Below are 144179 nucleotides of genomic sequence, written 5' to 3' on the forward strand. Positions count from 1 at the left end.
TTAACATAAGAGGAAGAAAATTATCATTCAATAATGAAAGTGAAGATTCAAGCACTAGTGAATTTGATCCAGGTGATGAAATACCACCAAAATCTACAATTAAGAAAGGTATATATATAACACATTAAATGCATAGATATGATCATATGAAGATTTATATACTAGATTGTATATATATTTCTAGATTTTATTAAAACTATACAAGAAATACCTAAATTAAAGACACAAAATAAATTAACTTCTGACAATCCAAATTATAAAAAACATAACAGCTTCTTAGCATCTTTAAGTGAAAATATTTCCCTTACTAATGTACATCCAGATGCTAAAAAATATAGATTAGATTATAAAAATAATAAGGAAAATTTATGTAAATATTTGTACAAATTATATAATGAGAAAGTATTTGATAACGAATTACCAGAAGATATGTCAATAGAATGGAATGTTCGTATGAGAGGAACTGCTGGTTTTTGTTATAATAAGAAATCAGTAAAAACACTTGGTGGTATTGTAAAATCATCACGAATAGTTCTAGCAACAAAGGTATATTTATATATTTTTTTAAACACAATTATTGAAATAATTTAAAAAATTAAAAAAATTATATATAGATTTTAGATACTCCAGATAGACTTAGAGATACTTTAATTCATGAAATGTGCCATGCAGCTGCATGGTTAATAAATGGAATCTCTGATGGACATGGTCCATTTTGGACAAAATGGTATATTATTTTAAGTATTTATTATTTTTATATTTATTTAACAATTATTTTAATTAGTAGTATTTTAGGGCTAGTAAAGCTATGAAAATATTTCCTGAATTACCACCAATAAGAAGATGTCATGATTATAAAATTAAAACTAAATTTACATATAAATGTATAAATTGTGGATACAGGTACAATTTGTATATAATTATGCTTTCAAATGTGTGTGTGTGTGTGTGTGTGTGTGTGTGTAAACAACTTTGAAATATATATTAACTTAACTTTTTAAACTTTATTATAGTATTGGAAGACATTCTAAATCTCTGGATATTGAAAAGAAACGATGTGGACATTGTTATGGAAAATTTGAATTATTATTAAATAAAACAACAAAATCTGGAACTGTACAAATGCAAACACCAAAAAGAGAACCTTCAGCATTTGCACTTTACGTAAAAGAAAACTATAATTCTGTAAAAAAAGAACGTAATATAGGACATGCTGCAGTAATGAAACTTTTAGGTCAGCAATTTTCAGCAATTAAAATTGCGAAAAAACAAGAAAATATTGAAAATAATCCAAATATTATTAATTAAATAAGTTAATTAAAATTATATTTAGCATTTTTTTAAATTTTATTATTTTATTTAGAGATTATGTATTTCAGATACTTTGACTATTCATATTTTATATGATTATTTTATAATTTATATAACTGACATGATTTTACCATTGCAGGCATTGGAATGTAAATTATGAAACGAAATGTTTATTATAGACAGGATAAATAATATTTGTAGTCATAATTTAGTATAATTAGATTATATAGACGTAATTGCGATTTATCAATTTGTAATTGAAATTTTATAATAAATGATATATACAATTATCATACCTTTATTTTACTTAATAGAGAAATGTAATCCATATAAAGAATGATTAAATTATCTTATACTTCAATAAAAATTGCTTATTGTTATAATAATATATATTAATGCGTAAAATTGATTAATTAATTTTAATTTCCAATTTATTAAAATGATTGAACTTGTTTTCACGTAAAATATTGCGACTCTTTAATGAAAACGTACCTTAAGACTACTTGCATTTCAGACGCATGCGTTAAATTCACGGTGTGGCGGCGGCATCAACAGCGCACTCTAAAAACAGTCGAGCCGAAGATGGCGACGTGCGAGTGGCGGTGTCGGTGCGGTGTTTAAGAGAGAGGACCATGTTGTTACCGCAGTGTTCGCAGTATTTCCATAATCCGCGTTGAGTTCGGTGCAAATGTAGGAATGTCAGAAGCTAAAAGGGTACCTTTGCAGACCTTGGAGTTTCCGGAGTCCTTGGGCTACGCCACAAAAAAGGAGAAAAAAGGGGAAAAGGGCAAACAGCTCGCGCCCTCCTTCCGCTTTACACTTACCCTGCCAGAGTCGAACGAGAAGGCATGTCCTGAGTTCAACTATGCACAACTCCTCAAAGCAGCCGAGGTCAGTTCTTCCTTTCACTCGTTAATCTATCGAACAGAAAATGAAACCCATGATACCTATCCATACGGTCACGTTTACTAACACATTTAGTTTGATATAAACACCGGTTATGATTTCATTTTATATACACACTTTGACAAGAAACTGCAAAAATGCCAATGGAATCGCCCATTTTCAGAGTACATGAAACGAAGAGAACTTGTATCCGTTATTCAAGTGAATTGACATGTCGCAGATACTGCACGAATTCTTACAGTTTTGTAATATATATTTTTCTTATTTATGTATATTTTTTGCTAGGATATATTAATATTATATCTAAATTCATAAAAAAAAGTATAATCAATTCGAAGCCATCGAATAGAAACGTCACAATGCATTACCGGTGGACGTTCGTGTTAACGTATGTTAACATTGCTAACATGAAATACCGTATGTTTGATGTTTCATTTTAAACATGATTATGAACGAGTGTTTAACATTCGTTTTCATGACAATCATTATTCTATATATGTAAAAAATAATAGACTTACTAGAATATGTTAATATTATTTGAAATTAGAAATTCACTAAAATGGTATACATCTTACTTTAAAAACATCTTTATCAAACTATAATACTTTCATTAATATTTTTTTATTTTTATAAATAACAATTTAATTTGTATCTTATCTCAATGATCTTATATATATATATATAATCATTATTACTTTTGAGATCGATGCATCAAGAGAAAACGTGATTGTCGATACGAGTGAAATATATTGCATTCAAATTAAATGAATATTGTAAAATACATTTATTTTCTACACCATTTTCTTTATTTTTATATTATATTTATTTTAGTATTTCTATCTATCTTATATTATCTTTTTTTAATATTTATTAAAATGTATAAATTATTTACATTATTCCAAAAAAAAAAAAAAAGGAAAACTAGCTCAGTTTAAATTAAAAAAATTTAATTAGTCTAAAATGATTCTCATTTCAATTATAATTTTTAAGATTTTGTAGAATTTTTTGCAAAAAAATTACATGTTATAATTTTCATATTTACAATAAAATATGAAAGTAACAATTTTTATTTTTGTATGATATTTGTTATAAATATAAGAAGAAAAATTTGCATATCATGTAAATGTATTAAATTTTATATGTATTATATTTTTTATGAAAAAAATTATTTTTTCATCTATATTATGATATCACATATAAAATAAATTCATTTTATATAAAAAAAATATATATATTATTATTATATAAATTTATTTTGCATTATTCAAATTTTTGTAATAAATTTTTCTTTTCAATAATAATATATGTAATTATAAAAATTCAATATGTCATATATTTGAAATAAGACTATTAATTTAGATATAATTTACATATATATAGTTTCAATTTATTGATAATTATATTTTTGTTACAATCAATCACACGTGGTAGCGTCTCTCATATTAGGAGAGTAGAAGATAACAAGGAGTTACGCGTCTCGAAAGAAAGAACAGTAGTGACAATCTGTGTATAGTATGTGCTCCTGATATGAATGAACAGTTTATGCTCTCTTTCGAATCAATTCATCCTTCTTTTTTTGTATTCATATTCCTGAATATGTATTTCATATATAGTATATATTATATTATATATTATTATATTATATATCAATATTTAATTGATGAAATAATTTTTTATTTAAATGTTTATCAATAAATAAATTGTAAAAATATTAATTTATTTTTATGATATATGTAAATATATCATATTATTTTTATGATATATTTAAATAAATCTTATACATCGAAATGTTATAATTAATAAATTTATAAAATATTAAAAATGTAAAAATTTATAAAATGTATATGCAAAATAATTTTTTAATAAAATAAAAATAAAAGCATTTTCATTAAAACATTAAATTAAGCTAAAGCTAGATTCACAGGTTTTTTTCAACATTAAAAATTGATGTTTAAATAATATTCAATTAATTTAATATATTATAATATTCAATATAATAAAAATAAATTTTTTTTTATAGAAAAAACGTAGGAAAGAATTGAAACGGGGAGATGAAAATGCAAGCAATGGATTATCTTTCGATGACGATGATGATGATGATAAGCTTCGAGATATGGCAAGACGGTTTGAAGCGAAATATGTATGTAAAACGTAATTTTTTAAAAATTTATAATAATTCCAATACATATCGAATTATGAAAATTTATTCTCATTATCCATGGAAATTTTAAATTTTGCAGGGAACTTCTACTATGGGTAGGAAACGACATAAATATGATGATTATGTGGATTTGGGAGCTGGATATGATGAAAATGATTCTTTTATCGACAATACCGATGCAGTATGTAACATATTTAAATATTATTGTTATTTAATATATATTTAGCATGTTATATATCATTTAATGATTTTAGTATGATGAAATTGTACCAGAAGAGATGACCACAGCACATGGAGGATTTTATATTAACTGTGGAGCTCTTGAATTTCGGACAACAGATCGGCATTTATTGGTTCATAATAATAACAATAATAATAATAATAATCAAAGCAATGATGACGAAAGCAGTGAAAGTAGTGAAGAAGATACAGAGGATGTGGATAGTCCAAAAAGATCAGAAAAACGAAATCTTAGTTCATCAGATGAAGATGATACTGAAGATATTACTGGTGATCAACCAAGAAATAAAGTAATTGAAATTATAATATAATATTATTATTTTTATTGTAATAATATATTAAATATTTTTATTTTTTTTATTTTTTTAGAAACAAAAGATAGATGAAAATGGTGAAAAGAAACAGAGTCATGAAAATATTATTAAAAAGAAGAAGAAACAACAAAATTCTCAAGATCAGCAAAATTTTCAACAAGATAGAGATACTTTAAGTAGACGGAAAGAGAAAGGAGAAACTACAGATGCTGAAGGTAATGTACTCATATAACATTATAATATAATAATATGATATATTCATTTTTATAATAATATAATATAATTTTCAGTTTCAGAAGATCAAGAAGATAAAAAGAAATCTGATAAAATAGATACACAAAAAAATAAAAATACATCAGATAAAAAATTTGATATAAAAAAATTTGAAAAAAAGACATCAAATAGTAATGGTTATGATACAAAAAAATTAGAGCTAAAAAAATTAGGTGGTAAAGATAGTAACATTGATGATGCAATAGAAAGTGTAGTTAATGCTGCAAGAGTTGAAGATGAATCAAGTAGAGATACAACAGATTCTGGTAAATCTCGGTGTATAGGTACAGAATCAGAATGTGATGATATTGATAAAGAAGAAGCACCATTACCTGATTCTCTTCCAGAAAACATTGTAGAAATAGTTAATAAATTAAAAGCGTGTGCTGAAAACAATAAAGAAGGAAAAGCTAAATTTTTTAATGCAGCAGTAAATGCATTATTGTTGAGGTAAGAGGATTGAAATATAATATTTCAATCTTTAAAAAAATAAGTTTCAGAATTTTTGTTTCAGTTTAGAGAAAAAATTGAGGGCACTTCCTTCTTCGAGTTTAAGATTAGAAACATATGGTCATCTTGCACGATTTTTACCATGTAGTAAAGTAGCACTTCAAAATAGAGCAAAAAAATTATTTGTGCAGGATGTAGATTATAAGACTAGAGATCTTATAAAAAGGTAATTCTATATGTATATATTAGAAATTTAATTTATATATATTTTTTATGATTTTATTTATATTTTGTTTAATAATTATTAATGTGAATATTATTGTAGGCTAAAAACAGTGATTGATGAAATAATGCCATCTGTAGTATGCAAATATGTAGATGAGTGTCAAAAAGTGGCTGAAGGAAAGTAAGTATTCTTTGTAAATATTTTTTATTGATAATAAAGAAAAAAATTAATAAATTTATAAAAAAATTAGAATTAAATAAAATTTTTGTGTGATTTTAAAATATAAACTAAATATTTATATAATCTTGAATGGGAACTTACATAATAATCTTTTATTTCTTAGTCCTCATTTATACTGGGATATATATCGGTACTGTTGGTAAGGTGCCCCTCGTAAGAGGAAACCTTTTCTATTTTTACCTTTCTGATTATTATCTTTTGTTTCTTTGATCTTTTCTAGTTTCCCTTTCTTTATTCATGCTTATATATATGCTATCTCTTTTTCAATTTCTTATTTTTTAAAAAAATAGTTCTTATGTTGATAGTTCTAAATTAAAAAAAATTTTTTTTTATTATTCTTGTTGAGATAGCAAAAATGCGGGGCTTATCATCAGTATCAGTGTTTAATTTATCATAAATATCATCCTTTTTGTCAAACAATAAAATTAAGTTTATTGAAAATTTAATAACACATTCACTATTTCATACATTTTTTATCTAGGGTTTCATAACAAAAAGAAAAAGTTCTCAGATTATGAAATTATATCACAATAAATAGTGATCATCATTTTTTTCATCATCGTGTCATAAATTTTTAAAAAATTGTTTCATTTTTCTTTATTTATAGTCTATATCTTCATTTTTCAGGGAAATAGAAGGATCGCCTGAAGATGTTGAGAGTTCTGATGACGAGGGTGTTTGTGAAGATGCAGATAAATCGAAAATTCCTAGGAAGCGATTTCCTTGGACTGAAGAAGCAAAGTTAATATTTTAAGATGGATATAATATATATATATATATACATATATTCAAAAAATATTATATACATTTTTTTTTTTCTTACAGGAAACTTGTTTCTGAAATTGCAAGTATAAAAAGTCAATGTTACAATGTTTTAAGACCAAGAAAATTAGATATGTATACTTATGTTGGATCTTTTATGGTTCGTCAAGTATTACCATTATGGCCACGTGGCTATATGACCACACATGCTTTGTTAAAGTTTGTTGGTGAAGCTGAACCTACGTAAGTAGCATGCAAATTTGTATATATAATTTTTTCTGAAATTATATGTGTTATTCAGAAATAATTTGTTTTTAGCACGAAAAAGAAAACAAAAAAATTGAAAGAAGTTGGTAATGGTAATACTACCAGTTCAGAAAATGTGATCTACAGTTCTGCGAGAGTTGAAGCATCAAGTATAAGTGCTACTTTTTCACAAGAGAAAGTCTCAGGAGGTGTATCTAAAATCCAAAATGTAACAGAAAATTCTACTAGTTACAAACAAGGAACTACAAAATCAAGTGATAGTATAGAGAAAAAGCAACATAGTATAAAGAATAAAGATAAAACTAAAGATATTGGCAATTCGGGACAATATCATGAAAATGCAACAGTTTTATCTAATAATTCCAGTGTAGGTAAAATTTCTGTTGTGCCTACAGCTCAGTTAATGGCTCAGAAACCTATTAAAAATCAAATGGAGAAAATTAATTTAATGGACCTAGTTAATAGTTCTCTTTCTATTACACCAGTTAATGATTTTCATAAATCATCTACGAAAATGAATGAAAATAAAAAGGATGTAGTTTCTATTACTGCTTATTCTGAAACTTCAAATGTTCTTCCAAATACAAATGAAGTGCCTCAAAGTGGACATCATTCCGTACACAGACAGGAAGCTTCATATTCATGTACGCAATCACAACATTCTAATTATTCCACATCAAATCAATCATCTTCACTTTCAAAAACGGTATCTCTAAAACATAGATTATTGAATGAAAATACTGATATAAAGAATGATAAAAAATTAGAAGATAAAGATATTGATTTGGTTAATAAGACTGAAAAAAGAGATAAAAAACGGGAGCGATGTGTTGAAAGTAAACACAAGTCGCATGATGTTAAGAAAAAGAAAAAAGATCAAAAGGTATTAGATAAACAATTAGGATATATTAATTCGGATGTAGTGCCTATACAGCAACAGCAGCAACCATCACTTACAAAAGAAGAACAAGAACAGAGACAAAATGAAGAAACAATTGCTGCTACTAATTATTTAAGTCAAATTTTTAACGACGACGCATCTTCAAGGGGAATATCTGATAAACGAAAAGACGCTGGACTTATTTTAGATGATTTAGTAAATAATGCAGTACAACCGTCAGAACAAGAAAAAGATGTTCAAATGGTGATGAGATCGTTAAAAGAATTACAAGAATTACAAGAAATGAAATACTCACCGAGTAATTCACCAATTAATAGTAATATACAAAAATCTAACAAATCGAATACACAATGTGCTACTTATCAAGATGAATATTCACGCTTATATTTAAAAAAAGACGTTAAACTTAAATCTAAAGAAGAATCACAATGGTAATATTATCAGATAGTGTACACTATAGACGTAAATTATGTTAAACAGGATGAAAATGCCAGTGAACAGATAATAATTTCATAGAGACCTATAGGCGGATTTTTCAGTAGATCTGTATTATTTTTGATGATAAATTAGTGTGAAATTGATCAGAACTTCTTCCATTAGTCGCGATATTATGGACGACCAAAATCATATGCAACTAATATAGCGTGCCGCGATCACATTGTATCGCATCAATTTTTAAATATTTTAACAAACCGCCAAATTGTGTAAATATATTCATTCGTAGTAATTTGAAAATGCGCATGTACAAAGTAAGCGTAAATTATGGAAGTATGTTAATCGTATAAACACTTGTAAATAAATTAACGTCCATTCATCGCTGTGAATGGGGTGGTCTGAAATTTTTTTATTATAAGCATATTGCTGTTTGACGATTTTAATATAAGTCTATCAACAATAATTAAAAGTCTTTGATATGTGATAGATCGCATATTAATGTTTTATAAAAGAAATTTAGTTGTGAAGTGTTTTTCTTAATTTTGCATACTGCCAGAATATAAGAAGTGGAATAAAAAATTTATTTTTTCACAATATCATCTAATATATAATAAATATCTAACCACCCTAAATCACAGAGCGATAAAGAATGTTTTGAACGGTGTTCCTTTTGCGCACGAACGGCTATTATGATTTTATGACATCATAATAAAGAACAATGGTAATGTGTGTGTGTATATTTTTTGATATGTATTCGGAAAATCTTTGCCTTCCAAATTGTTAATTTATGACTTATAAGCAAATTATCTCATTTGCTTGTTAAATAAAATGGCAGATATTACGGCAAATTACTGTAGATTTCGCGCAGTTTATAAAAAAAAAAAAATAGTCAAACATGTGTTTAATATTTAATTGTCTATTTTTAGAAGCCTTAGCTAGAACAATTATTAAATTGCGTTTACAAATTATAAACTTGTATAATTGGTATGTAACTTCATTAAACTTGTTGATTTTAATAATCAGAATGTACGAGCGAATGTGCGTGAAAGTACTGTTTTAGAAAGAGCTACGATATTTTTGGAACACGAAGATGATTAGTGATTGTATTATATACCACACCTTTTTCCCCTCTAATCTTACCCATATGATACTTAGAATATGATTAAGCGTCTTGTATAATTCTTCATTCGAGAATTTCCACAAAGACGACTTAAAATATAAGTTTTGAATATTTTTTACATTATCGATATATTTCTTACCTTACCTATGTCCGATAAGAATATTGTAGATGTGCCTCCAACAACATTGAAAAGTTGTAAATATTATGTGATATACCTACGAATAATTTATTTCAAGCTTTTTTTGTATTATTTGTAAGTTTTAACATATTAAAGGAATTCTAAAATAATGAGTGTTTTAAACAGAATAAATAGAAAACAAAAAAAGATGAAACATATTGTTTCTATTCTTAAAAATTTTCAATAAAATGCATTAATTTAATAATGATTTTTATACAATCTTTATAGATTTTGATTCGCTTCATTGATTGATGGGTTAATTTAATACGTAAATCTGAAAAAAGATCATGCATTCATTATATCTACGGATCTTTTCATCTATGCATATAGAATGCATTTAATTCTTTAAAGATTATTTAAAGACATTTACATCTAAATCTATAATTGATTAAACCGACTGAAACAAACAATCTATTGACATGTTTTTTATTTGATATATTGTGTTTTTCTTCTTTATTCAATATAGTTTTTATGTACCTGATCGAATCATTCTACAAAATCAAAACAAACAATTTAGATCATTTTTTAGCAGACATCGTACAAAAAAAAGATCAATGCAGAGAATGTAATTTTCGATGAGGAGAAGATAAGTAAACAAGGTAATTCCGTTTATAACAGAGGGCAGTTAGGATTTAATGAACATAAGGAAGATGGAAAAAAAATACGGCAATCATGATACAGCTCGTAAAGAACACAACAACGGACGACATAGTTTAGGAGAATTTGAAGTCGTCGATTATGAAAAAAATTCTTTTGAATGACATAGTAATGAATATTATAAAAAAAGGACATCACAGAACCGGTTTCATTAATACCATAAAGAGTCAGGAAATAATTTAAGTTTTTACGAGGACAATGATGACGAAGGAGGATATAGATCGTCCGAGAATAATGGTGGATTATGGGTAAAAATTGCAGAACTCGTTTAGGGATGGTTCCCATGACATATTTTATATTGAAAAAGATAAGGTACAACGCGGAAATAGTGATAATAAGAAAAAGTAAATGTACTAATAAATCATTTTTAACAATTTTTGGCAATTGTAATATGAAAATCAAAAGAATATAATTATTTATCGACATATATATAATATATAAAATTAGTATAATAAATTAAAATATTATTTTATTGTTTTTGTTAATTTTAATAATTATGATGATCATGTTAGAGAATATAATGATGATCGATACAGAGGTAGTAAAAGAAATTATTTAAAAAGCGAAGGAGGGCCTTATTTTGATAAAAAAATATATTACCTAGTTATTTATCATAATAACGATCATGTGCCTTCATTTGGATATTCATATTATAATATATTATAAGATTAAAAGATTATCGTTAATTTCATAATATTTCTAAGATTAGATCATTAATATGTATCAAATAATTAATAATTAATGATTTGTTTATTATATTATATAGACATTTTCTACATGGACAAAAAGATTATAAAAAAAATATATATTCTTCTTAGGGAAGGTTATGATAAAAATTATCGAGATGATTTTTATGATAATGGATATTTACACAAATATAGAAATGGTTCCGATAATGGATATCATGGAATCTAAAATTTTAACTATGTAATGTAAAGCACATATGTAAACGACGATAATTAAAACGCACATTTGTTCTTCTAATAATAAAAATGTTTTTTGTGTTTATACATATTTTGGGCAGATTTAATTTTTAATATTTATTGCAATATGGAATATACCACAAGGTCCACCAACATCATGAATAAAGGGTACGATAAAGCTTCTGTAACTTTATTCAAAGTTATATCTTAATCTTTATCTGAACTTTATAGGATTTTAAATTTTATATGAAAATGTTTTTTACTTACGGGTTATATTTGGATGCATATTTACAGTATTATCGTAAAATGTAAAATGAAGCATAGTTAAATATACGTTAAAAGCATTCGTGCAAGTTCGTATAATCCAATTATATTCAGGATCCAATTGAGCTTTTTCGTTCATACTGCATAATATTTTATAAATTCTTCGTAATATTATCATTTAGATTTTTAAAACCAAATAATAGATCACAAAAAAAGCATTTTGTATCAAAAATAGTTTTAATCACATGATTATATTTCTAAAATTATTTATATAAATATTTAAAAATGATCAAAAATTTTAATGTTTAAATTTTTGAAAACTTGAAACTTATTCGGTCACGAATAAAATATAATACAGATTTACTACATGATACTATTCCATATTACACAATGAAGAAAAAATAAGAAATATCATAAAAATAGATTAATATATATATATATAATAATATATATATATATATATATATATATATTATTATTATTATTAATTATATATATATTATTCATATATTTTTTAATATAAAACTTATTTTTTTCTTTTATTTTTTAAAAATAATATTAATTACTTTTTTTTAAATAAAGTAGAAATATGAGGAAGATATTTATACATTTAGATTGATGTTTTTTAGTAAATTTATTCGTTTTACAGATTCGTTTTCAAATTCTGTATAATAAATTTAACTAAATATCTAACATAATGGATTTTTTTTTATTTCTTTTCGAAATCAAAATTTTATATTATATTCTAAATTTCATAAAAATTTAGTATTGAAATATGCTGAACTAATTCCGTGATTTGATTATTTATCGACAGTAATTTCGTAATATTTCATTACTTCATCGTAAGTGGCGCTATCATCGATAATCGTGACGTAATACGAAATACTCGACAGTCAAAGGTCTGGGGGTCTGCTGTGTGACCTTGCAGTGTTTGTAAACAGACACACGTTGCCGTTGTAAAGTATTGAGAATAGAATACAATCACGATCTAACAAAGAGTGTCACAAAGTATTTGCTTGAGGAACATCGAAAAGAAGTAAAACCACGAGAGTCATGGAACTGGAGCCTATGTGTATCGTTGAAAACGAGACGGTGAGTCGACAATTTGAGGAAACGATAAAGTGACAACGTGCTCGTGTGATGCAAACTGCCATGAAAATCAGGCAACAAGATTACGCGCGTTAAACAGATTACACCATGTTGTGCAAAGAGGGCGCGCGTACAAAATGTCAGGCTTTTTACAGTACTTATTAATTTTGAACTGATGACAAAGGGCGTTGTTTCTTTCGTTTGACGTCAGGATCTGTGGGATCGAGGATTTGTCAAGGGGTCGTGGGGAAGGAGGGGAAAGTAGAATCGAAGGGTAGCTGTTTGCTTGTGTGCGCTTCTTGCTGTTCATATAGTAAAGCTGACGTTCGATGTCGCTATTTTGTTCTTTCGCATTCTTGTCGACTGTCGCGCCACGTGTCTTTCGTTTTCGTTTTTTTAATTGGCAAAAGATGGCGCTACCATCTTTGTATGATCATGTGATATTCAGGCACGGAATATACTGGAGTCTATTTCTTGATAAGAAATCAAATGATTTACGTTAACGTATAAATTTATTATATAATTAGCATTATGAAATTCTTTAATATTAGTTTAATAATAATATTTATATTAATATAAAAAAATATTTAAATTATTGAATTTGATAATTTTATTGTTATATATATTTAAAAAATTCTGATATATCATATCAAAGTGTAGAATTTATCATTACTACATTTTAATTCAATGTCAAATTTTATTTCATATTTTATCATATACTTGCTATCAAATATATTATCATAATGCAGAAAAAAATTCAGTAAGTAAATTTAAAAATATTAGGTATTTGTCATTACTTAATCAATAATTGTAATCAATAATTGTAATAATTTAAAATAATAAGAAAGTACAATAGAAAACATTTTATTAATTGTTTAATTGGATAAAAATATATTTAAAGTATTATTTTCAATAAAAATATATTATAAATTAATGAAAAAAAATGAAAGAAAAAAAAATTATTGTAAACTATCAATTGATAGTTTTAAAAAAAATTATGCGTTCTAATGATCCAATTGATACGTTTAGAAAATGGACCATATATCTTGATCGTAAATACGTAAGAATAATTTTAAAATCAGTGTCACAAGTTGTTCTATAAATCGCCGATATGTGCCGCATTTGTCGTTTAGTATTACCGATTATATCGTTTGGGCACCGGTATCGAGCACGACGTCCCTGAACTCAGCATTTTAACTCGTCAACTGCGCAGTTGACACAGCTCACACGTCGCGTAGCACCGGTGAGTTTTCTATAAACACATTTTATATATTTTTATAATTTCATAGTTCTTTTAGAATATTTTTGTTATTTGTATGTCTTAATGTTCGTCTTTTTATAATCAGTTTTGGAATTACCTTCATTATCTAAATATCTCTATACATACTATTTCCGAACCATACCCTGTTGATTCTGTTCTTATTCAGTCAACAATACGTACACATGCTTTTTTGCCGGCATACATTATGGTTGCTAATAGTCGAGCGCGCGGAATATTTTAAATTTTTCGAATTTTGTGGGATTCATTTCAATGTTGTTACACAGTTTGAAATGCCGGTCGATCGTGTTAGCTACTTTAGATTTGGTCGCCCACACGCGACGCTACTGCGCAATTCAACGGTATACATCTATCGCGGGAGAAAACTGCTATTAATTGCGAAAACTTCAGTATATAGGTATGAATTTAAAGGAAAATCACTTTTTATCATTGTCATTTTACTGACAAATTCTTTTGCGTTTCAACGATGTTAAGCTAAAACAGGCCTATATTTCTTTTTTTATTAACTGTGTGAAGTTTAACCTAATTCACTTGAATTTTGACATATTATTAACTTAGTCACAATATTTAATTTTAATAAAATAGATTATTACTTTTTACGTTTTACAATATAATTTGGAATTATTTTCGAAACTATTATGTTTGATAGAAAGAAATTGTATACATTGATCTATTTGTTCTGAATTTTTTTCGATTTTATCGATAAATTTTTTATTTATATAGTAGAATACGATAAGTTCCATTTATGATTGCATCGTTTAATAAATAAGTAAAACGTAATCAATATTTTGCATCATCATTATTTTGTTAATTCGAAATTTATATTTCGATATCGAAATCCTTGTTTACTCGAGCTTCTGATAACTATTGGATTATGTTTACAAAATCAATGAATATTATAATATTATAATTTGTGGTAAAAATATTTTGCAGTGAGATAAAGAAAGGGTAACGATTATTGAATGAAATTGAAAATATTTAATTTCGAAATATTTAATACCTATTGATTTAATAAGATTAATTACAATTCATTTTTTATATATTTCGTACTAAATATCTTCATATAACTAAATATCTGTCATATAATTTGAACAGATTATGGCCAAAGAATTAATTTCACGATCAAGATGAAAGAGGTGCATTTCGAGATCTTTCGATTACCGAAGTGAAGTATTGTACATTAAAATAGATTCGTTTAAAATCGATAGTGTCGAGAAACAGCGATATCATAGATTCTCGATTGTACTACTAATTCAATCGTTAGAATGAATCGCAATAGTTAAATTTTGTGAGCAACCCCATCAGGCTCGCTCTTTTATCGATATATTTGCAAAGCAATAGAAACGTAATGAACAACAGAGCAACATCACGATAGATGTTTCGTGGTTCGTAAATCTCTTATGACTGTTACTTATCTATACGAGATTGCATTTATTCTATAGCATTTTTTCATCATAAATTCAACTCGAAATTGCTTCTCAGAAAGTGTTTCGTTAATTTGGAGATCAACTTGCAGATAATTTTGCCATTTTATAATTGGATATTTAAAACAGTTTGACTTTAAGTAATTTAATTTTTTATTTTCAATTTAGGAAATCATTCGAACAATGATTCGCTAATTTATATAAACAGATCGTATACTATAATAAATATTTTGAAAATGTTTTACAATTACGATTGTACATAAAATGTACGATATTTCGAATATTATTTGAAGATAGATATAAATTTTATTGAAAATAACATGTTATTATAATGTATATTTCGTAAATAGATACAATATATATAAAAAATTTTCAAAACATTTATTTATTGTACGATCATTACGATTTACTGTACGATTATCGATTACAATGTTCGAATATTTTCACGCGTTTGTGTACGTAACCGATTAAATTTTTAAAACATAAATGAAATAAAAAAAAAATAATTAAGCTAGATCGACAATGACAGATATTAGAATAAAAAATTAGTTTGACGATTGCGAATTTAGCGCGGGAAACGGGAATGAAAATGGGAATTTTGAATATACGGGATTTTTGTTGGCATAGGGCAATTATTTCAATCAATATAATGTCTTGCCATCATATTCGAAATTTTCGTTTATTATTACATAGTGGCATCGGTGTGGATGAAAAATTATGAAGTTTCTTTTTCCATTTCTTTTTCTTTCTTCGTCTCTCGTTCAGTCACGTTAATTCTTCGGTGTACAATGATGTGAAAAAACCCAAGAAGGCTTTTACGTGCGTTCTTGGTGTCGTCTCGTTTTTTACCTCTGTTTTTTCGCACTTGTTTGCTATGAATATAATGTTTACCTCGTTTTCATATACAGTTTCGTCCTTCGATCTCGGAAACACGAATTCGTTTTGTTAATCAAGAAAAGAAAAAAAAATAATAATAAAAATGAGATTTTATTGGATTGATTGATGGGAAAGTTATTTGTTGTTTTTTGGTTCTGTTAAGATAAACAATAAGATAAATTTATTTTATAAGAATGACATATTCTATATTCATAAAATATTATATTTTTATCTAAATTTAGAAATGATATAGATTAAACATAGTTATAATAATTAGACGCAAAATAGAACAATTTTATTTTTCAATTGTTCATATTATATCATTTTTAAAAAATTTAAAGAAGATATAAATACAATTATTCCCAAGAAAATTGCTAAAAACTAATTGCTACACTTTTGAAATAAATCTTGCGAATGAATGTACGTATCAATGAACGATTTATCAAAGATCGAATTTCAAACTACAATATAATATAAAAACATTTGCCAATAGATTACATAGCAGTTGCGCAATACTTATATAAAATTCAAATGATTTAAAAACATTATGGATTATGGATAATGGATAGATAAATTTACAATTACAAATGGCATTACTTTTCTAGCAATTCAATATTATGTACGACGAACATATTCAAAATTTAGAAGTGAACCGTTTTTTCAGTGTTTTTATAAGTGATACATGTAGACTTCTATAGACTTTGTTTCGTTCGTTAAGCCTTCGACCAAGTCTCCGTTTCCTCTTGCGAGATTCATTTTGTAGGTCATCGTTGAAAGAGCGTCGGAGGATTGTACAACCTTCGACGAACGGAGGTAATAATAAGGTTGCGCGCTTCGCGGATCCGGTAACTGCGTTGCACGCTCACTCGATGTTTCGCGTTTTACAAACGTGAGTCGTAACTATCTACGTCGAGCGTGAACAACGTTTCTATCGATATCACTGATTCGTAGGTACGAACGTTAAACTTATCATATCATAGTTCAATGATAATTTTACGACGTTTGTCGCGTTTTGTCCGACAGTGATTTTTCCGCCTTATGTTGATCATTTCCCCAATCATTGAAATTCGACGAAACGGATTCTCTTGCGGATCGAGTTCATACTTGATCGAATTTCACGATCCGCGCGAAGAATTAAGCGAAGATAGATTCGGAGATCAAAGAGAAAGCATAAAAGTAAAATCGTAGGTTCGACGCGCTAGTCGAAAACGTGGTGGACGTCGTGTTTCGCGACGATTTTCAATTTCGTCTTTATTTCCCGTCCCGTGTAAACATTGTTATGAATTTCCTTTCATAAGGAAAAATCGGGGACGAGCGTAAGAGGATTTCGCCTAACTCCTCCCGACTACTGAATAATTGAACCTCGCGGCAATCTCTGCCTCTGTTCCGCGAAGAACGAGACGGACGATGAGAGACCTTCGGCGCGCGACATTACGATCGAAGCGGAGAAAATTGCTCGGTTATCCGCGAGACTTGGATTTGCATCGTCATTCCGACAATCGCGTTTTGTAATCGGACGAAAATTCGAGCGTCGCGGTTTATTCGCCTCCGTGACTCATCCCTTGAACGACCGAGAATGATCAGTTGGCGTCGAAATATACAACAAAGACTTTGGCAAATTTCGATAGGGTATTACGCGGTATTAAAGCGGTTAAAGTTAGCTGCGTTAACGAGACCGCGTGATCAAGGTCGGTGTGTTAGTGGGAAATGGATGGTGGAAGGGGAAGAGAAATGGAGGGAGGGTTATTTCGAAGTGAAAATTGACGAGAATTGTCGGAGAGAGAATAAGAGAGAGGCGCGGAAAACCGAGTTGGAAGTGGTGAAAAGATTTCGGGGTAATAGGGGGTATTAAGGGGTGGAAAGATGGCTAACGCGTTTAAGAGAGTCTCTCTCTAAGGGAGTCCAGGAGTAATTCCATTAATAATGAAAATTAATTGAACGACGTCGAGTTCTTTCTGATGAAATTCGAGAGTGGTTCGAGCCGTATGAAAGGATAGAACGGGGGCCAAGGACGTATCCTTCGCAATTAAAGACTTTCCACTCGGCCGAAAGTTATTCCGTCGAGTAAAAGGAAGCGTTGACGAACGACATTTCCGCCTTGGATATCGAATTAATCGCAAATGCATTCGAGAAAAGGTACCTCTCATTTCCGAGCGTTAATTTTTTCCCCGTACCATGTGGGGCGATCGCTTGGATAAATTTTCGCCAGAATAACGAAGTGAAATTTAAGGAGAGCGGAAAGGTCCGTGTATAAAATGAATCGAACGTGTCGGACGCGATGTGCAAATACTTCATTAGCGCGAATGGAAATTCACTGGGTAACCCGGAGGAAATTTTTATCCGCGAATAGTTCCACCGACAGGGCAATATCTGTCGATCCATAAGTACAAAGTGAGAATTATTTGTATTTCAATTTTATCGTCGACCAAACTCAACTTTTCCCTCATTTGGAAAATTTTCAACAGAACAGCGTACTGTCTCTTCTCTAGTTTTCGTATTAATTCTTATATATATATATATATATAATAACGCGTAATATCCATTCTCTGTTGGCGAGATCGATTCACGGGAAAACGGGAGATGGGGGTAAAATTTCTGGCATACCGAAGTAATCTTGAGATAATAGCACGCGTTTTCGTGCATAACGTTTCCATTATATTTTAAAATTTCGTTTAAAAACTCGATCAAAATTTTATCTCTTTGTATCTTTTTTTTTTTTTTTTTTTTCATCAAAGATACTATTCGCGATAAAATATGATGATATAATTGATCGTTATCGGAAAATAAGATAAGGTAAGCCTATATATTCGATCGCGCGTCTCTACCACGTTTCAACAACGCGTGTGAGATCGCCTTTGACACGATCACTGGTCACGCACTGCTCGCTCGATTGTAGGTATAAACTAAAGCGTGGCGCGTACATGTAAGTACATGCCGTGGCGACGAGTCGTGCGTTCATGTCGCTAGATTAAATCACGCTTCACGCGGAACGAAGCCAGTCCTGGTACGAAGCGAGCCGCGCAACCCGGCTTTTGCGCTCGCGTAAGAGGGAATCGGCCGACCAACTGCGAAACTACAAAGCCTTCGTGCTCGATTGTGTACAGTGCGGTTTACCAACTTCCGGTCTTTGCCGTCCTGTCGTGTACTATCGCGCATCCGGTTAAATCGTGTCGATATCTTACAATCTCTAACCTTCGCAAATCTTCGAAGCGTGATCTTTAAAATATACAAATAATAATAATAATAATAATAATAATAATAATAATAATAATAATAATACAAGCGTTTTCGTCGAAACGAAACTCACTGTCGATTCGAATATTTTCTATATATTGATATACGTATACGTTTCAGCGGAAAAGATTATTCATTAAAATAAAAATAATAATCGATCGGTAAGAATCAATGATAACGTAAACGTAAAAGCGTCGAATAGAGTCGAAAGTGGTTCGAATTCACGGGAGATTGAAAGGGCAAAAAGTCCCCCCCCCCTCTCTCCGCCGGATACCGGCGAATCGGTTCCCTTCGGTGGACGATCGGATACACGTCAGGAATCCGAGTGGAATTGTCAAGCGCAGGAAGGATGGTGCAGAGTAGCACGCTGTTCGCGATAGGGTGGCCAGCAAATCGACGGAAGTGTCAACGACAGTGGGATTTAACGAGTTTTCCTACCCTTCTGGTAGTAAGCGCACCGCCCAAGTGTGACCCAAATTTCGCGCGAAACTATGGATAGATTCGATAGAGGCGTAACTTTTATTTTTTTCTTTCGATTTAATCGCTGTTCTCGCGTCCGTATCCGCACGGTGACATCATCCGTCGCGGTGAGTTAATTATATTCTTGGCTTTAAGGCGGACCGCGAGTCCCGCGATAGAGGCTCCCTATCTACTTACACGATAGGAATTCTTATGCGATCTTTGTATTCCTTTCTCTCTTTCTCCTTTCTCGTTCATCGCGGAACATCAATTCCATTTTGTACCCACAAAGAGGCGCGTGCGCGCGAGGAGCGAAGAAGGACGGAAAAGGATGGATGGAGTGTTTCGAAGCGAGAGAGAGAGAGAGAGACATAAAGATAGAGAGACAGAGAGAGAGAGAGAGAGAGAGAGAGGGAGAAAGGGCAAAGAAGTCGGAAGCGGTGGAGGGAAAGAAAGAGGATTCGAGGAGATTTAATACCAGATAGGATTGAGAGGAAAGGATAGGGCCGAAGGTAAACAGGTTTCCTAAAAGGGGGTTGAATTTGTATTTTGTCACCCGTGAGTACATGCATAGCTAAGCCTGCGGCCGCCTCTACTCGTCGCAACAACCGTGCTCCGGGGACGTGTAAATTTTAACGGGTCGTGAAAGGTCGCCGTGGCAAAGGCACGCCTACCCCGCCTAAGTTATATACTCGTTTTGTTTCGCTTTCTTTATCTTTCGAGAGGGTAAGGAGAAATTTCGAATTCATCCAGTAACGTTTCTTTTTTTTTTTTCCCCCCCACATTAAACAATTTATCTGCGGGAGAGGATAGCTCTTTCGAGCGAACAAGTTTCGGTAATGGAGTGGTAACCGTGTTTTTCGATTTACGGAACGGACCATTCGCGTCAATGGGGCGTTAAAAAGTTAAGCGGGCTACGATCGGGAAGGAAGAGGCGCCGTCTGAGCTTTTTCGCAACGACAAACTACGTTATTTGGCAAAGTAGTTACCCTAGCGCGAAAACTCGTCAATGTGGTCGTGACTGTAAACGACGGCGGTGGGGCGCTTTAGGGATTGCGTCGATGGATGGGTTCGCGCGGGGCTTTTAGCGATCCTAGCCAACCTGCATCTCTCTTTCTATTTCTCTTTCCTCTTCCCGTCATAAGCTTTTGTTTCCATTCAAAACGTTGGACGTTTGTTCTCCACTAGCTCGAACCAACTCGTTTGAGATATTAATCAGTGACAGGAAGAAACAACGGATTAGGCGGGTATTACGTCGCCGTTGAGACTCGTATCATCCGCTTTCAGATCTCACCGCTATCCATTTCGCCGCTCCGATGTTCCGCGTTGCCATTCGAGATTTCGCTCGACAACCATGTACAAAGTTTTTCACCGCAACGCTGTATTCCGCACGTGTCACGATTCTTGCTCGTTCGTCCTACTTCTCTTACCTCCGCTTTTTAATTGTTCGAGATGTGCTCGGATTTTTAAATCGTACATCTCTGCGTAGCTGGAATGCGTTTAACCATGTCCACCACGTGCTTTAGAGCTCGAAATTCTCCCAATTCTCATAAATAGGTTTTTCAAAATTTTGACAATTTTCTTTTTATTTCGCAGGAGGGATCTCGCGGTGATCGGAAAGAGGGGGGTAAGAGGGGACGCAAGCCTGGAAGGAAGGCGTCCGACAAGACGGACATGAAAGCCAAGCTTGGTAAGAAGCTTCTCAACGTACCTCCGTAATCCATTTCAATTTTATTCGTCCCTGTATTTTATTCGTGAACGACGATATCCAAAGTATCATATACAAAGTCGTGATTTATATCGATGCCACTTTCAAGTGGCCGAGAAACGAAAGAAAGAAAAAAAAAACTCAGATAAAAATTGTAAAAATATGTCGGAGAAACGGTGGCAAAATTTTACGAGATAAGAGACAGCAGTTTCCTACCTTTACGCCTTCGGCTATTTCACGTGGAATTTTATAATACGATATGGCGCTCGTGTAAATCAACTCGATAATTCCAAGCGTCGTCCTTCTTTTTTAAAAAAAATAATTCAAATCCCAATCTCGTCCCGAATCGCGAATCGTTTTTCCTTCCTGCTCTATTCGCGATTCATCTTTAAGAAGTCAAGTTAATCCTCATTTGCATTTCTTCCGGTCGCGTATTAAGCGGCAGAACAAGATGTAACCGCGCTCGCATTGCGGAAACCACGTGAGAAATGCACGTTGGTTGATTACGAACGCCGTCGAGTGACGGTACCAGACCCCATGACACCGTCAGGAATATTTATTCTTCCCAAACGAATGAATATTTATGCTGGGTCAACTCGGTGGCTGGAACCGATGTTCCCGATGATTCTGCGCCGCGACGAGATGGAAAGGTGTATTTTGCAATTCCGTCGTTTTGCTAATCAGACAGAGAAAGAGAAAGAGAGAGAGAGAGATTATGGTAAAGTCATTGGCGAGAAAACGTTGGAACGATGTTACAGCTCTTCGTTGCTCCTTTTCTTTCTTTCTTCTTCTTTTTCTTCTTTCTTTTAATCCTGCGACTTTTCCATCGCTATTCCTCGCTTTTACACGATCGCTGAAATCGTGTCTCTTATAAATACGCGTTCACGTATGAACTCGCGAAGAAGTCACACGAGCGAAACGATTTTTCTCGTGAATTCAACTGTTCCAGACTTTTCCAAACCACCATTCCCCCAACCTCTTCCCCAACCTCTGTCGTACATTCGAACTGGTTTCTAAGGTTGGATGGGAAACAACACGAACAGGATTTAAGCTCGTTTTACGACTAACTCTCGCGTCCGCAATCCCAGGCTGCTCGTAACTCCGCTGGTCGAACCACGCTTTCGTCCTCTCCGCCATTCTTGTCCTCCGCGTTTTCGTAATTTTCCATCCGACCTCTGACCTCTTTTCCTTCCCTCCTTCCTTCCTTCCTTTCGCTCGAATCACCGCCCAGCCAAGACCTCCTCCTTCCCCCCGCTCCTCCCGACAACTATAATTTCTGACTTTCTACCACCAACCTTTCCGATTTCTCTTTCTCCTCTCCGATCAACGCCCATAAATCCAATTTTCCCTAATTTCATTCGCTCGCGCCGTGCCCTCTGGATCGCTTCATTTTTACCGGTCATTCAAGTCTCGTTTAATCCCGCCAGTTTCCTAAATCAAGCCGCAAAATTGATAATCGCTTAATTTTCGAATCGGTTCGGTTCGAGCCGTTCAGAGCCGTCCACACCACGATGAATTCCTTCCCGATAAAATTGCCCTCTGATCCAAGTTAAAGGCTCGATTCGACGTGAAAAGCCTCTCGTGCTTCGGGACACCTTTTCCTCTCTCTCTCTCTCTCGAGAAAGAAAGCCACCCGCGACAGGAAGGAGGCGGTCGCGGGCGAGGGGACGTTTATTGCCGCGTAAAAGGCGGGCTTAGCGAGCCGTAGACGCGATAATAGCCGCGACCCTTGATCGTAAAGAGCTTTATCACGCCGCGGCTCCCGGAGAAATTTGCAATATCTCTGGAACGGGCTATTATACGATCGATTTTATCCGACGGTTGATCTTCTTGGCGAGCTGTGTCGCGAGACGAATTGGCCTCGTTGCCATTCGTCAGGCCTCCCCCCCTCTACTATGTCCACGTATGCGCCGTATTCAGGATACGGGCCACGTACAGTTGCGTGAAAAATCGCGCGTCCCATTTTGAGTTGCGCGAATTTATCGCGCGACGGTTGAACCTGCTCCAGCGGCGGACGCCCACGTCCTTCACCTTCGTTTGTAATTTTTACCGGGGACAATTTATGACGGGATGGGGAGAGAGGGTTATTTATCGATGCTCGTTCCTCTTTCGACGAACTGCTCGTCGTTAGCGAGCAGTTTGAGCTTCCCTTCGTTCGTTTCGGGGTGACAGCGAATGGGGTAGTGGTATTTAGTTTCGATTTTACGATAGTCTACACGATATACTCCCTTCCTCTCTGTTTCGCGCAATTGCAGTAAGAAAACCATTCGAAGGCAACATTGGTCGTAGCGCATAATGGTATTTGCATGCGGAGTCAGATGGAAAACTTCTTCTCGTTTCGTTTCGATTCGCGCAGCTGCCGTCTCGCGCTACGTATTCTTCAGTTTGCTTTTCCTTTCTTATCTCGGGCACAAAGAAATCTCGTCTTCCTTTTTCAAACGATTTCCATACCCCTGGATGGAATTTTAAACATATCTCGAAAGCTTATTCTAATCGAGTTTTCTTTTTTTTCTTTTTTTTTCTTTTTTTCTCTCCCTCCTTCCTCTCCTCTTTAATTTAATTCCATAATTCCTTTACGCGTACACAATTTTTGCCGCACGTTTCTATTGTCTACGTGCCGTCGTACGTCCCGGAAAGAAAGTATCGCGTTTCCAGTTGCCCTGGCATCAAGAGTTAACGCATTCCTGGTTTAATGCGCTCCCGAGTATCATTAAGCCGCGAATTTTTTTCCAACCATAATATCACGCTGTTCATATTTCGGGCGGATGGTTTGACGTCGAAAAATAGAGCGATATATATTTGCGTTGCACGCGTGGAAATTTAGCACGCGTGTAAAGTGGCTCGAAAGAAAGCGCCTCTTGGAAAATATACGGTGTATTAGGATACCGTTTCATTTCACCTCCTCACGAGTACCGGATTTCGTGTAGCGAATCTGTATTAAATTATTAATACCCGATCGTATCCCATACCCATTGGTTTCGATCTAGCGTGAAAAATTTAGCAAGAGAAGAAGGAAGGTCGGTTCTTTCAGATATGCTTACTTCTTTCGTTTCCCTTATCGTTTCTCGTAATCGTCTTTTCTATCCTTCTTTAAGAACGTTTTGCGAGGAAAATTGCGAATATCGTACGGTTAAAGAAGATTATTATTTATTTATTAAAGGAGTACCCTCGTATCTAATAATAATAGAAGATTGAATCGGTAGCAAGGAATGTTTTCTCGGTTCCTATAATTCATATTAATCCCCCTTTTGCGATTATTTTTACATTTTCTCGAAGAAGATAATTATGACGAAAAGAAGTCTTTACGAAATACGTGCATATATATATATGTATATTAGGTCTACGCGTGCTTCTCAGATTTTCACGGTTTTCCTTATATATTTTTCCAGAACGAAGTCGACAGAGTGCGAGGGAGTGTCGTGCTCGCAAGAAGCTAAGGTATCAATACCTCGAAGAGTTGGTAGCCGACCGCGAAAAGGCTGTGCTCGCACTTCGAAGGGAGTTGGAGATGGTAAGTCCTTCATGGAAAATTTCCCATCTTCCATCGTCTTATTCCGTTCCACGATTCCGCTCCTCCGTCACATTTCTCACGTATATATATATACACATACATACATATATATAGCCCATGAAACCGGCCGATATAATAAATCCTTTCGAAAGGAAGAAGTTCTCGCGATTTGCGATCTGAGTTATACACCTATTATTCCGGCGGCTCCCCCCTCCCCTTCCTTTTTTTAAAATCACGCGTTTCTCGATTATGCAATCGTGGCCCACCCATCTTATCCATCCCCTTTCGGAAAAAGAGTTACAGCCTTGTCCTGGAATCCGTTGCACGGGTTGCGTTTGTATTTTCCGCGTGCGTTAATATCGTAAATTCTCGTCCCATGCCGGGACGAGGAGAAGAAGAATATCGGGAGGGTACAAAGTTTTTCCGAAGAATCGTAAACATGTCGCGTTTTCTTCTTGTTATTTTTTTTTTTTCTCTTTTTCCAATGGAATAATGGGCGCTCCAGAAGTTTCCAGAATTAGTTCCGATTCCTATGAACGAAACATCCGTATTGGAAAATCTTAACTCAACTTTGCGTTTCTAATGTTCTTTCTTTTTTTTTTCTCACTTGCTGGGAAACCAAGCTTGCACATAATTTTATCGCATTTTTCGAATTTTTTTGAACGCGATTTCACGATATTACTTGCTCGAAAACAGTGTTATAAACGTGAGTTTGAATTTCGTTAAATCGTGACCGTTTTCCCTTTGACGAACGAACGAATGAAATCCGATAAGAGTTTTAAAGGTACGTACATTTGAAACGTAGCATGTGTATCCATAACAACTCGTTTACCACGAAATTTTTTCACCTTCTTTTTTTTAAGCCTTCCTTTACAGAGTTCGAAAAATCTTCTTCCTCCCCCACGTTTCCTTATTCAAGCGTATGGAATGGAAGAGGAAAGAGAGAGAAACAGAGAAAGAAAGAGAGAGAGAGAGAAGAGCCTTTCCTGCCGTCTGTCCGCATCACCAATCCCCCAACCTTTCAAGTTCCCTTAAACTTCCCGAGAAACTGTATGGGTATAAAGAAAAACGATGTTCGATCGCGTGTCAGTTGAAAGCTCGTGTAACAGTTATCCGTTATTTTCGTTTGCAGTATCGGCAGTGGGGACAAGAATTGGACGCCGGACGAGTTCCCGAAGGGCTACAAGCGATGCTGGAGGAGCTTGGCTCTCTGAAACGGGAGAAAGTGGCCAACTAACCGAACAAGAAAGAGAGAAAGAGAAACACGAGTCACGAACAGTCGAGCTTTTCGCCACTTTTTTTTTTTTTTTCTGCTTTTTCCGCGATACCGTGGTAATACCGTGGAACGTTACCCTCCGTTATTCCCGATTATTATTTCTTCGAGTCGAAGGGCGTTCTTCGAAGATTCACTCGCCTCTCGAAGATTCGGACGCCTCTTCTCCACGGTTGGAAAAAATCGTTGAAAAAAACAAAGGAATGGAAAAAGAAATATCCCAACCTTACGATTGCTGTCCCGCTTTTAGCTCTAGTCCTCTTCTCTCGTCTCGTCCAATCCTCCGAAGAAGAAAAAAATTGATTCGGTGTTGTTGTTTCTCTAGTTATTATTATTATTATTATTACGTTTAAAGTTTTATCCTTGACGCTTCACGAAAAGAATTGTTCGTGTATCCTTGTTGTTTGTGATCGATTAAGTTAAAAAAATATTATCTTTCTTGTTTTTTTTTTTTTTTTTTTTTTTTCTTTTTAATTTTATCATCGTTGTTGAGAATCAACGATATAAAAAGTCGATCGGTTGGTAGTACTTATTATCGGCCGACGCTCACTGTACCTACTTACAAGTACCTTTTTCCGACGATTGTTGAGAGAATAGAGAATATGAGAAGAGATAAAATTATATATTGCTGTTACGCGTTGACAAAGAACGATCGTCATAGTCAAAAAAAAAAAAAAAAAAAAAAAAAAAAAAAAAAAAAAAAAAAAAAAGTTCAGAGACTCGTATATTATATATGTATAGTAGGTGTATTCGTTGAGCGATTTAGATCTTATTTTTTAAAATTACCGCCAGGAGCGTTTTTTTTTTTCGTTCGATGACGCAGCCGTGTTTATTCACGGCGAATAAGATTATGGAAACGGTATTTTTATACTGTTGTATAAAAAGCTATTATTTTATACAGAATATTAATATTGCGGAAACTTGTTCATATATTCGGGAAAAGTCTAAAGATGAATAAAATGAATATTTTTAAACAAATTTTAAACACCCTTGATTCTTTTTTTTTTTTCAACCAAAAATTTTACTCCATGTATTTCTACCTATTTATATCCATTTCCTCCGATCGAAGTAGGAAAAACGCAGTTTCGTCACTGTCATTTTGAAATAATATTTTTTTTGTGCCACGATTTCGCATAACTGTACACGAATTTGCATATTTCGCCGTGAAATACGTTCCCCAACGAAATCTCTCGTTTCGATTTACGCAGATTGCAACGCAATCTCCCATCTATATTACCCAGCGCGTCGAAACGATGTTACTGCTGTTCGATAAAAGAAGAGTTAAAAAAAAAAAAAAAAAAAAAAAAAGAAAAACGATAAATATCCGGTGGCCGATCACGTATTTGCGTAAGAGCGTATGCAAAGTCTTCGACTGAACCAGGCCGCGCCAGGTCAAACGGTAACAATGTCGATAATAATAATTGAAAGAAACCAGCCGACCTGTATACCAAGAATAAGATATTATTTCAGTCTTCGAACGGTGTGAAGCGCCGGTGTTATTTAAACGATTTCTCGGGGAAGAGATCCTGGTACCCGTCGAGATATTTAATCTCGAGGGGAGGAAGGGGGAAAAAAAAGGTAAAGGAAAATTAATATTACGGTTCGCGGTGTTTTGCCTGCACTGTCGCATTTTTTCCCCCTTCGTTTTATAGCTGTAACTTCAACGTACAACGTCCCACACGTAATTTTCTCTAAATCTAATTATCCTACCGCAAAGCGGCTTAATTTAAACGGGTTACATCCGTTCTGCTACGCGAAAGTTTGCGCATAGTTTAAATTTCAAACGAAATTTTTTCGCTCGTGCGAGCGAGCGTTGCATACAAAAGCGTAGCGTAGCGTAGATAAAATAAATCGGTATACGTATTTCCTTAAATTGTCTTTCTCGCAGCTACTCGAGGCTGACCCATCATCGATCGTAACAACGGCGATCGTAAAAGCCGTGCACCATGATATATATGCGCGATTCCTCGCCGCCATAAACCGCCGCCCGATTTCAATTTCCGCGAAAAAACGCACGTTGGACGCGTGTGCTCGACACTTTGGCTCGCAAAGTGTTGCGAGAGAAATAAAGAATGGAAAAAAAAAAGAACGAAAAAAAGAAAGGGAAAAGGAAAGAGAAGAATAAAGCGATAAAGAATCGCCGTGAGAAAAGAAGAACGCGAAGAAAGCGAACGCAAAGAGAAAAGTGTAATTCGATAATTCCAGACAATGGTCGCGGCCAGGTCTTCCAACAGGCTTTCGTTTCTCGCGCGGATATGAACTGGTTATGAATTTCATCCGTATCAGGTTGGACGAAGGAAAAATTTCTATTCCCGAGCCACCAGTGAATTAAGATCGGTTTAATATCGTTAAGTGGGAGATGGCGGATGGAACGGTATTAAAGAACGCCTCGGGTTAAAGAGACGTTTTATTGTTTGCCCTTTTTTTTATCCTCTCTCTTATTCACGGTTAACGCGTTTCGTTTCCACGCGTGTTTCCCCATAAAGTTTACATTCTATTTTCAGGGATTCGACGAGCGAGTGTCGTCGGGCGCGCGGATATTCCACACACATGGGTGTGTGTGTGTGTGTGTGTGTGTACAAGGAAATATGGCAAAAACGGGGATAAACCGAACGAACGGCGTGCAACGGTTTCGCAGCCATGGGCGGGAGATTGAACTTCCGGTGAGTGTCGTTCTCTATTCGAAAATTCATATAAAAAACCTACTTTACGCCGCAGCGGGTGTTTACGTTGCAATCTTGACAGATATTGGCGGGGATATTACGGGCCTCGGATAGATTCTTCCATTTAACACGCGTGCTAATGTTGTTGCCGTTTACGAGCCGCGCACGGCCGGATTTGCGTTTCATTTATTTCGTAATTTATTACGATGACCGACACTTTTGTTATTGCTTTTTGAATCCGCGAGTTCGCGTCATCGTCACGGGAAAAACACGATAAAAAAGGGGAAGGAACGCCGTTTAAAAAACTTGGCCGAATTAATCCCCGAATTAATCCCCGTCCGCTTATTTTTAACACGCGGTTTTGTTTTTATTATATTTCGCTTGGTCGGAATTGGAAAAGCTAAAAAATATATCCTTTTTTTTTCACGTCGCTACATTTCATCAATATACCATTGTATGTATCCGCTTTATGAATTTTCATTCGATGTGGCAAGGAAAAAAGAAAAAAAAAAAAGAAAAAGAAAGAAAGAAAAAGAGAACCGGTGCGAATCAAACAAAATTCCGGATAAATTTAAGATTGCCACACTCGAGGGAGGTTAATTCTCAAAGGTCTCGGCTCGTAAAATTAAATATTTGATACGGTCGCCCGTTTCGTATCTCCCCCGTGTGATCATCGGAAAGTCCCGAATTCGTCAAGAATGAATAAATTTTTGAGCAAACGTGTCTAGGGGGAGGGCACGCGTTCGATAATTCAAGTCTCGTGGCAATTTAACGGTTTAAGAAGAACGATTTGAAACTGGATTGGCAGATCGTAGCGGATAAAGCGAATCTTGTACAAAAGTATACGTATAAACCGTATTCCGTAGGAATTTTTCAATCGATGTTGGTATAAAAGTCGACGAAAGCCGGGACAAAGTGAGCCGACCTTTCGATCGAATCAAATCGAATTTCTCCGTTTCCGCATCGATTCAATCACGGCCGCGATATAATATTCACGAACGAGGAGATTCTGTGAAACGGTGCCGTCGAGTCTTGTGGTCTGGTGGCTAGAAACGAAGGTCGGCCGATCTATTGCCCGGACCTAGGGCCGGCTATCAAGCTTTACGATCGACCGAATCGTAAAGCCGCCCTCTCCAAAACCGGAATACGATCAACCTGCGGACCGATATTTGATTCCCGATCGTATGAGCTGAAAGCAAGATCGCCCGTGCTGCAAATTTCCCGTAAACGTACCGTTAATTCTCTCTCTCTCTCTATGTGTGTGTTAGAACTCTAGCCTCCAGCGCCATTTTCTCCTGGCTACGGCGGTCATTATCCTGTCTTCCACTTGATACCTCATCTTCCGATCGCTCGAGGGCCAAAATTCGGGCCATCGATATTTCATTTCATACCCCTATTCGATACACATGGCTGTCTCGGTTAATCTTGCGCTTTTCGCCAATTTTTCAACCTTTCCTCGCCCTCCTCCTCGCCCTTAGGATGATCGTTACGCGCGAGGGAAGAATCTGCCCTACGTACTTTTTCGTCTAACGACGGTTCTCAAAACGATTGTTCGAAACTTCAAGAAAAGGGTCGTAAGAATCCTTGGAACATATAGCGCGATTGTTGAAGTAATTTCGTTCGGCGAAATTCGTTACACGTACGACGATTTCGTATTATTTCGCGTGGAAGGGCTGGATTAAAGGATGAAATTTATAGTTTCTTTCATAAACTTGGCAGATATCCAGCCAAGGGAGGGGAACAAAGAGAGCGGGCTCAGCATTGTCTTTTCACTTTCTCGCTTCTCTTCTCTTCGAGATTTCACCTCCCCTCGCCTTCCGCGTCTTTTCGCGTCTCACATTCATTATTTTTATTTTTCCTTCCCACTGTTATTTCAAACCTTTTTCCCTCATCTTCTCCCCTCTCGTCTTTTTGCCGCGAGAAGTCATCGGGCAAGAGCACACCGGTCGACAAAGATTAGAGGCGAAGAATAGAGAAAATCTATGGGAAATGGAGATAGTAGTGGGCTGGATAGTAGTGGAGAAAAAGGAAGAAAGGAAGGAAAAAAAGAGGGTAGAGAGGGAGACGATTGCGGCCGGAAGGTCGGACGAAGAAACCAACTGCTCATTCAGTCTGCCCGACCATTCGTCTCGAGGGAGGAAACTTAAAAGGTTTTTGCACGGCCGAATCCAGGTCTAAACGTGTCAAAACTTTTTAACGAGCTCGTTACGGACTTACCAATGGCGAAAAATTAATTATCACTGAAAAGCCGCTGTCCCGTTAGCTTCCCTACCTCCCTTTCTTACTTCGTCGCTATCAGTTTTTCCCTCCCCCTTTTTCACTCCAACTTTCGCGCGACAGTTTTCGATCGGCCACTTTCAAACCACGATCAGACCACGAAAATCTTGTTATCTTCGCGGAACGTACGCGAAGAGTAAGATCGAGACGTTTATCCCTGCATTTTACCACCAATTTGCATTTTTCGAAAGGATGTTAAATTAAGCGCAGCCTTTTTTTTTTCTTTTATCACATTTGCATATTACACAAACGGAGAATAAACAAGCGAGACGCGAAAATAGTGACGTTTCAGTTACGAGATAATAACGTATGCAGGATAAACGTGAAAATAACACACGCAGAGTTTCGCAAACAGTGGTCGAAAATAAACTTTTCCTCCCCTCCCCTCCGTTCTATTTTTCCATCGGTGGCGTGTCGTGGTGTTGGCCTGTGTCAAAATTTGCGCAGAGTGGAAAGGGAATAATTGATTTATTCGATTGATAGGTAATCAGCCATTATCAAATCTGCGGAACGACAATCTAATCAAGACCCCCGGTCGGAATTCACAGCACGTACGATCCTGAAATGCCAATAAACCAAGCCGCGTTTACGATTTCAACGTGTGCTTTGCACTTGATTGCCTCCTACGCCGCTGCGTGAATCACCAACGAGCGCTTTGTTACTTGTAAATTGGCGAATCGATGCACTCGATTTACTTGCTCGATCTTCTTCCGCAGCCATTGACTTTTCGAGCTTCGAATCAGCTCATCCAGATCTCAACGCGATCTTTCCATTTTCGATTTAGAATTCTTCTACAAAATTTTTTTGAGAACGTATTTCGTACGAAAGGAAGAGAGGGTGGAAAATGAGAAGAAGGAAAAAAAAAAAAAAAGTAAACTCAAACTGGTTTTGAACAACGATCGTATTTCGATTTGTCGTCAATTTATTTTTTTTTTTATTTTTTATTTTTTTTTTTTTTTTTTTTGGTATCAGTAACGTTTGAAATGTAGGATATACTCACACGAGGCTGGCGCTTCGTTGATCTTGACTACTTGCACACGAATGATCGTTACATCGATCGATACGAAACAAGTCTTATGATTCATTTTTTTTTCTTTCTATCTCCTTCTTCTCTTTCTTCTTTCTTTTTTTTTTTTTCGATCGGAACATAAGTGATATAATAAGTTTCAAACGATTACGCAGATTCGCGTAAAAATTAACGATCAAATTGTAATCGATGGCACGAGGGAAGTTGATAGTACGTTTCTCGACTTGTTTTCATATGCTCTACGCATTTTCTTTACTTTTCTTTTCTTTTCTTTTCTTTTCTTTCTTTTTTTTTTTGCTCCATGCTCGCCTGTTTTTAAAATCTGGCTATATTAAAAGTTTAGTGTAAAAACATCGTTAAGAAAGGATATTTACTCGGTGCGTTAATTAGAATATACGAGCCTTAAAGTGGTGGTTACAATGAATGAGACGCGTTCGAAAATGTCATCGTTGTGAACACATCGTGACAACGGGACATCGACGCGCGTGTCGACGTCAACTTCGATCGTGCAAAATCGTAGGAAAAAGTTTTCTCGTCGCAAAAGCGCACTCCGTTGACTTTGTCAAACGTTTTCACTTTTTTCTTCTTTTTTTTTTTCCAAGCTTCTTCGAGCCTAATTTGATTAATCTAGTTTTCCCTCCGCGACAGTCTGATCAAACCGGCCATCTAAACAATCTTCTAAATCGAGATTGATACTACGAGTTTTACGAACGAATACGAAATCTTTCTTTCTCTCTCTCTCTCTTCTTTTTAACGAAAACGCATCATGTACGAGTAATTATTCGCTTGATTTTTCAAGAATCAAGAATTGAATTGTTTCCGATTGAAAATTTTGTCTGGTCGGTTTGTTCTATAAGGAGGAATTGTTCAATATGTTCATCGACTTCAGGTACCGTATGTACAAACATCGTTAGTTCTCTTTCTTTCTCGCACACGCACACGCACACGCACGCATACACGGTCAGGGCACACATCGAAGCAGTCGTCCACTCGAATCGAATAATAGTCACCGCTCGTGAGTGATTTCTCACGATCGGTGTCAGTCGTTCGCGAAATCGATCGTTATGTGTACATATTTATACATAATGTAATTTATCATATTGACTAGAACGCGCGATTCTTGGTTCCAGCATCGACGAAAGAAAATCGTTGAGTGCAAATATTAAACACATCGATTATGGCAGCTTAAATTCTTAAGCGTTCGACGGCCGAACGCCGGCCTTTGGTCTTCGAAAGTTCCTCCAACGTTCCTCTCTCCGTGCATCGTGTATCTCGCAACGATCCATCCTTCTCTCCTTCCGGAAGGGATGAATGAAATCTCGCGAATCGAGCTCTTTCACCCTTTCATCGACTCTCCCCCACATTTTTCCGCGAGATCGTTCGCGACACGGCAATGTTCGAAAAGGGAGAAGATCGAGTTTGCCCATCTGCTCTACGCACTTACGCGGCCGAGAATCGCGGATAACAGCGGGAAAAGGATCGAAAGAAAGGAAACTCGAGCAGCTCGATTCGGATGCAAAGAATTACGAGGCCTCTGGAATCTTGCCTTCGAAGCGAGTTTCGTTCTCGCAACTGCGATCTCCTTATTCGAAATGCCTCCCTTCCGTATTCTTCAACCGTTCCCCATTATTTCTCCCAGTCGATTCTCAACCACGATTATGGGGCGATCGGTCGTTTCACGTTGTAACGGCAGTAATCTCGACCGATTATATCCTCGTGCGGGATCTCCTCCTCCAAAGGTTCCACCCCATCCGCGGCCATGTCGTCTCGAACCTGGGAACAGAAACTGCTCGTTTCTCCTCTCGATTCGTTAATGAATGAATCGAACGGGACGAGGACGGGGACGAGGAAGGTGCAGGCGATTTTTTCAGGCAGGAAACGGGGGAGGAAAAAATTTTCTTCCCTCGAGTAAATGGAAATATTTTCGCGCGAACTCATGATAATCCCGGGATAAACGATGTAATCGGGTCAATCGATATTTTTCACGTGATGCTGGGTTCGCGAGCGATTTCGTTTCGAGGGGGGAGGGAGGGGGGAGAGGAAGGGAGAAGGAAGGAGATGGGGTGCACACGGCGTGGCGAATGCCTCTCGGAGGAAAAATCACGGTGGGCGATCGTCGGTCGGGGAGAAAAAGGGGAGGGGGCAAAGGTGTACGGCGAGAGGCGAGGTTGTGTCGAGGGAAAAAGTTGGCGGTGCGCGTATTTCATGCGACTACTGTACACCCACCATCAATTTTCGGTAAGCCCATTAACCTTCCACGGCCATTACAGTCCGGCCGAGGCTTTCGGTGGCGGTGCCGCTTGGCGAACGCGTAACCGATGTTCACAACTTTTTTTCTACACCCTCCCTCCCCTCCTCCACTTTTTCCTCCTTTATTTTCCTCCATTCTGCCCTCCCCCTCCCCGTGTTTTTGTCCTTTAATGGTTTAACGGCAACGACTGGCTTCGAATGGGGAGCCTCCCAGCTTTTCATCGGGATCAGGGTGTTTCCGTTTTCTGGATCAACGAGATACGATCCTTTAACCGGTTTTGTCCACCTAGCGGACATCTACGGAGGATGGAAAAATAAAGATATTACAAGCGGTTGCGCCCCCGTAAAACATAGAGATATTATTTATCCGATCCGTTTTGAGTTTTTGTATTCGTATCCCTTTGTATTGTTAAATTCTCGCTCGCCTTCCAGAATGCCAATTTGACGAAGCATAAAGTGTTGTACACGAGTTTAAAATTTAAAATTGTTAACGACATAAAGGATAAACCATTTCCAAAATTGTTCAAAAATATGTTTGAAGATGACGTTCAGCAATTTGTATCGGACATCGATTAAATTTCAAACGAGAGAACGAAAAAGTTTTGTTACGAATATTCAATAAGAAGGAAAAGTCAGAAATTCGAGAAGAAAACGAAGTTTCGATGCGTGCCAACGATTTCAATATTCTTCCTAAATTAAATCCAGTTTTATCGTCGACCTTGCAGCTACCTCGTATCTACCGCGATAAAGCGTCCATCACATTACGAACGTCTCTTTGCTACTCTAATATACGCTCGTTTCTTTCGTGATACCGCGTACGTTTTATCTTTGAATTAAGTTCCCCCTCTCTACCGAATGGGCGCGGTTGCCGCCGCAGAGCATTCCGTCGGGGGAATCGTCGGGGAAATTAAAATGTTAATGGGCGTCGCGAGATGATTGGTCGGTACCGAATAAGAACCGGTTCTCGTCGAACTCGCGCCCTTCATAAATCCTTAATGTTTTTAATCAAACCTGCTCTGCTTCCCTTTCTTCTTCCCTATTTCCAACTCGTAACAACCTTTTTTATTGCACATACGGAGTCTGAATAATATTCGCCGACTGTTTGGCGAAATTATTATTTCATTGCGCTCACCTTCCGGAAAGCCAATTTGACGAAACACAAAGAGTAAAGTTAAAATTATTGCAGTCACTCTTTCGATTAACGACGTAATGCGACGATAAACCATTTCCAAAATTGTTAAAAATTATGAATTCGAAGATGACATTTAGCAATGAAATTTAGTAGTAATTTTATATATAACCTCGTATTGCTGAACCGGTCATCTCGAGATCGTAACCGGTGCGCGAGATAGCGCACGAAACCACGTATATATATTTTTAACGTTAGATCGTTTCAACCATTTAGAGGAGAGACACGTTTCCAACTACGGTTATACGCGAAAATGTATTACGTTGAGATAGGAGAAGGTTGTCTCGTAATTATCCAACCGTACTTAACCTGTCCACCGTTTGATCCCGTTACCTTAGAATTCGTCGGCACGAATGTGTGTACCAAACTCCTTAATTGTTAGATCTTATCCTAGAGTAATGTCGTGAAAGTTCTCTCGTTTCTTTTCAGGAACAATTGTGTCGTCTCACACGATCTCGGTTCTCGAGACTCGATTAACGGGAGACAATAACGAGTCTCCTTCTCTTTTTTTTTTACGTATCATATCTTTACGTTTTTGGTTAATCCTTTTCCTTTTTCCTCGAAACGAGGGAATAACGCAGCAACTGAATTTCATCCGTTCAGGAAGGAAATTCACGTGGAAATTCAATTCCACTGGTAGCGAGTTTCATTGTGCGGTAGACCTGTCTATTGTTTTAACAATTACCACGTTTCCGGTAACGAGACGGAAAACTAGAGGATTTCATTCTCTAGCGAGGAAAATGAAAAACGTTCGAATCTGTGTTTCGCAACACAACGCGGTTCGAACGAACGCTTACTCGAAACTTGCGTTTCGTCTGATGATGAATTAACGTTACCTCGAATAGGTTAGGATATATTCGTAGGGAATCGATGTTCTCACGAATCTCGTGGATACTTCTCGTGGAAACTGTGCGTTTCGTCGCGCGAATAATTTGCTTTTCCTTCACGGTCCAGCGTGAATTTTTGTTACTTTTAATTGGATCAATGAAAACTCTCTCGTCTTTTTCGTATTTGCGAATTTGGCCGAAAAACGAGCGATTCGTTTCGTTTCGTTTCGTTCCGTTCCGTTCTATTCCGTTCCGTTTCGTTCCGTTTCGCTTCGTTTCGTTTCGTTCGAGGATGAAAGCCCGGTTTTCAACGTTCGGCGATGAGCACGTTTCACGTTACTTTTGCGTATTAACGAAATCCGCTTTGGTGTTACTGTTACGTTGCGCTCGAGGGCAGGGAGGAGGGAGATCGCGATTAAATTATCGTTGTAATTTCAGCGACGGCCGTGTCGAGGATCATCAAATAACCGACACTATTTATACGCGTAATTTCCCCCATTACAACCTGTCCTGTAATTCGACTAATATCCCGCTATATCATTCGGATACACACTGTTCTCTCGGTTAAGAGTTCAGAGATTTTTAACTTGTCCGTGAAACGGGCTAGAGGAGAGAGAGAGGCAAGGAAGTAAAAAAGGACAAGAAAGGAGGAGGCGGAATAAGTAAAAAAATGTGTACTCGAAAAGTGAAATTATTAATACCTTTTTAAAAACCGTGGCGAGTTTATACGAAACGTCGGGACGGGAGAGATGCAAATTTTTCTATTCGTTCGCTTGTCAGATGCAGGTAAACTGTACGCGACTCGTTTCTCCACCTTCTGAACTCGGTAAATTAATGTCGCGATATCCGTTGCTAACAAGAAAATCTGTCTAGCTGTTCCAGTAAAATTTCCCAAGGATTTTTTATTCGCGGAGAAAACGATAAATATCTCGAAATATTTTTAAGACGTAAATATTTTTTTAAGATGTATAAAAAAGAAATTCATCAAACTTTACGTCCATTACCTTTGAAATGATCGTTACACCACGTCGTATATAAAAGATTCGTAAAATTTTCAAGATATCTCGAAATTTCTTTCTGCTCTATCGGTGTCCCTCGTTACTTTTCCCTTATCCGCGAAACGAGGATAAACGTTAACGCGTGACAGGATGGCACGAAAAAGAGGAGGAAAGAGAGCGTACAATTCCCGCAACGAACGCCTACTCGCACATCAGGTGGATCGGCGCAAATCATGGAAAGAGGAAGGTTTTGGGGGCAGCTGGTTCTGTGGATTGGCAGGACTCCAAAAGAACAAAAATCGCGGCCGGGTCCATCCGTCTCTCTCGACGATGCACAGGCGGATGCATGATTTGTGCGCTTTATTAAATCCGATATTGGTCGACTCGGCTAACCCGGTTTCCGACCATCGGTTATTTCGCGCTAGAGAGGATCGAGGGCCCGTTTCTGCCGAGTTTCTCATTTTTTTTTCGCGCGACGAGAAACGGAAGGAAGCGTTTATTTTCTTTCTTTTTTTTTTTTTTTCCGATTCTTGAGAGAAAAAAGTTCACCTTCTCCACCGCCTTGAACACTCGGATCAGATTCAAGCCTGCCAGTTTCTGAATGTCTCTCTCCGACCATCCACGCGCCAACAGCTCCGCGAAAAGCTCCGGATACTTGCTAACGTCCTCCAAGCCCGTCGGTGTTCTGAAACAAGGGAATGAACGATGTATAATCTCGTGGAAATTCTCCTCGATTATTAACACGTTCGATCGATCGTTTTTTTTCTTTCTTTCTTTCTTTTTCTTTTTTTTTAATTAAACGAATAACATTCCTCGATCGAGGAATTCGAGGTCGTCCTTTTCACGGTTCGCTGTGCCAATCGACCAAGGTTCGATCAAGCTTCTCTCTCTCTTTTTTTCTTTTCTTTTTTTCTTTATCCTCTCCTCCTCTGTTCCCCCTCCGTTGACGGAGGTGCAAGTCGGTGCAAGATGGATCGCTATTTACATAAATATTTCCGCGCGATAAAATAAGGGTTTTAATGAACCGGAGGGAAGCGGCCGAGAGAGTTTAAATTAGAAAACTACTCGAAACTTTTATAAGAGGTCGTCATACTTCACGTGCTCCCTATTACTACAGTAATTTTACCGCCCCGTAATTCTTAGGAAGGAAGTTTAATCTATTACGCTGGCTGGTGGACGAATAATCCCTTTCGCGTTTCTTCCTTGTTTAACGCGCGAAAGCGCGGTAGCTTTTTTTTTTTTTTCGTTCATAACGCGTCAAGAAGAACGGAGAAAGGAAGTCGGACCCCCTTTACGTCGGGGGTTACAAAAATTTACTCGTGAAAGAATTAACGAAGTTCGCCTTTGTGCGATTTTTGCCTAACGCGCTCGTATACACTGGTTGGCTTCCTTTGGCTTAACGCGTTACTCGCTTCCACCCTGCTCTGTTTTTCGCTCGAATTCAATTACACGGCATTCCCCTTCTGAGCGTTTACAAAATTAAGAAAAAAGGGGGGAGGGAAAGAAGGGGAGGAAAGAAAAGCGAAGAGATTCGGAACGTTCTATATTCGTTCCAGTTTTCGATTCGAAACAAAGCTGTTGCGACGGAAATCCGAAGTACGGTAACGAGGTTGTCGGGAGGAGGAGGAGGAGGAGGAGGAGGAGGAGGAGGGGGAGCTAGCTTCCTCTCCCTCCAAATTACAATTCTCCTCAGGGCGGTTTATTCCTCATTACTTTAATTACTGCAAAAGAGAGATGACTCGCAGGACGAGGAGGCGGAGAGCGAGAAACGCGAGAGGACGATCGCGCTGTTCAGGTGCACGACCGTCTCGCGGACGATCCGAACGCGAAAATGTGCCACGAGGTCGAGCTCGTCATCGACTCGTTTCATAACGACTCTCGGTCGAGGGAGGGATCCAACCGGATAATAAAAATTCACGATTACACGTATCCCCATTATTTCCCATTATTATCGCGTATAAATTAAGATAGCGGTGAAGTACTTTCCCCCGATCCATCTTCCAATCGAACTTTTCCTTTTTAATCAGCAATGAAACACCGTCCATATCCTCGATTACACGCCCAATTTTTTCCATCTTACTCTTTTCGATTCGACCGAAAAGAAATTTATCCTTCGTTCTTTAGTCAATTTTACACGTTGCGTTTATTTATCGACGTTTAATCTTTGTAATCTTTGTAGCTCGAAGGTTTCGTTTACGACTCGTCACCGTTAATTTAGCAATTATTAAACGCGGTATCTGGGTCGGCGGGGTAGCGGAATTAGGACGGTGTTACATCTTGGACGGTTCTTTCATCGAGCGTCGATGGCCTCGTTACGATCGAACGCTATCCCCCCCCCTTCCCCCCGCAGCGCTCGATGTCTCTGTTCATTATGGCCCCGCGGTGGCGCTATTTCGGCTGTCGGCCGAAAATAAATAATAATTGATGCCCGATTCGAAATGGCATGGGGACGTGGCGGAAGCCGGGCTAACTAATTCCGATACGGTCGATGGGAGCGCGTCGCGGACGCGGCACCGACGCACAGATATTCACGGCGAATTAGAGGAAACGTGGGGCGGCGAGTAGAGCGTTAAAAGGGATCAGTCTGAATTTCGACGTTCTCATTACGCGCGTCATAACGAGCTCGGCGGAGAGAAGGAGCGGGAACGAGCGTTGCACAACCGTTGAAAGCTACCTGCTGACAATGTCGGCCCAACAAGAGCGGTTCCAGACTTATTCATGGCGCGTCATATCGCGGCTGAAACTGGCAGTTATGCAGCTGTATACCGTGTACGGACATCGGCCGTCTGCGGTCACGAGCGTTGTTTCAATCTCGGAAATTTCCAAATCGAGTGTGTCCGTCATTACGGGACGGCGACTATGAACGCTGGTGCTCGTCCTATGGATATGGCCACGATCGCTACCCGGGATATATCAGTTTCCCCCGTTTCCCCGTATATCGGAACCCGTTATCGATATCGCCTCCTCTCCCCCCTCGTATTATCGATATTAGCCGTCGGTCGAGGAGAAACCGGTGCTCGATTACGATATGAAATTTTTCACCGACGGAGGGAACATTATCATTTTGCCTCTTTCTATCTTATTTTCTTTTCCTTCCTTTCTCCCTCCTCTCTCTCTCTCTCTCTCTCTCTTTCTCTCTCTCTCGTCGCCGTAAAGGACGAATAACGCAATTACGTATTCGCTGCTGGCGATCCCGGGAATGGGAAAGACCACGAAAATGGACGAAAGGGAGGGAGATGAAAGGGCGCGATAAAATATCGCGATCGGTAAATCGAGCCGCGAAGATTTATCGGAGCGAATCGCTTTTCGAGCTTTGTCGGACGAACCAACCGGTGGCCAGTTTCACGAAATCTCCAATTCCGCGGGGAAGGATCCATGGCTCCGTGCCGAATTTCTGGCACGATTTCTGGGACGAGAGGGGACGAGAATGTCACGGGAGTGTGACAAAAATATAACGGGAGAGGGGAAACAAAGCTGTATACATTTCGCGTGGACATCAGAACTGCATCACAGCCATCTTTCTCCATTCTTCGAAACTCGCGCTATCGACGACTCGGCTGACGTCGGGACCAAAAATCCTATTCGTATAGCGGAAGATACATTTCGTCCAGTCGATCTGACAGTGATTTATAGGCGAGAATGAAAAGCGGAAAGGGAAAAGTGGGGGGGAAGGGGAAGGGAAGAGGGAGGAAAGGGGGAAAAGGGGAAGGGAAAGCATCGGTGTAATGGAAGAAACGTTGAAGAGATCGATACTTCGCGAAAACGAACGGAAGAAGAAAAATACTACTTCGGTACAGATCGTTCCTCTCCTCTCCTCGTTTTTCTTCGTTCTCTTTTCTCGATATCGAGGCTAATTGCGCAAACTCTAGGATTATTGGAAACAGGATAATTGATGGTAATTATCCAACTTAACGCGATTATACTATACGCCATTGTTTTACTGTTTATCCTCCTCTCCAACATTCTACTAGGATAGCCTTTCTTTTCAACGTTGCGAGGTAAAAATTAAAATATTGTTCATTTCTCTCCATAACGATAAAGAGGAGGGACAAGTTTTTCGCGTATGCTTAGAAACGATGAATAATTCAAAAAAGAAAAATATTAACGTTTTCGAAACGTGTTTTCAAAATGTACATATTTCACGTTACTCGACAATCTCTCTCTATCTTATCTTAGTGAAACTCTACCAACTCGTTCGATGTGTTCGGTGTTGACCTAACTTTTATCGTCGATGAACAAAGATCGAGCATTAAAAACGTTTTAGAAACGAATAACGATTCATCTTCGAAGAGCGGAATTCGAGGAAGGAAAAGGAAAAACGAGAAGGATGACGATCTAAGAATGTTTTCGATTAATTCGTTCGTTCACGGCATGGAATCACTCGTGCGAACTCGTGTTACGTCTGCATCAATCGAAGTAACGGATTGATTCGAGATGATCGATCCATGGTGTATATATTCGTTACTCGACATTTGGAAAAAATTTTAATGGTTCTTTTTTTATTCTTGGTCTACGTGAAACTTTTGCATTTGTGCGTTTTCACGATTTTTTCCTTCTCACTGATCCGCTTATACTCTTTCTGATATCGACACGGGATCGAGAAAAGTAGCTATCCGTTCCAGCTACGCGACAGTGATTTATAACAAGTTGAAAATCGGGCCAAAATATAAAAATGCCGCGATACAAAATTTCCACGAAAATATTAGACATATATGGAACGAGAAATAGGCTGTTATTCAAGACGTAAATACTTGGAAAAAACTCGGAATGGAATATTTATTTCGTTTCGCGTAATATTTCCATATTGGTCTCTAAATAGATAAATATGAAGTGAAAATTATATATTCGTGCGATAACGTCTACTACTGTAATTACTTTTTAATCATATTACCGTGAAGCTAATAAATATCATTGAGCGTACACACGTTTAATATTGAAAATTATAATAAAAGCTTATGAAATTCTATTTGAATGCAATAATAATAATAATAATAATAATAACAATAATAATAACAGCAACAACAATAATAATAATAATAGCGATACGAATTTTAACATATTTTAAAAATTTATTCATTAAATTTAATACAACGGAGTTTTATAAATTTTATTTTTACCTTTATATATATTGTAGGATTTATATTGTTTTTTCTTGTTGAAATGAATAAATAAATACATATTACGCATTTTTTTGATTTATACGATGGTCCCTTTTGAACGGCGATTATTCGATTCAAAAATGAATTATTCATATTTCGGAGTAAGCGAGGCATTTTTTAAAAACGTATTTATCAAAAAATTACATTTATACCGGAGTGTGCCCTGTTAATTCCCATTTTTATCTCTTTTCAAACTGGATCTCGATGAAACTCTTGGTAAAAGTCTCTTCACGATTAATCGATTGCACTTATTCGAGTTCCCGTAATCGTTAAAAAGGGTATTGAACGTATGAAATAAAACGGTTCCTTTCGATATTTATTCCAATTTTATCCATCAACCAATCGAAAATAATATAATAGTTACTACGTTAAACTTCTACAGTTCGTTGTTATTCAATACACACGTTATCAACGCTACGGTTGATAATAACATTTTCTCTCCTTCTTCTTCTTCTTCTTCTTCTTCTTCTTTTTGAAACAGATCGAGATAAAGGGAAAGCGCGGAGAGAACAAATTATCGTAATCCACTTCTTATTTTGTATATATTTGTTAAACGACATTTAAATTTCAATCGGATTCTTTCTTTCGCGTAAATTTTTTAAATTTATTCCCTTCTTAACTTCTCCCCTTCGTAGAGAAGAATAATTCTAAGGTAAGAATTTCTCGAGAATTTCTCTTATATTCCAATGAACTTTTTTAATTTAAAATTATCGCGCCCGTGGTATTAAGGACCGGTTCGCGTCAAAAGGAAAAAATCTGGCTTTGTTTTCGTCCCGATGGGAAATCCCCTTTTCATATCTCGTTGGCATGGCGCCATTAAAAGTGTCATCTTCTATATATACCTTTTCGTTTTCTAGACAACTAGAGCGTATACTCGAATTCGGTTTCACGGATGGCCAGTCAAAAGCTTTGCGGAGGATAAATGCTGTTCGAATCAACGGGAATTTGTTTAATTAAATCTTAATTGGTAGCTCGATACACTTTTTCAATTTTATCATAATTATTTTTTCGCGTGTCTCATCGTTTTTCGTCTCATCTATTATTAGCCTTTCACTTTAAACTCAAATGCACGAGTAAATAAAAAAAAAAAAAAAAAAAAAAAAAAAAAAAAAAAAAAAAAAGAAATTTCGTCGTCCAATTAACAAGTCCGCCCCCGGTTTCCTGCAGTCGACTCGAGCATGCTCGCTTAATTTTTCCAATGAAAACGTCGCATTTGCCCGATTCGATCGGCAACACGACGATATCCCGCCTTTTTTCTTTTCAGATACCCCATCTTTTTCCTTTCTTTTTTCTTTCTTTCCTTCTTTCTTTTTTTTTTTTACAGTTCGATGCGCAAATTGCTCGCTCGGTTCACGTTGTTTTTCAGTCCCCACCAGCTGCGCGATTCCACGCGTGTTTTTCGCACGGATTTGCAAAACCCGACAACTTTTTACCACCTACCTAGTTCGCGCTCTTTTTTCCCCATCCCCTTTATCGTGCTTCGTACATCCTCCTCCCTCCCTCCCTCTCTCTCTCTCTCTCTCTCTCCCTTTTTTCCCTTTCTTCCTCTCATTTTTTTCCCCCAGTTTAACCGGCGAACACTTCCTATTCCAGCTTCGACCAGGTATATAATACGTTACAGTGGTCGCGAACCGGGTCGGCCGATAGCCGCCCGTTTCCATCCGATCCTTTCGCGCCTTTGTTTCTCTGACGATGAAACTATGTTAAATATACACGCTCTCTCTCTCTCTTTCTCCCTTTCTACGTGGATATAAAACGAGACGATGATAAAACCCGGCGAATAATACTTTTAGTTCGTCTGGAATAATCCTATAGTCGCGCGCCGCCTCTCTTGCAGTTAAGCATCGTCGCGAGTTAAAACCGAGGGTAAATAAATTACTCGAGGACGAAGACGACGGTTGAAGGATCCTATATCTTTAAACCGTTTCACCGATTTATCGAATATCCATATCGTTCTCGATATTTATCCTCGATATTTTTCTCCCCCACTCCTTTGCAGATCGGCTCGCCTTTACAAGCAACAAGAGTCGGGAACTGTGTTGAAACTATTTCGAAGGAAACGTACATTTCGAAGGGGAAGACACGGGTTGCAGTTAAAAAGTGACACGAGGCGAAACGGCTCGTAGGGTTTACTTCCGTCGTGTTACTTTTTTACGAGGCGCTGGTCAACGCTTCGAGCAAACGTAAAAAAAAAAAACGGCACGTGCTTTATGGTAGCGCTACGCGTCAAACCTCATAAATCGTGACCGGTGTAGATGGAGGAGGAGAAGAAGGTAGAGAGGCTCGTAAGAAATTATCACGTTTCGTTCCTTTCCAACCTCTAATTTATCGTGCGTTCGTTGAAAGTTTATCTCCGTTTTTTTCACTCGATTTATCTACATCTTCGTTTCAATAATATTTTAATAGTTATTTTTTCGTTGAAATTTGAGTATTGAGAGTCGCCTATACATAATAAATAAGAAGGAGAAACTTACAGATTGATCCCATCGTAGCCGGCCCCTATCCCGACGTGATCCACACCAGCGATCTTTCGCACGTGATCTATGTGAGCTGGAACATATGAAAACGTAGAAAGAAACATTAACGAACTTGCGATACAATATAGCAAAAGTTTCAAATTATCGATTAATCGAGCGATGAAGAGAAGAAAAAATTTTTTCTAAACCCGATATTGCAACGTATCCGACGTTTATAGAACCAATCTCACGTATTGTCATCACAAACTAACTCTTCGATATTTTCAATCCCTGCTCGATCAATCTCTGTTCCATTGCAAAATAGATCTCATACGCATCGAACTCGGCCCGAAATGACCAGATTCCCCTGGATACATTCGGCAAGATGGGCTCGATGACCCGTCTTCCTTGTACCTTAAGTGCAAACGTCAGTTGCACGGGGAGCAGATGCGGAGGATGCGCTTGACGCGCGGCGCATTATTCGAGAAACGCGTGGCCGATCGCTGCCGCGTTTGATATTAAGTGGTGGTAATTGTTGCGTTGGTAACCGACGTGCTATGAGCACCGGCCAACGAGAAATCAATCATGAGGGTAAATGTCGTCAATGGGCCCGTGTGCAACCGCCCCGAATTATGGCTTACGAGTACGTTTAACGCGCCGCTTCCTCTACGGGAGCATAATTTTCTCCTTGCTTCCCATAACGCGCGGAAGTGGATCGTTGTCGTCACGCTTTATCGTCCGTCATCGTTGCCGTTCCACTCGTTTTTGCCAACGATTCACGACTCTAATCCTTCCGTTATCGCCGTTTAAAATCCATCGTAATTACAATGTTTTCTATTGTTTTTATCCAACGATTTATTATTGTTCAATTAACGTTAAGAGAAGAATCTTTGATATTCGCGTTAACACGTATTTTCGTGATTAGGTGAACTCTTTCATAAGCAAAGATTTAATTTATTGAGAAAATGTGTCAATAATAAAACTCGATTCTCGTCCGCCGTTTTCTTTCGTTCCCCATTTTCTCTTAAAGAATCGAATATCAAAAGAGCAAGGAAAATGTATACAAGAAAATAAATGATTTGGAACGAAGCTCTTCCATCTTTTGTCCCCCACTTTTTACTCCATCTTTATTTCCCATCTTGCTTTTATTTTGTCCCCTCGCGAAACTGATGAGTCAATGAAAGAAATATGAAAAAAAAAAAAAAATAATCCACGAGCGAATGAAATTCGTGGTTCCTGGGAGAGAAGGGGGAAAGGGAAAACTCGTCGCGACGTTATTTTGTTTTAAGCTTTCTCTCTCTCTCTCTCTCTCTCTCTCTCTCTCTCTCTCTCTCTCTCTCTCTCTCTTTCCTTCTCCGCGATATTCTTTTGAGGTTTTGATATCCCCAACACCGCGATGCGGTCACGCGAAGTGTGAAGGCTAAACACAGCGCCGCGTGGTACTCCTCGAATCCTCGATTTCATATTTTCCATAGCGAGGAATACGATCGTCAGCGTGCTGTGGAACTATGGAACTACGCTCGCACAACGACGCGCGTGCAATTTTTATCAAACGTCGGAAAGGTGGAGGAACAATAGGCTCGGTGGAACAACTGCCGCGGATCCATTTAACGTGATAAAGATAGATAAGCGGAGAGCGATGATAATAATTGCGGAAGAGAATGGCGAAAATTTCGGCGTCGCTTAAAGACGGGTGGAATGCCCGCTTCGCCATCGACACGGCACCCAATTGCAATGGAAATGCGACGAGCGACGTGGAAAACTGTATCGCGGAGCGGGAAGACAGAGAGAGTGTACGAAGGAAACGCCTAAGTTTCCTACCGTTCAACGTTGAAAGTTTCTAAAGTTTCTTACGTCTCGTGAATCACAAAGGGTTCGCAAAGATATGAAAGTGCAATTGCCCCACTCGGCACATTCGTCGCCGAACGTTCGATGAACATTTTTATTTATTTTTTTTTTTTATTTCTTCTTCACTTTTCTTTTTCTTCTCAGCCATGGAACCGCATAAATTCGCTCTTGCCCGGATATATTTCATTTCTACGCGTGGAAAGTTTATTCAAAGCGTGGCCCGTTCGCGCCTGCTTTGATCCAAAATACGTCGCGATACGTGTGCACTGTTTCTCGTTCTCGATCCGCGTAGCTATCCGCGCGCGAAATTCCATCTTTCCCTTTGCCCTTACACAAATTCGAAAAACTGGCCCCTTTTAAACTCATTTAACGTGTATTTTTCGCAAAAATCCACTCTTGCTGCGACGAAAAAGGGTACGTTTAGCTGCTCGGAAACTTTTGCTCTTGGAAAAATTTGATTTCGAGCGGAATCGATTATTATGAAATTTATCATTGCTCGAACTTTTACTTTTCCGTCTGTGAATTCGATATCTCGATTGCGGAAGAGAAATAGCGCGAAATTTCGAGTTATTCTCGTGCTCCTATTTATGCGTGACTGTTCATTTCATCGTTGTTCATCGAAACACGATTCTTCGAATGGCGATAAGATTCGCGATGAGAACGAATCGGATATAATGAAAATTATCGGCGAGAGATTTTCAGTGATCTCCAGACGGTGATATTGCAAAAGAGGCAGGCTTATCAGAAGGAAATCGTATTAACGCTAGGAGAGAAAAAGAAGGGAGGGGGGGAAAAAAAAGAAAAGGAACAATTTCGACGCGACTCCCTTTCGATTAACTTTTATCCTGGAATACGAGACGGCGATCGCGACGTCGTGGGTTACGTGGAATAAAAGCCGAAATAGGGCGAACTTGATTAGAGAAAAGAATCGAGGAAGTTTATCGGAGCGGATAAAAGCGATACACGAGAGGAGAAATTTCGAGGGTAGCATTTCATACGTGACGATTACATTAACGAAATTTTTATCGTTTATATTGTTGAACTGGAACTGGTTGGAAAAGATTGCTTACCGGCTACGTCCTCCAACGTCGATTTTTCGCCACAGCTGATAAAATGGGGATAGAAGGATACCATAACTATACCATCTGTCTGCGCCTGAAACGGAAAAGAGAAAGGAGGAAAGGATAAAGTTTCTTCTAAATCTAAAAGGATTAATCCTTTAGAGGATCGTAACTCACCAAACGTCGCAGCGCATGGTCAGGCACATTTCGCGAGGAATTGCAGAGGGCGTGAGCGCTGCTGTGGCTGAAAATGACAGGCGCCCTCGACGTCTTCATGGCGACCAGCATAGTGGGCACGGATACGTGCGACAAATCCACCATCATCCCGAGTCGATTCATCTCCAACACGATACTCTGGAAACGTCCAGTTCCGAGGAGGGATAATTGGGCCAAGTTTTCGAGCATCGCGGCATTTCCTCCCCTCTTTCCCTCCCCCTACCGCCGCGACAACGATACTCGGAGCGATAGCAGTTTCGCTCTTAAGCAGTTTCAAAGATATTCGTCCGCATTAAAATCGATCGGGCCATTTCGCGGATTTACTTCTTCTCTGAGAATCGAAAAGCCCGGATTAACGGAGGGGTTTAAACCGGTCGACGCGAGAGCCGGTTAGTTAGTAGGAAGATCGTTATTGAGGGGCCGGTATTAAGGGATAATTCGCATTTTTTTCTTCTTTATCCTCGATACAAAGGGATCAAGCCGAGAGGATTGAATCTCCATCGTCTTGGAACGCTCGGCGATCGGCGGGATAAAAATCCTCTCTCTCTCTCTCTCTCTCTCTCTCTCTCTCTCTCCTCCGCCGCTTTCGTAACGTGCTCACGTGTGTGATTCGTGACAGTTATTGCGACACCCGGTTTCGACCGGATTGAAATTCACGAGGGGCGGGTTCCTTAGACGCTTTGTTTCCGAGGAATTTCCAATCCCTGGGACACGTAACGCGCGATTCATAGGTTGGATACCAGCCGAGTTTCACTAGAGATCGATCTTTACCTTTTCCTCGTATTCCATCCTCGGTTACCGCCATTCGTTCCGCAAGCTTTCGCGAATTCGCGATCTAATAGCCCCTCCCCTCTTCGTGACAACGCAAAAAGTTGCGCGGGAATCCGGTTTCGAGGAACCGTATTTTCTCTCGCGGATAAGAGATTTCCAATAAGTTCTATCGAGAAGGGAGGGGGAATATCGCTCTTCATATTTTCGACGTCAGATTTTCGAGATAGGGTTACCAATAGAAAATTCGATTTCACTCGTCTCTCCCTTTCGAAACGAAAAACAACGAAACCGACTGTTTTCATTTTTCCCTTCCTCCTTTTCACCCGCCAAACGGAACTGTTCATTCTTGTTCATCCTTGGATAAAACGCGAAGGGAGAATACACGCGATCGATGAAACGATCCCAAAGAATCGCGAGAGGCATTGGAGAGGAGGACCGATCGGAAACAGTGTTATCGTTCCGAGAATGTTCTTTCCCTTCTTCTTTTCGAAGCGCCGCGTTCATTGAACGGAGGACGGCTTCGTTAAATCAGCGCGATCGTGGATCGTCTCGTTCCTTCTTCTTCTTCTTCTTCTTCTCTCTTCGATTCGCCTCATCAGGTTCGACGAAATCGTGTCAGCGTTCGTCCTCGACGAGACGAGATTCGAGGCGGCATTTATCGCGTTAACGGCCGTTATCGCGAAATTAGCGAAGTTGTGCAACGAATATGATCGGGGACGAGGGAATTGTCTCGTCGCGCCGCCACCTTTGCCCGGGATCCTCGCGAAGAATGCTTCGTTAAAGTAACAACCCGATGAACTTCGCTCTTCCGGATTACTTCTTACGTCCTTCTCTCCTCTAAGTTCGAGCCTTATCGCGCGCGTGGGTTCGTTTTCTCAGCCGTGAGACGAGACAATCTCGATTTTCTTCGGGTGTTAGTCACCGAGAGAGAGAGAGAGAGAGAGAGAGAGATTTCAGCGACAAGGTTCGACGGAAAAGCATTCTGCAGCGACGTTGCATCCGCTCGCTAAAAGCAACGAGAAAGCGCGCTCCATCATGGAAGATGAAACACGAGAGTCGTGGCGTTCATCCATGCCCCGTAAAGAAGAAGCGAAAGAACGCGATAGGAGATGGGGGAGGGATGGATGGCGAGAGACGTACGAATTTTCTTAATCACGCGAGGGGAAGTTTTTGAAATAAACAATTTTCCGGTTGAAGGGATTCTATTAAAAAGGATCGGTCGGGGAAAAGTGGGGGGAAAAAGAAGTGGGGCGGAAACGTTTAAGCGTCTCGCATGGCATGGATAATGCAGAGAGGAACACGTGCAAGTGACGCTCGAGAGAGAATGATATTCACCGAGAAAGCGACGGCTTCGTAAAAGCCGTTCAATCTCGTAAGCCCTCTGTTCTTGCTTGCCTTTCCCTCCTCCGCTATTTTACCCACTGATTTATCAGCGAGCCGGTTGTTTGTTACCGTTTTAATTCGATCCTCCGTTATCGTTTCGAAATTCGACGACCACGGCTTTTACTCTTCTTCACGAGAGACGTACATCCCTCGTGTGTACGCGTCGTAGAGGAGGAGAGGTTGCATAAAAAGACGTTTAAAAATGAAGAATGATCCCCGAGTTTCACCCGTGGGGAAAGTTGGACGAAGATTTCGACTTCGTTCGGTGATTCATTTCTTACGGGGCATAAGTCGGATGGCGGTTGTATTCTTTCTTTTTTCCCCATCGAAGGAATTCACCCTTAAAAAGTCAGATCTCGGGTGGCGTAACACCGTCCGTAGTCCGACAGAATGACGAATAAGCTTTATTCTTCTACCCGATCTTCCTTCCTCCGGTGAGGAATACTCGCTGTCCACGTTCTATCTATTCCATCTATCCACTCTTTCTCATTTTTTTCGTTTCGTCCATGTGGCGGAAAATTCGATTCCTCCCAACAGTAAAGAAAGGGTATCTAAAATCTCTCTCGAGCGTCAAGAAATGGCGAATTCGTTCGTTTAAAAGTTTTCCACCGGATCAGTTTCGTTAACGGATCATCCGAGGGATCTATATATGTACAAGGCAAGGAGAGGGGAGGGGAAAAAGTTGGGTCGCCTCGTCGGGTTTTTATATTCGACGAAACTGGGCGAAGATCGGTGTAGTTTGGATCGTAGTGGCAAAGTCGGCGGAGAGGGACACGGAGAGAGTTGTCCTGTTCTTTCCACCCGGTCAAACTTCGCCTCCTCGTACTTGTGTTCGTCGCCGCCGTTATCGTCCACCAGCACGACTCGAGTTGCGAAACTGTCGATGCCCGGCCGCCTATTTAGACCTCCCCCCTCCAACTTTCAGAAACAAGCCGGCAGCTGGCCTCAAAAGGGCGGCTGGTCATTCCGCGGAACGCTTTCGAAAACTTGTCGGTCGGACGCAAGTCGCGAGTGTTCTCCAACTTGTGTCGGGCGAACGATCCGCCCGATTCGAATTTTCCCAGGGAATCGTCCGCAGGGGATCGATTCCTCCGACAAATTCTCTTCATCGACGGCCGCTTCTCGTTTTTCGAGGACACTCTCCCCTTCCTTTTTCTTTCGTTAACTCGAATTAACAGGAGTTACAGCTTGGTATGCAAATGGTATGGCAGATGAAGCGGTGAAATTTCGTTTCTCTCTCGATACGGACCGCCAACTTTTCAATCGCGTTAAGTCGCGGTTTAGTTTCCCACCAGCGTGTTCCTACTTGCCTCGGCTCGAGCTTGAGTGGTTCCTCCTCCCGTGGAAGGAGACGGGGAGCGTTGGCGCTCGCCTCGATGAAATGAAAATCGATTCGCGGTTGTATTTGTGGTGTCGAGAAGCGAACGAGGTGTCGAAGCGAGCTAACGAAGTATCGAAACTTTCGACGAGATGGTCCATAGATTCTGGAATATTCTTTCTTTTTTCCTCCCCCATCGAAGGAATTCACCCTTGAAAAGTCAGATCTCGAGGTTAAGGTGGCGTAACACCGAATGACGAATAAGCTTTTAGAGAGTCGTCGGGCGGCCAAGAGAGAGAAATATAATGGTAGAATTTCGTTGGCTTCGAGAAAAAGTTAAAAAATTATCGAGCTTCGTTCTTTACACGTGTACCATTCCTCCTCCTCTAGCGCACTTGTTCCTGCCACGATATTGCTCTATTGTCCTCGAAAGTTTGCACGGTGGAGAAGCATAATAAATCATCAGCTTCTTCCCATCTCCCTCTCTTTTGCTCCACTCACTGATATCCGAGTGAATCGAACGGCGTCTAACGGGTAATTAATCACTACCCAACTAAATAATCGATCGATCCTCCGTCTCTCCAAACGTGTCGAACACGATCGTGTTTGTTCGAGCAACCGTCGATCGATATTTTCGAGAAAAAAATCACACACGATTATTCACAGAAACGCATCGTCGGGAGAATTAAAACGATGCTCGGTGTTTCTCATCCTCCTCACCGTATCCGCTTTCTTCTCCCCTCCACTTCGTTCCCGATCGTCCACTTACGCGATAGTCGATCCGGCAATTAGCCGAAAGCATCGACCCGTGGCGCGGCCTGTGTGCGCTTTTAACGCTCGAACTCGATCAACTCGATCCGTAGATGTTTGCCCATTTTTTTTCTTTTTCTTTTTTTCACCCCTCTCGATACTAATAGCCTCCCTCCTCCTCTCACGAGTCGGATATATAAACGCGGAAATTCGAGAAAGGGACGGCGTAACGACTCGCGCGTCACAGAGAACGAAGGCAAGGTGAGAAATTAGAATGGAGGGGGAGAAGTTTCACAGGCCGTCGAGAGAGGTATATCTCCTCTGGAAGCGGTTTCGCGCTAATTGCTTCGCTCGAGTTACGTTTTCTTGAATTTCGTCGGGCATCCCCCATTGTTTCGGCCCCGCCAGAATTGCACCCGACCCCTCATCGGGCTGGTTGGACCCGCGCACAGGATACATATCGCGTCCTGTTCAGGGGGGAGATTCATGCTCCGCTCGAGTTCGAGCAAACCCTTGTTTTCCCCACGTTGCTCGTTCACACCCTCCCTCTCTTCCGTTCGCGCTCGTATTTCCACGATTATTATGCGAGAAGGAAAGAAAACGAAGGGGAGGACGACTTCTTGTCAAACTGGTTACGATACGGTGTTCGAGAATTATCGCGGCGCGTTCGAGGAGGAGATGAGTATGAGACGATACAAGGAGGAGGAAGGAGAGGAATTTTTCAGAATCGAGGAGCAAGTTTCATCACGGGGATGGGAGCGGATGGGGTGGGTCTCTCTCGGGAGCACACTCTTCTCGGCGTGCTTCTGGGTGGAGTGTATTTTTCCATCGGGGCGAGCGATTCTTTATTTCAATCCCTCCTCCTCTCGTTTCACCCTTCGATCTTCCCCCGTTTCTCTCTCGTGTTTCGCGGTTGTTCCTCCCGAGCGCGAGAGAGAAGAAGGGGAGGAACGTGCACGCCTCGAATTTTTCGGGGGAAGTGTGAGGCAGATGCGTCTTCTGGAGCCCAACGTATCCGTGGAACGATACCTGGAGTTTGGAAATTGCGATATTGACGGAAGATTGAAGTATCGGGTGAAGTAAAGGGTGAGGGAGAAGAGAGAGAGAGAGAGAGAGGGGGGAAGGGAGAGGTTCGATATTAAATAGACCGAGCACGTATCGCGGGATGAAAACGGGGTAAACTGGAAAAAAAAAAAAGAAAAAGTAGCCGTCGGACTATATCTCTTCTTTTTCCGGCGGGACCGTGTGGAATTTTTATTGAGTGCTTGAGGGAGCTGTTTATTACGCAGGTGTGGGTGAGAAATGGTGTAGCCGCCGAATGAGGTATAAAAGAAAAGTAGGAGGATCGTATATAAAACGTCTCGGTGCACGGACGAGGCCGAGCTGAAAAAGAGCTGATTCTTTTTAGAGGAGGTTGGACGCGTATTCGAGTATACGTATATGAAACGTACGTACGCGTGTATTCGCATGGAAAGCGCGTTTAATACGTTTCTCTACGCCCCCTCTCTTACGTTTATCTCGCGAGATAACAAGGGAAGCCGGCCTCAAAGTGTAATCTTGCGCCGCGAGATAGTCCACCTTGAATTTTCAAACCGTCTTCTTATTCCGTACGCGCGCTTTTCGCCTTTGTACGACTACCCCTCTTTTTTCCCCTTTCTTTTTTAAACGTTTCTTGAACCCCTCTTGAACCCCCGTTCGAATCGAGAATTTTATCGGAATGCTTGAAACAGGAAGAGACACGTTACCGTTTCTTCCACTCGTACCAACGAAATATTGGAGGATCTTCTGTCGCGTCGCGAAACGACGTCTCGTTGTTTCGTTCGTTTCCTTCGCGCGAATAGACAGGAAGTTTGGCGGATAATGCGGCAAAATTGCGGGGAACGAGATGTCGGCGAGGAAAAGAATAGAAACGAGAGAGTGGGGGAAGACAAACGCGGAGCGAGGAAACAAATCCGAAATTTCGCGGTGAAAACTTAAAATAGGCTGCTACGTACCGCCATTTTCCGTGGAAAGGTTGGGCTGAGCAAATTTCTGAACGACGTTTGCCGGATGTTCGTGCGTTCGTTTCTGTCTCTTTTTTTCCTCCCCTTCCCCTGTTTCTTCGGGCGAACAGAGCGCAAAGTTCGACTTGGATCGCGACAAGTTTTCGAAAGGGGAAGGAAGAGGGAAGGAAGGAAGGGTGAAGCGACGAGAAGATGATCGAGCGCGGGATAGGCGTCCGTCCCGATTACGCGAACAAAAGAAACGATTTTTCATATCTGGTCGTTTAACGAGGCTAAAACGATCGCGAGGGAAGAAAGAAAAAAAAAAAAAGAAAAACGTAAACGGTCTTCATCGAATATTTAAACGGCCTCTCCTCTTTTTCGTTTCATCCTCCTTCTCCGGTGGAACTTTTCCTCGACTCGAGTCGAGACCACCACAGTTTCCAAGTCGTTTCTCATACGTTTCTCCTTTCTTTTTTCCTCCCCTCCTCCCTCCTAAGAATCCACCCTCTCCATTTACCCCTTCTTTTCTATCCTATCTCTTTTCCCCTTCGAAAAACATCCCCGAGGAACGTCAACTTTTGTCTCGTCGATTAAAGTAGAGAAAAAAATTGCAATGATAGTACGCGACGTGCACTGCTCTCGGCCCGTGTGAGTTATGAACGCGATCGTTTCGAAAAACACGACGCGAGAAATGAGAAAATAATTAGATCGCGATGAAATTGACTAAGCGGCAGGAACACGACCGTTAACACGAGCATGATATTTTCTCGTTTCGGGTTGTTGGCAACGGGGGGTAACCTCTGCTTTATATCTGCGGTCAGAATGGCCTAAAGTCGTTTCCTCCCTTGTATCTCCTCCCTCCCTTGGAAAACATCTCTCGGGATTGCCCGCCATTTTTCTGCCGTTCGGTAAATAAAACACGGAGCACTCGTAACTTGGCCCCGTCACTTCGCGAGAAAGGAAGAAGCTCAAGCTCTAAGCTTGTATCTCGATGGTCCAGCGATTTCTGGATTAACGTCGTTTTAAAAGGAAGGTTAAAAAAAGGACGAAGCTTGCGTTTGAGCCAAGGAATCACGCGTCGAACGACAGTTGCCGTTTGTATCGAAAGCGGATCTACTTTTCAAATTATTTTTCCCGCATATTCGAATACGAAGAATGTCCCTGGGAGCTTATCCGCTTATCCTCCATTTTTGAATGAACGTTTTCACGAGTAGCATCGCGCGGCAAAGTGAACAGCTTTCTCCCACGGGAGAAATGGTTTTTCCTCCTCCTCTTCTTTTCCTTCCTTTTCTTCTCGCCCAATCGATGAAAGTTTGGTAAATATTTACGCCGAACTTGCCTTGGTTTCTTTCTCTCTTTTCTTCTTCTTCTTCTTCTTCTTCTTCTTCTTCTTTCCCCCTCCTCCTCTTCAGAAAAATTCAATCGAGAACTCGATCATTTGAAATATGCTTGAAACGCGAACGATTGTTCCCCGGGGTTGATCGATGCGGCCCATAATTTTCTTTCGCATAAGGGTAACGTTCGCCCGGGAATTCATGAATACTTGGAAGCGGATACCGCGAATGCCAGCGGGTAATTTTCATAAATAACTCGCGTTCCCCTCCCCCCGATATCAAGATCGGATATCTTACGGCTTGCTATATCTCATTTTTTTTTTTTCCTTTTTTTTCCCCCCCTCCCCTTCCGCGTTTCAAACTCCGGAACAGGCCAGTACTTTCTCTCGCTTCGATTCTCCTCCTCGAGTCGTATCCCCTCCCTCTTCCTCCTCCGTGTTTACGGTCGCTTTAATAGGGAGTAAAAAAGTAGGGGGAGGGAGGGACGAGAGTGTCATCTCGCAAAGTAACGCGTAACCGGAGCGGATAGACGGATATTTTAATCCGCGGTCGCAAAAAAGGACGGGCGAGGTTCCTTTTCCGTCGCTCACTCCGGAAAATCCAGTCTGGTTGGAAGTGGAAGGGGCAAAAAAGGAACGGGCCAACTTATCTAACTCAAGACCACGCGCGTTGTTTCTTCCCTCGCGAAGGGATAATTCGCGTCCATTAACTCCGATAACGACGGAGTTGAGAGAAACGAAAGCGGGCAAAGGTTAACCACAGGTTATGTTCAACAGGAATGTTGAATCGATCGAAAGAGGGGGGAAAGAGAGGGTTGGTTTCTCTTTCTTTTTCTTCTTTTCCACTCACCTTGCCGAAATTGGACAGACCGCCGATGCGTGCCACTTGACCGGGTTCATCCGCTGTGCTGCATTCTGCCCTAACGAACCAATAGGTCAGTAACTCAATGCCAACAATCCTCGGCATTATCGTCGTACAATGGACCTCTAATCGCACTACGGTTGCACACGCGCGTATACACACGCCAATTCCAGCCAAGCGACGCGGCTGGAATTGTTCGTCGAGGCTAACAACGACCGATCGCGTCGACGAACGTCTTCGTTCGTATAAAGGCGGGTATTCGAATCGATTTCGCCTCTCGTCGAAAATAAACTCCCTTGCCTTGCTTAGCGCGCGGTGGCCGATAAATCTCTGTCCACGAGGGATTAATTACCATCACCGAGACGAATTTGCTCGAGAACGATAACGTTTGGCCGACGGATTCGGTAAACATCTCTCAACGTTGATAGGATTACGGATAGACGACGTAGGTAGGCGTGGAACCGGCACCGAGAAGTCCGGCCAATTTCGCCCGTCCCGATAATCGCGCGTATTAGCTCGATGTTCTCCAACCTCGGAAACGGAACGGATGATGCGACGTTTGTGACGCCAGGCGGCGGGACGATCGATTCGAGGGGCGAACGCCGATGAATTCGGAGAGAACGCGTTTATACGGGATCCTGGCCTCGCCCGTGCTTGATCGTTCGACCGAGATCATTTTATCGTTATGGCTCGATCAAGAGGCACCACCGTGATTAACCGATTCGAATTACGCGATTTCGTTCCCCGTTTATACAACGCTTTGTTTTTCCTTTCGCAACGCGTAAAATCAAACGGTACGACACAAGTGAAAATCCTTTCTCGCGCGATTTTATAATTAATTTTTACTCGTGTTTCGTAAAACGCGAAACGTTTCACGTTAAAACAGATTTAAAATACAAGCGGCGTAGCGGTTAACGCAACAAATGGATTAAATCGTTTCTATGCGAGGATATTTATTATTAGGGAGGGCGATGAAATCGAAGTCGTAAAACGCGCGATCGATATGGGAAATTCCGTAACGCGGATAATATTGTTACGGTTTTCCATTAATCCGGCCATGATTCATCGTCTCGCCACCGATTCGTTGCGTAATCGCGCATAAATAAAGGTTTCGCCTCTCCGGTATAAATTTCACGGCCAAAAGATAAAATCGTCGATCATCCCTCCCTACCTTTTCAAACCCCTTTGCCTTTCCTTTGCGCCCACGTGCACGTTGCTTCTCGCAACGTTTCTCGCGCGTGTCCCAAACTTGCAAACTTACGCGCCACCCTGTTAAACGCTGTTCCCTTATTGTTAAAAAGTCGGTACTTGTACTTGTTTGCGTTCACCAAACCGAGACAATAGCGGCTCGATGAAAGTTTTATTCGCGTTAACTATCCTTTGTTCCACGATATTACGAGCAAGGGAGGCGGAAGTTTTAACGGTTATAGGGAACGGAGGATCGAAGGCCTTTAAACCTCGCGTTAAACCGAATCGAGCAGCTTTTGCTCCGATATTAGCGCTTGGAATAGTTTACCATTGCCGCGAGATTATCGCTTCGTATTCATATTTTTCCGATCCTCCCTTATTCGGGTTTAATTGATATCAACCCTCGAGCAATTTTCACTTTTTCGCACCTTTGGTGCGCGCGCGCGTGAAAAAAAATAAATTCTGACTTTATTTCACACAGGGCGACCGGTGTCTCTCGCAAAAGCCGCGCTTCATTCGAGACTTTTTATTGGTCCCCGTCCAGTTTGTCGTTCGTTTTTCATTACTACTGTGTACTCGCCGCAGCCCGTCGCGTCTCCCAAAAGGAAATTCGTCCATTGTTTGTTCTCGAATAATATTTCTGTATATATGTATGCATATATATATATATATATATTCTGTATACATGTATATGGCAGCTGAATCGCACCAATTTCCAATCCTAACGTAATTTCGAATCTCTCGCATCGCGAACTTGAAACAGCTGTCTCGACGTTCGACCAGCGTCTTCGAAACGGTTTTCCACCACGTGAGAGATATCGATGCCTACGTATTGCTTCACGCGTGTCCTAAATGCAAGTCAGAGGTTTCACAGCAACGATCAATCGAACAAGGATTTTCGATTCTACGAGCGCCGTAGATTTTCCATTCGAGATCTAATCCGATCTAAGGATCGTATCGATTGGGACGATACGTCTCGATTGGTAAACTCACCAAGGCGTGTTGCATGTGTGCGTGAGGGTGAGGTATCTGGCGCCCAACTCGTACAACATCCTCAGAACGGCCAGACTCGCTCCAACCGCGTGGCCCCCTTCGACCCCTATCAGGCTCGCTAATCTACCCTCCTTGTGAGCCCTCTCTATACCTGAAACCACACGTTAAACCCTCCTTCAATTCTCTCTTCCATTCTCGTCATCATCATCATCATCATCATCATCATTATTATTATTATTATTATTATTATTATTGTTGTAATTGCGTAGACACGACTCCCAACTTCCACCCTTATCGCGAATCTTCTCAAGTACCGTCATTCGGCTAATTATTACGGACTCCTTCCTCCCCATTCCCTTCAGACACCCTTCGCAATTTCCTTACCGGAAATATACGTATATATGTGTATATAAATTGTATATAAATTGGTTGGTTGGTGAATACGCGATACAACAAAGAGTTTTATTTACGTTTGATCGAGAAGATAATTTTGTAATACGTATTGAAGAGAGAAAGAGTTAGTTTTATAGGTAGTTTTATTCGTTGTGGAAAATATTGAAGCTTTTTAACGAATCTGAATTAAAAAGTCTAAATGTGTTTTTATTTATTATTGTATCGTTTAAAAGAAGAATAGTATAGAATCTTATATTATCAGGATTGTAAGTAATTTAAGAACGGTTTATTGATTTTATTTAGACAATGATAAAATTGAAAGCTAATGCAGTAGTAGAGATTCGAAGCTAAATAAACATATTGTATATTAAAATATAAAAACAATCTCATTTACGCAATCTCACTGGTGAACGATGTTTTACCAGTTATAATTATCGTATAACACTTCTTTATAAAAATATTACGGAATAAGCGCATCTCATATTCGTTATCTTTACGTTATCTGTAATTAATTAAAAATTACTTTTCATCATTTTATTGCAACGCTTCATTGTAAAAATATTACGGAATCTCGTGGTAATAACGTATCTTACATTCTCTTACTCCGCGTACGATTAATTAACCGCTCGTCACTTTCGATCGTCGATTTAATTAAGCACATCTCTATAAAAGAAAGTATCGCAACGTTTCATATTTCTTATCTTTGTACGATGAATATCTTTATACGAAAAATCACTTGCCACTTTCGACATCGAATCGTTTTATCGCAACACTTTTTCGCAAAATTATTACGCAAAATCCCGCGTCAAATATTTCAAATTCTATTTTATTCTACGTGCGATTAATTAAAGTCAATTTTTAACCATCGATTTCATTGCAACACTTTATAAAAATATTAGGAAATCTCACATCAAATGTACGTGGAAAATTCGTTACCTTTTTTTTTTACTCTACGTACGATTAATTAAAGCCACTCGTCGCTTTTAATCGTTGATTTCGTCGCAACACTTTTATAAAAATATCACGAGACCTCGTATTAAACGTATTAAGCACTCTCGTATTATTCTACGTACGAATAATTAAAGTCACCTGTCACTTTTTCATTCCAACGCTTTATAAAAAATGTTACAGAGTCTCGCATCAAACACACGTCCCAAATTCGTTACCTTTTACTTTACGTACGATTAATTAAAGCCACTCGTCACTTTTAATCATTGGCTTCGTTGCAACTTTTTTTATACAAATGTTACGAAGCCTGGTATTAAACAATTTCAGTATTATCCCATCGATCGATAAGAAGCCACTTGTCGCTTTTCGATCGTTCTTTCGATTGTAAGAAAAAATATTGGAAAATTTCACATCGAATATCTCAAATTCCTTATCTATCACTCTCTTATGTACGATTACAGCCACTCGTCCCATTTAATCGTCGGTTTCGTTCGCTTTATTGCAAAAATATATCGCGCATCAGAACACGTGTCGTTCGTACCTTTACTTTACGATTAATTAAAGCCACTTTTAATCGTTGGCTTCGTCGCGACTTCTTTATACAAATATTACGAAGCCTCTCACATTATTCCACGATCGACCAAAAGCCACTTGTCACTCGTTTTCGATCATCGTTTCCGTTGCTTCACAAAAAAATATTACAAATCTCAAACACGCGACGTCTCGAATTCGTCACTTTAAACCATATACAATCAATCAAACTCACTCGTTACTTTTAATCGTTGGCTTAAGTTAATAAGTTACGACTTCTTTAATATTACCTCTCACTCATTATTCCACTAAAAGCCACTTGTCACTCGTTTTCGATCATCCATTGCTTCACAAAAAGAACACAAAACACGCGACGTCTCGAATTCGTCACCTTTCACTCACGATTAATTAAAGTCACCCGTCACTTTTGATCGCCGGTCTAATTGAATCGTTTAAATTGGAGACCGCCGGCGGTCCACCGTTATCGGCCGGATCATTAATTACGAAGCGTAAACGAGGCTCGATTAATCCCAACGCGAATAGAATAATGGAACGTTGTTGGCCAATTTCGTTCGAGAACCGGACACCCTCGGCCGGATCCTTCTTGCGGCCGGGTTTATATCGCGTCAGTATTTAGCGAGCGAGCCGGTGAATTCGATCGGCAACCCGACCGGTTTAATCGTTTTAATCGAGTCCGGTCGGTAAAGGTGGGGAGCACGACTATCGGCCTCCGTGAAATCGGATTCGCAGCCTCGGTGTCGTTCGGATTCGATTAAAACACCGCGAACAAATTGCGTTAGGTCGCCGGTTCCGGGATACCGATACACCGCGGATATATAACGCTGGCGGATGGACGAGAGAGAGAGAGAGAGAGAGAGAGAGAGAGAGAGAGTTTTCGCGCCGCTTCAGGCCAACCCCCGGCGGGATGTCCACCCGCCATTTATCGCGGGGAATTCGAACTTTTCCGCTTTCGACCGCACGCGATCCAGCTTTTCCAACCTCGCTAATGGAACACCGATTCTCCGCGGCTCGACGAATTTACTCGAAAACCTATAATCCCGATGGATTCTATATCCTCTTTCTATATATCCTACGTGTCGCGTATACGTGTATACGGATCTTGATCGCGCGCATTTATCTCTTCCCTCTTGCCGCGAAATGGAGTGAAATGGAGCAGGCGAAATTATTCCTTCGTATCGAGCAATTTTAATTTCTTTCATTTCTCTGGTATTTAATCGTAATTAGAGGACAAATGGAAAGAAACAGGGGGAACAGTGAGCCGCGACGAATTTATTTGCATTCGTTCGTACTTCGTCCGTTATACGCGTTTCCACGACGCGATTTTTCATCGATTTGCGATGCGAGAATTCGCCAGATTCTTTCCGAAAGCTGTTCGTTCCACGTACAATTTTCCTCTTTTCCTCGCTCTTTCAATACAAAACATCACGCTTTACGATCTCTCGAAGGAATTTGGAGCGATAATTCGATTGGATTTCTCGGGCGAGAAATCATAAACGGTGGCGGCAAGTTCGTCTTCTTGCCTCGTAAATTCCTCCTCCAACTCCCGGGGACATTTTGAACTATTGTTCCAAAGTATCCAGCACGGGCGCGATGGTACGTAGCTTCGCCACGTCGAAAGTTTCCCGACCCGAGGCAACAACCGGCTCGGATAAACACACCGACTTCTCCGTACCCTTGTTTCTTAGAATCCAATACGATAGACGAGACGACGCCATAAGAAAACAACGCGGCTCGTGTCACCTTGGCGTGCGTTTAAATTTTGTTTCCACGAGATCAGTCTCGTATCGGCCTTCCTTCGAGCGACGCGTGTTTCAACTTTACTCGATCTTTTCGCCGAAGAAGTCCACCACTTTTCAAGCCACCGCGACGAAACAATTGTAAGTAAATTTCGTAATTATTTACGAGTCTCGATTTCGATAAGTTTTTCGATTTCTCTTTCGAATCATAGTTGAATATTCCGTCGATATCGCGGCACAAGCGTGTAGCGCATAAATCATCGGGATAACGCAAAGATATGTTTCGGCGGAGGGAAAAAGCAACTTGCAAATTTCGAACAATCGTTCCTTTATACGGCTATCGCGTGTCTATTTACATATGCATGTGCATGCCGACACGAAGCCGCGCCGCCGTGTGGTTCGGCTTATCGAACGGTCGGCTGCGGCTTGACATTTTTCCATTTCACTTGAAATTTACAACCGGCTGAATCTTCCGTCCCCCTGTCGGCCCGATATTTTCTCATCGGATCCGCGTTACGTTTTTCGAGGATTATCGCGCAGCGCCCTGAACTCTCGCGAGATCGAAACTTAGCTTTCGAATCCATTTCGAAAAAATTCTCCTTTCGTTATCATCTTCGTCGCGTAACGAGTGTCTCCTTCTCTCGTCCTTCGAAAGTATCGAGTCGAACGATCAACGAAGCGTTCGTTGCTTCGTCCTCCACCAGTCCTCGTCCTTTTCCTTCTCTCTTAAATTCGTGACGAATCATGGCGACGATCTTGAGATCGAAGAAGACGTATCAAAGACGAACCGTCGAACTATTCCATCAACGAGGGACAAGGGAATTGCGGAGAGGATGGATATCTTTTTTCGCGACGTCCTAAATTCTCGAGAAGTGTATTCACGGCGGCGATAATAACAGGAGGGGGAGGAGGGAGCTGGCCCGAGATTTCCACTGCGAAAGGACGACGGGCAGGGATTCCATCCCGTTGGACGTTTTGGCACCTGTCCAGCGAATCTCGTAGCGACCGAGAACGGGCAACCGGAAGCGAACGCAGGAAGGCCGGTTGTTCGAAGGGATTCGTCGATCTCGATCGAACCTTTCATATCGTACGTGGGTAAATTTCCTTTCCGCCGAACGACGGATTGTTTTCCAAGCACGTAAGGGGGACGAGTAACTCGGGGCGAGTTCATTTATTATCCATCTCGCGAGCCGGTCGAACGCGACGAGGAATTAATTAAAACGGAAAAGACGCGAGAGTTAAGGCAGAGGCGTGGAAGATTTCGCTCCACCAAGATTTTCTCCGGATGGAGAGGTCTGGGAATTCTTTTCGAGGGTGTCTGCCAGCCACCAGCCAGCCAGCCAGCCAGCCAGCCGCCCCCTGACATTGGCGGAACGCCAGAAATTGTGGCGGTGTGTAACGTCGAACGGCCCATTCTCGGAACAAATAGGGGATGGTAATTCCCGACGTTCGTCGACCTCGATTTCATATTCTTCGCGTGTGAACCGAAGACGACTCCTTCCACCCTCCCAGAGATCCTAGAGATGGACGATTTTCGAATACGATGGGCCTTCCTTCGCGAGAGAACGCTGACTAAGAACGTACGATATATACATATATATACATCCACGTATATATCTGTAGGTCCTCTAAAACTGGCGAAAGACGTTCCCGAGCGCGAGGAGAGATTCTGTGTCGAAAGACGAACGCACCGTATATTTACATTATACCAGATCCGATTGGCAATTAATAATTCCGTGTTTAACTTGGGAACCAGTTTGGCGATTCTATTAAAGAGCAGCGATACTCTCTCCAACTCGGAGGGCAGCAATCGCGTGTTGTTCGATCCGCGCCGTATTTCCGTTTACTTTCGCCGACGATTTAATTCGAGCCCGGTTATCTAATAGGGGCGTGTAACGAGTGGTTTGCATGTACGCGCAAAATTTGTTCAACGAACAAATACTCGCGTTTGTCACCGAGCGTACTTCGTACTCGAGATGTCTCGGTAATCGTCACGAGAGAGACCGCTTCGTTTCCTTTTTTTTTTTTTTTTTTCTTTTTTAACGTGGATCCAGATAGGGAAAAAAAGAAAATAGGTCACGCTTTCGATGGGAATTCTTTGACGAGAGAGGAGGGTGAGCGAGTCGATAACAATTCGGCCGGAGGGAGAAATCGAATCGGTTTGGCCCGATGCCAGGCGAGTGGCGCGCGCGCTATTGAAAATTTATCTTCGCATAATGTGTAACTGGATAATCTTTTTACTCTCATTTTCTCACCTTTGACCGCGTTATATAGGCCGCGTGGAAAAAAAACGAGCCGACTCTTCGTCCCCTCCTCGCTTTTCTTTTCTTTTATTCCTTTTTCTTTTTCTCTCCTCTCTCCGTCGCGTGTAAACATTCCATGACGCGAATCGACGTTGTATCTTGAAAACGTGGCGGTTTGTAACCCACGAGTTGGGTTACAAAGGAGTAGAATTGCGAAAAGGGGAAATGCCTCACCTTCCGCCGTGGTGACGAGGACCATGCTTTCAGGATGCTTGTTGACCAGTCGACGAATCAGGTCGATCTGCTCGAGCGCCAGTTGAACCGAGTCGAGGTGTTGGGAGGAACAGGGGACGTAAGCTGACCAAAACTGCAACAACCAACAAGGAACGTAATCGAGGTGCATTTCTTTTTTTTCACTTTTTTTTTTCTTTTTTTATAAATAAAAAATACGCTCAATAATAACATCGCCTCTTTTCGAATCGAAACGAAAGTCGCCATTTTGCCTTTTATCGCTCGTTTCGATCAATTCGATTTGCCACGATTAATCGTGCGAATTGGAGTTTCGACGACAGGGAAAGATTTAGTATATCCGTAAAGAGATGGTAATTTCTCTCGTTTCGATTCGTTATCGGATAAAAAAGTTTGGAAATAATTAAAAAGAGGTATTACGAAACCGTGGTACAGGCAGGACGCCGCTTTGAATTTTAAATAGGTGGATATCGGGAGCCATAAATAAGAGAGTATTTATCCTACTGGCTCGCAATGTATATACACCGGCTAAGAATATATTCTACTTGGAGTGAATTAAACCGATGTATCAGATCCCGAGGATTAAACGCGATATTTCATTCGAGCCGATAAGAGGGGTGAACGTGAGCTCGCATAAAAACTACTTTTGTACGCCGCTCGATCGTTGTTACGCCGTCAAACGGGACCGAATAGTGCTCGATAATACTTACCATCCCTAGACTAGATTCTTCCATTTCTCTCGATATCTCCGCCGAATAACCCCCCTCTTTCGTAAAAAGAAATCTCAGAAAGTCTCAGAATTCGACTCGAATTCTAAGACTTGCTAAAAAAAATTTTTACTGAATTCGTTTTTTTATTTTTTTTTCTTTTACACTTTTATTTTACACGACGACGCCATCGTGTAAATATTTTTATTTAAAATAAAAAACGCGTGCGTACATACATTAGATACGCAGACAAATTTCGTTTCGTTTTTTAACTGGACGAAACGCGGGTTCGGAGCGTCGTGGTGTTGTCGTAAATCAACGGATGACGCTTTCCAACCCCTCGCTTTCCTCCCTCCCTCCTTTATTATCCTTCTTTCTTTCTCTTCTTCCTCCGTCAAACGGTTTTAACGCGTGACGCGACACCTTTCCGCGACTTCATTACCCGTCCAGAAGGAGGGATTTTTGCAATTTTCTCTTTCTCGTTGTCACGAGTTACATAAACACCGCCCGAGTTTCTGCCCCTCCTGGAGCTAATTGCGAAACGACAATAATTTAAATCGCCGCGGCGGAGATTATACACGGTTGGAGGCTTGGGTCGAGGGCAAAAGAGGTTTCCGCGAAACGAAACCGCGTTCTCGCAAACTTTTTGATTTCTCGTTAATTCGCAATTAATTCCTTCCTCCGCCGGCCTGTTATCAAACAATTTCACCCTCGACGAGAATTTATTCTTAATTAACGACTCGTCGCTACTCGCGAAAGAAAGAAAGAAGAAAAAAAAAGAATGAAATTGCATCTCGAAATACAAGCGTATAACGCCGTATATACCGTGTTTTATACTCGAACGCAATCGTCGGCTTTTTGATCCGTGTTCCGCGATAGCGAATCGAGCGACGATTAAACGCACGGAAAAGACCGGGGAACTGTTTGCTTGGAAAAAAACTTTGTTCCAATGTCTCGTTAGCATCCAGCTCGCCTCGAATTTTAGGTCGGATATTTTATATAAAATCGTGTGTTCGTTGTACGATTTTTTCCTTTTTTTCCCCTCTTCCTTTTTTCCCCTCCCCTCCTCCAAACGTTGACGTTTCGCGCAAAATCGGAGACGGGTTAGTTTTAGGTCAGACGTTCCGTAAAAATATTCACTCCCCCGTCGACGACGGGTATAATCGGCCGGTGTTGTCCCACTTTAAAGACGATGCTCGCGCCCCGGGTCTGCGACGGCCCTTTCGTGAAATTAGATCGTGCGTAACATCCGCGTGCAACGTTCTCTCGAGCGAGGCTAAACGTTCTCGAGGGATCACCACCGTCCTTCAAACGGCCCACGCTCTCCCTTTTTTTTCTCTCTTTTTTTCTCTCTTCCCCTTTTTAGAATCCGCTTTATCGCGCTGGAGTTAGAATTATTCGCAGGGTGGAACGCGTACCGAAAGCCGGTATCTCGAGCTTTCCGTTCGATACGCGCATTCTTCTCGCTATCAGACATCGGGTTCAAACCCAATTCCCCGAAGCTCGAACGTTTTGAATGGAGCACGACTCGAGTTATTTCGAATCGGTTGGAATTCACTTTTGGAACGTAGCGGGCAGGAATCGCGACCGATTGCTCGGGGATACCTACCTCCCGGGTGCAATCGGAAACGCTTGTACAGCGTTGTAGATTTTCCATGCATCGGACTCGAGAACTTCTCGGCTCGAAAAATCCAGGACTCTATATATATATATATATATATATATATCGTAGCGCATAATGCGATCGAAATCGGTCGTTTCGTACGTAAACAAGATTACGTGCGCCCTTACGGCATTTCCGACTACGAGTAGTGGAGTATATAAGGGATGGCAGGGCGATCAATGCTTCGTAACCTTTCCGCGGCGGATGCCTTCCCTCTCCGTCCGAATTAACCGAGACAGTGATGGATCGAGTCGAGACTGGCTCGCCAGATATATCCTGTGCACGCGTACAACGGCGCCGTGTATATTATGCATACACGCGCGTTCGTTTCAGTGAGCATAACCGGCCAGTCGCCCCCTTTCCTCTCCACGTAAGCAAGCTGAATGCCTTCGGGGGGCGAGCGTTGACGTTTGAGAAACGACCCATAAAATTAGACGATCGTTTTGTCGCCTATCGCCGCCCGTGTAACGCCGCGGTTCGACGCGATGCCTACGCCCACGCCTAACCTTTCCCCTAAATTTCTCCACGTTCGAGCTTGTTTATCGTTCAACTCGAACGCTTCCCCTCCGTCGTCGTCGGCAATTCATAATCATAACCCGGCTCCGTGTTATTTGCGTAATTAGTATTCCCTTTTAATCACGCTATTAATTAAATTGGACCGCGTTGCGCTCGTCGTGCGCCACGCGTGGAAGAAGTGCGCGTAGAATCATTTGAATTTTCCCGCCTGTCATACCCCTCTCGCGTTATGTAACACCAGAGGAGAGAAAGTAAAATGGAGCGATCTTCTTCAACCCTCGCTCGCAACCACCCGCTGCCTTCCTCTTTATCATCCCTTATGCCCTCCTTTGCCCGCGTAATCGCGCCTTCCAGACGAGCTTCTAATAGATATAATAGCAGGGAGACTATTTCTAGTTAACGAGCAATCGGGGCTAAGGTGTTTTCCAAGATCTTCTCTTTCCAAGATCGAACGGCGCAGGGAGCCACGGCCGATTCTCTCCTCCATGGAATTCCATTTCCCACTTTTTAAAGTTAAACCTCCATCTCAAGGATAAAGGGGAACCGCCTGGTTCGAAGAAAATGGAGGGCCACCTTATGTTTTTACACCCTTTTTACACCCCTTCTACGATCTTTTCCTCGGATTTCGAACTTTATTTCGATTGATTCGATAGTCGCGTTTCCACGGGAATTTAAATATCTCCTCCCTTTGGGAGGAGGCAGGCACACATTCGTACAGTTAGCCACGAGTTTTCATCGAGAGTGAAGCGATATTTATTCAACAGCGAGGCGGATTCTTAACTCGAAGAACGAAAGATCGCGCTTCATCGAATTCGGCATTCGTGCGAAACAATATTCGAGGCCGTGTCAAAAATATATATCTTCCGTCCAGACTCGCGTCGAGGTCGCGTCGCGGCGGATACGGGAGGGGCGTTGGTCGGCGATAACGAAACGAAATTCATCGCGAAAGCAATTTCACAGGTAGCCAGTTTCATTACGTAACGCGCGTGGCGATTCGTTTAGAAAGGGCGTGTCGAGGGACCGACTACTACTACTGCTGCTATACGTTGCCCGGCTTTTATACGCAAACCAGTGAAATTATAATCTACTTTTGTCCGCGCGATATTACTTAGACGCGTGCTTCTTTCAACTGGTGCTCCTGTCCTTTCCAACGAAGGAACAGAGAATCGAAACGATGTCGAAACCGACGTTTTCATTAGATTTATCGAGTAAAAACCGTTCTTTCTTTCTTTCTCTCTCTCTCTCTCTCTTCGAGGAATCTCGTTAAGAAAATTACGTGGATTACGATTAAAAGATAAAAGTCCAAGATTATTCGAAGGATCGGGTAAACGATTTTACGTAATTCGTTCGTATTAAGTTCACGGTACAGAATTAGAAATCGAAAATCGATATCGAGGTGCATATTCCCTCTGTCTCTCTATCTCTGTTCGAGAGGGAATAAGACGAGATAAATTGTGATCAAGGGAAATGTTAATCCCGATAATGAGTTTGGTCGAGTTTCCGTGCAAAATTGTCGGATTAAGCTTCCCCACACTTTGGACAGACCGAACGAAGGAATCGGTTATCGCTGGATTCGCGCGATCGCAACCGTTCCTCTCGTTCTATTTCCTTCCTCAAGGAAGGAAGCTGTAACAATCACAATTTTCCGTTCCATCACCGCAATCTTCTCCCCCCCCCCTCTTCCCCCATTACGTTTAACGTAACGTCATCATCGAGGGTACAGAAAGCCGGGTACAAAAGAGATGGCGATTTTCTATTTTCCACGAAATAGTCTTTTCTCTTCCCTCTTCCCGACGGTTTCGAGTCACGTCTTCGTTCGATTTCGTGAAACGATTCCGATCGATCATTTTCCAAACGAGACGAGAGAAAGAAAAGATTTATTCGATTGGGGAATAGGCCGGAAATCGAGTGGCAAGTTTGGCTTTTTAATTTGGTGGCCGGGACGATTCCTTCTCCGAGGACGAGGAGTTTCTGACCGAAATATTTCGAGTCGATTCGAACGAATAAAATCGGAGAAAAAGAATGCTTGGAGATTAATCGAACGGATTAATTTTCGTCGCCGCGGAATATCGGACAAATGCGAGAAATCGATTACTAAAAAGAATCTATTCTCTTCGTTATTCGGCTCGATAATATAACAGATTCGAATTTTTACCTTTTCGAACCCGCGTTTGCGAGATAATCGTGATAACGATCGACTAATGACAGAGATAAAAGGGATTTCGTACGCGTTCGTCTCGATCGATTGGTTTATACGAACGAGACAAGGAAGGAAAAGTAATTGAAACATCGTGAAGGGTTAAAAGACGGAGACACGCGATTCGGCTCGTTTCGTCCCGAACGCAACTTGAAACGATTTTTACGTTTAGCTTGGTCAAGCGACACGAGATTTTCCATCGTTTACGCGCTACTCCAACTCTCTCTGAAAATCGCTCGCTCGATTCGACTAATTGGCGATCCAACGTAGGAGGAAGATCGTTTCTCGAGAGCTATTCGAACGGACGCGTATTGTTGTCCGATTTCGTCGTGGCCGCGCCATTCCACCGATCTTGGAAAGAAGGAAGGAAGAAAACGAAAGAGGGTAGAGCTCGTAATTTTCGTCCGGCTATAAATCGTGGCTCGAGGGAGAAAGGACTTTTCTCGAAAAGTGTTTCAAATGGGTGATGCACCGGCTCTTTCACCAACCTCCTCCTCGAGAGAATATTTGCTCGGGGAGAAAAGTAGCGATGCTTCGCAACGAGTAATTGGACGTCCAGAAAATATATATATATATATATATCGTCCGTTTTCGGTCTTGGCTCCACTTTCCACCGGATTAATGTCTTTTCACGGAAGGTTGTTGCGGTTATCATCGCGCTCACCTGCGCAGCAACCATGCCCTCCTTCAATCTTCTCAGATCCGTGTGGCTCCACGCGCTTCGGGACCAGGGGTGGGTATCCCTCAGGTCATCAAACCTGAACTCCCTCAGCTGATTCTTCAAGAACTTGCGTATGTTCCACGGTAGGTCGTTGTGCCTGGAACAAACGAGGGAATAAAAAAGAAAAACCTCATCTTTCCATATTTAAATTATTATTTCCAAAAACTCTCCACCACTATCACCATTTTCCACTGGATACGATTACGATTATACGGGAGGATCGAGAACGCATGTGTGTACACGGCCTGCGAACACGAGGAGAGGCCGTACTCGAGGGATGATAGAACGGGAGATGTAGGGTGGGGGGAGGAGGAGGGGAGGGATAGGAGGATAAAGTTTGCCCCTTACAATGGCATTAGCCGGCGTACAAGTTTCGCGACAAGGTTCGGTTACTCGGTCCCCGCCCTAACTTATTTCATCCTTCCAATCCTTCGTTTCTTTCGCGACCGTCCCCTAAGAATTTGGAGGGACGCCGGCCAAATATTGGCATCCGCCGTTCGGACGCGTCAACATTGTTAGCCAACCAACAGGAAAGGGAAAAGGAGAGAAAACTCTGCCTTTCGAATTTTCCTTCTTTCGTGTGTGCTCGAACCACCGTTCAAATTCTTCAACGTATATAAATATCAACCCTTTGCGCTCGAATCACCTCTCGATTCGATAACTCGGTGAGGTGACTCCCCGTCACAGCTTGGATCGACGCGACGATTCGAACGGCGACAATATTTATTTTCGTTCGATTTTTTTAAAATAAATTCGTGAAGCGAATTTATTCCTAAATTCTGCGTATGATCTTACTCTAAAGCGTGGATATGATCGAACTATTAATTTTCGGAGTTAGTTCGAGTTTCACAGTCATGGGAAATATTTTCAAAGTTTTTCAGTTTTGTAATACGGTAATGAAATTAGTTGGAGCGAAGGTGAGTTTGATTTTTCGTTATCGAGTAACGAAATTATTTCTTAAGAAATTGATAGTAGAGAGAAGAGAAATGAGAGTGATGAAAGTAGAGATGTGATATAAGAAGGTGAAAAATAAGAATAATAGATGATGAGAGCACATTATTGGTATTGCTCTTAATGCTTTTAATGAAATAAGAAAGGTGAAAGATATGAAACGACATTTTATCGCGATATTTGTCAAACCGAGGATTCATTTTGGTAATTGCTTTATAAAAATACCACACAAAACAACGATATAGACTTTAATACCCGACAAATTTTCTTCTCTTTATACGTAAAAATACATAAAGTATTAAAATAATAATAAAAATTTTTATACATTTAACTTGAAATCATTTTAAGTTAGCTAAGAAATTTACTGTACGGATGCGTCTGGAATTGTTGGTTCGACGAAAAAGGCTTGGAGCGCAAAAGGGTTAACATCTATGGATGTTTGCATAATAAAATATATTACGTCGTATATTAAGTGTATATAACTAAGCAAATAAATAACTTCCTTCCCCCTTTTTTTCCACGACCGTAACTTCCAACCAGATTCGAATTACTTCCCCTTCGTGGCGTCGTCCGAAAGAGCGTTCCTTCAAGAAGAGTCGCGATGACCGCTCTAAGAATTTCCAATGCAACAATTTCGATATGAGAAGCATCGTTCGCGTCACTGATTACCTTTTTGCGTTCCATTTTAGAAAATCAGGTGTCGAAGCTATCGAAATGGTTCGTTTTCGCCACTGAAAGAGAACGCTTAAAAAGTCGTAGCAAAGATTTAAAGCCGGACATTTTAATTTGCAAAACGATGCATCGTTCAGATGTAGTTCAGAGAAAGTTTGAGTTGAGTTAGAGGAATCGCTCGACGAAAATTCGAAGAATTGACAGAAAGATCGAAATTCAAGTCTATCCGACTGAAACAATAATCTTGTATCTGATTTACCTAATAAAATCTTGAACTTGGAAAAAAAAAAGGGAAAGAAGTTATTCTAATAAATAAATTGGCGCGATTGATTTTTCTATTATCGATCCTCGAGAGACGAAGTTAGAAAAAGAGAAAGACTATCTGAGATCTCGATATCTCCGCGTAATCCGCGTTACGAAGAGATGCGTAGATACACGGGAGAGAAACGGATGAAGATATCCTAAGAAACTTTGCGTCTTGGAATTATAGCAGTTAGCCGACATCTAACTTGCTTTTACTTCGTCCCTCCCTCTCTCTGCGGTATTCTCGTTCCATGTTAATTCACTCGGTCGGACTTTACCGTGCGTAACACGGGTATCGGGTTTCCAGTTACAATCAATGTTACACCGGTTACGGTCCCCTTCCCTGCGATCTCGAGACGCCGCTTAAGCTTAGATTTGCCGCGTTATCTTCCCCAATTTAGCACCGGGGCAAAGGTGTGCTCGAGCTACGTGTTCGTTTAAACGCTGACAGCGCGGTGCTCGACCTGTGTTAAGCTTTAATTAAACCGACTACTAACGATAGGAGGGGGGGAGGAAAAGGGAGGTAAACAAGAAACTTTTCGAACGAATGAGAGCAAAGGGAGGAGGAGGAAGCGGATACGAAAAAAAAAAAAAAGAAAGAAACGGAGAGTCACAGCGACACGGAAGGTTAATCCTCGTGAAACGAGTGTAATTAAACGGGTAGAGGATATGGGAGGTTCGAGACGCATTCGGATTCTCGCGAGAGTATTCAGACAATTCCAAGCACGCGTGTTCAGGTTCCGCCTCTGATTCGGGTGACGCGCGTATCGTCACTCGGCGCAGAATAATCGAACGGACGAGACAATTCGAATATAATCGGACGGATGATGACGCGCGAGATAAGAATCTCGTATTATACGCAACGATTAATCGAGCCATGGGGGAGGGGGCTAAGCTACTCCTATTTCTTCACGGCATCGCGTAATTATTATTCGAGGAAATTCTGGAGGGAACAACGTTCCATTCCAAATTTTATCCTCGATGCGCGCGACGACGAGGGAACTTTGAAAGGCGCGACAACCTTCGACAACTTTGTTTCCGAGTTCCCTTCTTTTTCTTAATCCTATGCTCCTATCCGCACGCGTGAGTAATTCTGCGATGCCTCGATGCGATGTCGTGTTATATATATATATATATATCTATACAAGATCTCGTATACGGGATAATCGATTTCGAGACGAGAAATTTTAAAGCTTGATTGATAAAAACTTGTTCGAGGAGAATTATTCTGTTCCAATTGCCGTAAAAAGAGAAGAGAAAAGAAACGGCAGATTAATATATTTACGTTGTTTTTTTTCGCCCGCACGGATACTTTCCCCGTTAAACGCACGTTTGCCATTTAAATATTTGCAGACACTTGCGCGGATGAGTTTCACGGAATACATACACGCCATATGTACATATTTCCCAAAGGTAAACGTGTACGATCTCCCTCGATTCTCTGAATTCTTTACGCGTTTTCGTCGCGCCTATCGTAATTATCAAAATCGAGGGAAATACCGAGACAAAGCATTCCATATATATATATATATATATATATATTTTCGACGAATCGAAGGAGGGTACGTGGATGCACAAAGGAATTTCGATGCGTGACAGAAGGAGAGAATAGGGAGCGCGTACACGCGTACGTGTGGAAGCTCAGTGTGCGCGTATTGTTGTACGCCAACAAATCTGACCTGAATCGGAGATAGATCTCTCCGACCGTTTGCCGTGAACCGCATCGCGCACGCTGCGGCGCTCCCTCCTCGATGCACTTTGCGAGCGGAATTTAACTTGGAATTAGGTAATCAAACGAGCACCTTTCCCGCCCCACTCGCTCTTCCCATCCATAGCGATAATTCTAAAAGTTTATAAGGATCGAAAGTTGTCTGGCGAGCAACCGTTTATCGATCGAAGTACATTCACTTTTCACGATCTCTTCTCCCATTTCTCTCGCTACGATAAATAAGATTAGAGCGTTCGCGAGATCGGTCCGCGACTATGAAACAGTTACCCACGACTGTGTATAATAAAGGTGAACTCCGGATAACGAAGTTTATCATCTCGAAACGAACGTTTCCTCAAATTTTATCGTTGCGAATATATCCAGTTAATAGACTCATTCTCGCGATATTAGATTCTCGATTTGTATTTGTCGACTGGGAAGTGAAAATAATAAATAAAAATGTACAAGTTTAGCTGAATGAATATATATTTAATTATAATTAAATGCGCGTATCTGTTTAATATTTGAAGCGTGTGTATCGAAGAAGAACAAATAGGTAGCAATTATGAAATAGTGATGTTGCTGGCAACATTCAATAATAAAATTACATATAAAATTTCAGTGAACTTTAAATTCTATAACAGTGTTTCGAGCAGAATCGCCAAGCGTTCCCTCGAAATCATCATCGACTCTCTTTCGATCCTTCGTATCCACCGATCCTGTTTTCCTTCCCGTTTCGGACGATGATCTATCACCCTCCACGCCGAGGTTACTCTCGATTCCGCTTTGAATCTTTAAGCGTTGCTGACGATATTCATTGGCGTGATTGCCCTTGGATCAAACAACGTTTCGATGAGGGATAATTAGGAGAAGCAATAAGCGTTAGAGGTGGATCGTTTCTCTCGTGATTGCACACGCATACGCGCGTAAGTGAATTGGATCAAGCGTGCACCCTAACCTGTCTCTAAAATAATCGAGATTGTTAAACGAAATTCCAAACGGAAAATTGCTGAATAGATCGTTTTCGAGGAACGATTGAGAAGGATATGGCAGGAATTAGGGGAAATTTATGGATCGAAAAGTGGATCGGATGAGAAATCGATCGGTAAATAGTTTATCTCGTCCTTTCAAATTTGCTTTCTTTTTCTCCCCCGCGAAATGTCAATTAATTAACGGCGCCGAGATTGTTCGCGGAACCAGTTTCGAAACGTAACGTTCGGAAAATTTTTAATCGAAAAGCCTCGGCCTTTCCCCTCGGCGGTCATCGTTTATTGTTGCATCGCCGCGGTCGACGAAAGGATGGAAAGGGGGAATATTTTCAATTTTTAATCGACCGTTGTTGCGCGTGACCCTCGAACGGAGGATAAGAATCGAGGGAGGGGCGGAAGAGAGGAAGGGAGATCGGCCCGATTTTTTCTTGGCCGGTTAACGAATCTCGTATTTCGAGGCCTCTTGTAAAAAATTATGCTTCGAAACGACCGTCGTTAACCGTCGAGGTATATCGAGGATCGACGAGGATCCAGGGAAGCGTTGGCCGACAGCCAGCCTCGTGTTTGCACTCATCGATAACAGGGTGTCGTGAAAATTCCCCCGCTTATTGGTCATCGTCGATCCAATTATTCCCTCTCTCTCCCCTTTTTTCTCTTCCTCTCATCGCGTGGATCGATGGTGAATCCAAATCGGCAATGTGGCCGAAGATTCAAGCCAACGATTTTTATTTTTAAAACTCCTCGATTTTTCTATCGTTCTTCGTTTTGAAGCTTCTCCGCCACTCGATTACCGCCCTCTCGATCACGAAGATGTACGAAGAGCGGGGAAAATTGCGAACGGGAGCCGAATTCCTTCGTCGATCTTCGTCAATGTCGGCCGGACGAAAATTGGAATACGGCTCTTTTTTCAACATAATTGTCCCAATTACGTCGTCCGTGAACAAAGTTGGTCTCGAGAGAGATAATCAACCGGTATTTTCTCTCTCTCTCTCTCTCTCTCTTCGATCGAAACTGGAAGACTTTCGGTTACGGAGCGAATCGGCCGCGGTTTCCCGACCGGTCTCCCGGGCATTCCTCCACTTTTCGAGGATTTTCGCATTAACCCCTTCATGCATATTCAACGGATGCAACGTGTGTCTAAGAGCCGAATGATATCTATGACTATGGCGAAATTGCGGTTGAAATTTCGTCGTTTGCCGGGGCGAAGTCGAACAGAGTGGAGAGAGAAATATATATATGTATGTGTATGTGTGTACGTATGCAGAAGCGCGCAACAAGAGGACGGGAGAAGATACGTTTTCATCGGGGAGGGTTAATTGGCGAAGCGCGATAAGGTGGTTGGCCTCGATGCGCATACGAATGGTGAATATTCCCTGTTTGCTGGCGGCAAAATACGAGTTCCGAGTTGAGCGGTTCGACCTTTCCTCCGTCGGTGGAAAGTCAGATCAAATTCTGCCCCGACTTCGATCCGAGTTTTCGTTTCGGCCAACTTCTCCAAAGTCCGAAATCGTATCTCGTCGAGGAGGAATCCCGTCTCTCGTTAAAAAAGCGCGGAGGAATATTTTCGACGCGTAAAACGCTCGAGTTTACGGTAATCCGCAGAGCCGTGAGTTTTCTTTTACGCGTTCCACGTTTGTTCCACGATTAACCGCGGACCGCCAACCTATTTTCGCTCTCCTATTCGGCCATCCCCGAAATCATTAAATCTAATCCACCGTGTAAAATTCCGCGGTTAAACTTTGTTTACCACTTTGTAAACCACCTAAAATTCCTCCAGATTTTCCACGGACGACCTACTATCTTTCGAACCTTAAACGCGCGTCACTTTTTCTTTCGTAATCCTCCTTTCCCGTTCCTTCTAATAATTTCGACTCGATGAGATTGTTAAAATTGGTCCAAGGAGGCATCGTATTGGTATCGTCGCGATAAGCGTTATCGTAGTATGACAGAGCTGGACATGGAAATTTGGATCGCGTGCCAATAATAAAATATAAAAAATAATTCGTTTGGCGATAATACTTTATCGCGTAAAAGCGTCCTTCTTGCCCTTCGTTTCCTTTCTCCGTAATCACGTTCTCGCTAGTTTCCTCCTCCAGGTCACGATGATATCCTCCCGTTCCCCGGGCTTCATTTGTTGACCCTTTGTTTGTCCATTCCACGGTAAACACGGCGGGGGCTAGGAGGGGGGGGGGCTTGGTTTTCGAGTCGCGTCTCGAAATTCAAGATCCATGATCCGATTTCCCGGGCGGAAACCGCCAAGACAGCATCGACGACGCCTTCGACCAACTTGGCGAAATCGAGTTACACGTTGGGAAGCTACATTAACTCCCTCGGAAGTTGGTATCTCGCTCGTGTATCGTGCTCGTCTCGCTGCGTTTTAACGATGTCTCTGTGTGTGTGCGTGTGTGTGTGTGTGTGTGTACACCGGTCACGACAGACAGACGTGGTGGACATCGAAAATCAACCTTGCTTCTCCCGTAATTGCCTTCCTCCTATTACCTCAGAAGGAAGGTCGTCACTCCTTCTTCCTCTAGTAACTCCTCCTCCCTCCCCCTTTTCGATAAGTTAAACCGTTAATCCCTCGTGCTCGTGATTTAACGGGAATTCCGCGCGAAACGATTTCCGCGTGGTCGCGTTTCAATCGGTTGGCCGGTTAAAAAGGAACGAGTGGGGACAGCGACCGTGGATTTGCCGGCGAAACGGCGCTTTGAATCCGCGTTATTCGTTAAAAATGGACGGAGCGGAAAACGTGGATATCGGTTGATATCGAGCGGCGGGCGATGCCGATTCACTCGCATCGGCGAAGTTTGAAAGGGATGCTTCGATCCCTCCTCACCTATTTCGAAGAATCTTGGCTTTTCTTACGAACTGGATTCGGTGAATCTCGCGATTCGTTTCGTGCTCGCCACGTCTGTGTCTCTCGAGCTTAAACACTTGCGTGGATTTTCCAGAGGGAGGGAAGGGAGGTTCGATCGTTATCGCGCCCCTCTTCTTCCCCTCCGTTCGCTCGCGACCGTTAACGAACCGTCCCCGTTGATAACCCATGCAAAGTTGCGAATGGTCGCAGCCACCGCTCGTTAATAAAATTAATTAGAACGACGTGGAAAGAGCGACAAAGCCGCCAACTTTTCCACCGACTTCTCTAGCGACGCGTCGAAAAGAGCTCGCGCGCTAAACATCCGTTCGCTAGGCGGCTGGGTGGATGGCTTTGCTCCAGATACAATAATCCTCCTCCTCCTCCTCCTCCTCGTCGTCCTCCTTTCTCGCCTCGAAAATAATAACCACGCGTTCTTTTTTTTTTCTTTTTTATAATTAATAACCGTCGAGTTTCATCCGCCTCGGCGCCAGGAAACGTTCCAGCCAGGTGTTTCACGTTTTCGAAATTTCTTAGATCGGAGACGGGAGGAACGTGATAGGAAACGAGGTCACGCGCGAAACTTTAACCTTCATTGGATTTTATTGGACGGGTCGAATTAACGAATTAATGGCGGCGGCAAAGGCACACGCGTGTATATACATGTATATTCGACGAGATGTTATCGTGGAAACGGCAAGCGCTACTCGATCTTTCTGAACGAAAATCGAGGTAGACGGTGGACGCGACGGCCATCGCAGCGAAATTGGACAGGGTGCCGATACGAATCCGTTGTTTCCATCTGGAGTGGAGTCGAAGTAATCGAAAGTATCGCGAACAGATTCTTTTTTGCCTTTTCGATGCTCGAATTCCAATGAAATTTCGTTGAAATTATTTTTCCTCGACGAGAAAATTGTACTTTCTTCTTAACGGGAAATGATTACGCGTACGTATAAAATGGGAAGCAAATTCGCGGTAGGTTTACGATTATCGTCTAAACTCGTGTTTTTGAAGGGAGGTTGCGTATATATAATGATGTGATGTTTCGTCAAAGTTAATACGCAAAGTACTTCATGGAATTTCTAACTTTCATCCCCTATGCCAGAAAGCTCTGACATATTCATGCGCTAACTAAATAACTTTGTTCTAAATTTCCAAACCATCCGGCTCCACGTTTCGTGTACATTTAGGCGCTCGTTCGCGCGTGCAACCGACGAATCGTTCCTCTTACTTCCTTAATGGGATCGATCAATCGGTATCTTAATCAATCGGTGTCAACAAAATTGTTCTCGAGATGTGTTCTTCCTCTTCTGGACGAGACGGAGGGAAGAGAAAAAAGCCAGAATTGTTTCGAATCGAAGAAGAGCGAAAGGGAGAAGGTTTCGTCGAGATGGGTTCGTTCGATAGACAGACTTTTCTTCTTTGCAAAAACAATTCGAATACCGTCGTCTCATTGTTCCCAAGGCGGTACTCTTTTTCGAGCCTTTCTAAAGGTGTTCCTCCTCCATCCCTTCGCTATCTATTTTAATTTTTCTTTTTTTTTTCTTTTCGCCATTCGAGCGAAACGAATCGAAAAGGAGAGAGAGAGAGAAAGAAAGGAAACTATTTCCTAATTTTTCTCGAAAAATTTCTGGAACGTAAGAATACTCCGGCGGAAAATCGTTTCAAATCGACACACGAATGATTCGTGAAATGGATCGAGAGCGCTTCGAAAGTAAATCGAAGCCTCGAACGTTCCTTCTTCGACTATGCTGCAAAGAATGGGGAGGAGGGGGAAGAAATAGAAAGGAGAGATTTTCGCACGGGTCACGCATAAGCATCGGCTCTCGAAGCAGATAAAATAGCACGACCACAATTAAACTTAATAATTGTCTCTAGTTGGAGAAAAGTAGGGAAAAAAATGGCGAATATTCAACCATTTCCCGATCTCTCCTTGATCCAGGGATAGGTAAAGCGTTGAAAATAGAACGCTTTATAAAGTACCACTAGGAATGAAAGGATTTATAGCGCGCGCATGTTCTTCCTTTTCCCCCCCTTTTTTATCTCGCAAGTCGAACGCTCGAACGCGCGAACCAGCTTGGCTCGAGAAGAAATCTTTCGATCGTACGCGCCATTTTCAACGAAATTTGCCGGAAATCGAGGAAAAGTGGTTCTCCTCTCCCAGCATCGGAGGTAATAATCGTACGTCGAGCGGTTTCACGTGCCTCGCCTTCGATAATCTTTCTCAATCGTTATCATTGCCTCTTCTAGACCGCATTATTTTCGAACACGATCCCATCGAGCGTGCCCACCAATATCAAATCATACCCTCCCCACCAAAAACGTTATCCTCGCAAAAACGCTCGATAACGAGCTTTGTGTATCCTTTTTATCGTTCTTTATACACATTTTCAAATTGAACTTTTCCGTCCAAGGTTTGATGAAATCACCGAACAATATTTTGCATATCAATCTCTTTGCAGATCGCGAAAATAGAGAACGATAATGACACGGATATCTATATTTCAGACGCGCAGACACGTTTCCTTCCGTATCCACTTTTCTCTCCTTTTCCTCCCTTGCGCGAACTTGGCCAACTTCATCGCGGTCTAAATCTTCTTTACCGCCTTCAAAGCTTTAAGCATCATCGTGGACGCTACTTGCTCCTATGCTACTTGCGCTTATGATATTTATGCGCCGTTGAGCGGATACGTGGACGCGTTAAGCTCGCTCGATATCAGGAAGGAATAACAACTCGGTTCAGATCGCGTTATCTCGTGTCCTCTTTCTCCCCCGTGTTCCTCCTAAAACGCGCGCGATTTCCAACCAAAACGACGAAACAGGTCGAACTCGCTTCGCTCGACTCGACAAGGCGGAAGACTTGTTGCTTCGCGGAATCGCCTTCAACTCCGAATCGTTTATTAGAATCCGGATGTGTTAAAGTTTCACGGGGATTATAAACTTGGATCGATCGCGAGGGAGACGGAAAAGTTGAAATTATTTGAAATTATCCCAATTTTCGCGGAAAACGCGGTCCTTCGTTGATCGTTTTTTCTTCTTCGATCGCGCGAATATTTTTCCCTCCCCCCTCCAAAAATAGGAAGGAAAAGGGTTGGGGAAGAGGAATGGACGGAAGTAACTGATTTGCACCCCTTGGTTCCCCAAAGCGGGAGGCGAGGTCGGGCCAACTTTTGCGGTCCAGCGGCGTGGAACCGGTCCGGGTAATTAAATATTTCCGCACGGCGATGAACGCTGCACAACGGAGTCGTTGAACGGGGCAATTACAGGCCGGTGTCCAACCGGTGTTATCAGCTTCAGCTTGGCGGGAATATTTTCGACGCGGGTTTTTTTCGACGAAAAAAACTTGCGCTCGCGTTAAACGTTGTCGATTCACGGTTTAATGGGTATGGAGGCAAACAAGAATAATTGCGGGTCGAATGTCGTTCAACGTTCCGCGGGAAAAGCAACGCCTGTGAATTTTTTACGCCCCTTCCTTGATTCCTTCCTCCCTCCCGATTCGAACACGCTGCTTTCTGTTCCCCCTTTTAATTGAATACCTGACGCGGAAACGTGGTAATAATAACGCGCTGATGAAAAGAGGATTTTCTCTCTCTCTCTCTCTCTCTCTTTCTTTCTTTCTCATCGAACAACGAGACGGAAACATAGAGATGAGCCGTCACGGTTCCCAAATTTTTTTTTCACCCTTTTTTTTTCCCCCCTTTTTTAATGAAGCGAAACACGAGCGGGACAGGCTCTTTGTTCTCGCGTACATTCCTCGCGTATGAACAAGAAGCATCGGCCACGAATGCACGAATTGGCCAGTCGCGAAAATTCCAACGGTTCCATCCATTTTTACGAACAACGCGGCGTCGCGCGATTGTTACGTCGTGCAACCCCTTCTTCTCGACTCTCTCTCTTTTTCTTTCTCTCTCCGTTTCTGTGCCCGTTGCCGAGGAAAAATGCAAACTATTATACAGGGCACAATAGGCTGGACGAGGCTTTCACTCGTTATCGGTAACGAATCGTCTTCGGGTCGTGGACAATCGCTCGAAATCGCTCGTGCTCCACTTCTCCCTGTTACCCTTTCACAGATACCCTCCAAGGATTCCTCGAATTTCTATCGCGATCCAGGGGGTGAAAGGCTCGCCTTGCTCTCCACGATGGACAGGGCTCGTTCGTAATTTGCACCGACAAAAGGATCGTTCTCGTCTTTATCGCCATCTCCCCGGCTTATTTTTCCTCGACGAGACTCGAGCTACGCGATACGTGTAGGAAGTCGACGTGGCTTCGAAAGGGACGCATCCTTCTTTTTCTTCTTCCTCCTCCTCCTTCTCCTCCTCCTCCTCTTCTTCTACTATTTAAATGCAAAGCGAGTCGTCCGAGGAATTTTTATCGAGCGTTGTAATTGCTCGTCTCGAACGAGCATTCGACTCGCACGAGATCGATCGGCTCGAGAGAACGAGCGCAACCGACCCGTTGTTGTTTTTCGATTCGAGAGAGACATCGATACCGTCGCGTGCCAACGACATACGCAAATACAACGGGTTCCTCTCTCTCTCTCTCTCTATCTCTCTATCTAGCGATTAGACCCATAGGTGGAAGCCGCCACGAAGAATCGGAAATTCGTATCTACTTGGAAGTAGAACTCGAGAAAGAGAAAAGACCAAATTCTCCGGATAAATTCTATCCTGCTCCTAGTTCTTTCACGCCTTCCACCTCTTGCCTCTTCGCCTCCTTCTTTTCCTTTCTTCCCTCCGCCTCCTTCTTCATTAACTTCTCCTTTTCCTCCCTCTTCTCCCCTCTCCTTCGCGAAACTTTCTCATTATCTCTCGGGAAGAAAACGCTCCACTCCTTCCAGTTTCCTTCCATTCCAGTCTTCTCTCCATTCTCTCTTTCCCGCGTCGAAGAAGAAGAAAGGAACGATTTCAAGCTGCGACGGACCGACTTGGACCGGTGGATACCGTTTTTTTCATATTCCTGGCTTTTATTAGTTTCCCCCCCCTCCCGCCCTCTTCCTATTCTTCGTCCGCGAAATTTCCTCGTTGCGGTGTCCCGCATTTGCTGCGCGGAATTCCAGCACCTCAGTTTTTCGCGCTCGCGCTCGATTGTATCGGGAAGCTGGGGCGCGTCTCGTTTCTTTTGTCGGGTTTGCGACGCTGCGGGACTTTCCCCCCTTTTGTTTGTTTGTTTGTTTCTGAAATTTTTACGGTAACGAACTTTGCATCGTCGCATCGACGGGAAACAATTTGTTTCTTTGTTTACCCGCTGGAGGGCCACTCTGTTTGCCCGCAATATTTTCCAATTTCACGGTTCTCAGGGGTTCGTCAATTCGGAGAGAGAGAGAGAGAGAGACAGAAAAAAAAAAGAAACGAAAGAGAAAAGAAACAAGAAGAATAAGAAGAAGACAGCGGGAAATAATGTGTGGCGGAAAGATTGGAAAAACACGAATCGATTCACGGAGGCGCGAGGAAAGTTTGCGCTTTCGTAGAGCAAAGCGTTCCTCCCAATGGATTCGATCGCGACGATCGGACGACATTCCTTTCGAGCTTAATTCCGGTGTAATTAGAGGCACGCTCCGGCTATGGAATGTCATCCATGCGCGTCGTTACGACGACATTGTTCTCCGCCGGCTATAAATCCGTGCCTCGCGATTCTCGTGCGCCTCAACGACCCTCCAGTTAACGATTACACCAGAGTTTTCAGTTATTCATTAAAATTTCAACAATTTTACGAGGCCAAAAATTGAAGCACCGCGCGAGCTACGAGAGGACCGGTTTCCTTCCGATTTTCTACACGGGATCTCTACGTGCACGTCTCGTTTTAAATTCCACTTGGCTCTCGTTCCACCGCGACATCGAATTACGCCCTAACGATTCGTCTCTCTCTCTCTCTCTCTCTCTCTCTCGCTACACGAATCGATGGTTTCGACGGTAATATCGAAAGTAATATCGTTTCACTCACCCGTCTATCAAAGGCACGTCCCTGAGTATTCTGCGAGCGGCCGCGAGCCGATCTCCCGCATGGGCAGCGAGCAAAATCCTCGTCAGTAGCTGACCGAGGACCATCACGCCCACCACCATCCTCATCCTCCTCCTCGCTAGACCCGCACCTCTTCCTTACTAATGTCCTCATGCCATCACCGTCGGCTCACCGGCTCACCCGCACCATATTCCTCCTAACACCGCCGTTTCCACCATTTCCCCTCCACTCTCTCTCTCTCTCTCTCTCTGCTCTTCTCTCGTTTCTCGCGCACAGAACGTCCACCACGTTCCAATCAATCGCCTCGGCGGCGATTCATCCTGCGAGCCAACACTCCTGTTTCGCTTCCGTCGGACCGAACGTCCACGGCTTTTTCAAATTTCCGATTTCCCCCCCTCCCCTCGGGACCCAAACCTTCACCAATTATCTAGCCGCACCAGTTTAATTTCGTTAAACTCGATTTATTATTATTATTATTATTGTTATTCTACGTTTCACCGTTTCACCTATGCGTCGTGGATCATAAATCCTTTTTCCTCTTCGATTTTTGTTTAATCGCGGGATACTCGGTACGTTTATCCATTTTCTTTTCTTTTTTTTTTTTTTTTTTGGCTGTCGTCACTCGCAAATCGTCGCACTTTTCCTCCTTTAATCTTTTTCGTACACCATTTTAAATCGACTTTGCTCGGACACTTTGGCGAGAAAGAAAGTTGCACGGATCGTTTATCTGCCCCTCCTTTTCCACCTTCGTTTCTTTCCTCCTCTTTGCTCCTCCTCCTCTCTCTCTCTCTCTCTCTTCCGTTTTCTTTCCTTTCGTCTTTGTACTCGGTCCCCGCAGACCGCGCGCAGACTGCTTTTAATTCGCTCGTGGTGGGACAAGGCCGCCGTGGGATGCGCTTTTTCAAAAGTTTCTCCTCGTCGAATCCTCTTCCTCCGACGCTCAACCACCAGTTTTCCTCTCTTCCCAACAATTACCCAGGATTAACTCGCCGATCCCCATCCCGGATCCGGACTATCCCGTGTCTCCTCGAAACTTGGAATTCGCGAACGAGTGTTTGGGAGCAACTAGGGAACGACATTAACCGTCCACCAATTACAATCGAGCAATTACTCGCCCTCCACGGGACGACGGGATGTCCCTCTTCTTCCCGTTATTTTATTTTATTTTCTCGTCGGTGGGCGTCGTCGAACGCCGCGGCGGGGTCACCGCAACTCGTCGCACGCCGAGAGGATTAATTTGGAGGAGGAGGAAAACTGTGGATGGAGAGAAATGGCGCGAACCGATCTTCAGCGTCGTCGCGTCGAAACGGGGTCCCTCGCTGCGTTCTTCGTTTGCCACCGCCACGCCGCGGTCATCCGCGCGCACAGGTGATGCTTCATGATCCACCAGCTCGCTATCTCCACCAGCTTACGCGGGATCGTAAATCCGTCCAAATTAATTCGGCGTGAGTCTCGCGATTAATTACGGAGGGACGACACTCCTCCCGATTCGACCGCGCTACCGAACGATGGATTATCGTCCAATCGGTACGCCTTTCCCCCCTCCGGTCTCCGATCGTCTCTCACCCACGAGCTTCTCCGCTTCTCCACCGGATCGTTTCGTCCACGATCCTTCCTCTCCAACCACGCATCGCTGCGATCTACTTGGAGCGAGACGAGGGGGAACGGGAACGTGACGAGGATCGGGAAACGTATTTTAAAAAATCGTTTGGCCGAATTTCGCCAATTTCGCTCTCCCTGTCTCCCTTTCGATGGATTATCGAGTGGAGGGATGGGAATCTAATCGGTTCGGAGGTTCGGATTGCAGCGTGGCAATCGCGTAATTCTTTCGTTTCGACTGTGTGACGGCGCATAAAACCGATTAACAATTGAACGCGGTCGAAGCGGGCGACGAGGCCCCCACCGTTAACGTCCACCCGCGACTAACGAGTTGCTACCCTGTTCATAATTATCGGCGTGCCATCCTCGTGCTAGCTCCGCCGACCGATTATCAACGGGGTACACGGATATTTATCTTTAACGGGTGATCGATCAACGCCCTTCGATCCTTTCCCCCTTTGACGAGCGACGGCCCCCTCGATCCTCGCCCTTTCCGATATTTCATTCCAAATCTCTCGAATCTCGATTCGAAGCGAACCGAGTTTCAATCGCTTTCGAATTTTGCCCAAGTTAGCGAATCGACACCGTGGAAAAATTAGTAGAGGGAAGAGAGAGGAGGAAACGTGGAAGAGCGCGAGGGGGAGAAGTGGCGGGTGGAAACTTTCACCGTGCAACCTTTTTATTTACCGTGCGCGTTTCCCCGATCCTCTCGAAACGACGGTGGTCGAAAGGGTGTTGCGCGGCGGACGAAGCGACGCGGGCCCCCCCCGATCGCTGGTTGTTCGCGGTCCGGAGTTGAACACCCGACTGATGGAAACGTACGCAGAAACTCGGTATAGCCGAGGGCGCAGGCGCTCCCGCTCCTCTCCGCGATCTTCCTCTCTCTTCCATTCAGGACCCGCTCGCCTATATCTATCCGCCTTCCCTCCTCTCCCGGAACCCCTTCGACCCCTTTGTATTCCTCGTCGCGTCGTGGAACGCGCGATCCGCCAACTTTTTCGAATCTCTTTCCGCTCGCGCCTACGTACGTACGTGCATGCCTCGTCTCTACGTTTCGTCCATTCGAGTATTTCGTCTCGAGTAGGCGTCGAGGCGTTGTTTCACGACGTCATAAAAATTCGTTTCTTTCTTTTCTTTCTTCTTCTTTTTTTTCTTTTTTGCGATCGGCTTCGCGGATCGTCGATGCTTATACACGATCCTTTTTTTCGGAGGGATATTCATTAAGGGGATGGGATCCTCTCGTCTCCCTTTGGCCGGCTCATATCGATCAACTATATCCAATATAAAAGTCTAGAGACCGGCCAATAATTTTATTTCGTCCCATCTACGTTGTATCTAATTTTCTCTCGTCCCCCCTCCCCCCGTCGGGTCTCGAGTTTCGATCGAAAGGAAAGAAGATGAGACGAGAGGATAATTTATTTATCGCGAATAATCGTCCGCTGTAACTCTTCGACTCTCCCGGTGTAGTGTGTTTCTAACGATCTTCTAATAGGGGGAGAAGTGGCGAAGCGAACGCATTTATGGCGTACGCCTAGAACGAATCCTCAATCTTACTCGAAGGGGCGCGTTCCTTAGCTCGTCTATCCCCGGTTAGTCCTGATTTCCCTCTTAGAGTGGATTAATTCCACTCTATGCTATCACGTACATGTCCTCCACGTCTTATCTTTCTTCTTTCGCCTGTCCTCCTGTCTAATTACCGAACTCCTCACCCCCCTCTCGTCTCGTCTCCTCTAATGTAAATTTATCGAAAAGATATCGTACCTATCATAAATCGGATTGAAATTATCCCTAGCTTTCCATCCCCTCCGGATGGAACCCCCGAAAACTCGATCCACTTCCGCAACGACGTTTAATCGGCAATATTACCGAGTTTCGATCGAAAGGGGGGTCCGAATTGCACCCGAATGCACCGCGATCAAACGTCCCCTCCCCCTCTGTATACATCACGTTCGTTTCGAATCGGTTTCAGCCGGAAGCTTCTTTCGGAAATTCATAATTAATCCCGTCAATGTCACGAGGTCGATTCGACCAGACGCGAAACACCATCGTCCCTGGGGGGGAGAATGAATTTCAAATGGATTGGTGGAGGAGGTGGGTTCGATCGTTATTTCGGGTCTGGTCCAACGAATTTATCGAAAATCATTAAAAAAATGAATATGTCGTTTTTGGAAGGGTTGAGAAATTTGGAGGGCAGATGATTTTTTTTTTTTTTTTCCTCCACCGGTAGGAGTAATTACCGATAGGACCGGTGGAATAATTATTATCGCGTCGTTAACGAGGAGAAACGGCGCACGCTCGTTTCCACGATGGTGTCTCGGATTTACGAGGAGAATCGTCGCTTCTTTTTTCCCTCGCGATCTTTCAACGATCGATTCGGCGCGAATTCGCGCCACGCGGGAAGTAAGATGTATATAAAGTGAGTATCCAATGGGCGATAATCGCTCGATTACGTGACGCGACAAGTATTAAACGGCACGCGTTTGAAATTCGCGATAGCACGAATGGGTACGAGACGTCTCGTGAAAGCATAAACGATGGGGTAATCGCGCGACTAGTATTGCAAACTTGTACCCTTTCAACCTTTCTTCGTGTAACAGGATGTTAACGTATTCGTGACGTATTTGAAGAGTCGTGGAGGTCGAAATAAATGTTAATGTTGATGGGAAGAAAACGTAGGGTTCGGACGAATTATTCAATTTTGTAAACGATTAAACGAAGTCGGGCTTCCGTTAAATTTAACGTAACTCGATAAATAAATGGATATTTTTTGTCTCGACTATATATTATACAAACATCCTTATAGTTAACAATGTAAGAGAAATTAAAAAAGAAAAGGAACATGTTTAGCAAGCTACGACTTCTTTTATACGATTCTTTTATCTAGTTTAATTTTGCTCGGAATTTTTGATTATCGAGAAAAATCGTGAAAAACAAAAAAAGATTCGCGCGAATAACGATTTTGCTCGAGCAAAATGCTAATATATTCCCGTGAAATACAAGTCGTTTCGAGCGGAAACGCTCGCAAAATACGCGAGTATCGCTCTTCTAAACGGCTAATTGCATTAGCCCGATGAAATCGTGTTCCTAGAAACATTTGCAACCGTTCGAGATCCTAGCGCTAAGACTCAAGTTCGTTCAAAGTTCGGAGATAGTTACTTTGATGAGATTTGTTGAATGAAATTTCGGCGAAGGGGAGGGGGAGGAGGGAATTCGAATCGATATTTTTCCGCGGAAAACCCTTGCCTTTAATACGAGGGGGCGAATTCAACACAAACGATGCTCCATTGTGCGGCGTGCTAAACAACACTCAATTATCAGGAGAAATAGCGTGCGAAAGATGAACAAAGCCAACCGAGTATTCGCGAATTCATAGAGTGTTCTCATGAACGATTTTGTTCCCTGCGAACATATTATCCCGCTTTGTGAAAGCGTACGCGCGCGTGTACGTGTACGCCGTAATTAGAATTTGCCAAATCGAGGCAAATCGTTGAATGTATCGACACGTATTTCCCGCGAAATTGATTTTTCGGTAAACTGATTGGATCGTAAATTCGATCCTGCCGCGCGACACAGCAAGCAGTTATTTTTTTTTTTTTTCCTCCTTTTATTTTCAAACTCTCGTTCAACCCTGCGCGTATACGGATTAAAAAAAAAGAAATAGGTCCTGGCCCCAATTTTCGAAACGGGGAATAAACGTCGCCCCCGTTTCTGACGACGTTTCAAAATTAGGTAAACTTTTAAAAAACTTTTATCGGTAATTTCACCTCTTCTTACCTCTCGAAAGTTTATTAGTTTTACCCTTGTAAAACTAATTTCGAGGGCGAAGAAAATACCATCTATCCCGATATTCCATTGAAAGGCGGATCGGGATATTTTCGAACGCGCGCAATTTCGATATGAAAATTAGAGGGTGGAGACGGGGGATGAGGGTTAATTTATCCGGTGGTAACGACGAGCACATCGGTCAGTCGCGTGACTGACACGCCCTTCGCCTCGGAGGGTTCCGGATCGTGGCGAGATTTAGACGTTTCCCAGAACGGCGTTTCCACCCTTGAGATCGCGTCCACGGGGAAGGGCAAACGGCGAAATGGCAGCGCGATAACGAACAACATCGAGCCACGTTAACGCGATAAAAAAAAAAAAAAGGAACTGTGGGCGGGCAAAATCGCTTAGGCATGCAATTTTATCCGGCGGAAATTAACGGGTAGGGACGACGATCGTTTACAGTTTTGAGGAAACGATGGTTCGCGTGACGCTGCGCTCTAATCTCTCGGTCGAATAAATTGAAAATTATTCCTCTTCCCTTTTGGCTCGCTTCTGCCCTCCTCTCGATCGAATCCGAAATTCTTACTTTTCCCTCCCTTTCCGATTATTCGAAACGGTCGCGCTTCGAAACGGCAGCCGAGCGACAGCGAATAACAATATTCGAAACGGCGAGGTAGCGAGGCGAAAAGCCGGGCGGAAAATCGTTACGAGGGGAGGCGTGTTTTCGGCGGGGCCGGTCGACTAGCGCGAAGCCGCATCGTTCAAACTGCCCTCGTCCACGCCCAGAGTGGCGATCTCGGCGTAATAACGATATCAGCAACGTTACGCGATACCTACCATTAGCTACGTCGCTCCAATATCGATTTTATTGACCTATCGGTGGCAGATGGAGAATATTTGGCGGATTCCCCTTCGAGGGAGGGAGGGGGGGCGATGAGGAGGAGGAAGAGGGACTCGCCTCGTTCGGCCGGTCTATCGTAATTGAAAATTCTCGTCTCGAACGATTTTTCATAATCGATCGATAGATTCCTTCTTCGTTCCCTACGGATTCCTTTCGTTTAATTATTATTATAAACGGCGATAATTCTTTATTTTGCCAACGTGACGTGTATCGATAACACGTATACTGCGTTGTTACGCGAGACGAGGCAAATCTAGCCGTCAAACAGAGACGTCTTTCTATTATATCTCGGTGAACGGGATGTCAGTTTGGAGAGAGGAGATCGTAAAAGGGACCGCGATAGGGGGTCATTTATCCGGGTTTTGGATCGCGAAACGAGAAGACAGGAGGCGTGGCGGTTGTGGAAGCACGCGACCGCACGTGCACACACACACATATATATATATATATATATATACGCGTGTGTCGTTGCAGGTGGCAGATTGCGTCTCTGGCAGGGTCGACGCGCCGCACCTGTGAGAAATTACCCCAAGGCACGCAGCCCGTTCCTCAAGTACCTGTCTAAGCTTCTATACACGTAACCTTATGTACAGGGCGCGGGAATAGCTCTGGCACGAGGCTCGTGAAAGCTATGCAAACCTTGAAACAGCGGGCAGGATCCTTGGTATTTTCCTTGAAGCGGTCGGCCACGCTTGCGAACGGACCCTTTAGTCCCTCAAAAGGGACCGGTGGTGGTCGGTCGAGGGTCGGGGAGGCGGAGAGACGAGGTAGCAAACTGGAACGCGAGGGAAAGAGATGGAACGTATATGTATGTGTGTATACACGCGCACGCATGACAGAAGGGAGCGAAATCGGTTGTCGATAAATGCGTCTGCCAAGATTGTTCCTGAACAATCCTACGCGAAGGGATGATGATTCTCAGGATTGATTCTCGGATATTGCTGCGCTAAAAAAAAAAGAAAGAAAACGGCGAGATTTGTTCGAGAGAAGGAGAAAGGGGAAGGCAACACGCGAGTATCATTAATGGGATTCGTAATTACCGCCAAGTTTTATTCGTTTATTCCCTTTAGCGATAGTTCAACCATCCAGATACCGACGATAATTTGTTTACGATTACGACACCGAGGGGACGATTCGTTGGTTGGGCAAAAAAAAAAAAAAAAAAAAAAGAAAAGATTCGCCGTAAACCGTGGTTCGAGAGAGATCGTTGGGCGGTGTTTTTTCATCAAACAGCCTGATCCCGGAAGAAAGTCCACCTTTCTCTTTCCATCCACGTTTCTTGCCTTTTATAGCGCGGCCGGCCGCCCGGCCTCTTTTTACGCCGCCCGTTCTTCGCCGAATGTTCAAGGATTGAATAAGAGTTCTCGTGGCACGATAAAAGGGTTCTTAATTGTTAAATATTGCGGCCGCATTTCGGTTTTTGTTTCCCCATTCATCGGGAACCAGTTGCCCGACTTTAACCCGCTTGCCCCTGTTTTTCCCCTTCTTTTCTTTTTCTTTCGTTTTCTTTTTCTTTTTTCCTCCTTCTCGTGGCCTGCCCGCGTACAACCGGCAGACTTTTTAAACGTGGAATTTAAAATACACGGAATATATTATAATCGGCACGGCTATTAAAAGTGGCGAAGAGCTTCTCGTTCTGCGGTTTTTTTCATCGACTTCATTATTATAAGTGGCCCGCTGCTGCCGGTGGGTCAACGACAAACTGGCGAATGGCGTCTTCGTGGTCCCCCCTCTCTCTTTAATGGTCGCGCCGGTCGTTAGTTCAATAAAGCAGCGATAAAAAAGAGCGTAGCTTGCGCACGGTATTTGCAAATGCATGCAGATCGACGTGATTTATCGGCCACCGTGCCGTATCAAGAACAACGGTTCGAAGAATGGCGAAAAATTTTCGGATGAAATCCGGAAGGATTTAAAAAATTGCCAACAGAACGAGAGGTTATAATTTGTTATGATTTCATGATCACCACTCTCCCGACATCGGTTCCAAGCTTGGTTGGAAAATTGGTTGAAACGTTTTCGAGAAACGTTCTCTCGAAGCGAAAAGAAGGGAAGAACGAAGATCGATAAGGAAAAATTGCAAATGTCGATGGAAGGAGAGTTAATCGTGCGTTAAACCGCGATATATTATATTACCCGACGGTGTCGTTTACGTCGTGCTCGATGCAATTAAAGTATTTACCGAGTGAATCGCTTATCAACTCGCGAGAGGGAAGAAAAAGAAGGGAGGGAGGAAGGAAAAAGGAAGCGCTTGAAACTTGACCATCAGCGGCTGGTTTGCACTCTTCTTATGCAACTATCGGGACTCCCTCTTCTCGCTATCATCCCTCTTCGGCTCAACTTTCTTCGGGCTTTCCTTCACTTTCTACCAAACTTTTGCCTCAAATTAATTTTGCAACTTCCGCCTCTCTCCGCACTCCAAGATCGGCCAAGGAGGAGCACCGCTCGATCGTTGGACGCGAACCCCTTTTCGCATTCGCGTCATTCGATCAGAGAATCGCGAGGCTCATTGTTCCTTCGTTTCGCCGCTAAATACAGATATCTTCCGTCTCTTCTGTCTATATATTTTTTTCCGCGAAACGATTCGTCGTTTCTTCTCATTCTCGATTCTTCTATCGCGGCTACGATACCCTGTATATCGAGCCCCCTTTCATCCCCTTTTTCCCTCGCGTGCAGCGGCGCTTACTTCCGATTTCCTCGAGTGGGAGGCCTTACGGTTGCATCGTGTAATACGATTTCACGAGGGAACTCTTAAATTCAAATCACCGGCCGACAGACACTTTTTTCCCCTTTTTCCTAACTGAAAATGAATTTACTCTCGCGGAAACGCAGCGCTTAGACGGATAGGGAAGTCAAGAGAGAGAGAGAGAGAGAGAAGGAGAGAGGAAGGGATGGAAGGGAATAAAGAGGAACTTCCGGTAAGTTCCTATTCGTGGCATAGATTTCTCTCGCTTTTTCCAACTGTCCCTCTCTTCCTCCCTCTTTTCCTCCATCCTGTTTCCGTTCGGTGAAAATTCTCCGCCGTGGTGTACGCCATCCCGTCGAACGTAACCCTTTGAAATTAGATTGGACGGTATCACCGGTCATCCCTGTCTCCTCTCTCTCTCTCTCTCTCTCTCTCACTCCGTATTTCTACTAGTTTTTTCTTCTCTCTTCCCTTTTTCCAATTCCACGCGTCTCCTCTCCCTTTCGCATTTCCTCCCCCCGTGATTTCGCCCAACGTCCGGTTACCGTCATTCTTCCCCACGACGAAGATAGCCGGCAAGGAGTGAACGCCTCCAACGGATGTAATTTTACTTGCCACAGTTTTTTCCCATAATAATAAAAAAAGGGTTTTAATTACTTCGGGGACAAACGAATCTCGCAATCCGTTCCTGTTCCAAAGAGAAACGAATCGCGAGAATATTTACTTTTCGAAATATTATATTCGAGGATATAACGCGAAACGTATTCCACGATGATCGACAAACTGAGCCGCGATTAACAATCGTCGAACAATTCGCGCTTGGAATGCCACTTACAGACGCTCCTCTCGGTTCGTTAGTCCCTCGTTCTCCCTCATTTCTCTTCCTTCCTTCCTTCCTTCCTTCACAGTCTACTACAGTCTCTTACACCGCCGGTTTTCCGTTCCAAAACACCGGATCTATGGAAAGAAGCACGCCCCGTTTAACAGGCAGACTCTTAGTCCAATCGGAGAAGTCCGTTGAATTATCGACGTAGCGCGTCTCCTTTAACGAAACGGTTCGAAACTTCGAAACGGGAAAACGATTTGTAACGGGCTCGATTTAGATTAACTCGCTTCTTTTTTTTTTTTTCTTTTTTTTGTTTTTCACGAAACGAAGAGACGAAGAGACGAATTTCGAAACGTTTCCTTTTCCCCTTAAAAGGTAAAAGCGCGCTCCACCCTCGATTTTTCGTCGTTTCGTGGCGCGTGACAGTTTCGCTATTAACTGGCTATTAAACGGATTGGTCAACGAAGATCGCGTCGATCACACCTTTAACGAGGCTCGTTGGAGGAGATATTGATAGGACGACGAGGATGCGACTTTGACGCGTGCGATTCCGTTCGATTTCGATATTTAATATCGAAACTCGATCGAGCCGGGAGAAACGGCGGAGAAATGGCGCGATCAGCGTGGGAGGGGAAGGAATAAAAATTCTGTGTGGAGATTCGACGCGGTGAATCGGTCGGACGCAACGCGACGCTCGAATCATCCTCGCCGGTCTTCATTCGAGCCACGATTTACTCGACGCTGCTCGTCGCGAAATTTCTTCTATCTAAACCTAAGGGGGGGGGGGAGGGGTTTCCTCGGCTTATCTTTCGCGGCGTCTCTATACCTCGAATTGGAAGAGAAGCATCGTTTTCCGGGTGGCGGCCAATGCATGCTGATAAACCTGCTCGGCCAATTTAACTTCCAACATGGCGCCTTCCCTTCCCTTCCCTCTTCTTTCTTTTTTTTATTTTATTTTTCTTCCGGTTAACCCCCTCCACCTCTCTTCCCCCTTTCTTTTCCCCTCTCCCCGTTTCCCGGAAATCTATCACGGCCAACGATTTATTAACCCATTTCGCCGGCAGACATCCCTCTCTCAATTTTGCGAATTTTCGTTGGAAAAATCGATGCTCTCTTACGCGACGCTTCCCTTCTCGGAGAGGAAAGGGAAAGAGGGGAAAGAAATTCTCTCGTTCGTGCTCTTATAATTTTCTCAAAGATCGAACAGTGCTCGGCGATGAATTTTTCCTCGCCCGCTTCGAACGAACCAAAATGAAATTTCACTGATATTTGAATTTTTCTAGTTGAATCGTTGCCGACCTATTTCACCGGTATTCTCCGGTGATTGCTCGATCAATCGTTTCGACGTGGTTCGAAATTAGATCGAAAAAAATTACAACAAATGAAAAAGGCGGGAAAATCATCCATCGAAATGTATATACACGATGGGGGAAGGGATCGATGAGAAGAGTGTAATCTCGAGGGGTCGAAATTTTTCGCCAAAGTTTCCCCTTTTGTCTCCGGATGGAGGTCGCGAAAACAAGATCAAACTCCTCGCCTAGAAATATTAACGTTTTGCGCGGCGGCGAACCCGATACCGTTTCCGGTGGAAACGTTTCCTCCGCGGTTGCTACGTTTATCGTGTCCTTTGCCCGCATCTACAGTTGTTGGGTTGAAACGACAACACGACGCCCATGAACCGGAATATTTTAACCGGAGAGAAAGATAAAAACGACCCGAACTTTTGTTATTAATTTATTTTCGACAGTGAAATTTTTACATTCTAAATTTTCGTTACCGTCGGATGGATGGATCGATTTCGAAAGAATTTAAACGGTTCTACATCCCGAAATATTTTCCTTCAATCAATGGAAATTAGTTGATAATATTATGGTTGAAACGAGACTATTCGAGAAGATCCGTCGACCGAACGCGACGTTTCTCTTTCGTTTGTTGTAGTAACGCGTATTCGAAAGATCCGAAAGTTTAACGGAGCATAATATTATTTGTTATCCACGTAGATTAATCGCGTCGACGAGGAGTGGGAAACGAAAGTTAGAGCGCGACAAGATTTTCTCTCGAAAATGTCCCCGAGCTCTCCATTAACGAGTCCTTCCGTTTAATTTATTCGTTTATTTTTTTTTCCCTTCTACTCTCCCCCCTCCCCTTTTTCTTAACTCAACTTCACTCGGATAATTAATCGAAGATTGCCCCTCTCGCCTTTCCTCGTTTTTCGAGGCAATTCGCTTTCGAGAGTACGGCTAATTCCATCATCCTCTCGGGAGGGGGTCCAACGAGATTCTCGATCGACGTTGCAAACTTGGGTGGTGGCTGGATTATAACTGTCGGCGTAAGTCGTTCAAAATCGGTGAATCGTCGAAGAAGAAGAAGAAGGATTGTTTCGCCGGATTACGGGAGTTTGTTCGAAACTCTTCCTCGAGAACAATCGTTGCCTCCAAAGTCTCTCAAGCCGATATCCCCGTTTTCTTTCTTTCTTTTTTTCTTTTTCTTTTTTTTTTTTTTGCAATTACAAAATTCACCGTAATGGCCAATTGCGTCGGCCAGATGTTAAATTTTCGGACGTTTCATTAACACCGAGCTTTTCGTAACCGATTTATTTCCCTTTATTTCCCCCGTGATTTCCTCCCTCCCTCGCCCCTCCCCGGAATGGGAAAGATATCCAGTTGGAGACGAAGGCTCGAGTATCCTGAGACCGAAGTTTAAACGTTATTGTAGTTTCGAAAACGAGAAACGGAGCGTAGTTGTATCCATCGAACTTCCTCCTTCTCTAGTCGAAACCGGTCACCAGGAAGGTTTAATGGAAGGGACAAGGCAATCATAAACTCGTGTAAACTTTGTATTTCGTAAAGGTGTCAACAAAGATATAACTGGAGGCTAAGACGAGAAACAATTTGCAGGAAACGCGCTCGGAAGCGAAACGATCAAAGTATCGGAAGGAATCGTTCCCGCGTTCCTACGTTGGAACGATCACGCTCGATCATCCGTCGTCGTAGCTTGCTCGGTCGTGCTCTCCGCTTCCTCCGCCTCCTTCTTAATTTTAAGGATATCCTCGACCACCACCGTCTCGCTCTTCTCCGGAAACACGTACTCCTCGTGATTCTGCGAGGCGTCGAAGTAATGGCCCGATCCTTGCTTGTGATGTCGCTCCACGTAACCAGAGTGGAGATGGTGTTCCGCGTGCTTGTGGCCGTTCTCGTGACGATGCTCGTGGCTATGGTCGTCGAAATGCTTGTGGCGCTCCTCGTGGGAATGGCCGTGCTTGTGCTCGTGAGACGCGTGGTGTTTGTGATGCTCGTGATGATGGTGCCCCTCGTGATGATCGTGGTGGTGTTCGTGCTCGTGGCCGTGCTTGTGCTCCTCGTGGTGGTGATGCTTGTGATCCTGGTGATGGGAGTGGTGGTGGTCCTCGTGATGGCCGTGACGATGCTCCTCCTTGTGCCCGTGCTTGTGCTCGTGGCCGTGCTTGTGGTGATGGTCCTCGTGATGGCTGTGCTTGTGATCCTCGTGATGCCCGTGACGATGCTCCTCGTGATGGCCGTGCTTGTGCTCGTGCCCGTGCTCGTGACTGTGATCCTGGTGGTGGTGGTGCTTGTGCTCGTGCCCGTGTTTATGGTGGTGATCCTGCTGGTGAGCGTGATGGTGATCCTCGTGGTGGCCGTGCTTGTGCTCGTGCCCGTGGTGGTGCTTGTGCTCCTCCTTGTGTCCGTGTTTGTGATGCTGCTGATGATCGTGGCCGTGATGATGGTGGTGATTCTCGGTCTCCTTGTGGCTATGATGATGGTGATGCTCGTTGACGTGGTGGTGCTCGTGGTGGTGGTGGTGCTCGTTGTGATGATGATGCTTGTGATGGTGGTGATGCTCGGCGTGGTGCTTGTGCTCCTCGTGGTGCTCGTGCTTCGAGTGATGCTGATGCCCGTGGTGGTGCTGGTGTTCCCCGTGATGCTTGTGCTCGTGCCCGTGTTTGTGCTCGTGCTTGTGCTCGTGGCCGTGGTGATGCTTGTGCTCCTCGCGATGCTTGTGCTCGTGCTCGCCGTGATGCTTGTGACCGTGCTCGTGCTCGTGCTTGGCCCGATGCGAGTGGTGCGAGTGATGGCCGTGACTATGGGAATGACGATGGCCGTGGTGGTCGTGGTGGAACGAATGCTCGAAACCGAGGCTCCTCCGAGGCGTTGCGAAGACGACGTGAGACGATCCGGACGAGATTCGGGGCTCGATCCGCTTCGCGACCTCGTTGATCCGAGTTACGATGGTGGTGGTGTTGGTGGTGGGATCGAAGGTGGCTGTGCGCAACGGGGCGCGAGGTTGGCCGTTTAACGCGAACGACTGGAAATTGGCCCCGATCGAAACGGGCAATTGCCGTTTTCGCGGATATTTGCGAGCGTTGATGTTGGAAATCTGCGGGATCTGGGAATCGTCGCGCAGCAACGCAGGGACGCGGGATTCCACTTGTCGCGGAGCCCTGATGGGATCCGACAGCTTCGTCCGATCCTCTTCCGGTGGTGGTTTTAAATTTCGGCCAGCCACCGCTGTCAATAGCAGAGCTGCCGCTAGAAGCCACGCCTAAGGACGGAGAGAAACAGAGAGAAAGTTGAAAAAAATAATGGAAAAATGGTAAAAACTAGATCGGAAATTTTGTTTACAAATCCCGTCTATCTGTGTACACGTAACGTGGGACGCAAACATGGCGGATTGGAGGGAAGGGATGATTGCTAATTTTCGAAAATCGTTTAGCCGCAAGCGAGTTCATTATGATACGATGGCGTAGCGCTGTAGCGGGTAACATTTAGCTCGGGTAACCGAAACAATAAAACAACGTCGGCGCGGGCCATTTTGGCTTGCAATGGCGCACGTGCGAAACGCGGAGCACGGCCGAGCGGAAAAACCGGAGATAATATCCACTAAATCGTCGCCGGCTCGTTTTATCGCCGCTCCGCCATTTCTTGTCGCGAGATCCCCCCTCCCCTCCCTTTGCACGGCCGAGAAGAAGCGGAAGTTTAAGGTAGCGAGGTCGAAGGCAGCGGCCAAGAGATAGATACGCGGCTACGAAATTGAATCTTGGTTCGGGCGCGTTGAATTAGCGAAGTCAGCTACGGAACGATCGGGAAGCGGCGCGTTTTCTTGCACCATTTTTCATCAACGAATGATCAACGAATGAATTTCGTCGACGATGATTTACGCGATGAATTCCTTCCCCCTCCCCATCGTTGCGCGGCGAGGAATTTTAAATTAACGGTTTGCTCGGCTTTATTTCGCGCGATGCGTGACCGACATCGACGGGGACGAATGTGTGCTACAATCAGAGATTTTTATTTTTCCGGCCGGTAAACGGGAATTCCAAACACGAACGTTACATTCGTTAAAACGTTCATTTACATTCGCGGTCGCGATTTAGTCGAATCTATCTTTAAAGTAAATTTAACTTCGAACGCTGCATTTTGGGATAAGTTTCGAGCCACGTTCGAGAGAGAGAGTCAGAGATTTAGACCGAGCAACGTATCGTTTCATTTAACGGCTACTTTCGTCCCTTTGTCTCGACGCCCGTTTTAATTTCTCCTTTACGCCCGAGTGCTGACGCTCATCTTCGTATCATTCCCTTTGAAATGCAAACGATCAACTCGCTGATCAACTTAGTTGGAAAACGATCGATTGGTGTCGACGATGTACAGCGTTATTGCCTCTTTGACCACTCGTGGATTCGAATTCGACGAGACTTACCAACGTCGCCATTTCGCCGATATTTCGGGTGTACAGGCCGAGAACAACTGGATAACGGGTCTCCGTGACAAGGTACTTTTATAGGGGGCAATTGGCAATCGGTACTTTCTTCCGTGCTAAGCACCAGTGTCGTTTACGACGAGGCCCAATATTTTAATCGTCGTCATAATACGCGGCGAACCGCGACCGGATCGCTCTCCGTTCGATTTCATTCGTAAACGTTCCACGTCCCGTATCGAGCCGTTTCCGAATAAAACTCGAAGGAACCGAGCGGTGGTCCCCGATGAGTCGAAATCGATGGATAGAATCGATACGGAATTGTATAATCGACCACGGTTTTACGAGCGATCGAAATTGCGTAGGAAACTCGTAATCTACGCGCCAACGTTATTTCCTCCTTTAAATTCGACTTGCGCGTAATTATTATCGATCGAAAGTTCCCAGTACTTTGTTTCACTTTTCCTTCCTGTTCTCTCGATCGGTTTCGAGAGACGAATGGAATGTACGCATCCGGATGCGTTGGACCGGAAACGGAGGAAACGACGCGTGCACCGAATTTAATTTATATATCTCATTATTTAATGGGATAAACGGAGGAGCATCCATTCCTTGCCGCTCCCATGAATATTTAACGAGCCGGTTCCATTCCTTTTCGCCTCGAAAATGTCGATCGCGCCCGCTTGTTTGCACGATCGGTGAAATTGCGCGATTAATTTTCGCCATAGCGGATCTGGCAAATATTTGTAGAGACATCGCGCGACTCGTGGTGGAGAGCGATTAAAACGTTGTAAAGGATTCCTCTCCTCGCGACAGACGAATCGACGAATGTGTTTGGAGATAGGTGTCGCTGCTTTCAGCGATGATATTAAAAAGAAAAAGACTATTTATTAATTATAATAGCAAAAATGAAACAACGTTATTCTTTCCCGAATTTGTCGCAGGATTGGCATTACTGTCTTCTTAAGCATACTTAATAAACGATATCGTAATAAGCACGCTCGTTTTCGTCTCGTCGTCTCGCGATTTCGTCGTCACCCGAGTTAGCTGAAATCTAGTTATCTCGGTGTCCATTGCTCTAACTCTCGTTTCGTTAAGTCCTTTTCTCGAAGGTTGCACCTTCTACTTTCTGAGAAATCTCTGGAATCGTTACCTGCTCGAAGAAGAGAGAGAGATAAAAAAAAAAAAGAAAACGAGAAAAGCGTGCGGAGGAGGCTCGGTGCGTTTCGGATACGGAAAGAGGGCAAAGCTGTTCGAGGTAATTCGATTTCTTCGGGCCGTGCAACGGACCGAATGTAAAGAGCGAGAGAATCGACTCGGAACGCGACTTTATTGGAAGGAATCGTAAACGTCGTTGCCGGGCGAAAGAACTTTTTCATTTTCGGTCGAAAGGAGAGAAAGGAGAGAAAAGTCGTCCCTCCTTTCTTCTTCTTCCCCTTTTTCCCCCGTCTTTCCAACGGAACGTAGCTAGATCCTCGATCTCTCTTTGATTAAACGAGCAACGTTACCTCCGCCATGCCGTCGTTTATCGCGCGTTTACGCGGCTTCTCCACGAATTTATGCCCCTCTCCCTCGGTGGAGAGAACGAGTATACACATATTTCTGGCCGAGATATTACACGGTTACGAGGCCACTTGGGGAAAACGTGCGAGAGAAAAGATATTCCACGCGTGCCGGTTTGGATTAAGAGAGGATCGTTTACGAGTAATTCCCACCGCAAGTTGAGTTCCGCCAAGTGAACGCGGCAATTATTATTTCGATCCGACGAGCGAACAAATTGAAGAAATGTTCAACCCGTGAAACGAATCGGCGATCGAAACGAACGAGGGTGGATTTATGAAATCGCGTCGCGTCAGATAAAGCACGATCATCGAATGAAATCACGTCCTGCGCGACACGTGCCGCCGTTTTATCACTAGATGGAACAGATCACACAGGATCCACATATATATTTCCGTGTTACTCTCGAATTATTTATACCAACGAATATTTCGAATCGATCGATCAAGATTTTCACCCCCGAGACGACGAGATTTTTATCTCGTCGAGAAGAAACAAGAACTAGAAAAAATTCATCGAAAGTAATTTTAATCATCGAGAAACGAGTGTTCCCCTTACGCGCGTAAACCGGCCACGTCTTTCGGATACCTAAAAGGATCACCTGGCCGAAGTTAGGGAGGGGGGGGGGGAAAGTTGGCGAAGCTTTTAACGGCTGAGATGGCGCGATTAGCGGCGGGTAATATTTGCGTCGAACGTGTAGCGGGATAGGAAGTTGGAGGGTAAGGGGGTTGGGAACGAGTTCTCCCCGTTTACTCGTTTTCGTTCTTCCTCCTAAGGCTTTCGCATTAATGGCGGAGTCGGAGTCGGAGTAATTATTTCCGCGCGATTTTCTTGCTGTAATTCCGTGGCGTGGACAATAAGAAAGCCGGGAGAATCGATCGGGGAGGAGGGGGACGGAGGGAGAAGTTAAACAAACCGTGGCAGATATTACGTAACCTTGTTTCCACTCCCCCCTCTCCCATCCCTCGGCTGCTCCCAGGGGTGAATCTAAGCCGCAAATATATTGCGGTTAAATTAATTTTCTGGGAATTGTTCTTTACCGGGAACGGTAATTTATGTTCACCTTAAGGGCTTTCGGGCCCTCCTCGCAGGCGAACGAAACGAGCCTTGTGCTTTTATTTAAAAGCGGGGCTCGCGGACGTAATTAGAAATAATAAAGGGGGGAGGGGAGGGGGAAATGATAAAGAAGAAGCGTTGGCTGTCAGGGAGTGGCTTAAGGGGGATGGAAGCAAGATTCTTAAACGTATACCCCCGATGAAATAAACTTTTAGTGGGGAATCATTTATATCTTTATCGTCGTCGATTGGACGGAAGAGAAATGGTTGGACGGAGAGGAAGAGGGGGAGGCGTTTTCTCCCTGTTTTTTCTTTTTCCTTCCCACCGCTCTCGATCGAAACGAAATCCCTATATTATCATTATCACCCTCTTCCTGTAAATTATCGTTAATCCCTTCTTCCCACGCGCTAGTTCACTTTTACCTCGTATTTTTAAACTCGTAAAAAAAAAAAAAAAAAAAAAAAAAATCATAGGGAAAAGAAGAAGAGGAAAGGGAGAAGGAAGAAAAAGGAAGGGAAGAAAACCGAGAGCGTCATTTCTCTTCCCATCCGGAGGAAATTCTTCTCTTCACCTCCGACCGAATCAACCATTTTTTTTCATTCGTTTATGCGTACGCATTATCTGGATGGTGGCCGTGGTACGCGAGCCATTAAACTTCGCTTTCGCCATATTTTTTCTCCCCGATCTCCATCCCCCTCCCCCGAACCTGCGTCGAGCGGCCGAGGTGACGCATCACTGGCCCCGCTGAATTAATTCTCGATAATTCGTCATCCCTTTCACCGACGATTTATCCGTAGTTGGATGGAGTTTCCTTGGAGGATCGGTGTAAAAAAAGAGCCCATTAGTCAACCAACCAACGGATAATAAATGCAGGTGCGATGATAATTATGGTAGCTGGCTGACAAGCCGGCCCCCGTTTCGCGTTCGATTTCTTCTCCTCTCTCGTCATTCGTAGCGACGAACGTCCGATATGGAATATTCGAACAGACAGAGGAGTTTAATCCATCATCCCCCCTCCTTTTTTTTATCTTTTGGATAGTATCGTTCCCACGTATCGTTAACAATGTGCTTCCACCAATCATTGTCGGAGTTTGCCGCAATTACGAGAATATATATATATTATATAACGAATACATTTTGTAGCCCGCTATGAAAAATGATGTCTTCGTAACGTGTCGTGTTCCACGCGTTTGAATCCACGTTTCATTTTATTTAAGGGATACAGTGTCGCGAAACAATCGAAGATACGAAAGCGACGCGAAAATCACGTGCGTTTTTTTTTTATTTTTTTTTAGATTTGTCACTCGAATGATAACGTTCAAGGAAGGGGGGAATGTCGAGAAATACTTGGTTTCGATGGTTTCGCCGATTATATTCCGTCGCGAGAAAAAATAAGAGAAGAAGAATAAAATAGAAAAAATAAAATAGAAACAAGGAAAACAACGTCGGTCGCCTCCTCGCTATTCTCCTTTTTCGCAATTGGCTTTCTGAAACCAGTGGTCGAGATAAGAAAGCAACGAGAACCTTTCCGTTAGCTGCTCTCGAATGGCTTCGCGCTGATTACTTCGATAAGTAGGATTTCGCCGAATACAGGCGTTGTATTGCAGTTTTATCTTGAGCCGAGAAAAATATCGAGCTACCGGGACAATGCTGTTGCTCACAGCGTTTTAATACCACGTAATCTTTTGCGAAAGAATCGATCTTAGGGTGTGGAGGGAAAGGGGGAAAGAGAAGATGTTTCCACCCTTTCAAATTTAGCGATAAAATTGAAACAACGTTTCGACGGGAATCGAGAAGTCGCTCGTTTGCGCTCGGCTCGAGTCGGGAAGAAGAAGAAGGATTTGCAAGAAGGAAAAGGCTGGCGGCAGTTAATTCGTTGTGTTCTCGCTCGAATACAAGAAGAAAGAAGAGAGAAAGGGAAGGCGTGATGAGTGGAGTCGCGTAAAGCGGAAGGCGAGAAATTTGTAGGGAGTTTCGAAAATTGTCTCGCGCTCGTGGAATGTTTCGAGGCGATGCTCTAAAGTTGTATCCGTGAGTTCTTATCAACTTGCCAAGTATTTCGAGTATCGTGCACGGTCAACGGTGTACGGTTTGGGGGAGGATCGCTCGGTTCAAGTACGTAAGAAATTTCCCTTGTTCGCTACCTTTGCACGTTTCACCACCGTCTCGTCCCAGTTTCGCTCGAAATTTTATTTCGAAACCTTCTTTCCTTTCCACGCTGTTGAATTATCCGCGTCGGGCGAGCTATAAAGAGGAACCTAACAATCTACGTGGCATCGTACCGAGCCGTGCTTCTCTTAAAGCCATTAGCTAGGGGAGGAATCTTCGTTCTCTCTCTCTCTCTGGCCGAGAAAGCAACCCCCTTCGATCGAATGGGAAAGAGAGAAGAGGGAAAATCGGGATATTCCGAAACATAGGATTCTCGCGATCTTATCGAGAAGAAAGAGTGACACTCGATGTCGGCATTTATTAGCTCGCGAGGATTTATAAACAGCTTATTCCTCCAAAGAAATTCCTCGTGGAAATCTTCTCATTATTATATTGCTCTGTTAAGCCTAAACGAAGGACGATGAGAAGATTGTCGTTTCTGAGAGTTTAGTCATTTGTACAATTGTTTATTTTTTTGACACACTTGAGGAAGCTTTCTCTAACTTGGGGATGTCAGACACTGAAATCTTTCCAATCGAACTAGAAAGGGATTTTCTGAGGTGAAGAGAGTCTCGGGGTGAACGCGTCTTAATCTGATCGTCAGACACTTAAATAGTTTTGTTCTAACATCACATCGTGCTCTGACATCTGCTATAACATTGCGAGAGAAATCTCTCTTATAATAGACACGCATCACATGTATTTCCACACACGCGTATACATCTCGGTCGAAAGAACGCTAATTCGACACGTGCGCTTAACAATCGTCTACAATTAATGAATTATATAATATTATTGCGGATCGTTATCCTTGCTATCCTTTTCCCATTCTCATCGAGTAACGCGGCGAAATTACGGTTAAATTCCGGGCGACGCCTTCCCCCTTTTTTCGCGGGGGACGGAAACGCGGGGTACCTTTTCGTCCTTTCGTTTCGAAAACTCCGGTGGTGGCCGATTAGAAAATAGCAGGACGGAATTACTCGAGGTAATTGCGTTCGTTTGGCTAAATTGAAAGTTGAGCTGTGTAATCGCATTCGCGGAAACGGTCGGCCGTAAAGTTTGTCGGATGGCCTCCGTTTTTCCCTTCCCTTCCCCTCTCTCCATTTCCTGTCGCGGAAATATAATTACTTTGCTACTAAAAACATCCTTCGTGACGTGACAAATCGGTTCGACATCGATGGAAACCGCAATTCGTTGTTCTCAATTTCAATAAAAATAAGAAGACGCGTACTCGAAAGAAAGGATCCTTCTCCCTCCCTCCATATATATATATATATAGCTACTCGACTCTGCAAAGCCTGGACGAAACCCCAACGGGCCCGAAAAGATCTATCGTCCCGATGGCGGAGGGGGTGAAGGAGAAGTCGGGACAACGGGTTGGCGAGGCGTCGTCTTCGTCTTCTTAATTCCCCCTGTCGGTTCCCCCAATTCTCCCGTCCACCTCTCCCCCTTGATTTACGCGGTTGCTAAAGTTTTATCGGCCCGTCCATCAAACCGACCCACCGCCCCGCAATCCCCCCAGGAAACCGGCCGTCCACCCACCCCTACGAATCCGCCACGCCTTGGAGGAATCGGGGAGGCTCGATCCTGCCACCGGGACAAATTTACGTTCGATCACGAAGGGTTTGTCTACATATGTGCGCACGGGAATGGTATACGGGGACCATTTGTCCACGAAGCGGCGATGCTTGGCGGCTTCATTTTCAAATTGGAATTCGATGGAATTTCGACGCTGAGAGGTGTGCGCGGAGATACGCGGCGTTGGCGAACGGATAAGTTGCGCGTACAGGTTTAATCTTCGAATGTGTTGCCGAAAATATATGTGTTGTATCTTCTTTTTGAGGCGAGTCACGGCGGCAAGCGCGGTGATTCACGTAATAGGAGTTAATTGGACAAAATTACTTTTTTTTTTTTGAGTTTATATATTTGAGATTTAATTTATGGGAGCAATATTGCTTTTTTATTATAATTTATATTTATTTCGTTAAAAGTGTATGTAACGTAAAGATATATAATTAAATAAAAATTAATATTGCGTTTAATTGGTATAGAATAAAAGAGAAAATACATAGTAATCGATATATAAAAAATATACAAATATATATATAGAAAAATAAAATAAATATGATATGATTTAAAATAAAATGGAAAAAATCAATAAATTATTTGAATAAAAATGAAAGGAACGAAACAAAATTATAATTTTTTATATATATAATTAAAAATATATTTACTTATTCTGCTAGTTTTATTCACTATTTGAATCTGAATCCGATTGTGTAAAGGATAAAATATATGGATGGAACAATTTGTATTACAAATTGACAAAAGAGAATCTATTCTATTGGAAAAAAAATACAAAACCCCCAAAAAATGACAACCCCCAAGTGGTTCATATTTTAAATAAAAAAATCTGTAGGGCAGATGTAGCAAAATTACGTTAGAAAACGCTTCGACTCGAGTGATTTATACTAGATTTCGTTATCTCCAATTAAGAGCGTAGTATTAATTAGATTCCTTATAGCATCGTTTCTTTATTAAGTAACGTAGAAAATGATTTTATGCTGTTTGTCACATATGCGTAAAATCATCTCGAGTTGCTATTTCGCCCGACTGAAAAAGTCGTCGAGCGGAAAGGGGTGGCACGTGTTCTTTTGCATTTTGCGTGACATGAATGCGAACGATATTGGATTTTGCGGATCTTTCTACGATAAAGATTATGGATATTTGAAATGATGGACGGTGTATATCTTTTGGATAAAGTCTTTCCGTCGCGAAGATTGTGATATCGGGGACGATATATCTTTTTCCACAATGAAACTTTTCTATCTTTTCACGGGGAGGATTGTGATATTGGAAATACTTGATGCTCCCTATTTGCTACGTTTTTTTCACGTACTTTTTCACAGCTAAGATCGCGAATTTCGAATATTTTTCCACGATTGCAAAATTGCAACGCATTGTGAACGCTGCGTTATTTTACTTATCGCGAAATTGTGATTCGATAAATTCGTTGCGTATCTTTTGCGTACCACTTCAAAAGTGAACGATCAAGATTGCGACATTACGAACGATAGACTCTGTTTCGAAGTGAAATATATATATATATAGAAAGGTAAGATTCACGATTTAAATCACGCAAAGTTCATTAGTCCGGCGTTAGGTTGTACAAGAGAATGGTAAATTCGAATGGAACAGGAATAAATCGGATAAATTTTAATTTCTATCCCAACGTTGAAAGTTGTGAGGGGAAATTTAAAGTTGGTTTGTTTTTAAGGGGAGGCCATAGAAACAAACGATCGCGGTTGAGGAAATCTCGCTCGTAACGATGCTCCCTCCCTTCCCTTCCTTTCTTCTTTTTTTTTTTTCTCCTCCTCCGGGTTAATTAACGAAATTGCAGTGTTTACGAAATTGGCGTGCCTCGGCTTTTCGATCGCGGTGCAACCGATCCGCAATGCGGAATGCGACGGAATCCAAGACGTTAAACGTTTACAGAGTTTTCCGGAATTCGCGTTGGAATCGAAGAAGGGGACCGCTTCTTCGGCCAATTAAATCGGGCATTTGTCTTGGGGAGTGGTCCTCTTTGGTAATCCGGGAAACTTTTGCAACGCTTACCGGGGAGGAGAGGGGGACAGAGGAGGAGAGAGGAGGACAGACGGTTCTCTCCGTCCCGCGGGAATAAAGAACCAAAGTCGTTTCCCTCCTCCAGCTTCAAATTGACCTGGGACCTGCCTCTCCACCCCCGATCTCATAAATATTTAAATCTAATGAACTTTACAGCCGGTGTAGATTCAAATCAAAGCTTCTTCCGCGGTATTTCCCCCTTATGTATTATTCGGCCACCGGGCTAATGTTGATCGGGAATCATCCCGAGTTTCGATCCGTTCTTTTATTCTTCGAAACGAGCTGCTCGAGTAATTCGAGTAAATCATATCGAATCATTTCGCGCTAGGGATAATCTTTTTTCAATTTTCCAAACCCCTCCCTTCTCTGGTATCTAGTGTTTCCTGCCAGCCAACATCGCTTTTTTTCTCTCTCTCTCTCTCTCTCTCTCTCGTGTTACTTTCTCGATATCGAGTATCGAGTATCGACATGTAAAAAAAAAAAAGAAAAATAATCAAACTATCCTCTACGTTTCGTCGCGTCCGTTCGATTCTGTCGATTCTGTATTCGATAATTCGTAAGGTCGCGTATAAACTTGAACTCGCTCGAAGAAGGAAGGAGCGAGCGTTCGCGCGGAACGAGATCGATGTTTGAATCCGTGAAACCGGAAGCCTGGTAGACTTTGAATAACGGTTCCTCGCGATTGCACCGGTTGCGCGCGCGCTTATTAAATCTAGGTTTCTAAATAACGGCTAACGTCGGGGTCGGCCCGAATATAGAAGGGTTTTCCGGGTGGCGCGATATACGACGCGTCGTAGAAATTTTGCTTTATCGGCCGGCGGAAATATGGCGCGATGTATTCTCGCGTATCCTCGTTTAAAATCCGTCCTCGGGGAGAAAACAATTTTTCGCGCCTCCTAAAATTCATTTCTTCCCAACCTTTTTCGATTAAGCTCGTTCATACCACGCCAAGCTTCTCGAACCTTTGTTGCCTTTTCTGTCTAGCTGCTCCGTTTCGATTTCGAAAGCTCGTTTCTCGGTCTCGCTGTTTGGGACGAGACGACGCGTTTCGTTCGTTTGCATAATCGGGCGGGAGAAGCGAGTCGGTGAATTATGAATCTTGACGATTGCCACGAACGATACGCTGTTGTGTGCTCACTGGTATCAATTATGCGAGAACTAGCAGCGAAATCGGCGACGAAAAATTAGAAAGTTTTATGGGTCTACGTGGGAATTATTCAAGGATCTTTGGAGAGTTTGTTTCCAAGTTTACAATTTCATCAACGTAAACTTAAAATTGTATCTCTCCTACTCTTTTGCTTCCTTCAAACGTATGATAAATTGTTAGTACATATTAAGTTAATGTTTCTAAATTCTTAATTAGCATAGAGTTTTCTTTATTTTTCCCACTTCAAAGAAACTCGATTAATTTATATAGTGTCGCGAGATCAGTTGCAAGATCCTCCAACGGTGGAGCAACGGCATATTCCATTATAATTCCATAAAATTTGTAGGATCCCGTCGCTCGAAGAGATATAATTACCTGAGAGGAGGGGAGGGAGTAGACTCTCTCGAAATCGTATAATTGCCACCGTCTCGATTTCTCTTTAGCTGCCACAGAATTTCACAATAGGACGAGCCCTCGAAATCGTAGGGTAATTAATTCCTATCCGATAAGGGAAACGTTTCGTCGAGCGGGGGGATCGTCGTAGCGGCTCGAGCGATGTAAGGAAGAAACGAAGGAGGGGGTCGGATAGGAAATTGGCGCGCACAAAGTTCCGCTCCATTTTCTTGACGGGATCATAACAAATACAAGAAGCTTGTCTAACCGTCGGCGAAGAAGCATTACCGACAGGTATATATCGGGGGCTGCGACGTGTATACAGCTACCCTCCGGGTCCGCGCCCGTAATTAAAGCGCTGAATTATTCGTCGACTTGCCAAACCCGGTGTGAACATCGTTAACGTGGACGACCAGCGTCGTAAACAGCGACCCCTCTCGCTGAATTATACTCGCTCGCCACTTTTCCCTCCACCGTCAATATTTATTTTGAAGTTGTCTTAAATTTCCGGGAACACAATAGAATATAAATTTTCCCTTCCAAATTTAAATTTTCTTCGTTCTTTTCATCGGTGTAATGACGAGGATGCGTTCTATCGATCGTGAACGTTTTTTGGATTAGTAGAAAACGAGACTTCCATCCTTATCCAGATATCCTTTTCTTCGAGAATTCTCTCAATTGGTGCTCTCCATTGATGTTTATCGTGGAACAAGTAGATGTTTCCCTCGAAATGGAATAGATTTTTCTCGGCTAATAAGTGTCGCTTTCTGAATTACTCTCGCTATACTTTTCCATATTTTAATATTTATTTTGAAATTTCTCGGATGTGCTCCTTGCAAGAACGCACAACAGCGAATAAAGAATAAATTTCCTTTCCAAATCCAAACTTTGACCGGATTTTCTTCATCTATCGACCGTGACACGTTTCTTGGACTTGCAGAAAACAACCAGATACCTTACCAGATACTTTTCTTCGAGAATTCTGTTCAGTATTTTAAATATTTATTTTGAAATTGTCTCGCTTATATATTATAATAAAAAGTAAATTATCTTTCCCTTTTCCAAGTCCAAATTTTTTAATCTTCCCTCTTCCTCGACGATAATGACGAGGATGCGTTCCTAATTTTCGTCGATGGCATCTATCGACTGCGACACGTTCTTTGGGTCTAGTTGAACGGAGAAGAGTGGATTGAAGCGGGACAGGAAAACGGACAACTGCCCCTCGCGATACTTCTCTTCGAGAATCCTCCCAATTGCCGCCCCATTAATGTTTATCGTGGAACAAGTAGATGTTTCCCTCGGTCGTTGGTCCAAGTCTTCGAAATGGAATAGATTCTCTCCCCGGCAAATAGGTGTCGTTTTCTGAACCATTAAATTCACGCCGATCTGTTCGCCGGCGAGCAGCGTCGTTGCCGCGCGATTACCGTGAACGGTGTGCCGTTTTATTGGCAACGCGTTCATTACTCACTCCTTCCCCGTCACGTTAAAATCACTACGCGATTCCGCAATTGTATATATACTTATGCGTATCTGCAAAACGCCGCACCGTTCATTCGCACAAGAAATCGCGATCTCGAGCAACATGGAACATGGAGGAGGATGCAACGGCAAGCTGGAGTAAAATTAAATACATGGGCGATCGAGAACGAGGGGCAGGTTGAAATAGGATTCGTTCGATTAAAATATTCGATTGAATCGTATGTTTACGAGCTTATAATTCTGAAAGGCGGGCGTAGAATGGAATGGTAAAATTTGGACTTGGAAAAAGTTGGAACGCGTGGAGCAAGGGGAGGGGCGTGATGCTCCGTTCCGGTGGCTGTGAAATTTTCACTCGGCCCCCACGGGGATTATTTCGAACGGGAACCGCAACTCTTTTCACCCGCCTCGACATCGATATTAATTCATATCGTTGACAGGCGACGACCTCGGTTATGTAAATACAAAGGTGTGCGAATAAACGCGCGGAACGTATTTGCAGGCCCCCTCCTGCACCCCCTCTGCGTCAATATCGCGTGAAAGCGCCTGGACCGCCGCCGCCGCCGTCGGTCGCTTCCGCTTCTCGCGCGAATCACCGCCAGAAATGAACTTTTATTTACCCGACCCGTTCGTTTCTTTCTTTCCGCCCCGCTATCTCGAAAATGATTGTTTTCGTTACGAATTGAAAAATGAAATACCTTGATGTCTAGAAATTCGTTCAATCAATTATACGGTAACGATTGTTTGCAGTTAAATAAATTATTTTCGCTTCAAATATAATTCGTCATTTCTCCTCCATATTCTAAATATCGTAGAAAGTAGAAGAAATGTTCATTATAGAAGATCGATACGATCGATGTTAACGATTAACATATTCGAGTGACGTTTATTGGAAAGATATTCTGCAGGGTATAATATAAAAAACTATTAAATTGTTATAAAAATAATAGAAAAATAATTTATTATTTGAATGTAAAATTTTAAAACATTCTGTACAAAGCTGACGTTGATCTGGACAATTTGGAGAAAAAATTGTCTTTTTTAAATTCCTTCGTGCATTTGATCATTCATCGTTTTTTATCCGTTTATTATATTAATAACATAATTTACATGCAGTCTAATACTTATATCAGAATTATTTTTTCGAACGGCGATATTTTGTTGACTGAAGGTTTTGACGAGATTTTATTGTATTTTCAGATAATCCTAACAATTTTGCAGCTAATAATTCTCTAAATCTTCTAATTTTGAGGTATCACGAGTCTCATGCTGATACGTGCTCTGACCATCGGACACGATTATCTGTGACATTGTGAGAGACCCTGGTCTCTAATAAAGCTACACGAATAATTTATATACAATTCACAACTAAAAAGTATATTTGTTACGACTAGTCGAAAAGCATTCGACAATCATATTACCCAAATTATAATCCAAATTATCCAAATTAAAATATCCAAAATATTCCATATAAATCAGCACTACTATTAAATACTATTGTCAATACAATTACTATTATCAATACTTCTATTGAATAGTAATGATGGAAACAAATGATGCCAAACATCATTGTTGCGACCATCAGACTGGCATTACTAAAATATCAGTAAAAATACTGGAGTGCACTTGATATAACGACCTGAACGATATTTCGTTAGAAACACGCGTGGTAGTCAAACGAGAAATCCAACGTGATCTTTATCATTATCGACCTCCTTCATCCTGCGTATCTTTCATAGAGAATTAGCTGCGCGTTTTAACCACGCGTCTCACTCGTGGACCCAGACGATTTATCGATACAGATCGATAATTTCCTCCCCCGTGTTTGGACGAGCGACAAAAAAAGAGGAATGAATAGAATTTCTTTGGAAACCATCGACGACCATCGAATCCTGGAATGGAGAATCGGCAATGGCGTTAGTCTCGCGAAGACATCGCGTAATTGCGAGCCCATTGTCGTCGAGGCGCGCGACGAGTTAACGCGGCTCTAACCCTCGTAAGATCGACCCTGATTCCACCGATAATTACGTTCTCAGAACGAAGCTTCTTTTCACGCGTGGACGATCAAGTCGTGAAACGACGCTGCACAATTGTGATCAACGATAATGTATACATAAATAAGATGAATCTGTCTCGAATTTCGAAGAAGATCGTTAAGAGTTTCTAAGTTGGAAGGAGAAACCTTTTTTTTAATCGAGAGCTATTAACGAATCTGCTCGGTTCTTTCCCGTCTCGCTCTCCCCGTATCGTTGCTAATGAGAGAGAAGGGCATTGTATCCGATAATGGCGAGAAGAAGCGATTTATTATTCTTGCCCAAGAAAAAAAAACTATTGGAAGTAAAATTGGGAATGGATAAATTCGAGGCTTCTTGGGAAAGGGTTTTGAAACCCGCGTAACAGGTGGAGGGATTGGGAATATCGCGAAACGGATCTACGAAAGGAAGTTTGGAAATCGTACACGGTTCGAATTGTTTTTCGTTCGATTCATTCGATCGGCGGGCGTATCGAACGTGCGTTACCAGAAATTCCATCGGAATTCTCTATGAATATCGTAACATTTATTTGCCAGGCGCAAATATGGATTCTCCCCACCCGTCAAACCATTTGCGTTGGGTGAAACTCGATCGACTCTAATTACCGTCCCCGCGGTCTCCACGCTCGGACTCTGCCCTCTGGTTAAAATTAGAATCGAGGAGCGAACGGATTACACGTGTACCGATATTGAACCGATTCGGTTCGCCGACTCGATGGCGATTAATTTGCTTAATCCGGGCCAAGGATTAGCCGAGGAAGCCAGGACGGAGCGGGTTTAGACGGCGTGATAATGCCGCGTGTGGCAATCTTAATCGAAACGGCGGCGTTGTTCCCCTTTCGACTCGATATCGATATCTCTAAACAATTAATCGCAGGAGGGAGGAATGGATCCGATTAGATACCTTCGAATCTCGTCGTCGTGAAAATTGGAATCCGGCTGGAAAGGGATCGATGCATATTGTAACGATATTCCAATGATTTCACGTGGAAAATTCATCGACTCTTCTTTTGCCGATTTCCTATTAAAGTTTAAACCTACACGTTTTCACACTTTTGGAACATTCCGTGTACATATGCTGTCTAAAGTGAAAGGAGAAGGAGCGTGGACGAACTTCATTCTGATTACCAAAGTATTTTAGATTCACTCGAAGCACACGCGACGAGTCGAAGATATCGATTATTCTTAAGAAGACTGTCAAATATTTCTTCGCGGGTATAAAATGATTTCACGTGGAAAATTCATCGACTCTTCTTTTGCCGATTTCCTATTAAAGTTTAAACCTACACGTTTTCACACTTTTGGAACATTCCGTGTACACATGCTGTCTAAGGTGAAAGGAGAAGGAGCGTGGACGAACTCTATTCTGATTATCAAAGTATTTTAGATTCACTCGAAGCACACGCGACGAGTCGAAGATATCGATTATTTTTAAGAATCAAATATTTCTTCGCGGGTATAAAACGGGTATATTGGAAAGGGTGTATAACATAGATCGATTAAAACATTAACGAAAGTCTCGTTGGAAAGTTTCGATTGGTTTAGCGATCGGTCAGGCGCGAACATTAATTTAGATTAATCCGAGGCGAGAGGCAAAACTAGGGGCGAAACTAGTTCAACCGCCACCCAGGGGGGCCTTTCAAAACTAAACGGTGCCCTCTCCCTTATTACGTATCCGAGGCGAGCGTTAATAACGTTTCGCGAATCATTCATTCATGCCTCGCGAATGGAGTTTCGTTTCGCCTCTCCCATTTCCCGTACCAAAGATAACCGTCCGAACCGATCCCCCGTTCGATCCCCCGTAGGAAAGAGAGCGTACGTATGTATGATTAATGGGGCGGTGGTCGGATTAAAAGATTTTCCATCTCGAACTTGGACGCGTCGTGGTTCGATGCGCCGCCGCGATCCTTAATTTATGATACTCGAGCGAATGGAGCGTGATATTCCCCCCTCCTCTGTATAACAGGAAGATAACGCATAAATTTTCGAGAAAACCTTTTTAAAATCTCATCGAAACGGTCGAAACAAAAGGTTTCTGTTTCAAACTTGGGAACAATGGCGCATTGCGAAAGAACGCAGCGAGATTTATCGTAATTTTGAAATGTAAATTTCAACGGAATTTCCATTTTCTTTGGGAACCATCTTTCCCTTTTTTTTCTTTTTTTTTTTTTTATATTTCTTTCTTCTTTTTTTTATATATATATATATGATCGGTAAAGATTTCGGGCAAGATCTCGTTCTTCGATCGTCTCGAGGAAACGTTCCGCGAGGAAGCAAGCTTTCGTCGAAATAACGTGGCTCGGCTCGCATCCGCCGTTATTTGTCTTTCCACGCTCGGATGTGGCAATATCGTGCAAGATGATAGTTAAGTGGAAACGAGGTCGCAGCATTCGTAGCATTCAATTTTGGGGGAGCGACACTCGTTTCGTTGAGCTCTTCTGCCTCTCCGGCCGAATTTAACCGGGTGCAATCCCGACCTTTTCACCGACCGTCTCCCAAAACCGTAATCGCGGAGCATTCGGCTCGTTGGCTCGAGGGATTCGCGGAACATCGTCGCCAAATAAACCGCGCCGCGATGAACGCGACAGAGTTTTCACGATTGTTCGTTTCTCTCGTTTTTTCGAATGGCTCCGTTAACGTGGCTGCGACGATAGTGCAAGTGGACTCGTAAGGGGCAAGATCCATTGTATTCTCGAGCGTATCGAAGATAGAATTATCGAAGGTACTTGTGACATTTTCTTTTTTTTGAACACCCAAGATTTCTTAAGCGATTAAATAAGTGGAAAATATTAGAGGAAGGTTAAAAACGAGATTGTTCGATTGTTCTTAAGCGTATCGAAGAAGAATCGTAGGTTCGTGATTTTACGAAAAGAAAATTATTTGAAAAGAAGGTATTTATGATTTTTTTGAAGATTTCTTGCTTGTTTGTTTAAGTTCGCTTCTCTCGTTTTTCAAGAGACTTAACCTCGTAAGTTTGTAATAATAAGTGGAAAATATTAAGTTAAGGACAAGATGGATTATTCTTAAGCTTATCGAAGAAAAATTCGTGATATCATAAAGAGAAAATTATCGAAAGTACTTATAACTTTTTTTGAATATCTAAGATTTCTTTCTTGCTCGTTTAAATAATAGTTCACTTTTCTCGTTTTCCAAAAACTTTTGTTAATCTCGTAAGATATTAATAAAAATACCTGTTAAAGTCAATATCTTACTTATGATTTTTTTTTAAAATCTTTTAAGATTGGTTTAGATTCGTAATATCGATGATTTTGTCATTGTTTACGACGAGAATAAGATTGCGAAACGTTGATACCCATCTCACGTCATTGATCTCGCCGAGAAGCCGAGAGCGAGCACGGATTTGCGAAGGAAGAAAATCGTTGAACGCCAGAAGCGAGATTCTAGAACGAATGATTACGTATTCCATCCCAACGTTCTTGCTTCTTCGTGCACCTTCCGTTCCCTCGATTCTCCGTTTCCTGTTCTGTTAGCCTTTTCTTGCTTGTCCTCTTGTTTAACCGGTGACTATCGCCGAAACTGCCTCCATAACACGTTCTTCCACCCGAAATATATCATAACCAAGTAAATAAATCCCGCGGAGGGATAATTTGTCCAGTTTATCTCTCCCTTTCTATCATATATATATATATATACACAACATCGTGTTTGAACGAACGAACGTGTCGAATTTACGCTTTTAAAATATAAATATACTTGTCCAATCCAAATATACTTGTTTCCTTTTCTTTTTTTTTGGCAAACGTTTGGTGAATCGTTCGTTTTGACGAGGAACAGGAGGTATCCAGGTCGCTTATGGGGGACCATAATTTATTTCTTTCAGAGCCTTTTGTTGAAGAACAGAAGAGGTTATTAAGTCGGTCGGCAGGGAAGAAGTTAGCGAAGCGAGGAGATGCCGCGATAATGGGTTGAAGGGTTGACGAAATTATTCGTCGTACCGTTGCCGAATTTGATCGTTATCGATCCGATTCGAAACTTCTTCCAAATTACATTCATCGAACACGAACGAAACACGAGACGAGTGTATATTTTGTATACATTTATACGTGAATTGTATATTATACAATGTCATTGTTTTGATTCCGTTTCGTTTGTTTTCTCTTTCGAACCGTCGTGCGACGCGACATGGCGAGCTCAGTAGTACAAAGGCATCGGCACGATCCACATCTGTATAACATAGCTTATCGAATATATTCCTTCTTACCGTTTTATATATATATATATTTTACTTGGATCAAATCATTTCACGATCTAACAACGAGATATATACATATCGAGAAAATTATTCGACCAAATTTTCGGATATTCGATTAAAACGGAAACCAAGTTGTTTATCGAGAGACACAAGCATTCACGATACACGATTCCTCCTACAGGAATGGACGCAGGACGTTTATCTCTCTCGCTGGTGTTATAACACGAGCGAGATCTCTCGTGTTGGCATTTTTTAACGGAGCCGCGTTTACAGCGCAGATCAACCCGAGACTCGCCCGAATCTCGTTAAATCCCTCGAGCGACTCCATATCCCCTTTCCCTTTCGACCAAACTACTTTCCCCCGTTAACTCGCCTCGTTCCAGCTGTAACTGCGCGCGGATTTGCATAATCCAGCCCCCTGTCGAGTTCCCGTTTCTTCCATTTTTCTCGTCACCGTCCTTTTTTTCTCTTCCTTTTTCTTCTCCTTTCTCCAATCCAAAACGCAGCCATTTCCGTTTTCGAATATTTCCATTTCACTCTCCCTTTGTTTTTCTTCCCTTCGGAAATTGTTTCGTAACTTTTTTCTTCTTTCTTTTTTTTTTTTTTACTTTGAACGATTCGCTCACGGACAAAGGAACGCGAGCAAGTGTCCGTGAAAACGTTGTCTGTTCCGAGCAAGTGACGAGTCGATGCGGAGTCGTATTGTGCGCAACGATTGTCGGACTGGAAGGGCAGGAATGATTAAACAGCAACGGTTGTTTACCTCGGGTAAGCACAACCGACTCGGTTTTCCCTCGGATCCATCCAACCTTCGTATTCGCAAAACGAAGGTCAATCTTCTCCCTCTCTCGTTCTTCTCAATTTCAATTCTTGTACCACGTGTTATGACGAAGAAACAGAATCGCTCGCTCCTCTTACGAAACTCGAGATTTACGAAATTAAATATATAATAGAACGGAATAATCGATGGGAATTAATGCATCTTTAAAATGGGATAACAAAGGATGTTTCATAGAAGGAGTATAATGTACGATCTTAAACGAAAAGTCTCTTTGATTTCGCTCGAGGATGGATATTCGTACCGATTCGGGTTGATTCGAGGGAGACACAGATTGGACGGATGGTGATATTGGCTAGACAAATTTGGAGAAATGGCAAATCCAACCCCTGTGTACCTTCATTCGGGTAGCCGATCCCTGAGGAGCCGAAAAGCTGGCACGAGCGCAATGATAAATCACATTAAGATTATATATCAGGAATAGAAATACATATTCGAGGCTAACAGAACTGTTTAAAATAAAATATTGATATCGAAGAGACTTTATACTTTAATCGCTTATAGCATCGATATTATTTTGATTCATCTTTTTCGATGCAATTCCTTCGTTATTGCTGAATATATATTTTAAAAAGAAAGAATCCAAGAGTTAAGGATTTACAAAAAAAAAAACCAATCAATATAAGCGAATTTTCTTGTTATAAACAAGGAGATTGATTCAAGTTAATTCAATTATTGTAAACACAATTGTTACATAATATTAACCGAGACTCGTAAATTTTCGTCATTCGAACGTTAAAGTAAAATATGCGCATAGCCTTGCCAATTACTTTTTCACCTTCGTTCGAACAAGTCACTCGAATCGCGATATATCGAATATTTGTCAATGATAATCTTTTCGATCGAACATTTCTTACTCCTTCTGGAACAGTGTCGACTTTCCTTCCTCAACACCCTACGTATCCAAAAATATTCCAACGCAGCAGCGGATTTTTCTATATTCTTGCTCGATCCCCCCTTCAAACCCCTCGCTCACCCCCTCGTTCGAAAATAAACTCGTTCATTTATCGACTCGAAGGTTTTTCGCACGCAGAGGCGAATTCTCGATCGAATCGGGGCCGGAAGCGTTCGCCTTTCGAGGAGATCCGGGCGAGAAGCGCGTATCCCGGTCACGTAATCCGAAATTCTCGGTTGGGGAGCGGTGAAATTTGTCGCGGCAGCCAGCTCGAATGTTTATTCAATTTTCGAGCGAGCCGTGTCACCGAAGAACGCGAACCCACGCATTCGCACCGACTGGACCGAGTTTGCTCGGATTAACTCGATTCTGCTTCGATCCTGCCGCCTCGAAGTGTCTCTCCCCTGATCATAAAGGCAAATAGAGGAGGGGGGGAAGGTATATGAAGGTGTGACCGCGACTCCCTTCTTTCCTTTTTTTTTTTCTTTTAAACTGTAAAATTGGACGAATGGAATACGGAACGGGACGTGATTTCCGTTGGAAGAGAGAGAGAGAGAGAGAAAGAGAGAGGAAAATGCCTCATTTGCGAAGGAAGAGGCTGATATTAAATGTTGTGCCGGTATATGCCGAAGTCAATCTACCGGCTAATGCCTCCTCTCGAGTGCATCTTCAAAAATTAAACGCGCCAACCGACAACGACAACTTGTCGTTTCTGTCCCATAAAGGTATTTTACTATAAATGTCTATAATTTTGCCCGATTATGTATATAGTTTCTTATTCTATTTGGTTGATATCTGCTTGATCAGAAATGGGCGAAATTTTCAACGCATCGAATAATTGTGGCGGCAAACGAATGTTATTCAATTTAATTGCTTCTCTTGCTTTATCGTTAATTTACTTGTTTACCTATAAATATCTCAATCTATTTATCACAGATACAATTTGGTCGTTTAAATCTTCTCGTTTGTATAAAATCTATGTTCGACTACAATTTTTTATCCTATTTGTTCGATTACACAATTACCTTGTTTCATGACTGTACATTTTGCTTCACTTGTTCTCGTTAATTCTTAATTATCGATCTACAGTAGTCTTATCTTAACGACGAGTGACTCTCGTGATATTTAATTAGTTCGATCGTGACTACTCGAAATAAACTTGAATAATCTTTTAGAAAAAATGCTGGGAATACTTCACGAAATTTCCCGCCCGATCAAGAGGAAAGATACACGTCTCGACGAAGCCTATGCAACGATGGCAAGGATTTCAAGCTTTCCAGCTACCGCATCACATCGTACACTTTGAAAACCGCAAACGCTCGATTATCGGTTAACTCTATTAGGAGCAACAATCCATCGTTCGTCGTAGAAACCGTATGAACACGAATTTCCTAAACGAGCTTTGTTGCCTCGCCCTCCTTCGCCGCAAACCCCTCCAACTAATTTCAATAACATAATAACGCGATAGTCTGCGCAATTACCGTCACACCGTCGAGTGAACGCGGTTGTAAACACTCTGGAATACCAGAACGGTCTCGTTTGTGCCGCTTAATCGCACGGCCTCGAGCTTATTTAAAAAGAAGGAAGAGGAAAAGGAGGAATCTGTTCGAATAAAAATTTCCAAGATGGTAGAAAACAATTTACGTGAAGTGGACAAGGTCAAACCATGTGCAAAGTATTTGACGAACGACTCGCCTCTGAGAAATCTCCGCTGATCCCACTGTCGCGCTTAAGGTGGCTTGCTTCCTCCTCTTCACAGTTACTAAATTACTCTGTTGCGAGTGGATTCGTTCGGATCGATTCGCGTTCGATGCTGGAACGAGAAGAAAGAAGGAGAGGTTTTTTGGAAGAGGAATCTTCGTTTCGCGCGGAAGAATTTCTGATTCTTCTCCGCTGAAAAAAGTTTTCAACCAGGTAGACACCAAGTTATCACGAATTTTCGTACCCTCTGTCTTTCTGTCTAACGAGAGATTTCGTTCTTTACGCCATCGAGCTATCGTATTTTTCGAGCTATATGCCGATAATCAATAAAATGTAGAGAAAAATCGGTAAGAGAGAGGAGAAAAGACGAGGTTAGCAGACTTAGATTTCTTTTTTCGGAAAGGAAATCGAACGGATTCCTTCAAAGTTGCTCTTCGACTCGACGAGTTCGAAGTTCGAAAAGTTTCTTTAATGATGCGTAACCGACGAGCGAAAACAGGTCCTCGTCCTCGTTCGGCGCCGTTTTCAATTATCCCGGCAAGAAGCGAAAGGATCGACGATTTTGCGTGAGATTTCGCACGGATGGATAATGAAAAGGGAGGGAGGGGAAACCTCCGAAGGAAGGTTTAATATCCTGTCCGAAGTTGATCGGGGATCTCCACTCGGAGAAACGATTAATTCTCGAGTTATTTTTGCCGCGAGAACCATCCAGATCCCGATGGAAACGCGATTATCTCCTCGACGATTTTGCGCCCACTCCTCGGATGCCGTTTTTCGGTAATTGAATGCATTTCGTCGCCAACGATCCCCGGAATAATCGGCGTTATTAATGTCGGTTTCGAACAAAGATGAACTCGATTCTCTGCCAGATATATAGAGATTACTTTTCCTCTGAAAAAAAGTTTTCAATCGAGCAGACACCAAGTTATCACGAATTTTATATCTTCCTGGCTGACGAGAGATTTCGTTCTTTACGCCATTTTATTGACGTACTGTGTCGATAATCAATAAAGAAAAATCGGTAAGAGAGAGGAAGGGAAAGAGAGAGAGAGTTGAAATCTGGAATTCTTTAGCGAGCACAATGCCAAGAAATTGTGAAGTGTAGGCGGAGAAAGGGGTGGACGTCTTCGCGTCTCATCAATGTTTCATCCGTGCAGAGGCGGTGGCTCGCGGATGTTTGCCGAGAAAAAGGCAAAAGGTGCTCACCAAGATCCTGTAATACGGTAATCGCGGTGCCCGTCACGTACACCACGTAATAAAGAGAACGACAGAACGCGCCACGTCAGCAGGGATATGCCGTGTGCACACAATAAGCAACGTTTCTTTCCAGAAAATAGAAGGATCTCTATTGGAAACACTCGCGTGTATTTATATATATATATATATTTTTAAAATTACGCTTATTAGAGAACGATAAATACTCGATAGATGGACGGATCCTCTCTGAAGATTCTATTCTTTTCTTATTTTTCCATTCGAGGATTCGAGGTTTCAGCCAAACTCCTCGTCTTCCTTCCCTTTAAACGTCTCCTTTAAATTCGAGTAGGTAACAATCAGTGTCGTTTGCATGGCGAGAATGAATAAAAGCGTTGATTCTCCTAGTTTTCCTCATATACTCGGTGTGTGTCTCGAAGGTGCGTGATCCCTCGGACTAACCCTCGCGTTGCCTCGGGCTTCCTCTTCTTTGCGACTCTTCGTCGGAACCGTCTGCCGTCGGCTCGTTTCTCTCCTTTCCCTCCCAACTCTTCCCCGCCACTTCTTTCATCACCTCTCCTTTAAATATTCTCTCTCCTTTTTTTATCAACCGAAAATAATAATTCCGTTGTCGGAAAAAATAATTGGATCGCGGGATGAAAAGTGTTGGGATGGAATACATTTACATGGAAATTTAATATTTCCTTGGTATCGAGTTTGATTGCATATCGGTCGGAGCAAGTCTTGAAGAGCAGTTTCGACGACGCGACGATGGGCAGAGGAATCGCGACATTTTCGACCAGATGCCAGATTAACCGGTTATTGTGGCGGCATTGTGGAGAAAAAGATGGAGGAGAGATTCGATGATTAAGAAGAAAGTTTAATGGTCTGGTTTCCGGTTGATGGCTTTTCCTCTTCGGCCAATTCTCTGGTTTCACGGGATCGCATGCTGGATCGGTATTATTGCTTTCCGCGCAGCGATAAATCAAACGTGAATGCGATTGAACTTCGTGGAGGAGGTGGAGGGGAGAATCGGTATCGAATTTCTCGAGAACATGGAAACTGTTCAACTTCGATAAAATCGACAGCCTAACGTCTCGTTACATGTATCGTCCTATCCAGCATTAGGATTAATCTTCTTTCTTCGAACGACAAAACTTCTTCGAGCAAACTGTACAATAGCATGAAAAGAAAAAAAATTCGAACGATTTTAAAACCCATCCGATAAAAATTACTTCTCGAGCGTCTCGAAACAGTAAATCGAAACCAATCGATCCGATTGGTAAGTAAACATCGATCCCTAGATGATTCGAAGAAGATCAATCGTTCCACTCATCCAATTGCCGATATCTAAAGCTTGGTTCGAGAACTGTCAATCGCAACGCGTCACCAGATCCAGATTCGAGTTTCTCCAGTGAGAATTCCTGCCCGAGTTCGATCTCTGCCAAGAAACGAGTATTCCTTGCGAGTACCGCGGAACGAACGGTGGCGAGTTAATGGAGCTCGGCGGGGTTCGAGCGTCGGTTTACAAAGCTTTATCGAATCGACGTTATTTACCGTTCGAGCGAAAGTTTCGTGTAGCGGAAACAGGGTTCGCCGCTCTTGCCGGGAAACTCGGTGGTGTAGGGCAGGAAGGGCGGAATAGTAGTCGAACTCGGCCCAACACTCGAAGCAATCAATTCGCGTCACCCGAAACAATGTCGAGTCCTCTCTTATCCGAGCCGATCGAGCTCACCGCGCCGGGCTTAATCTCGGGGATCGACGCGGTTCAATCCAGTTCCGGTTGTTCTCTCGTTGTCCCGGGATCGTTCGTTTTATTCCCCCCTCCCCCATTTTTCCTCTTATACGATTTTTATTCGTCGAAATTTAACTCGATCGAAGGAATTTTTTACGAGGGAAAGAAGTTTGTTCGGGAAAATAAGAAAGAGAGTATTTTTTAAACGGAAGAAAGGGGAAAACTTTAAAGAGTGGAAAAGTATTTTAGAAAAAAAAAAAAGAAAGAAAGAAAGAAAGAAAAAGATAAGAAAGCAGAGATGGAACGTGTGATTGGTCAGCGGCAAAGGTAGGAAGCATTCCGTTGAAGATGAGAGGAGAGAAGAGCGGAAGAGGAGAAGCAAGGGGGAGGGGAGTGGTTGAAAAAAAAAAGGGTGGCGTAAAAGTAGCGGAAGTGAGCCGGTTAGTCTCGGGCGGCGAGACTTCGTAAAAGTGAAATAGTGGCGTGGGCAGCGAGCAATCTCGGGCTGGCTGGTGACAATTTTTTATCTTTACGAGCCAGCCAGGCGCGGCCCGTTGTTCCTATTGCATAAGTGGAAGTGGAAGAAGAAGAGGAAGAAGAAGAAGAAAAAGAGAAGGAGGAAAGAAGAAGAATTATGCGTTTACGTAAATTATGACAGCGAGCCGCGAGAAATCCCTTCCCTCGAATCGACCTGGAAACTCGTCTCTGCGCGGCCGAAACGCTCGTGCGGCGAACAACAGGAAGTAGGTGGCGTGGCTAATAGCTTTCTGCCCTCCTCCCCTCCCCTCGAGACGCGGGAACACGTTCAAATGGGACGACTCGAGGAGCTTGTTTCCCCGGGAAATGGCCTCGTATCGAAGAGCCATTTCGCCCGTTCGAGGGCGTTCGTCGCTATAGAAAATTTGTTGGAGGATCTTTCGGGTCTCTCGTGCCTTATAGACAAATCAGTCAGAGGATACCTGTGTTCGAGTAGACCGTTGGAAGAGAGAGAGAGAGGATTGGACGGAATTTCTGGAGGGTGGTGTGTGGTTACTCTGTGGCAAGAATGGCGAACATAAATAGCACCAGTGTCAGGAGCAAAAGCGGTTTCCTTTCTGAAACGGTACACGGGGGTTGAGCAATTGCACTCGATACCACACTCCTTTCGTTCCTTGAGATCGTCCACGCTCTTGTAACTATTACGCCGGATTTATCCGGGATTCCATCCCCGTAGCAATTTTTTAATGGATTATTTCTTCTTATATTTGGTTTTTAGCGTGGGATGGGATATTACTCGAAACCTTGGAAATTCAGAAAGTTTTAAAATATTTAAAAGGTTTCTCTAATTTTTATGCAAATGTTAAAAGATTTCTCCAGCTCTGCCGTGGAATCTCTTTAAAGTTGGAAAGTAAAAGTAGTTCGTTTCAAGAACGATTCGATCTTTAATTTCCATTTCGATCTTTAATTTTTTGTCGAATGTTGATCGTTTTAGAAACGATATAATGAATTCTTCTACTTTGTAGAAGAAAAAGAGCGCTTTAATTTTCGAAATAACGAAAGAAAATTGCTTCTTCTCTACTCGTGCAATATTTTTTGTTTAAAATTAGACAATAGAGAAAGTATAATCGGTCAAAGACAATTCGACCTTTAATTTCCATTTCGATCTCGATCGAACGAGAATCGATCGTTTTAGAAACGATATAATGAATTCTAACTTTGTAGAAGAAAAAGAGCGCTTTAATTTTCGAAATAACGAAAGAAAATTGCTTCTTCTCTACTCGTGCAATATTTTTTATTTAAAATTAGAGAATAAAAGTATAATCGACCAAGGACGATTCGATCTTTAATTTTTTGTCGAATGTTGATCGTTTTAGAAACGATATAATGAATTCTTCTAACTTTGTAGAAGAAAAAGAGCGGTTTAATTTTCGAAATAACGAAAGAAAATTGCTTCTTCTCTACTCGTGCAATATTTTTTATTTAAAATTAGAGAATAAAAGTGTAATCGGCCAAGGACGATTCGACCTTTAATTTCAACGAGTCCCGTCACGATGTTCGGACGCCGTTCATCGAGCGGCGAAACGGTGGAGAGAAGAGTAGAGTCGGTCGTTGCCGGGAACGGGTACGAGTTTCGTTTCGTGTACGAGTATGCGAGCGATGTAAATTCCACGGGGGAGGAGTGGTCCCTTACAGCTGCAATTGCATACTCGAGCCGCGATGCAGGCGGCGTGTGACCGCGAAAGCACACTGCGGCTTCCGTCCGCTGGACGTCTAGCTTAGCGCCGCACCTATTTTCCACAACCCCTTTCCCGGAGAGTGGTTTCGCTCGTTCCATGAACCTCCGCTATTTCGAGCGGTATGGCGAGCAGCAGTTGGAGCACTCCTCGAGCAACCCTCTTTCAGCATCCGTGTTGATCGATCAGGAGCGACGGGTTCAGAGAAAACTTTATTGCGCGGATCATCGACGATGAGGGTGAGATCGTCAGATCTTTGTTCAAAGGATAATATAAGTTTCAGTTTTTCCTTCCTCTCGAAGCTCGATTATAAAATTTTCGAGCGTCCATCCATATCCATATCCATATCCATACCCATTGATTTTTTCCAAAACGAACGAAATCGTCTATCGAATGCACGGTCATCGTCGTGTATTTCTGGGGAAAAAAGTTTCTCGCCGTGATTTCCGTGAAAAACGTACGCTTCGTGGATACCACTAGGACCAGAGAGAGAAAAGGTTGGCGTGAATTTTTAATTCGACCCCGTACGTGTATCGCCTGTTGTACGGCCAACGCGTGCTCGTCCGGCACGATTAAAGTTGCACGCCGCAGTTTCCCCCCGAAGGCTCGAAGGGCCTCGAAAAATTAAATAATCGAGAACGAGGCGAATACCTTTAAATACATCTTTCGGGGGGAAAATTGGGTTAAGCGCCACTTTCTTAAATAGGGAATCGGGGAAGGCGAGCCTCCCTCGAAGACGAACGAGCCGAGTGTCTTCTCGTTCTCGCATTTTTAAACCTTTTTCCCCTTCGCGCGACACGTTTTTCCTATTTTTCAGCAAACGAGACAACATATCGACACGGGTAGCGAGGGGGAGAGAGAAATTTGTCGCGACGAATGTTTATAGCGGTCAGCTTTTCGTTGGCGAACGATAAATTCGGAGAGGAGGAGGAGGAAGAGGGGAGAGGCAGCACGGACGGATCCTTTCCTCCTAGGCTTCGATCAAATTTATTCTCCCCGCGCGTCGACCGACCATTTTATTCCCGTTTAAACCACGGAAGTTGGAGGATTTGCTCGCGATGCACGTCGCGAATTTTGCTCGACCGCGTGGATGACGAGATCTCGACGTTCTTTCTCTCCCTCGTCTGAACAGAGAAAGAACACGAGGGCCAATTAACCGGAGGATGCGGTTAAAGCCAAAAAAAAAAAATTTCTAATTAATTACTCAATTGATCGATCGATCGATCGATAAATTCCATAAGCGTCGGACAATTAATCGGTCGGGCGAGGCGATGACGTTATATACAACGACGTGGATAATTAGGACACAATAGATCCGGTTCGATGTTGATTATTATTGGAAGCGTGGCATTAAGTACATTCGGTGAAAACATTTTAATCGAATCGTTCGGGGGTCCGCGTGTCCATCCGCACGATAAACTTGTTAATTATGCGGCCGACCGTATTCCGACCCGCAACACGGAAATATCAAACAACGTTCCCCCCCCTCTGCCCACGTGTAAATTATTCCGCGAAATCGGTGCCCAATCACCGCCCATTTTCAATCGCTTCTGCGCCTCTGCGTTCTTCCTCGACAGTTTCGAATCGACGCGTGTGCACCGCATACTTTTCTCCCTCCGGGGAGAAGGAATATAATCTCGATCGGCCCGATTAATTGGTCGAGCCGTCCACCCTCATAAATCACGATCGCGCGACTATGCCCGCGAATAACACCGCCGTTTCGACCATATTTCACGATACTTGGAAAATACACGCGTCATCTCTCTATACACCTCGCCTCGCGTGGTCGATGAAGTCTTCGATTCCGGCCTTTAAAAAATGATCCTCGGGGTCTTCTCGTTTTCCACTCCCTTTTTAACCAATTTGGTCGAAATGTTTTTTTTTTTTTTCTTTTCCTTTTTTTCTTTTTCTCTCCAACCGACGAACGAAACGATCGAATTCGACACGATTCCATTCATTCACGGAAGGCGAATTAAATCCAAGTTCTTCTCGTACAACTCGACCCCTTGTATTCCTTTGCGTTTTAAATTCGTCATGTATCGTTTCGATCTCGGGATAACCTGGATCACCGGTCACAGCTGGTGTCGAGGATCATTCGCGCAACGGTCGAACGAGGAAAACGTTCGATTCGAGCGAAGAGGAATGGAAGAAGAGGAGAAAGAAATTCGTTCGTTCGGATCAGATAAGAATAACACGTTGGCGTGGGGGGATAACGTAATAATAACGCTCTTAAAAGCGTTCGGTGGAGCTTTTAGAGGATGGGCCACGACGCCATCACCTTCGATCGAACCCCTCGGTTCTCGATCGAATAGACGTTAGTCATGCGTGCTGCGCTCTCGAGCTCCCTCCACAGGTTTTCCAGACCTGTCCGCCACGTGAATCATGGTAAAAGCGTGCCACGATTTCTCACCCCCTTCTTCCGCGGTGATCGTTTTGCTATTTTTAAATTTCGAGCGGAAATTGTGGAGGGGAAATTGCGACGTCCTCTCGAGGGGGACGAATTTTCTCGATTAAATTTTTACTCGTTTTAATTTTTCAACTTAATACGGAGGCGAAGCGAATTTGGGAGGCGAGACGTAGCTTTCGTTTAACCAAATTTTCCTTCCCGGATCTCTCGTAGTTTGCCGCGACATGGGGTAAACAAAGTCGTGAAACGTCTCGAGTCCATTGGAGGTCGATCGTTGGGGGAGCGCATCGGGCAAATTGAAAGTGGCCACCGAATTTTTCTCGGTATCGAGCGAGATTTTTTCGGTGAGACCGGTTCCCCTGCCTCGTTTAAGGACGTAAACAATTTCTTTTTAACGCTCGCTCGCGAGATCACAATCACGATTCTCCCGTTCCCGTGATTGCGTCTCCCTTTTATCGGATAACACCGCCCTCGTTTTCGAAACTTAAAGAAATTCGGAGGAAATTCTTTCCTCCATTTTAAAAATTAGATCCAAAGTAAGTACACCTAAAAATATTCGGAAATATTGTTGCGTTATCAGGATCGAAACGAAACGCTGCGAACACTTCTTACGCCATAACATAAGTTATAGGGATCTTTTCATCAATGCCAATATTTTAAGCCTTCGATACTACATTTCACTCTTCGAACGTAAAGTTTCCTAACCTATAACTAAAAATCGAAGATTTCAAGAGTCGTTCGAGGAGAGTACTTTTTCCAAAATACAATTTCCAAGATACGACGTGTAACACTTCGACGATCGTTAAATATCGGTAGTCTAAAATGTCGCGAAATTGATTCCGTTGGCGAGCCGTTTTAAGCAATTGGAGGAGGGTGAGGGGAGGGAGGCAAGACTGTGGAAACTGTCGAAGGGAAGACGGAGGATAATCAAGGGTAAGGAGGGCACGACGCGGTGGTATTTGGGGACAGGCGGGACGGCGGTGGGCGAGGAGTTTCCGCTTTTAACGCAAACAATCGGGGAGGAAGTGGCTCGTGGAATTTCACGTTCGCGTAAATGCACGCGGCACTCGGGCTAAGCGGCTATGGGATGATGGAGAAACGGAGTTCACGGGGTGGGGGAGGGGGAGGTTCTGCTAGGAGATGGAACGCAGCCGCATCGTTGAACCCTGCGAAAGGATCGAACTTCCCTCGTGGGGCTTTCTCCTCCCCCTCCCCCTGCCTGTGCTTCACCGCCGATGGGATACTTCGACGTCTGAGTGGTGTAAAGTTTCTACCTTCGGGTTTGTTCTTTTGATTTAAATTTTATTTTTAACACTTGGTCGTCAATGTTTTTTTCTTTTTCTTTTTCTTTTTCTTTTTTTTTTTTTTTAAGCAATATTGAAATATCGTCGTACATCTTTTCGATGGTTATCTAAGGGTTAAAGCGGAGATTAAAAGAGGAAATATTTAAAATATTTATTTGATTTAAACAGCGCTCGTGATTTTTCGTAAAATTCGAGGCGAGAAACGACAGTTTTCCTTTCTTCCTTCCTATCCGTGGTTGCTTTTAGCGAGGAAGGTTTGATCATTGCCCGGCTATTTGGCGCGATTTCAACCCGGTCCATTCAAGAATCGTGGAAGTACGACGATTCGAAGGATGTTTTTCCTTCGAGTCGAAAGCATCCGTTGCTCGAAATCGCATCGGAACGCACGTTGACGAACCGATCACCAAGCATGGCTGCTCTTTCTTCTCTAAAATCACGGAAGAAGGAGAGTGGAAGTATCTATATACATATGTATGTACGGATCGATCGATCGACAGAATGGGGAAATTCGTATCCGAGAATCCGTGGAAAAAGAAATCTCGATATCGACCTGCCGTAACGGTTATGCGGCTGTCAACCGACTCGTTGCTCCGCCACCACATAAATATTCGATCAAATTTATTCGAACGAATATTTCCTCGAGCCGCCCGACCAGGCAGAAATCTTATCACGATCTACGGCCACGTTTTATACCCGGTGACTGATTCCGGTTCCAGCCTTCGCCGATATTCCCCTCCCCCACTCCGAGATTCCCAATCGTTCAAACTCGATACGTTTCTATCTACGAATCTACCCCTTATACCCATCCAATCCAAATTCCTTTAGAAGAATCGAAAATAGCGACAAGCTGATCCCCGACAGACACCGCGTCCGGGAGGGCAAATATAAATTCCTCGATCGAATTTACATCGAATCGTTATCTCTTGTATTCTTTGTTTCGAGTCCATGAATCGAGCTTTATTAATTTTAAAAACTCGAATCTTCTCGAGCGAAACACGCGAGTGAAGGGGCATCGCTCGATAATTTCCAACGGTGGTTGGTGAGAACTTTCGAAAATTTCATTGATAGAAATTCGAATTTCACAATTCGATCTTCTTTCCGCTCCTCTCCGCATCGAGAATTTCAGCGCCGCTTTGTGTACTCTTCCTAAGAGTTAACGAAACTTGGGCCGCAAGTTTGCGCGCAGCCTCCTTTGATCACGGTGACGTAAATTGGAATACGCGAGAGATCGTTGAAACGTCGAGGAGGCGAGGTTTCGATTAAAGGGTTTCGCTGTTTTCATCCAGATCCAATTATCCTCGTTGACCGCGATATTTTTTCTCTCCCTCTCTCTCTCTCTCTCTCTCGACGAATACGAGGCGATCCACTTGTTCCGCACCCTTTACCTTCGATCGGCGGCCACCGATCTTGAGAGTTCGGTCGGTAATGTCGAGTATTTTTCGAAGATTACTCTCGTTTCTCGTGTCCCGCGGATGACAGAGCTCCGTCGAAGAAAGAGGTGATTCGAATAGGTTTCTCGATTTTGACTCCCGTTTCGAAAATTCCTTCCAGGACATAATAATCGCGCGGATATATTATCGAAATTGAATTCGAATTTTTCTAATTTTTCCCGCGAAATACGTGGACTTGGAGTCGAAAGTACTTGTAATCGTTAATTACGGAGGAAGGAGCATCGGCGCGTAGTTTAGCAGCGGGAAGAAGATTCGGTCGAGGATCGTCTCGTTGGGGACGAAGAGAGGGAAGGATGCTTTACGATGAGAAACGGTCGAGAATCGGATAACGGGTTGCCCAACTATTCGGGTTTATGGAACGGAAGTAAACGGGAAGCGAATAAATGTTCGTGCGATCTTTAAACGTTACGACAATTGCCCCTTAAATCGGTTGTAATGAATTAATCGCGCGATAAAGCTCGCTGGATCACCAGAGGTTTCTCGAACGAAACCGTATTCCTCTCCTCTCCTCGAACAAAATTATTATTCCCTCCTCCGTGGAAGAGGAATCACGGCTATTGTCACGAACACGGCATACATACATTTTCCAAGGTTAGCGTCGAATTCGATAAAATATTTATTTATCGATGAACGGAAGCGGAAGGAAGCGGATTTAGGGAATGAAGATACACACTCTGCTTGATTTCTTTGATCCCCCCCGTGGCTCCTCGTAAATCTCGCTCCCTCTTGGCCGAGAGAATGTAGGCCGCGCCACGTTTCGGAAAGAATAAGATAATTTCCGAACCGAAGCCATCAATGTTCCACGAAACGAATCTCTCGACGCAAAATTCACGAAGCTTGGAAGCTTCTTGAGAAAGAAAAACCTTGGGGCAAAAATTCGATCCCTTCCCCTCCTGGAATACTTTTTCCAAAGTTTTGGAAGCGACGATCTAATTACTTCGATTCCGGCCAATTAAGGAGCGCCGTCAACCGGTGGAAGCACACAACGGAGCAACAGTCGTTCGACATTCCCTTCTCCATCCCTTCCCTCTTTCGCCAACCGATTTAAAACGTAGTTTTCCGCACGATTTCGTCCAGCCGGACGACAGGAAACGGCCGCTCGTACAAACAGGAACCGTTTCGAAAAGTTTCCATCTCCTCGCCGAATATCTCGATCCTCTCTTCGGATCCACTCGCGCCTCGACCTTCCACGCTAACTTTCTCTCCCGATTTCCGATCCAACTTCTCCCTTCACGACTCACCTTCCTCCTCTCTCTTTCTCTTCTCTCTCTTAGTGGAATTCGCCTCGAATCCACGCGAAAAAAGGAAAATCGAGGGAAACTTTCCTCGTTTCGTCTAATTTCCCTTTTATCGAGCGAGTTTCCCTATTTTTATCCATGGTTCGCCCGTTCATAGTCTCCCAGCGACCAACCCTCGTCGGTCTCGTCCTCCGGCGGAGGATCGAAGTTGAACGAAGGATCCCCGAAACGGGGATGGCGGCGACAGTGTAGGACAGAGACTCGTGTTGCCGGTATTAATTCCAGTCGACGGAGTGGTCGGTTCAAGGTTAACTCGGAGTAAAGGATTACGGGGCAAATAGGATGAAGGGGCACAGTTGATTAAACCAAAGTCGAGAAACCTGAAGGTAAATTGGCTGAGATGTTCTTGTTTTGGAGAGGGGGAGGATATTGTTTGCCTCGGGTATTATCCAATTTATGGATAGGATAGGATTGGAGAAAGGAATCATTCTTGGAAAGAATTATTTCGTATCGTAAATCGAGGATAATCGTAAAAATAGGAAAAAAAAAAAAAAAATAGGGTTAGTCGATCGAAAGATTCATATTTACGAGCAAATCCTGAGCAAAACCTTTGCCCATTTCGCACAACTTTTTCTCCGATGCATAATACTGGTCGTGATTTTTATTATCATCGCCGATATCATGGCCGTATCGCCGCGACTCTTCTAAAAGAAATGGAATTACAGAGAGGAGAAGTGGAAGGGGATCGATCGACGATCGGTCGGATTGAAAAAAAGCGAAAGGAGGGTGAGAACGGGGAGGGTTAGAATCGATCGACGTCTGATTTATGGAGGACAATGGATCGGTCTTGGCTCGTTGTTTACGTCGTTGCGACTTCTCTCCTCTCCCGTGTGACGACTCTCTCCACCGTAACTTTTCACAGAGCTATGGTAAACCCCCTCGATAGGGGGGTCGAGATTGTCTCTCGTTATTATCCATTTGCGCGAGCACGCGTTGATTTCGTCTCTTCTCTTCCAATTTTCTTTCGAGTGGAAAAAAAAAACATCGCGATAATCGTGCCATCCCTTTTCCTCTTCTCCCCTCCCTTTTCTCCCCCTCCCCTTTTTTCGTCTCGTTTCCTTTCGAGGAAGGAATGACGGCACAAAAGTAATCGCTTCGTCATTCGAAGCTATTGATCGTGGCAATAACGAATCGTCGATGCTTGGTCGTTTTTTACCGGAAACTAGGGGAAGGGTGGATGACGGTTATTAGACAGGATGTTGTTAATTCACGCTCGAATGGGTTGTAATTTTATATAATACTCACTCCTCGCCTCGATCTGGGTCACGCTGAATTTTAATTAAACCAGACAGCGTCCATTCTTCCCTGTTTTTGTTTTTTTTTTTCCATCACTTTCATTTTGATTCCTGGGAATATATCGAAAATAAATCGCAACGATCTTCAGCGAGATCGATCATCGTCAGAGAGATTTTTTCCGTAGATTCGATCGTGGTTTTTTTTCACATTCCTCTTTTTGGAAAAAGGTGGAGAGAATCTCTTGGAAATCTTTTCTTCTTTTCTTCCACGTGGTTCTTTATGGTGGCTTCTTCGTTCTTTTCTCGAATCGGATGAAACGCTTTGACCGCTCCTCGCGGGACACGAGGGATGCAGGGATTGGAGATCAACAGTTGCGGAGTGAAATTCCCTTTTGCGAATCGCATCGGTTTGTTTAACTACCGATTTTAATTCCCCCGTTCCCAAAGATTCCACTCTCCACTTCTTTTCCTCCAAAGTTTTATCGAAAATTTTCCCATTGTGTTTTCTTGCGATTGATCACTCGAGCCGGAAAATTAAAATTGAGGCTCTTCGAAATGAAACTTGGTTACTTTCGAACGTAAACAAGTAAGAAGAAATTACGCGTGTTTATTATCGAAGAGAGATGTTTATTCCACGGAAATCTGAACGTTTGAAGAAAAAAGTTTCGACTTTGACGAGACGCCGGGGGAGCGTCATTCAAGAAGTGAATTCAGACATTGGATAAATTAGGAGGAATGTCCAACCCCTGCGTAATAATGTTTCAGACCTCGTAAAGAACCGAGTATCCCTTCCCTAGGGACGAGTGATAAATTACTCTTTTTTAAGAGACGAAGAAGGAAAGGAAGGGATTAAACCATCCATCCAACTATTGCCGCTGGATATTTTCTATTATTTCGATGATCGAGAAGCACTTGGCAATATTAAATTAAAATATTGCAGTTGTTGGAGAAACAAGTCTTAAACCCGTCCTTCGACCTAACAATTCACTTCTTTGATTTAATAAAATATAATTTTTAATTTTTTCTTTCAGAAAAATATATGGATCTGGCGATTTGATGCGATCCTGTGGAGGAAAGAAAAAGGAACGAGCTTTGTTTCCTCGATCCTTTGGTGAATACGGGAATACGGAGCAGTAAACGGAGGTAAGTGGCGACAGAAATGAACGGTTTCATTTGCAGGTTGGCGCATTAACGGGTGGTGCCTTAGGTCACTCGTTAGAGGCAGCTATCTCGTTGCTAATTAGTGACGGCACAACCGAAGGCGCTACGCCACGAGACTACCGTTGACCGGCTACATTAGTCTGGCAATTTCACGGTAACGATGATTGTAACTGTCAGGTTATAATTATCGCGGGCGTAATTGACTTACTACTGTTTCGAGACACGCGCTCTCCCACCACGTCTCCTGCCCGCTTCGAGCATAAATCTAAGACGTTTACGGGACATTGGTTGTGTCGCGGGATATTGACAATCGTTCCTGGACATTAGTCTGCGTCCGTGAATGAAAATTACCAATCGAGTATGTTATATATATGTTATAGATATTTAGTTAGCAAATACAATCAAATCGATACAATTGTTGTAACAATCGATCGATTTCAAAATTTCGTCCGGAAGTTTATTCTCAACGTATGCACGTTTTTTCCTTTTCATTCGTACTTTCAATGTTTTAGGTTACAACGGATTTAAGAAAATAATACTCGTGTATGTATACACAACAATAAAATACTTTTTTAATATCGAAATTTTTTAAAATTTCAGTTTCGATAGTGCGCGTTTATTTAAGGATTACAGAGAATTGGCCCAACTATTGATAAATTACGAAATGTTCGAAAGAACATTAATTGTTCAACGCAGCTCGCGAAACTTGTACGAATCCCGCAAAGACCACTCGTTCCATTTCTTGTTCCAAATATCCGGCGGCGTTGCTCGCCAATCGCGGCCGATTTTATCCGCGATAAAAACGAACGATCGCTCGTTCGTTGCCTCGGCCAAACAAGAAAACAGCTAATTAAACAGCCTCGCTGTAAAAACCACTGTTGATACACACCAGTTTCTCGTGCACCTTTGAATATCCTTGTTCGATCATCCTTCCATTCTTCTCGTATCTCGTCGATCGACAGGAAACGCGAATTTCATCGATTTATCGGCGGATTCGCGGGCGGTGATTTACTGCGCTCCGCGTCGCGATTTCCGTCTCACGATTAAGATATCGCGTGGAGGAAGGAATTCGTGGTCGAGATCCCATGGATGGAAACGTCGATAAAGAGCGGCTTCGATCCCCTGCATCGTTGCTAGTGCAGCTGCTCGCACGCCATCTTGGGTTCAACGCCATCTTGGGTGCAGGCGAGGGAATCTGCGTAGACAGCGGGGATGTTTGCTCTTTCGTGGCGTGAAAAATAAATGGGTGGAATTAGGGAACGTAACGTCCTCCCTGTCGAGGGATAACAAGAAATCTCTCTCTCTCTCTCTCTCTCTTTCTCTCTCGAGTTCATCGATGCGTGCATTTTCTCGAGACGTGCGTCGCACGTAGGAAGGTGGCTTGGCTGTGTTTACAATTACTATATATATATGTATATATATACATCGGCAAACGATCTTAGAGATTAAGCGTGGCATCTTATTTAACAGCTTCGCAGTAGCGCTGGAAATCGAAGGGAATTTTTCAACGGCGGATACTTATCGATAAAACTTAGAAAAGAAAAAGAAACACGATGAAATATAAAATAAGCATTACACACTTATAGGGGAAAGATTAAAGAAAGATTCTTTTCGATCGGAACAAAATATTTTGCTCGTCGCATATTTCCCCTATCTCGATGCGCGTCGCACGATCGTTTCTAGAACACAACTGGATCCGTCACAATCGGATTTTCTAAGACAAATTTTCCCCCTGACATATCGATTCGCGTTTCACAAACGCAAACACTCTTTATTTATTCGTGGCCTCAGGGCCACGTTGGAGAGGGAGGGGGTTGGATATATCCGCTCGACGCGATAACGTCGCGACACAGCGAAAGAAAGAAGGAAGAGGAGGAAGAGTAGGAGGAGGAAATCGGGACGCGAAACATTAATGTACCACCGTTGTCGCATGAAACATCGCTCTGCTTCTCTCCCGCCTTTGGATATATGTATATATATATATATATAACCGATTCAACGAACAACGGAACGACCATATCGCCGTTTCGTGACTTGGAACGATGCAACGCCGATACGGATCGCCGCTTGTTTATCCCCGAAACCGTCTAAATCGGCGAACGAATCGGTCGATCCTGCTCGGATATTCCGTGGAATCCGCCTCGATTCGCCTCCGTTGTAAATAGCGGGAATATTGGTGGGGATCTATGGCCGGGAGGGGTAATGGGTCGTGCCGAGCGGAGACGCGCTGCGAAAACGCGAAAAACGGGGCAAAAAAAGCGCACGAAGGTATAAAGAGTTGAGATAGCTGAGGAGGGGGGGGTGAGGAGGGAGGGGGGACGCGTATTCGTCACGCGAGCGGGAAATATATCATGCGTCGCGGGCGCGGCTCGCTAATGCAATATCTGGAAAACGTATACGGGTGTGCTGCGCTGGATCGTGCAACTTTTCTCTTCCAATTATTTCGATTATTTCCGGGTATTTAATCTGCCCGCTCGTTTTCTATCGTTGTCGCGTCGCACGCGAGGCACGCGTGGATGTGGGTGGATAAAAAAAAAAAGAGAAAAAGGAAAAGCTCGGACCGATAACGTTCAAATCGTTCATCTAGAACCGTTATGACCGTTACGATCGAGTTTTATGTTTCGTTTAAAACGTGATATCTTGGCTTCGTATCCTTCGCGCAACAGGCAAACGGGGAAATGATAAAGATTTTTAAAAACGTTCGAGCGCTATTGTATCGAGCGGAATAAAAGGGCGTGCGATTTTCTTCCTTCCTTTATTATTTTTCTACGCGTCGCAATTAGGTGATAAATCTAATTTTTCGCCGCGATTATTAATTTTATATCTCTCTCTCTCTCTCTTGGAAAACGGAATCGTTTCCCTTTCTCCCCGAATAAATTTGTAATTTCGTTCGTGGTATTCCGGTTATTCCACGATTTTGTCTTCTCATCTTTCTCGAAATAACTCGATGAAATTTTCATCCCCGGAATTCCATTCCCCGCAACCGGAAAGATATTTCGCAACTTTGTTTGATGACAATTAAAACTCGGTCGAAATTTGGGAGAAAATGCGAGGAAAGAAACAAAGTTGCCCTTTTCGATCCGCGATCGAGGAAGAGGAGCAGGAAGAATCTCGCTCTGCATTCACGGATTCTAAATCGATTCTCGCGTCCAGAGAGAAAGAGAGAGAGAGAGAGAGAAAGAGAGAGAGAGAGAGAGAGACAAGCAGAGAATTTAATATCGCTTCTATAAGAACCTCTATCCCATCGACCGAGTAAAAGCTGGGTGGAGAATCCTGAGAGGAGGACTGCGAGAGGAAAAGAAAAAGGAGAAGCTCGAAATAAAATGTCGACGCTGCTAATGGCCTACGCCCTTGGATGGAAACGTTTACAAGAACGGCTTGGAATTCTTTCTCGCGAAACGAGAACCGAGGCAGAGAATCTCTCTCTCTCTTCTTAAAACGATGCTGCCGATTCAATTGTCATCCGCTACGAGATTATTTTCCTTCCTCGATTAACGCCCATCTTGATCTCTTTCTCTTTTTCTCTCTCTCTCTCTCTCTCTTTCCCTCCGTTTCCCTCGAATTTTACATATTTCATAGATTATATCACGGATATACGCGTTTTGCTTTGCGATTAACAACAACGAAATTTAGTTAATGAATATTTAAATATAATATCGTGATCGAAATAATCATTTTAACGGATTACGCGTATTATTAATTATTTCGCGCGGAACGAGCAAGTTTTTCACGACCGTAAAAGACCGTCAATTAGAATTTCCCCGAAATTTCATCCGGCAATTACGTGTACACCCCCACGATCTGAATTATTCCAGATGCGTTTGACAAAAATGTAACTCACGGTTCAGCGAGCCGTTTTAATCATCAACCATCGATGAAACGAACGCTAAAAAAATATAAATCAAAAAAAAAAATATATATATATATATATATACTTGGACACGTTTATAAATCGTGACAGAGAGGATTCTAGAATCGCGAATAATAGCAGTTCGAAAAAGAAAAAAAAAAAAAAAAAAACGACGATTTTCTTCCGACTACGATAATTCGAAACGACTTGAACGCGTTTAAAGATGGATCGAAAGTTTTAAGAGTCGCTTCGCTGCATTATCAGATTAGCATTGATTAGCGAAAGGGTCTCTCTCTCTCCCCCGTGAAAACAATTTCCTATTCGAGAGAAGTTGAAAATTGTGGATCTGGACAAGGTTCGTCCAGAGTTCGGGATTAAATTATTTTATCGAGTTTAAAGCGATCTTTGAAATATTCAGCGGCAAACATTTTCTCTCATTTCTGTAAACTGTTGGGTCGAACGTTTGGGAATAAACGCGTGAAAACGTTCCTCGTTACCGGGGAGAGAAGGGGCTGTTTATTTGTTTCAATAAACGATAACGATGGTCTTTAATGAACATTGTTTTAAAATGATTATTTGATCCGAATAACGAACGAAATAACAATGGCGATAATGGAAACCCGCTTGCGAATTATCGATTATTATCGGTTGTTATTCTTGGGAGAAAAAAAAGAATCGTATCCGCGATTTTTCTCCCCCATCGAATCGGTTTTCCCTCGATCGAGATCGATATCCCCGTCCCAGACGCCCCACTCCATCGACGATGGACGAACACGATAGGGATAGGCGGCCGTCGTTAAAAGCGAAAGACTCAGCACGTCTTCGTTAAAAGGAAGAACTCGTAGGCGTACATATTTCCTTCTAGGGAGAGCGATCAGTCAGCGATTTCTAAACGATGCTAACGGAGAGACGGAACGTGGAATCTCGAGCGGCCGACTGAATTCAGCTCGGTGAGACAACGATGAGATAGTGGCCATCCTCGTGACCGGATGCCCCTTGCTGGAATATCTTTTCAGCAGAGACGATACGCCTCTGGAGCATGGATTGTAGATCCATGTGGTGTGGCGCGCTCACGAGGGTCGTTCGCATTGTTTTCCACCGTGACTTTTATTTCGAGGCTTTGCACCGGGCTGGAATTGGCTCGCTTTTGAATTTCAAATGACGACCGCTTAACCGTCCGTGTCTCGCGGCTTCCGGGGAAAGTTTCGACAAAGGTAAAGGGAAGAAAAGGAAGCGAATGTCCCCGGACGACTCGACCGACTTAAACAACTCGTACAGCCGGCTGATCGTCTCAAAGTTTTCCCATCCAAAAAAATCTTCTCGAGAACGTCGCGGCGCAACTAATAACTTTCTCAAACTGTTCTCTTCTTTCTTTCTTTCTTTCTTTCTTTCTTTCTTTTTTCACGCGACGTATCTCGAATTAACGTTGCCAATTGGATTCTTTCCCCCTTCGATCCTCGAGAGGGAAGTTTTGCGAGAGAAGTGGCGAAGCGCACCTCGAAGAAGTCTCTCGAATCCGTCTACTTTCTACATCTACTACGCCACGCGGATGGATCGTCGCAAGAAACGAGGCGAGGGGCGGGAAGAAAAGGTGAAAAAACGATGATGGATGATTGAGACGGTGAACGTCGAATGCCTCGCTTCCTCCTCCACCCCAGTCGGAGAGGTAAAACATTTACTTTACCGGTTACTTTTGCCTGTTGTATATTTTAAGAGGCTTAGCTGTAAGCGATAAATAATTCACGAGCTTTTGAATAGGACATCCGCCGCGTGGAAAAATTCTGGAACCGTTGACAGCGGAAGAGGAAGCGAAAAATTTTAAACAACGCGTATTCTTCTTGTCTATAATCCATAATCGCGTTACTCGAATTACATTTCTCGAAAATTTATCAAAAATTTCGATTCCATTATTCGCACCCCATAATTTTATCTCGAGCCAACCAATTTCGAGAACATTTCCCCCGACCCCGAATGATCGCCACTCTCGAATCGAACAGCCGAAACTATTCCAATTGAATCGAACTCGATAAAATATTTACATACTCGCGGTTACGGAGAGTATTTGGAGAGGGGTGTGCAAAATGCAAGGATGATGCAAAGTTGTTTGTCGAACCACCACCGAGTGAAACTAAGCGTCGTTCCACCACTCCAAGACCCTTCGATGTCTCTTTTTTTTCTTCTACTCTCCTCTTCCTCTTCGATCCTATGTATTCGTCCCCACCCTTGGAACGTTCATTTCCACGAGACCTCTCCAGCCTACGAACGCGTGTCTCGCTACACCGATTCATCTCTAAGAACGTGAAAACGACTTCATTATCAACCGTGTCTCCTACTCTTGTCACTCCCTTCTTTCCCTTCGTGATTTCCTCTTCATTTTCATCCGGAACACGCGTCTCTTTCTTCCTGTTCTTTCTCTTTGTGTTGATTACCTACCGTTGGAAAGAAGAGCAAGAATGACTCTTCTCTTGGAGATCACGCGTTTACCTTTCTATATAGTCTCACTTTGTGAGAAAGTTTTTCTCGAATATTCAAAATTGCGAGTGGAAAGAAATTGTAGAAATAAGATAATTATTTAAGAAGATAAATGAAAAACGGAAATACTTTCGAAACTTTATCTCGCGTTTCGATATAATATTAATACTATCTCTCTCTGTCGCAATTAATTGTCTACGAATAGCACAAATTAAAATAAAAAATGCGCGCAATAGATCGATCCTATTCCGAGCAATCAATATAGTTCACTTTTTTTCCATCTTTGTCATCGTTCTTCTCATTTCACCTTTTTTCTTTTCTTCTTCCGTCACACCTTTGCTCGCAACGTACAGTTTTATTCAGCACCAGTTCTTTCTTCTCGTATTTTTATGACATCTCGAGAAAACGCAACAACGATGCAAAACAGAAAATTATCAACTTTTCTCTTCTTAGTTAGTTTCTTCTCTGCTAGTTACAAATGACGTAGAGGGATAGAAAGATCAAACGAAGGAGAGCAAAGTAGGATCTATCTGGTCGAAATAAAATGCGATACAGGGGAGAGAATCCCTGTTCTCGGATTCCCTGGAGGGGTGGTGCCGGTTTTTCGAGGACCTCATAAGAACAAGTCCAGTGGGGCTTACGATGGCATCCCCACCGATGATAAATAACATAACGGGACTAAACAGGATTCACGATTTCTCTCATCCTTTTTCCCCCCTTTGTTTCCTTTTCCTTTCTCTTCTTATTCGATATCTTAACTTAACGTTTAGCAGAAATTTACGATTCGTACGTTTCCCTTCCTTACTCGTATTTATATAAATATATAAATTTATATATCGTAGCGCTCGTTAATTATTTCTCGTTTACGAGGACGGATCCTACGAAAACGTACGTTCATCCACGAATTTACTCTTAACCAATGGATGAAAATGGAATGGATGAAAATTAAAAGTAAGAGACAAAAAATTCTACAATGCGTCCTCTTTCGAATCCTCGCGCTGTATTTCTGCTTTAACTTGGCAGACTGAACACCACAAGGATTCTGACAATCGTCTGGTTGTCGTCCCAAATTAATGTCGACCGCGCGTGAAGTTTCGCGACACGAGAGTCGTCGTCTTAAGAAGTTTTAAGTCGAGAAGCGGCTCATAGGCGACCACTCGTACGAACAACGGATTAAGCGCTCGCCCCAACCCCTTAACAAGCGCACGAAAAATATATAAACGATCCTCGAAGACGATCTTCTTCCAGATTTTACGTCGCGAATCATTCTTCTTTTCCTCTCTTTATCTTCGAGTTACGAGCGTACGTTTCCTCGAGACGATTGCTCCAACCTTCGTGCATTTGCAACATTTATCGACTCGCGCGTTTTACGAGTCGAGCAGAACGTAGCGATCGAAAGTACTGTTCACCGGTGCAAAAGAAGTCTCGCGAAATGGCAGAGAGGTTCTATCTTTGCGAGACTTCAGACGATTTATTAATAATCCTGATAGCCAGAGTTAATGAAAAGGTAACTAAAAAATTTCGAATAAAGTTGCTTTAAGTAAAATTATTTATTAATGATGCTCGAATAATGTTTATTCGTTAGGTATTTTAATCTGATATAATTTTGGCAATTATTTCCGATTATTTATTATATTTTGAAGAATAAATTATATAAGAAGAACTTTGTGGAAAATAACTTTATTCGTAATTTCAACGATATAAATTTTCCCTATCACTGCTGACATTATACGTCACACGGTAGTAGAGCTATGCTAATTTGAATATTCCAAATCGTAAAAATTATTTTCACCTAAGAAATTACGTTAATCATCCAACCATTTAAATGTTTGAATATCATCGAAACTTAATTATTTCGATTATAATATCAATATGTTACAATGTCTATAACGTGTCTAGCTTATTCGTACGATTATTATTAACCATTCGCACACACAAAATTACATTTATGAATTAAACTACTCGTTACAAATTGCGTATTAAACGAGGAATAAAAGAAATTTTTATATTATATCGATACGTTAGAAATCATCTGGATTCCGCATTAACGCATCGAGGCTCAGATCGTCGAATTTTGGATTAACGTACGTGACAGAAACGAAAAACGCGTGTGAAAATAAGCGTCTCTTTCACTTGTTTCCACCAGTGAACAGTAAACGGTCTCATCTCGCGCTTTATCGTGGCTCGAGCTATAATTCGACCGGATTCACCCGTCTCTGAGTTCAGAATTTTTATTTCGCGGGAAAAAAAGAATATATATCCATATCGATCGTCGGTTCGTTTTATAACGGCTCGTTGCGAGTTTACGAGCCGCGACAATTTCAGTCGGTTTTTCAACCGGCGACCGCCCATCGAATTGCAACAAGAAGAGAAGATATTCCCTCGGCGGAGACATTGCTAGTTTCCTCGATTTACAATAATCTCCCCGTGTTTTTCGATTACCCCTTTCCCGATTAATCGATGAACTTCTCTGTCTTTGAATCCAAAATGACGCTTCCTGAATCGACGCTCCCTTATCGAGACGCGATTATTTTTATTGCGGATAATCCAAGAGTTGACAAGAGTTTTTTTTTTCTCCCTTCCCTACGATAATTCAGATTAGAATAAAATAAAGATAAAAATGATCTCTCGGTCGGTTAAAGGCGAAAGAGGAGTTCGATCGGGTTAATTCGTTAAAAGAGGAAAAACGTGGCTCGCTACCTTTGTGACGGGAAATTAATCAAGCATATTTATCCGGCGGAAGTGGCCACGAATTGGTAACAAAGTGGGTTACTTTGGCTCGGGATTAATACGGGAGCATCATCCCTCGTTACACGAAAAACGCGGAAATATGGAGGCGCCGGTGGTGGCCGGGGGGGGGGGGGGCGAGAACGTGTGCTCACCGAATTTCCGGCC

The 144179-nt window shown here is 42.4% G+C and overlaps 5 protein-coding genes and 1 pseudogene across 5 annotated transcripts in view; 4 read left to right on the forward strand and 2 right to left on the reverse strand.

Annotated features, from left to right (window-relative positions):
* Positions 1-1580, forward strand: part of LOC122720140 (dentin sialophosphoprotein-like) — a 3615-nt gene extending 2035 nt beyond the window's left edge. Inside the window, exons 4-8 of the mRNA XM_043946641.1 lie at positions 1-108; positions 185-546; positions 615-727; positions 796-903; positions 1014-1580. The exon at positions 1-108 is cut by the window's left edge and continues 65 nt beyond it. Of these exons, the coding sequence (XP_043802576.1) occupies positions 1-108; positions 185-546; positions 615-727; positions 796-903; positions 1014-1308 (986 nt within the window). The 3' untranslated portion in view covers positions 1309-1580. The remainder of the gene's footprint in view (positions 109-184; positions 547-614; positions 728-795; positions 904-1013) is intronic.
* A 338-nt stretch (positions 1581-1918) lies between these two features.
* Positions 1919-9894, forward strand: LOC122717407 (ubinuclein-1). The gene is made up of 11 exons (XM_043941447.1): positions 1919-2202; positions 4238-4357; positions 4458-4559; positions 4633-4908; positions 4988-5147; positions 5223-5655; positions 5720-5881; positions 5981-6061; positions 6749-6862; positions 6947-7126; positions 7202-9894. Exons 1-11 carry the CDS (start codon positions 2008-2010, stop codon positions 8484-8486), a joined length of 3108 nt encoding a protein of 1035 aa, XP_043797382.1. The 5' UTR covers positions 1919-2007; the 3' UTR covers positions 8487-9894.
* A 309-nt stretch (positions 9895-10203) lies between these two features.
* Positions 10204-11107, forward strand: LOC122718914 (annotated as a pseudogene).
* A 1439-nt stretch (positions 11108-12546) lies between these two features.
* On the forward strand, positions 12547-26585 carry LOC122719078 (REPTOR-binding partner). Its single transcript, XM_043944621.1, has 4 exons — positions 12547-12720; positions 21586-21679; positions 25087-25208; positions 26341-26585. The coding sequence occupies exons 1-4, from the start codon at positions 12682-12684 to the stop codon at positions 26443-26445; spliced, it is 360 nt and encodes a 119-aa protein (XP_043800556.1). The 5' UTR covers positions 12547-12681; the 3' UTR covers positions 26446-26585.
* Positions 26586-32364: 5779 nt separating this feature from the next.
* On the reverse strand, positions 32365-84496 carry LOC122718922 (dipeptidase 1). The gene is made up of 10 exons (XM_043944335.1): positions 84378-84496; positions 70904-71057; positions 65142-65274; positions 59036-59186; positions 56843-56912; positions 48414-48590; positions 48246-48330; positions 45346-45421; positions 38262-38397; positions 32365-34221 (listed from the first exon to the last, which is right to left on the reverse strand). Exons 1-10 carry the CDS (start codon positions 84494-84496, stop codon positions 34105-34107), a joined length of 1218 nt encoding a protein of 405 aa, XP_043800270.1. The 3' UTR covers positions 32365-34104.
* Positions 84497-97136: 12640 nt separating this feature from the next.
* LOC122718930 (histidine-rich glycoprotein-like) lies at positions 97137-99896 on the reverse strand. The gene is made up of 2 exons (XM_043944346.1): positions 99885-99896; positions 97137-98729 (listed from the first exon to the last, which is right to left on the reverse strand). Exons 1-2 carry the CDS (start codon positions 99894-99896, stop codon positions 97137-97139), a joined length of 1605 nt encoding a protein of 534 aa, XP_043800281.1.
* Positions 99897-144179: the final 44283 nt, after the last annotated feature.

Source organism: Apis laboriosa, unplaced genomic scaffold (genome assembly GCF_014066325.1).
Source record: "Apis laboriosa isolate Shangri-la unplaced genomic scaffold, ASM1406632v1 scaffold11_cov152, whole genome shotgun sequence".
Taxonomy (NCBI): Eukaryota; Metazoa; Arthropoda; class Insecta; order Hymenoptera; family Apidae; genus Apis; species Apis laboriosa.

Coding starts and splice junctions, on each gene's coding strand:
- LOC122717407 (XM_043941447.1), top strand. CDS start 2,008: ATGTCAGAAGCTAAAAGGGTACCTTTGCAGACCTTGGAGTTTCCGGAG. Junction 4,909..4,987: donor GTGATCAACCAAGAAATAAA/GTAATTGAAATT, acceptor TTATTTTTTTAG/AAACAAAAGATAGATGAAAA. Junction 6,062..6,748: donor CAAAAAGTGGCTGAAGGAAA/GTAAGTATTCTT, acceptor TTCATTTTTCAG/GGAAATAGAAGGATCGCCTG.
- LOC122719078 (XM_043944621.1), top strand. CDS start 12,682: ATGGAACTGGAGCCTATGTGTATCGTTGAAAACGAGACG. Junction 21,680..25,086: donor GGACATGAAAGCCAAGCTTG/GTAAGAAGCTTC, acceptor ATATTTTTCCAG/AACGAAGTCGACAGAGTGCG. Junction 25,209..26,340: donor TTCGAAGGGAGTTGGAGATG/GTAAGTCCTTCA, acceptor TTTCGTTTGCAG/TATCGGCAGTGGGGACAAGA.
- LOC122718922 (XM_043944335.1), bottom strand. CDS start 84,496: ATGGTGGTGGGCGTGATGGTCCTCGGTCAGCTACTGACGAGGATTTTG. Junction 45,422..48,245: donor GACGTTGGAGGACGTAGCCG/GTAAGCAATCTT, acceptor CATATGTTCCAG/CTCACATAGATCACGTGCGA. Junction 38,398..45,345: donor GGCTACGATGGGATCAATCT/GTAAGTTTCTCC, acceptor CCCTTGTTTCAG/AACACCGACGGGCTTGGAGG.